The sequence below is a fragment of the Oncorhynchus nerka genome, linkage group LG9b (genome assembly GCF_034236695.1).
Source record: "Oncorhynchus nerka isolate Pitt River linkage group LG9b, Oner_Uvic_2.0, whole genome shotgun sequence".
NCBI classification, from domain to species: domain Eukaryota; kingdom Metazoa; phylum Chordata; class Actinopteri; order Salmoniformes; family Salmonidae; genus Oncorhynchus; species Oncorhynchus nerka.
In genome coordinates, this window is record NC_088424.1 from 1,793,342 (window position 1) to 1,937,520 (window position 144,179).

A 144,179-nucleotide genomic window follows, 5' to 3' on the forward strand; every position below is an offset into this window, starting at 1 on the left:
CCAGATCCGACAGTCAGCCAGACTCTTCCAGATCCGACAGTCAGCCAGACTCTTCCAGATCCGACAGTCAGCCAGACTCTTCCAGATCCGACAGTCAGCCAGACTCTTCCAGATCCGACAGTCAGCCAGACTCTTCCAGATCCGACAGTCAACCAGACTCTTCCAGATCCGACAGTCAACCAGACTCTTCCAGATCCGACAGTCAACCAGACTCTTCCAGATCTGCTGGAACCAACTACCTGCCCGAGCTGCCCCTCAGTCCCGAGCTGCCCCTCAGTCCAGTGGGATTCTGGGTGAGGACTATTAGGCCATGGTCGGCGGCGAGGGTGGATTATCCCAGGACGCGAGGGGGAGGAACTTATCACATTTATGGAGTCCACGTCCCGAGCCGGAGCCGCCACCATGGACAGACGCCCACCCGGACCCTCCCTATGGTTTTGAGGTGCGTCCGGGAGTCCGCACCTTAGGGGGGTTCTGTCACGCCTTGGTCTTAGTATTTTGTGTTTTCTTTAATTATTTGTTCAGGCCAGGGTGTGACATGGGTTTATTGTGTTGTTGTATTGGGGTTTTTGTAGGCATTGGGGATTGTGGCTGAGTAGGGTGTCTAGCATAGGCTTGGCTGCCTGAGGCGGTTCTCAATCAGTCAGGTGATTCTCGTTGTCTCTGATTGGGAACCATATTTAGGTAGCCTGGGTTTCACTGTGTGTTTGTGGGTGATTGTTCCTGTCTTTGTGTTAGTTAGCACCAGACAGACTGTATAGGTTTTCGTTCCGTTTGTTGTTTTGTATATATATTTAGTTATTTCATGTATCGTTCTATTTTATTAAAGAACATGAGTAACCACCACGCCGCATTTTGGTCCGCTCCTCTTTCAACAGACGAACGCCGTTACAAAGAGTGAGCTGGGTCTACATGATTATACTGGGAATGGTCACAATGTTCTGTTATTTGGTCTTTTATTGGACTCACAAACATAATTAATGGGACCATCAACATCCAGTTGGGAATGTCCTGGATAGAAGTTAAAGGTAAAGTCTTATGACCTTGTGACCCTAGTAGCGCCCTTGTAAAAGGACAGCTCTCTGAAGTCAATCTACGGTATTAATCTAAAAAACTTTTACGAAATACCATGGAAGTCCCACTGAGCTTATTAAATGGAACAGATATTCAGCAGAATACCTAAAATGTCTTAATCCAACCCAATTAGGGCTGCATGTCTGGAAGACCTTTTTCATATTAAATGTCGCAATGCTGTTTTTAAATTGGTAATTAAGCTTGAAAAAAAAGTTTGTCGGAAGTACTTTCCATCCGTCTCCTATAGTGCAAGAGCAAGCATTTATGGCCATGCATGTGAATAGAGTAGTCTTTCAATACAGCAATGAGTTTATAACTACCAAACCAAATGCGGCCTTCTTCCTCATAAAGGTAAAGGAGTTCATGCGTGGTTTACAATTACCTACACTGACAAATAAGGTTTGTAAAAAAAAAAAAAATTGGACTGGAATGGTCTGGCCGCCATCAATTTGTCTCACACAGGGAAGATATCTGGAAAACGTCCATGTCATGTGATTCGGAGTACATCAAATCAAATGTTATTGGTCACATGCACCGAATACAACTGGTGTAGACATTACAATGAAATGCTTACTTACGAGCCCATTACCAATAAAGCAGAGTTAAAAACAAGTGTTTGCTAAATAAGAAAAGGAAATAGTAACACAATAAAAACAATAACGAAGCTACAGTGTGTATACAGTACCAGTCAAAAGTTTGTACACGCCTACTCATTCAAGGGTTTTTCATTATTTTTACTATTTACACATTTTTACATATACACATATGAAAGTGTAGCAACAAATATTTTTTGGAACAAATCAAAAGATATTTTAGATTCTTCAAAGTAGACAACCTTTGTCTTGATGACAGCTTTGCACACTCTTGGCATTCTCTCAACCAGCTTCATGAGAAATGCTTTTAAAACAGTCTTGAAGGATTTCCCACATATGCTGAGCACTTGTTGGCTCATTTTCCTTCACTCTGTGGTCCAACTCATCCCAAACCATCTCCATTGGGTTGAGATCGTGTGAATGTGGAGGCCAGGTAAACTGATGCAGCACTCCATCCCTCTCCTTCGCCAAAAAGCCCTTACACAGCCTGGAGTTGTGATAGTCCCACTAAGCACAAACCAGATGGGATGGCGTATCGCTGCAGAATGCTGTGGTAGCCATGCTGGTTAAGTGTGACTTGAAATAAATCACAGACAGTGTCACCAGCAAAGCACCCCTTAACCATAACACTTCCTCCTCCGTGCTTCACAGTGGGAACCACACATGCGGAGATCATCCATTCACCTACTCTGCATCTCACAAAGACACGGCGGTTGGAACTAAAAATCTCAAATTTGGACTCATCAGACCAAAGGACAGATATCCACTGGTCTCATTTCCATTGCTCGTGTTTCTTGGCCCAAGCAAGTCTTCTTATTGGTGTCTGTAGTGGTTTGTTTGCAGGAATTCGACCATGAAGGCCTGATTCACGCAGTTTCCTCTGAACAGGTGATGTTGACATGTGTCTGTTACTTGAACTCTGTGAAGCATTAAGATCAGAGCTCTGTAGAGCAGCTAATCTTAACAAAAATTGTATTAAATGTCATATGTTCCTAGGCCGTCATTGAAAATAAGAATTTGTTCTTAACTGACTTGCCTAGTTAAATAAAGGTAAAAAAAAAAAAATATATATATATCTTCTCGGTCTGAAATCCATGACAACAATACACAGCTTGAAAATGAATAGGCTTTATTGGATTTGCAACTTCACCTTTGTTTAGACAGAAATTATAAATTACCTTAACGAAGAAGGATCGATAGCAAGCACAAAACAGGCACAGACTGTCATGTGTAGCCTATGACCGATTTACATGTGTTCTTGTCTTTTAAGGAGTGATTAAATGCTACGAATGAAAAGGCGAGTAAAACAAAAGGAACAAAAGTATTGCTCTGAAACAGAAGAGTAGCTCCTCTCTCATGGGATGCTGACATTCGTAAAGGGAACTATTTTGTACGAAACTTTTCGCACCGTTGATTGGTGGATATATTTGATGTAGTGATGTAATTCAATTGGCAAAGATTTCAGGACCATGGACCGCGCCTGCACGTTGTGGTTACTAAGGTACAGAATAACATTTTCAGTGATAGGCTACTATCACATCACTTAGCCTAAATTTGGTTAGATTTTGGTAAAAAGAAGTTGAGTCGGCTGCATATGGGTGGTGTAGCCAACTGTACCCTACTTTTTCTGTAGTGGAAGTGGCAGCAAAATAAAAGGTGGAAGTGGCAGAGGTCAGGCAGCCGCAGTATAACTTCTATTCGCTTGCTTTCATCTGCGTTGGCCTTTTAACCCGCACTGCATTTTCAGGTCATTTGGACCCCCTGCGAATACATTTTGTGCTCAGTTCCACGGCGCTCACGTCATCTGTGAAAGTAGTACAATAATATCAACACAGACGGAGAGAGTCCTGCGGTGTGTGTGGATTTTAACTACCACATGGTGGAGCACAGCCTTATCAAACTTTGTTCTGGTTTTAAACCATGAACTGGGAAACAAAGTTCTACATTTGGAAAACATATTATTCAAAACAAAATGTTTCTCTGCAATCAACCTTAATGGATTGTAACTCAGAATCCCACATTTTTCGTCTCTCCTAAAAATGCCAACCACACGCTTGTGCTGAGAAAACGGATTGCAATGATTGTGCCCAACGTGAGCGTCGGCGGCTGCACAAGGACCAGTAGCGCGCTGTGTGCGGGTGCTGGAGACAGGAATCTGGAAGCGTCATACCGCACCACCCTAAGCCCGACCGGGAACCTGATAGTCGCTGTGTGTTTGGGCTTTATTGGTACCTTCGGATTCCTCAACAACCTCCTGGTTCTCGTCCTCTTCTGCCGCTACAAGGTGCTGCGCTCGCCTATCAACCTGCTACTAATGAACATTTCCTTCAGCGATCTGCTTGTGTGTGTGGTGGGCACTCCGTTCAGTTTCGCGGCAAGTACGCAAGGAAGATGGCTCATAGGAAAAAGTGGATGTGTATGGTACGGCTTTGCCAATTCACTATTTGGTAAGTGTACTACAGAGTTGCTTCATTATTAGCGTTTGGTTATGTTTCAAATGTGGTTGTGAAAGAGATAGGCTATCCTCGATGTGGTGTGCGCTTTTGGAATCTGGCCAGCACAATGCGTAGAGGGGATATGCTTGGTAGATTTGTTTTATAGTTTAATTTGAATATCACAATTGCATATCGATAGTCATCAGTTCCAACCGTAGCATGCAGGCCTAGATGAATGATGGGTTCTTTCTATTGAAACTTCCATATATCATCAATTAATATCTTGTTTCGACATACCCTTCTGAAGTCTGACTCATTTGTGATATATATATATCTTGTCATACACGTTAAATCAGGCTAGTTAAACATTATCTCTGCTTGATTAAACTGCATTATGGTGTTCACTGTAGGTAGGCTACATGAAAATAGCTCTGGCATCAAAAATTAATATTATTTACAGTGTTTAGACATTTTGTTTAGTCTTCATTAGTGTTTAAAGTGCACGCCCGACTGTGTTGTGAGTCAAATTGGTTATTTAGTCTGTTAAAATATAATCGTTTTCACACGATTCATATGCGGTCTTCAAAGGATAATGAAATGCATGTGAGGGCACCAACAGGTCGGCTATCATGTCCTTTCAACGACCAGATTGTTTTAACAACAGTGTGCTGTCTGTCACATTTTTTGTTGGGAGACTGTAGCAAGAGTGCAAGATTGTAAAGTCGAAGATAGACTCACCATAGGCTTCCTCGCCAAGAATGAGAGTATAGAATCAGTTGTATTGCACGGGAGATGCTTCAAGAGCTTTAGTCAATCAACTGTGGCGGTGTGTGTGGATTTATAGCTGTCTATTTACTGATAAACCATGCAGTGATATGGTCCGATGCCTCTAGTGTAAAACCATGACATCTGACACGTTTATAACCAACACGTCAATGTTTAAAACTTAAACATTAGGCATTTAGGCACATTAGGTATTTTGATTTGCTATTATTCTCATCTTAAACACAGGCGTTCAGAATACAGAATTAATCATGATAGTCAGCCTTTTCCAGTCAGTTCCAACCAGGAGGACATCTATATCTCCTGAGTGTTTCGATTTTAAACACAAGTGTTTACTTTCCTAACATCCTGTTTTGAGTGCATCTAATCATTAGAAATGTATGTGACCTTCCATGTTTTTTATTCAGTTCAGTGTTAGGAATGTCTGTCACCTAACCTACATTTCAGCACAATTTAATTTAATAAATATTTTTAATTGAGTGGTGTTATTACTCCACCTTGTTAAATGTATTTCTGTTAACTCAGAGTGAAAAAGATGTAGGAGGGGCCTCATAATTTTTCCCAGTAAGCTTTGTTGCACGGAGATTTTTAGAATAGTTTGTTTTAATATCTATTTCATTTCCTCATGCACATTGATTAATGAATCTATACAAAGACAAATAACTGACATTTTTCTAAACTAATCAAATCTGTTAGCTAGTCTTGTTTATTAATTCCATCACCATAGTAGTCATTCAGGGTACAGGTTGAGTGTGATAACATATTCAAATTCTTGAATATCCTCCCTCACTTCACAAACCAGCGTATTGTGACATGCAGGTCTGATGTGGCCCGTGAGCCAGGATTTTCAGACCGCAATGTCGAGGATAACTAGGCCTAAACTAAAGGCATTATGTAATGTATAAGATGTTGCCATAAAGGGTTTACTTTTAATTGAAACAAATTCACTAAGGCAGTCACTTGGTGAAAGCTTCAGGACTATAATTTATGTAATGCAACAACCAGGTCTGTCACTAACAAACACAGTCATTGGTGGGTCTCTCATTCACTCAAAAGGCACACTGGGAAATATGAAAATACGTATTTTTACACCCCACAGTGTAAAAACACTCCCAGTGTTTAGTGTTTTAAACCGAAGCACATTGTGAGAATAAACATGTTAATGTGTTTAAGTGTTACAGCGAATAAACATGTCCTGGTGTTTACGATCTAAAAACACTGACATGGTTTCATTGAAATTCTAAATCCCTTGACGCATTTAAAAAGTGTTTCAGAAAAGTGTTTAGTGATGTGTTCAGATCATAAACACTAGGCTTTACACTGTACCTGTAAGGTTTTCCTGTGGTGAAGTAGAGGCGGACCAAAACGCAGCGTGGTTATATTGATTCATGTTTAATAAAAACAGATAAACATGAACACTACAAAACAATAAACGTGGAAAACCAAAAACAGCCCTATCTGGTGCAAAACACAGAGACAGGAACAATCACCCACAAACACACAGTGAAACCCAGGCTACCTAAGTATGATTCTCAATCAGAGACAACTAATGACACCTGCCTCTGATTGAGAACCATACTAGGCCGAAACATAGAAATACCCCAAAACATAGAAAAACAAACATAGACTGCCCACCCAACTCACGCCCTGACCATACTAAATAATGACAAAACAAAGGAAATAAAGGTCAGAACGTGACAGTACCAGAGATTCAGGGTACCAATGACTTAATTTCCTGTGATTTCAAGCTAACTGAAATAATCACTTCAACAGTGACTCCGAGTAATTTTATCAGTCCTACTCTGTGATGCTGCTTCAGTCCCTCACAGATGTCTGGAGTTTGGAATTGTGCCATATTGGCTTCTCATGAGTTAAGTTGTCTGAGTGTTAGATCATGAAGGTTATGTAAATACTCCACTGGGGCTTATTCAGAGATATCGGTCTGCCTCTTTGTGTGGTTTTTACTGTTGTTTTTGGAGTTGGGCACCCTCCTAATCTCTCCTAATTGCCCGAAGCCCAGCTCATTTGCTGCCTTGCACATTAAACTGTCCAAAGTGCATTAGTCCATCCAACCAGGCCTCAATAGGCTGTAAAGGAAGATTCACCAATGTTCCTGTGATCTTTTTCTCGATATAAACACAAGTTTATTGAAACTGGCCATATGTGGGCTGCTCGGGTTGTTCTAGGCCAGAACCAGTGCATATCCTCTTTTTATAACATCTCAGGCTCTCTGCTATCTTTATACAACAGCATTTAGCAGCTATAGCTCTTTTTAATAGTCTCCATAAGCCTGTTTAAAACAGCACTGGCAAATGTGTCCAGACCTGCATTAATACCCATTGGCACCATTTTAAAATAAAATGTCATGTTTCAACCCAGTATTGTACATCCAAACCAGTTTTAACTGCCCCAATCACACCCAATACTAGTCCCTCTCCTTTGACCACACATTATAAAAGCTAGAATGTCAGCCCATAAGACATGTTGTCACGAAGATATATACCTGTTTTCCATCTGCCCCTTAAGAGATGCAGGCAGTGCAGAGACATTCAGTGGGCTAAAATCTAAAAATGGCACATCCAACTTTGTATCATGAATTTAATTTAGCTAAACAATGCATGTTCCATTAAAAAGCTTTTCCACACTGGTTTGGCAGTGGCGGTGAGCCATGGCGAACAACAGAATACAACCATCATTTAGGCCTATTAAATACAGATGCATTTTTCATTAAAAAAATATATGTTTAGTGATACTCCTGCATGGTTTAATTCATTCATTTTTTGGGAAATTAAGTTGAAATGTACAGATTTTTTTTAGTTTCTTCTCTTCAACGGCTTACTTCTAAAACAAAAAAAAGGGTACTTTTCGGTAGAGCTATGGGCAGTATCATAAAATATTTACAACTTAATTTCATACAGAAACATTGTTAGTGCATCCCTTCAGGTTAGATAAGTGGTATCCTTGTGACATTGTTAAAACTTTTTATATTCACAGAACTATCTTGACTTTTTCTCTTCTTAAATAGTTTTTTGCCTCCAACTTGAAAGGAAGCTCACATAGCATCACACCAGCTCCCGGAGTTTAGGCTGGGATATTTCATTGTGATCATTTCAAGTCTCTTAGTCTTGATTTATTGCTTACTAAGTTACCCACTATATGAGACATTCAGTGGTTCCGCATTACTTAACCGAAGTGATAACAGTATGTTCCACAAGGAGCCAATTTACTAACCCTTTGACAAGTATTGGCATCTGAATCTGAGGCATGGTCTGTGGTCGCTAGGCACTGTTGCTCCCAGACATCAACAAGGCTCGATTTTCCATTGGCTGTGGCTGAGGAATTACTCAAGAGTCACTCTTGAAGTGATTATTTCTCCGTTTCAGTGTTATGCACTCATCAGGCTTGTAGGATTTGTCTTATGCAGGCTTGTCAGAAAAATACTCAGTGGAAGAACAATCATAAATGTATCATAAATCATGCTTCTAAGAAATAATCACTTAGAGGGGAACAAAACAGAAAGTATACACATTTATAGTATACACACAATTTAAATGTGTTTGGTATCAAATATTTACGATAGTGTAAAGCAAGAGGCTGCAGTAGTCAGCACCCACACATATACTGTTAAGCATCTTTCCATATACACAAGCGTTCGCTAAGCTGAGCTCTGCTGCAACATGAAATCAAAATAAAATAAAATGTTATTGGTCACATACACATGTTTAGCAGATGTTATTGCGGGTGTAGCAAAACTTTCGTGTTTTTAGCTCCAACAGTGCAGTAATATCTAACAATTTCACAACAATACACACAATACACACACATCTAAGTAAAGGAATGGAATTAAGAACATATAAATATTTGAACGAGCAATGTCAGAGCGGCATATAGTAAGATACAGTAGAATATAATCAAATCCAATTTTATTTGTCACATGTGCCGAATACAACAGGTTGTAAACGCTTACTTACAAGCCCTTAACTAACAATGCAGTTTTAAGAAAAAAAGTGTTAAGATAAAAATAGAAGTAACAAATAATTAAAGAGCAGCAGTAAAATAGCAATAGCGAGGCTATATACAGAGGGTACCGGTACAGATTTAATGTGCGGGGGCACAGGTTAGTCGAGGTAAAATCTACATGTAGTTGGAGTTAAAGTGACTATGCATAGATAATAAACAGAGAGTAGCAGCAGCACAAAAGAGGGGGGAGACAATGCAAATAGTCTGGGTAGCCATTTGTTTAGCTGTTCAGGAGTTTTATGGCTTGGGGGTAGAAGCTGTTAAGAAGTCTATTGGACCTAGACTTGGTGCTCCGGTACCGCTTGCCGTGCGGTAGCAGAGAGGGCAGTCTATGACTAGGGTGGCTGGAGTCTTTGACAATTTTTAGGGCCTTCCTCTGACACCACCTGGTGTAGAGGTCCTGGATGTCAGGTAGCTTAGCCCCAGTGATGTACTGGGCCGTACGCACTACCCTCTGTAGTGCCTTGCAGTCAGAGGCCGAGCAATTGCCGTACCAGGCAGTGATGTAACCAGTCAGGATGCTTTCGATGGTGCAGCTGTAGAACTTTTTGAGGATCTGAGGAACCATGCCAAATCTTTTCAGTCTCCTGAGGGGGAATAGGCTTTGTCGTGCCCTCTTCATGACTGTCTTGGTGTGTTTGGACCATGATAGTTTGTTGTTTATGTTGACACCAAGGAACTTGAAGCTCTCAACCTGTTTCACTACAGCCCAGTCGATGAGAATGGGGGCTGGCTCGGTCCTCCTTTTCCTTTAGTCCACAATCTTCTCCTTTGTCTTTATTGAATTGAGGGAGAGGTTGTTGTCCTGGCTCCAGGTCTCTGACCTCCTCCCTATAGGCTGTCTCATAGTTGTCGGTGAACAGTCCTACCCACTGTTGTGTCATCAGCAAACTTAATGATGGTGTTGGAGTCATGCCTGGCCATGCAATCATGAGTGAACAGGAAGTACAGGAGGGGACTGAGCATGCACCCCTGAGGGGCCCCCGTGTTGAGGGTCAGGGTGGCGGATGTGTTGTTACCTACCCTTACCACCTTGGGGCGGCCCGTCAGGAAGTTCAGGATCCAGTTGCAGAGGGAGGTGTTTAGTCCCAGGGTCCTTAGCTTGGTGATGAGTTTTGAGGGCACTATGGTGTTGAACCCGAAGCTGTAGTCAATGAATAGCATTCTCACATAAGTGTTCCTTTTGTCCAGGTGTGAAAGGGCAGTGTGGAGTGCAATAGAGATGGCATCATCTGTGGATGTGTTTGGGCGGTATACCATTTGGAGTTGTTCTAGAGTTTCTGGAATAATGGTGTTGATGTGATCCATGACCAGCCTTTCAAAGCACTTCATGGCTACAGACGTGAATACTACGGTCTGTAGTCATTTAGGCAGGTGACCTTAGTGTTCTTGGGTACATGCTTGAAAAATGTTGGTGGTATAGACTCAATCAGGGACAGGTTGAAAATGTCAGTGAAGACACTTGCCAGTTGGTCAGAGCATGCTGGGAGTACACATCCTGGTAATCCATCTGGCCCTACGACCTTGTGAATGTTGACCTGTTTAAAGGTCTTACTCACATCGGCAACAGAGAGCATGATCACAGAGTCGTCTGGAACAGCTGACGCTCTCATGCATGTTTCAGTGTTACTTGCCTCGAAGCGTGCATAGAAGTAATTTAGCTCACCTAGTTGTCTCGTGTCACTGGGCAGCTCATGGCTGTGCTTCCCTTTGTAGTCTGTAATAGTTTGCAAGCCTTGCCACATCTGACGAGCTTCGGAGCCAGTGTAGTACGATTCAATCTTAGTCCTGTATTGACACTTTGCCTGTTTGATGGTTCTTTTATAAACATCCGGGTTAGAGTACCGCTCCTTGAAGGCGTCAGCTCTAGCCTTTAGCTCAGTGCAGATGTTGCCTGTAATCCATGGCTTCTGGTTGGGATATGTACGTACAGTCACTGTGGGGACGACATAATCAATGCACTTATTGATGAAGCCAGTGACTGATGTGGTGTACTCCTCAATGCCGTCGGAAGAATCCCAGAACATTTTCCAGTCTGTTGTTAGCAAAACAGTCCTGTAGTTTAGCATCTTTTTTATTGACCGAGTCACTGGTGCTTCCTGCTTTAGTTTTTGCTTGTATGCAGGAATCATGAGGGCTAGCTTTGTACGCATCTCTGTGTGTGGAGTAAAGGGGGTCTAGAGTTGTTTTCCCTCTGGTTGCACATTTAACATGCTGGTAGAAATGAGTTTCCCTGCATTAAAGTCCCCGGCCACTAGGGGCTCTGCTTCTGGATGAGCGTTTTTCTTTTTACAGCTAATTGAGTGCGATCTTAGTGCCATCATTGGTTTGTGGTGGTAAATAGACAGCTACGAAGAATATAGATGAAAACTCTCCTGGTAAATAGTGTGGTCTACAGGTTAACATGAGATACTCTTCCACAGACGAGCAAAACCTTGAGACGTCTTTTGATTTCATGCACCAGCTGTTGTTTACAAATATACATAGAGGCTGCTGTTCTATCTTGCCGAAAACGCATAAAACCCGACAGACGACTCAGTGAAACACAAGATATTACAGTTTTTAAAGTACCGTTGGTAGGATATACGTGCTCGTAGTTCGTCTCTTTCATTATCCAATGATTGTACGTTGGCCAATAGGGACCGATAGTAAAGGCAGATTACCCACTCGCCGCCGGATCATTACAAGGCACCCAGACCTACGTCCCCGATATCTCCGTCTCTTTTTCCTGCGAATGACGGGGATGAGGGCCTTCTCTTGGTGTCTGGTGTAAATCCTTTGTGTCCGACTCGTTGAAGAAAAAATCTTCTTCCAGTACTGGGTGAATAATCGCTGTCCTGATATCTAGAAGCTCTTTTCGGTCATAAGAGACGGTGGCAGAAACATTATGAACAAAATAAGTTACAAATTGTTGAAGGAATTCTAAATTCCTCTGTGTTATTTCCCAATCAGAATTAAATACTCTGTCAATGCATTCAAAGTGTTTGTAAGACCCTATATTTTTATAAGAATGGACAGAGCCCCGGTCTCAAAAGTCAGGTAACAGCGTTAAATTCAAGAGAGTACATACACATTTTTCCACAGGTTATTAACTGAAAATGACGTCAGCGTTTTCTAAATGTTCTATCTCTTCATGACACTGGTAGAGAGGCCCTATAGTTCTCGAGCCTTCCCTCCTCGCCTGAAGCCAAGGTCAGTCAGTGTAGATAGCATTCTAGACAGTCTGGAGATAGTCCGTCCCTGCCATCTGGAGATAGTTCGTTCATTTGTACCAAGGCACATCTGTAAAAGTTTGTGAGTGATTTAGTTACCAAGCCAAATTTCTTCAGGCTCCTGAGGTTGAGGTGGCACTGTTGCGCCTTCTTCACCACACTGTCTGTGTGGGTGGACCATTTCAGTTTGTCAGTAATGTGTACACCGAGGAACCTGAAGCTTTCCACCTTCTCCACTGCGGTCCCATCGATGTGGATAGGGGGTTGCTCCCTCTGCTATTTCCTGATGACCACGATCAGCTCCTTTGCTTTGTTGACGTTGAGTGAAAGGTTCTTTTCCTGGCACCACACTCCCAGGGCCCTCAGGTCCTCCCTGTAGGCTGTCTCGTTGTTAGTAATCAGGCCTACTACTGTTGTGTCAAACTTGATGATTGAGTTGGAGGCATGCATGACCACCCAATCAAGGGTGAACTGGGAGTACAGGAGGGGGCTGAGCACACACCCTTGTGGGGCCCAAGTGTTGAAGATCAGCGAAGTGGAGGTGTTGTTTCCTACCTTCACCACCACTCAGGGGCGGCCCATCAGGAAGTCTAGTACCCAGTTGCACAGGTTGGGGTTCAGACCCAGGACCTCGAACTTAATGATGAGTTTGTAGGGTACTATGGTTTTGAATGCTGCGCTATAATCAATGAACAGCATTCTTACCTAGGTATTCCTCTTGTCCAGATGGGATAGATCAGTGTGCAGTGCGATGGCGATTGCATGGATCTGTGGATCTATCGTCTGTGGATCTATTGGGGCGGTAAGCAAATTGAAGTGGGTCTAGGGTGTCAGGTCAGGTAGTGAGTGCTACAGAAGTGAGTGCTCAGTGTGTGAGTGCTTAGTTCAGGTACCTTAGCTTTCTTGGGTACAGGAACAATGGTGGCCATCTTGAAGCATGTGGGGACAGCAGACTGGGATAGGGAGAGATTGAATATGTCCATGAACACTCCAGCCAGCTGGTCTACGCATGCTCTGAGGACGCTGCTAAGGATGCCATCTCGGCCGGCAGCCTTGCGAGGGTTAATACGCTTAAATGTCTTACTCACATCTGCCACGAAGAAGGAGAGCCCACAGTGGTCGGTAGCACCATGTTATACTCGAAGCAGGCGAAGAAGGTGTTTAGCTTGTCCGGAAGCAAGAAGCCAGTGTCCGCAACGTGGCTGGTTTTCCCTTTGTAGTCCGTGATTGTCTGTAGACCCTGTCACATACGTGTAGTGTCTGAGCCGTTGAATCACGACTCCACTTTGTCTTTGTACTGACTTTTTGCCTGTTTGATTGCCTTACGGAAGGAATAACTACACAGTTTGTATTCGGCCATATTCCCAGTCACCTTGCCATGGTTAAATGCAGTGGATCCTGCTTTCAGTTTTGGTGAATGCTGCCATCTATCCACGGTTTCTGGTTAGGGTAGGTTTTAATAGTCACAGTAGGTACAACATCTCCTATACACTTCCTGATAAACTCAGTCACCGTATCAGTGTGTTCGCCGACATTATTCATTATTCTCAGAGACTACCCAGAACATATCCCAGTCCGCGTGATCAAAACAATCTTGAAGTGTGGATTCCAATTTGTTAGACCAGCGTCGAATAGTCCATAGCACTGGTACTTCCTGTTTGAGTATCTGCCCATAGGAAGGGAGGAGCAAAATGGAGTTGTGATCGGATTTGCCAAAGGGAGGGCTTTGTAGATATCCCGGGAAGTTGGGGTAGCAGTGGTTGAGTGTTTTACTAGCGTGAGTACTACAGTCAATGTGTTGATAGAACTTCGGTTGCGTTTTCCTCAAATTTGCTTTGCTAAAATCCCCAGCTACAATAAATGCAGCCTCAGTATATGTGGTTTCCAGTTTGCCTAAAGTCCAGTGAAATTCTTTGCGGGCCGTCGTGGTATCGGCTTGAGGGGGAATATACACGGCTATGACTATAACCAAAGAGATGTCTCTTGGGGGGGAAATACGGTCTGCATTTGATTGTGAGGTATTCTAGGTCGGGTGAACAAAAGGACTTGAGTTCCTGTATGTTATCACAATCACACCATGAGTAGTTAATCATACACCCCCGCCCTTTTTCTTCCCAAATGTATTCCTGTCTGCGCAATGAACTGGGCTTTGGGTATATCCCTAGAGAGCCATGTTTCAGTGAAACAGGGTATGTTACTATCCCTGATGTCTCTCTGGAAGAAAAGCGTCTCCGTGAGCTCGTCAACTTTATTATCCAGAGACTGAACATTGGCGAGTAATATACTCGGACTTGATGTCCACTCCGAATCCCTCTTCTCTGCCGGCGGTGTTTTGGATCAGCCTCTGGAACAAAGGATGCGATTTGGGAAATTTGTATTCCTGATCGTAATGCTGGTAATGCTGGTGAGTTACCGCCGCTCTGATATCCAAAAGATCTTCCTGTCTGTAAGAAATAACACATAAAAAAAACAAAATACTGCTGCCCTATCTATCTGCACCGTTTTCTTGGTTGTTTTTCTTGACAGCTGTTTGACAACAAATACTGACAAGGATAACCTCTCACTTCATATTCTCTTTCAGGCCAATTCAGAGGTGAGGTAAGTGTACACAACTCAGACTTTCATGTAAAATCATTAATTGATGTCAATGGGTGACTTATGTGGAAATTTGTGTTAAGTGTGCAGATCTCAAGTTGTAACACCATCTTTATTCTATGTTGTTAGTTGCCCAGCATAGGAACATCATATCGCTGAATAAGCAATCTACCTAAAGAAAAGCACACTATCTTACCCTCCCTCAAGAAGCTGTGCTCATGACATTAGCATGACATTATGACATTAGCTTTGGTTTTGAGGCTGTAAAACAGTTGAATGTTGCATACATCAGTCTCGCCTTTGGACCTGAACGGCCATTATTGTAGTTAAGTGATGTCTGGAATGACTTTAGAACCTGCTGCCTCAACTTAATGGCCTGAGATGAGAACTCAGCAGGTTTAAGACCGGAAAACATTATTGCAGTCACACATCTTATTTCACATTAAAAGGGCTTGCTTAGTTAGCAGCCCTGGGCAACCATTTAGCCAGTCCAACTCCTCTTTGCATTTGTATCCTTATCTCGCAGTGTCATTGTCCTCTATTATATTGAAAATCACTTCCTTCCTCTTTTTGAACTTCCTTTCCCCCATCATTGCTTCGTGATCCTGCATACGGTAATGCACTACATGACCAAAAGTATGTGGACATCTGCTCGTCGAACATCTCATTCCAAAATCATAGGCATTAATATGGAGTTGGTTCCCCCTTTGCTGCTATAACAGCCTCCACTCATCTGGGAAGGCTTTCAGCTAGATATTAGAACATTGCTGCGGGGACTTGCTTCCATTCAGCCAAATTAACATTAGTGAGGTTGGGCACTGATGTTGGGCGATTAGGCCTGGCTCGCAGTCGGCATTCCAATTCATGCCAAAGGTGTTGGATGGGGTTGAGATCATGGCTTTGTGCAGGCCAGTCAAGTTCTTCCACACCAATCTCTACAAACCATTTCTGTATGGACCTCACATTGTGCACAGGGGCATTGTCATGCTGAAACAGGACAGCCTTCCCCAAACTGTTGCCACAAAGTTGGAAGCACAGAATCGTCTAGAATGTCATTGTATACTGTAGCGTTAAGATTTCCCTTCACTGGAACTAAGGCGGCTAGCCCGAACCATAAACAATAGCCCCAGACCATTATTCCTCCTACACCAAACTTTACAGTTGGCACTATGCATTCGGACAGGTAGAGTTCTCCTGGAATCCGCCAAACCCACATTCGTCCCTCATACTGTCAGATGGTGAAGCGTGATTCATCACTCCAGAGAACACGTTTCCACTGCTCCAGAGTCCAATGGCAGCGAGCTTCAAACCACTCCAGCTGACACTTGGTATTGCACATGGTGATCTTAGGCTTGTGTTCGGCTGCTCAGCCATGGAAACCCATTTCATGAAACTGCAGATGAACAGTTCGTGCTGACGTTGCTTCCAGAGGCAGTTTGGAACTCGGTAGTGACTGTTGCAACCGAGGACAAATTATTTTAAGCGCACTTGGCGGTCCCGTTCCGTGAGCTTGTGTGGCCTACCACTTTGTGGCTGAGCCATTGTTGCTCTTAGACATTCCCACTTCACAATAACAGCACTTACAGTTGACCGGAGAAGCTCTAGTAAGGGCATACATTTGACAAACTTACTTGTTGAAAGGTGGCATCTTATGACAGTGCCACATGAAAGTCACTGAGCACTTCATTAAGGCCATTCTACTGCCAATGTTTGTCTATGGAGATTGCATGGCTGTGTAATATATATACACTTGTCAGCAACGGATGTGGCTGAAATATCCAAACCCACTCATTTAAAGGGGTGTCCGCATACCTTTGTATATACAGTGGGGCAAAAAAGTATTTAGTCAGCCACCAATTGTGCAAGTTCTCCCACTTAAAAAGATAAGAGAGGCCTGTAATTTTCATCATAGGTACACTTCAACTATGACAGACAAAATGAGAAAAGAAATGCAGAAAATCACATTGTAGGATTTTTAATGAATTTATTTGCAAATTATGGTGGAAAATAAGTATTTGGTCACCTACAAACAAGCAGATTTCTGTCTCTCACAGACCTGTAACTTCTTGTTTAAGAGGCTCCTCTGTCCTCCACTCATTACCTGTATTAATGGCACCTGTTTGAACTTGTTATCTAAAGAGCTGTCAAAGAACACCAGAAACAAAATTGTAGACCTGCACCAGGCTGGGAAGACTGAATCTGCAAGAGGTAAGCAGCTTGGTTTGAAGAAATCAACTGTGGGAGCAATTATTAGGAAATGGAAGACATACATGACCACTGATAATCTCCCTCGATCTGGGGCTCCACGCAAGATCTCACCCCGTGGGGTCAAAATGATCACAAAAATGGCGAGCAAAAATCCCAGAACCACACAGGGGGACCTAGTGAATGACCTGCAGAGAGCTGGGACCAAAGTAACAAAGCCTACCATCAGTAACACACTACGCTGCCAGGAACTCAAATCCTGTAGTGCCAGACGTGTCCCCCTGCTTAAGCCAGTACATGTCCAGGCCCGTTTGAAGTTTGCTAGAGAGCATTTGGATGATCCAGAAGAAGATTGGGAGAATGTCATATGGTCAGATGAAACCAAAATATAACTTTTTGGTAAAAACTCAACTCGTCGTGTTTGGAGGACAAAGAATGCTGAGTTGCATCCAAAGAACACCATACCTACTGTGAAGCATGGGGGTGGAAACATCATGCTTTGGGGCTGTTTTTCTGCAAAGGGACCAGGACGACTGATCCGTGTAAAGGAAAGAATGAATGGGGCCATGTATCGTGAGATTTTGAGTGAAAACCTCCATCCATCAGCAAGGGCATTGAAGATGAAACGTGGCTGGGTCTTTCAGCATGACATTGATCCCAAACACACCGCCTGGGCAAAGAAGGAGTGGCTTCGTAAGAAGCATTTCAAGGTCCTGGAGTGGCCTAGCCAGTCTCCAGATCTCAACCCCATAGAAAATCTTTGGAGGGAGTTGAAAGTCCGTGTTGCCCAGCAACAGCCCCAAAACATCACTGCTCTAGAGGAGATGTGCATGGAGCAATGGGCCAAAATACCAGCAACAGTGTGTGAAGACCTTGTGAAGACTTACATAAAACGTTTGACCTCTGTCATTGCCAACAAATGGTATATAACAAAGTATTGAGATAAACGTTTATTATTGACCAAATACTCATTTTCTACCATAATTTGCAAATAACTACAAATAACTACAATGTGATTTTCTGGATTTTTTTTCTTTTAATTTTGTCTGTCATAGTTGAAGTGTACCTATGATGAAAATTACAGGCCTCTCTCATCTTTTTAAGTAGGAGAACTTGCACAATTGGTGGCTGACTAAATACCTTTTTGCCCCACTGTATATTGTATCTGCCTCAGGTGTACACAGGCTTTGAATTAACCTAACCTTGTCTGTTCTTGCTGAAGTTGGACTGTATTCTGTATATGGCCTGGATTCGTCTAGTGTTTTTTTTGTCAAGGTCGGTGAGAAGTCTCAACAGTAAAGGGAAGCAAAATCACTCTAACGTAAAAGTCATGATACGATGGTAATGAGCAAGTCCAATAAATAGTGAATAAACACATCTCACAATACTCATTATGTATGATGGGAGGTGGTATTTCAGAGCATTAGTATTCCTATACAGACTTGCCTTGGGTGCCGAAAGCAAAGGCAGCCATTTGTACTTTATCTGTAACCTTTTATTCATACAAAGAAAAAAAGTACACAGCTTATGTTAATTGTGTAAGCCACTTTCAGATCCTGTATCTTGTCAGTAGTGCATTCTTTGACCTTTTGTGCCTGTAATTCCTTTTAAATGTATGCACCTCCTCTAGCCTTATGAAAGATAAAGCAGAGGTTCCCAAACTTTTGCAAAGGCTTCCTTTCTCTAATCTGTATCATTCCCACATTGAAAGTCATTCAGAGTGGTTGTCCTCTTTCTAAATTGAATTAATTTAATCAAAGAGCCTCTTCTCCATAATAAAACAGTGTATCCATTTGAGTCCAAACTTTTAACAATGGGCCTTCATTCATTTTCTTGCTGATTGTATTTTCCTTATGGTACAAAGGATTCTATACTGATTTTGTGAAAACGTGTTTTTGGAAAACTTCACTTGTTCACATGTGAAATTGGTGTGGTTTTTCCACAAGGTTGACTATGGTTGAACTACAGATAGTGTGCATGAAAACCTTTTGCAAAACATTTGTGGTGACCTCTCAACTTTATATTTGATAGGGAAACTTTTGCTCTGATTAAACTTTTCCAGAAATGGAAATCAGAAATGACGGCAGTTCAGGATTTTTTCTGTCATGGTCGCACACTCATTGTGGCTGAAATATAGAGATCATTTTCTCAAAGTTCTCAATAGAGCTGCAGTTTCAAACCAAATTTCCTGTAATTCTACTCATTTTGCCATGGCTAATGCTCTGTTCTTTTGCTCAAACGTAAACACAAAATACATACCGCTAAATTCATTGTTATTACAATTTTTAAATCTTCCTGACTGTGTAGATTATATTATAAAAAAATATATAGGACCATTATCTTTTCTACATACTTTATCTCTGGTTTAAGTTAACACTGAAAGCGCTTTTCCACACTGAAAATGTAATTCTGACAGTTTGATTTTAGGCGCCCCAAAGAAACGCTTATACGGCCCATCCAAGGATTTCAATGGCAGAAAAATCGCTGCAGTCAATTATTGGGCAAATGTAGGTATCATTTCATCCTGTGATAACAACTGTACAATAACGAAACATTTACTTGATTCGGTTTTCTGTGAAAGACAAATACACGATGCACAAGGAACTAACCCAAAACGGGGGAAATGCTCAAGTGGATTTGATCTTATTTAGGTCATTTCAAAACATTTAGAAAATGTTGAGGATATTAGATTAAGCTGGCCTCTCTGATGTGAGGACCATCGAGTTGGTGTCTCACTCCATAAGGCTCTACTTTGAATAAGCAGTCCCATGTTGATTTCATGCTAGCGAGCTGGTCCAAACTTGGGCAGAGGCATCTGCTTGGCCAACTAACATAACCTCATTTCGGTGGTTGTTTCCTCCACATAATGGTAGGAATATTAGATTTCATATTTGAAGAAAGGCTTTAATTATTTTTTAGTAATTCTATTTGATTTGAGTAATTTGTTGGCTGTATACAGCTCTCCATCAGCAGAGCATCGCCTTTATTATACGTTTAGATGCTTGAATATGCTGGGGTCAGTGCAGATACTATGCACTTTATTAAATGGACTACCTGGATGTCTATGTATTGAAACCATGAGATGCTGTAGTATTTTGGTGTCATTTTTTGTAATATATTGCAATTTCATAACTTTCATAAAGCTACACATCTCACCAGCCCAGATAGGTCAAGAGTATTAATAAAAATGTCCATTAAGTCCATCAAGCAAGCACATGTGAATCCAGTAGCCGTGGTCGTATGAGGTAAACATGTGATTAATATCTCAGAGCTTTGCCTGCGGCTCAAACAGTCAACAGCTGTATATTACACATGTATGCAGACACTGCTGTGAACCGGTGTGCGCGCACAGATGAACGTACACTCACACCTAAACAACCTGCACTTTCAGAACCCATGCAATATCTCCCATTGCCTGTGAGAGCTAAGAACTATACAGCAGCTCATTGAAAGGTCTCTGGCCCACACTTTTAAATTAGAGGGCTGGTTGGGTCTGCTTCATTGCTGTTGGAAATCAATGGCCGTGAAGGACAGCCTCATGGATCAAATCAAATGTTATTTGTCACATGCTTCATAAACAACAGGTGTAGACTGACAGTGAAATTTTTATAAAGAAATAATAGAAAAGTAGTAACATGTAATAATTAAAGTAATAATAAATACACAATGAGTAACGATAACATGGCTATATACACGGGGTACCAGTACCGAGTCGATGTGCAGGTGTATGAGATAATCGAGGTAGAAACAGTGTATTCGGACTCCTTTCTTTTTCCATATTTTGTTACGTTACAGCCTTATTCTAAAATGGATTAAATAAAAACAAATCCTCATCAATCTACACACAATAATGACAAAGCAAAAACAGATTTTTGAAAATGTTTGCAAATGTATAGAAAATTAAAAACAAATATCTTATTTACATAAGTATTCAGACCCTTTGCTATGAGACTCGAAATTGACCTCCGGTGCATCCTATTTCCATTGATCATCCTTGAGATGTTTCTACAACTTGATTGGAGTCCTCCGGTGGTAAATTCAATTGATTGGACATGATTTGGAAAGGCACACACCTGCCTATATAAGGTCCCACAGTTGATAGTGCATGTCAGAGTAAAAACCAAGCCATGAGGTCGAAGGAATTGTTCGTAGACCTCCGTGACAGGATTGTGTTGAGGCACAGATCTGGGGAAAGGTACCAAATAATTTCTGCAGCATTGAAGGGTCCCCAAGAACATAGTGGCCTCCATCATTCTTAAATGGAAGAAGCTTGAAACCACCAAGACTCAATCGGGGGAGAAGGGCCATGGTCAAGGAGGTGACCAAGAACCTGATGTTCACTCTGACAGAGCTCCAGAGTTCCTCTGTGGAGATGGGAGAACCTTCCAGAAGGACAACCCTCTCTGCAGCACACCACCAATCAGGTTATGGTAGAGTGGCCAGACATAAGCCACTCCACAGTAAAAGAAAAAGGCATGTGACAGCCCGCTTTGAGTTTGCCAAAAGGCACCTAAAGGACTATTAGACCATGAGAAACAAGATTATCTGGTCTGATGAAACCAAGATTGAACTCTTTGGCCTGAATGCCAGGCATCACATCTGGAGGAAACCTGGCACCATCCCTACGGTGAAGCATGGTGGGTGGAAGCATCATGCTGTGGGGATGTTTTTCAGCGGCAAGGACTGGGTGACTAGTCAGGATAGAGAAAAGGATGAATGGAGCAAAGTACAGTGAGATCCTTGATCGAAACCTGCTCCAGAGCACTCAGGAACTCAAAGAGGTTCACCTTCCAACAGGACAATGACCCTAAGCACACAGCCAAGACAACGCAGGACTGGCTTCGGGACAAGTCTCTGAATGTCCTTAAGTGACCCAGCCAGAGCCCGGACTTGAACCCGATCTAACAGCTCTGGAAAGACCTGACAATAGCTGTGCAGCGATGCTCCCCATTAACCTGACAGAGCTTGAGAGGATCTGCAGGGAAGAATGGGAGAAAGTCCACAAATACATATATGCCGAACTTGTAGCGTCATACCCAAGACGACGCAAGGCTGTAATCGCTCCCAAAGGTGCTTCAACAAAGGTCTGAATACTTATGTAATTGTAATAAATCAGTTTTAAAAAATAAAAGAAAATGTTTTTGCTTTGTCATTATGGGGTATTGTGTGTAGATTGAGGGAAAATACTATTTCAAGGGGTCTGAATACATTCAGAATGTATGTACAGTACATATAACTAGGAATATAGTTCCTAGACAACAGGATAGATAATAAACCATAGCAGCAGTGTATATGCTGAGTCAAAAAAGTGAGTGCAAAAATGGTTAATGCAGGTGCTATTTGTTTAACTATTTAACCCAATATTTAGCAATCTTATGGCTTTTGGGGTAGAAGCCTTTCAGGGTCCTGTTGGTTCCAGACTTGGTGCATCGGTAACATTTGCTGTGCAGTAGCAGAGGGCCTTCCTCTGACACCGCCTGGTATAGAGGTCCTGGATGGCATGGTGCTCGGCCCCCTTGCGGTCAGATGCCAAGTATTTGCCAAGCATTTGCCATAGCAAGGTGCTTTCAATGGTGCAGCTGTAGAGCTTTTGGAGGATCTGAGGCCCATGCCAAATTCTTTCAGCCTCCTGAGGGTGAGGAGGTGTTGTCGTCCCCTCTGCATGATTTTGTTGGTGTGTGTGGACTATGATAGATCCTTAGTGATGTGGACACCGAGGAACTTGAAGCTCTCGACCGGCTCCACTACAGCCCCATTGATGTGAATGAATGGCGGTGTGCTTGGCCCTCCGTTTTCTGTAGTCCACAAACAGCTCCTGTATTTAGCTGACTTTGAGGGAGAGGTTGTTGTTCTGGTTACAACATGATTCCATATGTGTTATATCATAGTTTTGATGTCTTCACTATTATTCTACAATGTAGAAAATATTAAAATTAAAGAAAAACCCTCAAATGAGTAGGTTAGTCCAACCTATTGACTGGTACTGTATATTATAATCAAAACAGTAGGACTATAGTACTTTTAAAACTCACCTCACTGTGATTGATTTGAAGAAAGAGGTCCAACAGCAGGTTAAAACCGTCCCAAACATGGTTGTTGTGGATGTTGTTTCAAAGCCTAACATAAAAAAATGGACAGCACTTACTAAGATGATGATTAATTCAAAACACCCATAAGCATAGTAGAGCTTATGCATATGCATAGACTTATGAGTACAACACCCCCAAACAAAAAAATAACAAATTGGATTGTGCCGTTATTAAATGCATAGCGTACCGCATATTATGGATTAAATATGCCTTTGGTACATAATTGGTCTAGCATATACTCAGAAATTAAACAAATTCAAGTAATCACCTTTGAGTGTGAACTGTATTATGTATACTGGATGGACTGGTTATCTTATGCTAAGTTCCCAAAAATATCCATGAAGCTGGAAGAGAAAGTATAGCCCTAGGCGATGCTGTTGGTTCATTGATTGTGCAGGGCGGCTTACAGTTAGCCTACAATTACTGCATTTTGAACAGCTAAGTAATAGTACTTTTTTTTCATAAATTGGGTGACACTACCTGTAGCTATGCAGAAAATATCACCATCATGATTTCTCCTCCTCTCTCTCTCCTTTATTACTTTCTCTAGCGTGTAGATGGGCTGTCAACAGTTTAGTGAAATATGTTTAGTTGCGTACACATGTTACTATCAATGTTCCCGAACAGATTTCACTTGGTTTCCCAAATTAAGCACTGGGTAGCTGCAGGAACAAGGTTGGAGAGGCATACAGAGTTTCAGCGGAATATCATAGTTCGGGGCAGACAGAGCATGCTCCTCAAACAGTGGTTGATGCATGGAGTGAAATAAGTGTTCTTATATGTATTTCTCAGCTGCTCATCAGCTGCACATCTCCGCTATAAAACCGAAGTAGCCTACAAAACGGAGCGGTAGGAAACCTTGCGGGCTCCATTCGCCATTCGAGTGCATACAGATGCCATGTCTTTTTACCCCCTTCCCCGGATCCTGCACATTTCGTAATCGGCCATTCTAAATCAAGATTAAAGACTTTAAATGGAGCATGGGTGAAAATATGACCACTTGATGAGAGAACAGCTGTGCAGCCTGAGACAAGGAACAGAGCTTTTTTGTCTACTTTCTCAAATCATCAATAGCCTATAGTCGCGCCATGCAGCCCATATATGTTTTAATTTATATGACATTCTATGGTTTGTATCATTCACAACTAAAGTTGCCAGATAACTCTGAATCTAGAATATAGGACCAGTTTCAAATGATCACTTATACGTTCAACATAGCCACTACATATGCAGAGTCGCTCCTTAATGGGAAAAATATCCTTTCCATTTTCTTCAGCTAAATTCAATTATATTCTTCTTATTGAAAAAAATATATTTTAAATAATATAAACTACAGGACCTACAAGCATATCTTGTCAGCTAAATGAACAAGCCTATGGCATGGAGCATATCCAGATGTTTTAAGATGGCGCAGAAGAGGATGGCAGCCGTTTTACATGCCCCTAACCAACTGTGCTATTTCGTTATTGTTTTTGCTTTGTTTGTAACTTAACTTGTTTTTTAAACTTATTTTGTAAATAATATTGCTGCTACCATCTATTATGACCGAAAAATTACTTCTGGACTTCAGAACAGTGATTGCTCACCTCAAACTGGAAGAAGCTTTTTCCTTTAATGAGTCTGACAAGAGGAATATACTGCTTTCCCAGGAACAGGCCCAAATCCCCATCATTTTCATGAAGAAAAGACAAAGGAAAAGGGGGCGCATGTCAGGCTGCCTTCTGAGAATCTGTAGGCGAGCGAGTAAACTCCCATTGCCATCTGTTCTACTGGCTAACATGCAATCATTGGAAAATAAGATTGATGACCTACGATTATGATTATCCTACCAACGGGACATATAAAAACTGTAAAATCTAATGTTTCACCAAGTCGTGGCTGAATGACGAAACTAATAATATAGAGCTGGCAGGATTTTCCATGCACCGGCAGAAAAGAGAAGCTACGTCTGGTAAAACGAGGGGTGAGGGTGTGTGTCTATATGTCAATAATAGCGGATGCGCGATGTCTAATATTAATGAAGTCTCAAGGTATTGCTCACCTGAGGGAGATGACCTTATGATAAGCTATCTACCATGAGAGTTCTCATCTATATTTTTCGTAGCCGTCTATTTACCACCACAGCCCGCTGCTGGCACTAAGACCGCACTCAACCAACTCTATAAGGCCATAAGCAAACAAGAAAATGCTCATGCAGAAGCAATACTCCTAGTGGCCGGGGACTTTAATGCAGGCAAACTTTAAATCAATTGAACCAAATTTTGTCATCTGTGCAACCAGCGGAAAAAAAACTCTCGACCACCTTCACTCCACACACAGAGATGCATACAAAGCTCTCCCCTGCCCTCCTTTTGGCAAATTTGACCATAATTCTATCCTCCTGATTCCTGCTTACAAGCAAAAATTAAAGCAGGAAGTACCAGTGACTCGCTCAATACAGAAGGGATCAGAGGAAGTAGATGCTAAATTACAGGACTGTTTTGCTAACAACAGACTGGAATATATTTCCTGGGATTCATCCAATGGCATTGAGGAGTTTACCACATCAGTCACCGGCTTGATAATTGCATGACGACGTCGTCTCCAAAGTGAACATGCATACATATCCCAACCAGAAGCCATGGATTACAGGCAACATCCGCACTGAGCTAAAGGCTAGAGCTGCCACTCTCAAGGAGCAGGACACTTATCCGGACGCTTATAAGAAATCTTGTTACGACCACCGACAAGCCATCAAACAGGTAAAGCATCAATACAGGACTAAGATCAAATCCTACTACACAGGCTCTGACGCTCGTCGGATGTGGCAGGGCTTACAAACTATGCTTTATTCTATGCTCGCTTCAAGACAAGCACAACTGAACCATGCATTAGAGCATCAGCTGTTCCGGATGACTGTGTGATCACGCACTCCGTAGCCTATGTGAGTACAACTTTTAAACAGGTTAACATTCACAAAGTTGCAGGACCAGACGGATCACCAGACGCTAGCGAAACAGTCCTGTAGCTTATCATCCGCTTCATCAGACCACTTCCATATTGAGCTGGTACTTCCCGTTTGAGTTTTTGATTGTAAGCAGGATTCAGGAGGATAGAGTTATGGTCAGCTTTGCCAAATGCAGGGCGAGGGAGAGCTTTGTATGCATTTCAGTGTGTGGAGTAAAGGTGATCTAGAGTTGATCTACAGCGGCGGCTGGGTGCCATTTTTACTCCAGCACGAGCTCTACCTGGCTACCGTGCGTCCGGCTCCCTCGGGTGAGGAGAGTGTGAGCCTCCTCGTCTCCTGTTTAACGGGTAGGGCCCTGGACTGGGCCAACGCTGTCTGGAACAGTCCAGACTCGGCTCGGGACAACTACCTGGAGTTCACCCGCCGTTTTCGAGCTGTGTTCGACCACCCACCAGAGGGCAAAGCGGCGGGTGAGCGACTGTTCCACCTCAGACAGGAGACGAGGAGTGAGCAGGACTTCGCGCTGGAGTTCAGGACCCTAGCTGCTGGTGCTGGGTGGAATGACAGGGCCCTGATGGACCATTACCGGTGCAGTCTCCGGGAGGACGTCCGCTGGGAGCTAGCTTGTTGGGACACTACTCTCTCCCTGGATGAACTGATACACATGTCGATTCGATTGGACAACCTGCTAACTGCCCGCGGGCGTTCAGAAGGGGTCCTGTTTATTCCACCCTCCAGCCCTCCCGCTCCCACTCCGATGGAGTTGGGAGGAGCTGCATCTAGGGAGACCAGAGGAGGAGGCTCCTCCTGCACCTATTGTGGACGGAGAGGACACACTTCGGACCGGTGCTGGAGGAGTTCCTCTGGGATTTGAGCTGGTCGGCGGAACACTCCTCGGCCACCCCAGGTGAGCAGGCACCACACTCACCCAGAGCTCCCTGTTGGTCACATGTTTTTGTTAATTTTTTTCCCTGCGTTTTTCCCCTCTCTTCAGCATAAGGCGCTAGTCGATTCAGGCGCAGCTAGGAGTTTTATGGATCGCGGACTCGCCCGTAAGTTGGGTATTCCGTTAGTGCAGATAGACCCACCTGTCCCCGTGCACTCCTTAGATAGCCGACCGTTAGGGTCAGGGCTGGTCAGGGAGGCCACGATTCCGCTGGACATGGTGACGCAGGGGGATCATAGGGAGAGGATCAGTTTCTACCTTATTGATTCACCTGGGTTTCCAGTGGTGTTGGGGGTTCCCAGGCTGGCTATTCACAATCCCCTCATTTCCTGGAAACAGGGGGCTCTTCAGGGGTGGTCAGACGAGTGTTCGGGTAGGTGTATAGGAGTTTCCATCGGTGCCACGACGGTGGAGAGTCCAGACCAGGTTTCCACCATGCGCATTCCCCCAGAATATGCCGATTTGGCTATCGCTTTTAGTAAGAAAAAAGCGACCAAATTACCACCCCATCAACGGTGGGATTGTGTGATAAACCTCCAGGAGAATGCTGCACTTCCCCGGAGTCACGTGTACCCACTGTCACAGGAGGAGACGTTGGCTATGGAGACATATGTCACGGAAGCTCTGAGACAGGGGTACATTCGGCCCTCCATGTCACCCATCTCCTCAAGTTTCTTTTTTGTGAGGAAAAAGGAGGGAGGTCTGCGTCCGTGCATTGATTATCGAGGTCTCAATTCGATCACAGTGGGTTTCAGTTATCCGTTACCTCTCATCGCTACGGCGGTGGAATCATTCCACGGAGCGCGTTTCTTCACAAAACTGGACCTCAGGAGCGCGTATAATCTGGTGCGTATTCGGGGAGGAGACGAGTGGAAAACAGCGTTTAGTACCACATCAGGCCACTATGAGTACCTCGTCATGCCGTATGGGTTGAAAAATGCTCCAGCCGTCTTCCAATCCTTTGTAGATGAGAATCTCAGGGACTTGCACGGGCAGGGTGTGGTAGTCTATATTGATGACATCTTGATTTATTCTGCCACACGCGCCGCGCATGTCTCCCTGGTGCGCAAGGTTCTTGGGCGACTGCTGAACATGACCTATACGTCAAGGCTGAGAAATGTGTGTTCTCCAAACCAGCCGTTTCCTTCCTGGGTTATCGCATTTCCAGCTCGGGGGTGGTGATGGAGTGTGACCGCGTTAACGCCGTGCGTAATTGGCCGACTCCGACCACGGTAAAGGAGGTGCAGCGGTTTTTAGGGTTTGCCAATTACTACCGGAGGTTTATCCGGGGTTTTGGCCAAGTGGCGACGCCCATTACCTCACTGCTGAAGGGGGGGCCGGTGCGTCTGCGGTGGTCGGCAGAGGCTGACGGAGCCTTCAACCAGTTGAAGGCGCTGTTCACTGAAGCTCCCGTGTTGGCGCATCCGGACCCTTCGTTAGCATTCATAGTGGAGGTGGATGCATCCGAGGCTGGGGTTGGAGCCGTGCTGTCTCAGCGCTCGGGCACGCCACCGAAGCTCCGTCCCTGCGCTTTCTTTTCTAAGAAGCTGGGTCCGGCGGAGCGGAACTATGATGTGGGGGACCGGGAGTTACTAGCTATGGTAAAGGCCCTGAAGGTGTGGAGACACTGGCTAGAGGGGGCTAAAACACCCTTTCCTCATCTGGACTGACCACCGCAATCTGGAGTATATTCGAGCAGCGAGGAGACTGAATCCGCGTCAGGCTAGGTGGGCCATGTTCTTTACACGCTTTAGATTTACGATCTCTTATAGATCAGGTTCCCTTAACACTAAGGCCGACGCGCTGTCCCGTCTCTATGACACCGAGGACCGGTCCATCGAACCCACTCCCATCCTTCCAGCCTCTCGGCTGGTGGCCCCGGTGGTATGGGAGGTGGACGCGGACATCGAGCGGGCGTTGAGGGTTGAACCTGCCTCTACACAGTGTCCGACCGGACGTAGGTACGTGCCGCTTGGTGTCCGTGATAAATTGATTTGGTGGGCTCACACACTACCGTCTTCGGGTCATCCGGGGATTGATAGGTCAGTACGGGGTCTTAGGGGGAAATACTGGTGGCCCAGTATTAGCTAAGGATGTGAAGCTCTATGTCTCTTCCTGTTCGGTATGCGCTCAGAGTAAGGCTCCTAGGCATCTGCCTAGAGGGAAGTTACAACCCCTCCCGGTTCCACAACGGCCATGATCCCATCTCTCGTTAGATTTCCTTACTGATCTTCCCCCATCTCAGGTGAACACTACCGTTCTGGTTGTTGTGGATCGGTTCTCTAAGTCCTGCCGTCTCCTCCCATTGCCTGGTCTCCCTACGGCCCTACAGACTGCAGAGGCTCTATTTACCCACGTCTTCCGGCACTATGGGGTTCCAGAGGATATCGTATCTGATCGGGGTCCCCAGTTCACGTCCCGGGTTTGGAAGGCGTTTATGGAGCGTCTGGGGATCTCGGTCAGCCTTACCTCTGGTTATCACCCCGAAAGTAATGGGCAGGTGGAGAGAGTAAACCAGGAAGTGGGTAGGTTTCTGAGGTCGTATTGCCAGGACAGGCCAGGAGAATGGGCGAGGTACGTCCCGTGGGCAGAGTTGGCCCAGAACTCACTTCGCCATTCATCCACAAATATGTCGCCATTCGAATGCATACTGGGCTACCAGCCGGTCCTGGCTCCGTGGCATCAGAGTCAGACCGAAGCTCCTGCGGTGGAGGAGTGGGTACAGCGCTCTAGAGAGACCTGGCGGGCAGTCCAGGATTCTCTCAGGCAGGCCAGTGAACGGCAGAAGAGAGACGCTGACCGCCACCGCAGTGAGGCCCCAGGGGACAGGGTCTGGCTCTCGACCCGATACCTGCCCCTCCGCCTGCACTGCCGGAAGCTGAGGCCGCAGTGTGTGGGGCCATTTAAAGTCCTGAGGAGGATAAACGAGGTGTGTTAAAGATTGCAACTTCCCTCTTACTATCGCATTAACCCCTCGTTTCATGTGTCTCTCCTCAGGCCGGTGGTAGCTGGTCCCCTACAAGACGGTGAGGTACCGGAGGTCCCTCCACCCCCTCTGGATATCGAGGGGTCCCCGGCGTACACAGTACGAGCGATTTTGGACTCGAGACGCCGGGTGAGGGGTCTGCAGTACCTCGTGGACTGGGAGGGGTACGGTCCGGAGGAGAGGTGCTGGGTACCGGGGAGGGACATTTTAGATCCTTCCCTCTTGAGGGATTTCCACCGCCTCCACCCGGATCGCCCCGCGCGTCGTCCTCGAGGCCAGGGTCGGCGCGCTGCGGGAGCCGCGCGTCAGGTGGGGGGGGGGGGGTACTGTCACGAATCTCGCCGAAGATGGTGCCTCTTCCTGTTCGGGCGGCGCTCGGCGGTCGTCGTCGCCGGCCTATTAGCTGCCATCGATTCCCTTTCCGTTTGTTTCTGTTTATTGGGTTTAAAATTGGGTACACCTGTTTTGAGTTAGTTTTTGTTTGTAGGCTATTTATGGGCACTAGGCTCGCTGGGTATTTGTGCGGGCTTGTTTCCTGTTATTTATGTATGAGTGTGATCAGTATTTTTCCGGACAGGTTTTAGTCAGGTGTATTTTTGGGACGGGTTGTTTCATGCGCCCTGGTGTTTTGCATGTCGTGGAATCACAGTCTATGGAATAAAATATCCACGCACTGAATTACCTGCTCTCTGCGCTTGACTCCTCCACTCACCATCATTAGAAGTTGTAACACTCATATTGTTTTTATTTACTTTTTGCTCTTTTGCACACCAGTATCTCTACTTGCACATCATCATCTGCACATCTATCACTGCAGTGTTAATTTGCTAAATTGTAATTACTTCGCTACTATGGCCTATTTATTGCCTAACCTCCTTACTCCATTTGCACACACTGTATATAGATTTCTCTATAGTGTTATTGACTGTACTTTTGTTTATCCCATGTGTAACTCTGTGTTGTTGTTTTTTGCCGCACTGCTTTGCTATATCTTGGCCAGGTCGAGGTTGTAAATGAGAACTTGTTCTCAACTGGCCTACCTGGTTAAATAAAGGTGAAATACATAGTTTTTTAAATTAGGGCCTGGTCCGGGTGAGTGGTATGTCCTGCGCCCTCGACTCGTTGAAGTAGAAATCCTCATCCAAATCAAGGTTAGTGATCGCTGTTCTGATGTCCTTTTCAGTCATAGGAAACGATGGCGGAAATATTACATACAAATATTACGTTTCACTTCAATAAAAAAACAAACAAGATAAAGAAGATGAGGGGTCAGGTTTCTGGGAGCAGTGGCTGGATATGAAATGCTCCTTTGCAAATGCTGCAGAGCAGGAAGTATGTGCATTGAAAGGTGAGAAATCATAGAATGCTATATGGAAGCTTTTGTGGCATCTCTTCATCACTGGTATCATTGGCCCTCCTGCAGAATGTCTAAAAGCTTAATTCTGCATGCCCTATAATACTTTGTGTGAAGCAATCACACTTACATGTACATTGGAATATCTCTTTGCAAAGTAATAACAACCTATATGGATGCATTACTTACCCTTCCAGGGTAAAACAGTAGGAAGCCAGCATACACTCAAGTGTGATATAATTTACTTGTGTCTGTATGAGCACTCCCACTAATGTTTCAGCATGCATTTTTTTTAAACACCCCGTAGGTAAACGTTTGTTTTAAGGCTGGAGTGTTGTGTCTGTGTTGTCTTTGACCCCCCGATGAACTCCTGTATTGACCCTGTTCTACATAGTCTGAGCGAGTGTCTGTGTTCTCGTTTCCAGGCATCGTGTCCCTCATCTCCCTGGCCGTGCTCTCCTACGAGCGCTACAGCACCATGATGGGCCCAACCAAGGCCGACTCCACCAACTACCGGAAGGTAGCCTTGGGCATTGCTTTCTCCTGGTTCTACTCCTTGGTGTGGACCCTGCCGCCGCTCTTCGGCTGGAGCCGCTACGGCCCCGAGGGGCCCGGTACCACCTGTTCCGTGGACTGGAAGGCCAAGAGTGCCAACAATGTCTCGTACATCCTCTGCCTCTTTGTTTTCTGCCTCATCATCCCCTTCCTGGTCATAGTCTACTGCTATGGTAAGCTGTTGCATGCAATCAAACAGGTGAGTAGGACAACCACACTTGTTTTCCTGAATTCATACATTTTTTCATGTTGATTTTGATTACAGTAGCTATTGCACACAACTCTGTTACAGTGCACACTACTAAATGCATGGACTACTGTTCCTTGGTCTCGGCAGTGCTGAATTGCAGTTACAGAGACATCTCCGACCTCCCCATCCTTACTAATAACAACACACACTATGGGGTATTTTTGCAGCTACTTTATTGTGGCAGTAAATATACTAGCTGTTGTAAAAACACGTGGAAATGACTAGAGATTCACGCATTAAAATATTTTTCAGCCATTATCCAAGTTCAGAAGTTAAATACGATACAATATATGGATTAAACCACAATTGTATCTAGAGTGCAGCAATGATGTATGTTACGGTACTTCCAACTTGTCTCACATTTGTATGTTCTTAAGAGCATTATTACCCCAGTAAATCATCATGAACTATGGCAGCTTTTATTTTAGTTTCCACTCTCATCTCTGACTATCAGCAGACAAGCTGTAAAGGAAGCGTTGTCACACACTGAGAGAGAGACCTCCTGGGGATCTCGCCTTGCTCTGATTTCTGAAAGCCGGTCTCAGAGCAATTTTCCAGGATTACAGCTCACTTAACTCTTTGTGCATCATGCCTTAAATGATAAACGCTCAGCGGCTCATCAACAACCATGTGGAGTGACATGAATAATGACCAAAGTTTCCATTATTTTAATAAGCAGATCCCTCCTTTCTTAATTTTTTCCTTTTCATTTTTGTCTTCTGAAGACGCATAGTAATGAAATCAGAGAAGCTGACAGCATTGAATTCCCCAATCTAATAAAGTGCTCGTCTATGGTCTGGGCCACATGAGAATAACAAAATTGATTAATCTCTTTTAAGCTGCGACAGGCTCCACCATCTGTACCTTATCAATGATAAAATGATTACTTACCTAATTTGCAATCACTGTATATAGACTTTTTGTTTTGTTTTGTTCTACTGTATTATTGACTGTATGTTTAGTTTATTCCATGTGTAACTCTGTGTTGTTGTATGTGTCGAATTGTTACGCTTTATCTTGGCCAGGTCGCAGTTGCAAATGAAAACTTGTTCTCAACTAGCCTACCTGGTTAAATAAAGGTGAAATACAAAATAAATAGCCAATCAATGTAAGGGAGGTGAGGGAGGGAAGTTTTGGATGATGCAGCTTCCCAATTGTGGGTGTTATCGTCTTTTTATTGCTGCCACTCCTTCTCTCTGTCCTTAAATAGAGAAGACTTAGGGACAGTTTTGCAGGTTTAACGACAGTGCCTTGCTTAAGTATTTATCCCCCTTGCCATTTTTCAAAAAGAAAATGCATTTACAACCTGTAATTTAAATTGATTTTATTTGGATTTCATGTAATGGACATACACAAAATAGTCCAAATTGGTGAAGTGAAATGAAAAAAATGAACTTATTTCAAAAATGTCTGAAAAACAAAAAACAAAAAAGTAGTACAGATCAGGGTTGGGTAAAAATATCCGAAACTTTGAACATCCCACGGAGCACCATTAAATCCATTATTTAAAAAATGGATAGAATATGGCACCACAACAAACCTGCCAAGAGAGGGCCTCGCACCAAAACTCACAGACCAGGCAAGGAGGGAATTAATCAGAGAGGCAACAAAGAGACCAAAGATAACCCTGAAGGAGCTGCAAAGCTTCACAGCGGAGATTGGAGTATCTGTCCATAGGACCACTTTAAGCCATACACCCCACAGAGCTGGGCTTAATGGAAGAAAGGCCAGAAAAAAAGCCATTGCCTCTTGAAGCTAGGGGGCACTATTTTTATGTTTGGAAAAATAATGTTCCCAAAGTAAACGGCCTATTTCTCAGGACCAAATGCTAGAATATGCATAATTGACAGATTATGATAGAAAACACTCTGAAGTTTCCAAAACTGTCAAAATATTGTCTGTGAGTATAACAGAACTGATATTGAAGGCGAAACCCTGAGGAAAACCCAATCAGGAAGTGCCTCTTATTTTGAAACCCTTCTGTTCCTATGCATGCCTGTCCTCCATTTAAAGGGATATCAACCAGATTCCTTTTTCTATGGCTTCCCTAATGTGTCAACAGTCTTTAGACATAGTTTCAGGCTTTTTTTTTGAAAAATGAGTGTGAAAGATCACATTGCGAAGGTGGATAGGTGGGGGTTCTCAGAGTGAGTTTTTGCGCAACTGAGTAAAGCCACCATTGTTCCTCCCGCTGTTATTGAAAAACTTACACACTCGGTTGATACATTATCGAATATACATTTTAAAAACTACCTGAGGAATGATTATAAAAAACATTTGACATGTTTCTGTGGACATTATGGAGACTATTTGGAATTTCCATCTGCGTTGTCGTGACTGCTCTTTCCTGTGGATTTCTGAACATAACGCGACAAACAAACGGAGGTATTTTGGGGTATAAAAATAATCTTTATGGAACAAAAGGAACATTTGTTGTGTAACCGGGAGTCTCGTGAGTGAAAACATCCGAAGATCATCAAAGGTAAACGGTTAATTTGATTGCTTTTCTGATTTTCGTGACCAAGCTTCCTGATGCTAAGTGTCCATAATGCTATGCTAGGCTATCGATAAACTTACACAAATGCTTGGATTGCTTTCGCTATAAAGCATAATTTCAAAATCTGAGACGACAGGTGGATTAACAAAAGGCTAAGCTGTGTTTTGCAATATTGCACTTGTGATTTCATATTGCACTTGTGACTGTTGCGCTATGCTATTCAGCGGTTGCTGAAGAAAATGATCCTGCGACAGGGTTGGGTAGCGTCAAGAAGTTAAAGAAAGAAATAAGCAAACACGTTTGGTGTTCGCCAAAAGGCACGTGGGAGATTCCCCAAACATATGGAGGAAGGTACTCTGGTCAGATGAGACTAAAATTTAGCTTTTTGGCCATCAAGGAAAATGTTATGCCTGGCACAAACCCAACACCTCTCATCACCCAGAGAATACCATCCCCACAGTGAAGCATGGTGGTGGCAGCATCATGCTGTGGGGATGTTTTTCATCGGCAGGGACTGGGAAACTGGTCAGTATTGAAGGAATGATGGATGGTGCTAAATACAGGGAAATTATGGAAAACTGTTTGTCTTCCAGAGATTTGAGACTGGGACAGAGGTTCACCTTCCAGCAGGATAATGACCCTAAGTATACTGCTAAAGCAAACTTGAATGGTTTAAGGGGAAACATTTAAATGTCTTGGAATGGCCTAGTCAAAGCCCAGACCTCAATCCAATTGAGAATCTGTGGTATGACTTAAGGATTGCTGTACATCAGCGGAACCCATCCAACTTGAAGGAGCTGGAGTAGTTTTGCCTTGAGGAATGGGAAAAAATCCCAGTGGATAGATGTGCCAAGCTTATAGAGACTTAATTGCACAAGGTGGCTCTACAAAGTATTATCTTTGGGGGGTGAATAGTTATGCACGCTCAAGTTTTCAGTTTTTTGTCTTATTTAAAAAAAAAAAAATTGCATCTTCAAAGTGGTAGGCATGTTGTGTAAATCAAATGAAACAACCCCCCCCCCCAAACATTTTTTTTTTAAATTCCAGGTTGTAAGGCAAGGAAAACTAGGAAAAATGCTAAGGGGGTGAATACTTTCACAAGCCACTGTATATAATTTATTCCATCCTAGTCAAATGTTCTCATCTGATTGCATGCAGCTCCCCTATCAAGGTGTTTTGGTACCTCCCATATGCACTACGCTTTTCGGCACACTAACTATACCACAGGTACTGTAAATGTAGCAGCCTAACGGTGTGTCCAGTCCTCTATCTATCAGGTTTCAGGTAAGACCCAAATGCAGACTGTGTTGAAGTACAATGTTTATTACAGCAACAGGGGCAGGCAAACGACAGGTCAAGGCAGGCAGGCGTCGATTATCTAGAGTCGTGGGGCAACGGTACAAGACGGCAGGCATGCTCAGGGTCAGGTCAGGCAGAGGTCGGTAATCCAGAGAAGGGGCAAAGGTACAGGACGACAGGCAGGCTCAAGGTCAGGGGCAGGTGGAGTGGTCAGGCAGACAGGTTCAGAGTCGGACAGACAAGGGTTAAAACCAGGAGGGCGAGAAAAAGAGAGAATGGGGAAAAGCAGGAGCCGAGACAAACTGCTGGTTCACTTGACAAACACGACGAACTGGTAACAGACAAACAGAGAACACTTGTATAAATACACAGGGGAAAAGGGGGAAGATAGGCGACAATCACAAGGACAGTTAAAATAGATCAAGGTGTGACACTATCCACCATTAATAGTGACAGTAGTGGGAGGTGGATCATTTGTCCAGATCTGCAATAGGCTAACTAGCAATCTTACCACACATCATTGTTGTGTGGTGCATTGGCACAGAAAACTGTTGGTGGAAAATTTGTTGCATATATTTCATACCATGTAATATCCTGTGGTACCCTTGCGTTTTCTTTCCCATACACATGCTTGTCTGTAAATACACATCTAGGGAGTATACTTGCATTTCAGAAACACATGGTTATCTGACATAAACAGTTTGCATGTTTTTAAAATGCCAATTAGTGGGACCTTTGCAAGTGATCTTGAGGAAGCTCTTGTACAGTTTGTGTGTGGGCCACAAGTGGCAGGTCTCGCTCCTTCACTCTCCGTTTCTCTCTATTTTAGCTAATCTCTCTCAATCTCTTAACCACTCTCTCTGTCGCTCTGTGTGTCTCACTCTTTCTCTTTGTCTCTCTGTGCCTTTGCATAACAATACTATCCGCATCGTTAACCTGTAGTTACGAGGCCTTGAATCAGATTATTCCGCTACTTCTTTGACTCTTGACTTTTGATTAGCAGAGGGAAAACATAGGTGCTTGATGTGCTAGGGGTTCAAATGGAAGTTTTCTAGGAAAGCTTCTGCCATTCGGAAGGAAAAGGAAAAGAAAAGAGCTACGATTTGCTGTGAAAAGCACTTTGTTAGTCAACCAGGTAAGTTCATTTTAAACCTGTTCGTGTTGCCAATACCAAAGACCCGGTCAGAGGTAAGTCACACATCGAGAGGCATTGTATACATTTATCTATCTTCAGTCACTGAAGAAAGGAACTGCATTTGTCCAAGCCTAAAAAATATGACAATTTGAGATGAGCAGGTAATGGCTGTCTCATTCAAACATTGCACAGATAACAACAGCACTCTCTACAAACCAGTGCTTTCCAACTCCGAGAGCTACCCTGTGGAAATACAGGATCCTGTGTACAGAAGTTTTCATTTTCACGTTTGTTTCTTCTTACAAAAGTGACTAGGGTTGCAAAGGGAGGTGTATTACTGGAAAGGTTAAAAATGTACCAGTAAACTACCAGAATTTTGGTAAATAGACTTTTTGTTGTTGCATGTTTAGTCATCTTTTTGGGTTCTTCAGATTATCACAGGTATCTGTAATTTTATGTAAAATATATAAGATAATAAAAATAAGATGATTTAAAAAATAATATAAACCATAAAATGTAATATACTGTTTAATATGAGGGTTTCAGCATTAAATATGTTTTTTTCCCCACACTTTTACCAGATTAGCACACATTCTATAAATCTGATCTAACAAAGTGGCACAGCGGTCTAAGGCACTACATCTCAGTGCAAGAAGCGTCACTACAATCCCTGATTCGAATCCAGGCTGTATCACATCCGGCCGTGATTGGGAGTCCCATAGGGTGGCGCACAATTGGCCCAGTGTCGTAAGGGTTTAGCCGGGGCTGGCCGTCATTGTAAATAAGAATTTGTTCTTAACTGACTTGCGTAGTTAAATAAAGGTTAAATAAATTAAAAATATGGATATTTGTGAAATCCATAATGATTTATGCATTGTAACAGGCTCACATATGGTTACTTAAGTCCGATTTGGGCATATGTGGCTGTTTTGCTGGCAATATTTAGAAGTTGTCCTTTTTCAGGATTTAGAAGAAGTGACTGCTAAATGCTGCAGTTCGATTAAGCTGGTTAGCATAGCTAGCATACAGAAATGGGTAGTGATAGTCAAAGTAGTTTTTAACTGTAATGCAGTTGATTGGTGATTATGACATGAACATGTGTTGGGGTTGACATCCATACAAGCATTATATTCAGATTTTTACCTTAACATAGTGTGAAATACACATATAAACCATTGCCTTTGGCAAATTTTTCTGGGGGGCAGTGAGGAGATTTGGGATCATTCCCCCATGCATTTCTATGGCAATTCCATTGTTTTGGTTGAGTTTGATTGACCTCTTTACCACATCTATATTGGTCAGGAAGAAATCAAAACCAGTCAAATTGGAATGAATGGCAGTTGAGGCATAATTTTACTTATGCAGGAAAATAAAAGTAAGGCATGTGATATGTCAGTATTTATAAACTGGGTGGTTCGAGAGTCTGAATGCTGATTGGCTGACAGTCGTCGTACACGTCTGTAGAACATCGCAAAAAAAATAATAATTACATTATACAATCTACTGAATACTGTACATGTACAGTATCACTGTAATTGTATAGGATCGACTACTAATTTAATCTTTACATTACGAAACCACATGACAGCAGTGACCCATTCAATTGCTGTGGAACTGGAGACTGAGGATTTTCATTATTTTGCACCTTCAAATGAGAAAATAGCGAAATGTCAGTTATTTTTCGTTTTTTAACTTCGAAAAGGAAGGGGGGTTCTACTTTATAACATATGAAATATTGGATACAATATTGAATTTGGCCTTTACTACTATAGCCCTTAAAACGCATTGAATAAGAAATTCATAAATGGCAAAAAGACAATCAAAAATATAAGATATAAGACAGCTCAGAAAATGTTTTATTTAACCCCTTATTTTTGTTGGCACAAAACTACCTCCATACTTCCATTAATTTGTATGGGGTACCTTCAGACGAGTTCTGTGACAATTGTAGCTGAAACGGTTCTGACGCTACAGACAGCAGTTGGCACATCAGCATGACTGACTTCAGACGAGTCCCGTGGGACTTGTGAGGGTCGTAGAGGAAAATGGAGAACACCATCGTGAGAGTCTTATCTTTTCATAGAGTGGTCCAATTAGTTTGTGAGAAGACCGATTTTCGGGATGTCCCATGGTCTGACAAACACCGCTGTAGCTCGGCCACCTTCCACCGTAGATGAGGAAGGCCGACGGTGGATTGAGGCGGATGCGGTGGATTGAGAAGCTGCCCATGTAAAAAATCAGATACCCTATACATTCAAAAGTATGTGGACAACTCAAAATTAGTGGGTTCGGCCATTTCAGCCACACCCGTTGCTTACAGGTGAATAAAATCAACCACACAGCCATTCAATCTCCATAGACAAACATTCGCAGTAGAATGGTCTTACTGAAGAACTCAGTGACTTTCAACGTGGCACCATCATAGGATGCCACCTTTCCAACAAGTCAGTTCATCAAGTTTCTGCCCTGCTAGAGCTGCCCCGGTCAACTGTAGGTGCTGTTATTGTGAAGTAGATATGTCTAGGAGCAACAGCGGCTCAGCCGCAAAGTGGTAGGCCACACAAGCTCACAGAACCGGACGACAGAGTGCTGAAGTGCATAGCGAGCCTACGATCACCATGCACAATGCCAAGCATTGGCTGGAGGGGTGTAAAGCTCCCCTCCATTGAACCCTGGAGCAGTGGAAGCCCGTTCGCTGGAGTGATGAATCACGCTTCACCATCTGGCAGTCCGATGGACGAATGCCAGGAGAACGGTACAAGAACAGTGCCAACTGTTACTGCTAGGCCCGTTAGTTTCAGTGAAGGGAAATCTTAACGCTACAGCATACAATAACATTCGAGACGAGTATGTGCTTCCAACTTTGTGGCGACCGTTTGGGGAAGGATCTTTCTTGTTTCAGCATGACAATGTGTGAGCTCGATGCGCAGTTTCTCTAAAAATAAATCAGATCAAGCCTGAACTGTGCGATGTACTAGGGAGTTGTAGTTTCCACCAGACCAATAATCTACATAGTTTACCGCAGAAAAAATGGTAATTAACTTAATCCATTGCATGCACGCCTACTTGTCCCATCTATGTGGATCACATATGGAGATGGAGAGAAGAGAGAACGCGTGATCAAGAGGGATAGAAGGTATCAAGGTATCTCTACCTGAAAATACATGATCTAAGTGATTGATAGTTGGTATTCAGCAGTCATAAATTATGACTTATATACTTTGAAGAACTACTAAAATAATGATTTTGTCAGACAGCACAGCATAGGCAGCAGCTCTATAGAGTCATCAAATAAAACGAATACACAACAACTGAAATATTATATATTTATTAAAGTAAAGTAATGTGAATAAATGATGGTTAATAAGTAATAAGCAAAAATGGGCAGTCACTACCATCATTGGATTTTTATTAATTGTTGTATTCTGTGTTACAGTATTCAGCCCACATAATGCATAGTGCATTTCATGTAATAATAATCTAAACTGAAATCGAAAAACATGATTATGTTTTAATAATCTAACTGAAACCGAACCAACCTCAAAAAGCACTAATCGATTAGTAGTTCTTCGTTCGTTCTTGTAGGTTCATGCTCTACAACATCCGCAGAGTACGACCCTGCCTCACACAGGAAGCAGCGCAGGTCCTAATCCAGGCACTTGTCATCTCCCGTCTGGATTACTGCAACTCGCTGTTGGCTGGGCTCCCTGCCTGTGCCATTAAACCCCTACAACTCATCCAGAACGCCGCAGCCCGTCTGGTGTTCAACCTTCCCAAGTTCTCTCACGTCACCCCGCTCCTCCGCTCTCTCCACTGGCTTCCAGTTGAAGCTCGCATCCGCTACAAGACCATGGTGCTTGCCTACGGAGCTGTGAGGGGAACGGCACCTCAGTACCTCCAGGCTCTGATCAGGCCCTACACCCAAACAAGGGCACTGCGTTCATCCACCTCTGGCCTGCTCGCCTCCCTACCACTGAGGAAGTACAGTTCCCGCTCAGCCCAGTCAAAACTGTTCGCTGCTCTGGCCCCCCAATGGTGGAACAAACTCCCTCACGACGCCAGGACAGCGGAGTCAATCACCACCTTCCGGAGACACCTGAAACCCCACCTCTTTCAGGAATACCTAGGATAGGATAAAGTAATCCTTCTCACCCCCCTTAAAAGATTTAGATGCACTATTGTAAAGTGGCTGTTCCACTGGATGTCTTAAGGTGAACGCACCAATTTGTAAGTCGCTCTGGATAAGAGCGTCTGCTAAATGACTTAAATGTAAATGTAAATGTAGTACTACTTTCCATTTAACTTTTTAAAATTGTAGACTAAACTAATGGGAACGAAAAGCAAACAAACGACTACTTCCATGGCAACGTACCAGGCCATAATCATAGATGTCATTTCCTTCCATTCTGCCGTGGCAGCGTATGACTGACACCAACCACTGAAAAATGAATCGCTCACCTCTTAGGGATGTCTTTGTTCCTGAGTGTGGAACCACCTGACATTTAACTGCCTGTGCTGCCGACCTGACATCTTATATATTTCAATTTGGCAACCCTGCAACTTTGTGACAATTATCATGTTTCCAAAGAGCGTATCACAGTAATGAAATTGGGTGTTCCATACCTGTAATCTAATTTAATGATCTTTTATCTTGGCTCTATATTTGCTCAGAGGAAATTGCCCGCATTCAAATTGACACAGGCCATCGGTTCAGTAATTTTGTCAGTGGTATCGGATTATTTTTGTGAGCACATCTGAAACCTTATATGTGGAATTGTTTGGTATAATGAACAAATTAATTTGTTGATGTATTCATTAGAGATTAGAGATACCTTCTTGTTCACCATTAATTTCATTACTCTTATAACCACATAATATATAATCCATTTGATGTTTTGATCAATGGAACTTTGTACCTCCATGATCCCCAATTGAAGAAAGTCAGAACCACTCTAAAGCTTATTGTGCCACAAGTTTGACAACAAACAAGCTCGGTTCAATGGATATTCCACATTTTTGGACTGAGGTTTCCTATGTCCTGTGAGTTTACAAAATTTGATTTCTGTAAAGCTGCCCTAATAGATTGGGAGAAACTTCAGAGGCCAATTGGATTTAGAGAATGTGCTGATGATTTAAGTTTTTACATAGGATAAACCTTTAGCTGGTGAAACTAAGTGAAACTGCAGGTTAAGAAATTCAAACCTTTTGATTATCACAATCCATGGCTATGTTCCAAAGTTAGCATGCATACCCTATACATCTCTTCATTCTGACATTTTGGAAATGAGCCAATATTCCTGATCCATATGTTCATTCTCTGAAACTCCCTTTTGGTATTTTTCTCTTCTATTTTTGATCATCACTCTCTATCTGACTCTTTCACTGTCCTTCATTCGCAATTAAAACTGTTCTCCTCTCCGTAATTGCCATTCCAACACACACTTCAGACATGTCTCATCTCCTGTCCAATTTTTGATGGTTTGGGCAACCGTTTTCTGTCGATAGGAGGCATGAAACAGTTTCACTGCTGTCAAGATGATACCACACAGCAGTTGCATTGAAATAGAGGAACATTTGACATAGACACCATACAGTAGTAGTCTTTTTTATTTTAATGATACATTTGGTGTCCAATGTTCTGAGTTGAGACAACTATTGCTATTTATTGGGCATGGCTTTGTAGTGATTAGAAGTCATTTTAACAACGACACCACCCCCTTAATTATACTTTTAAGGTGTCAATGTGATGTGTGTGTTTGATACATGTCAGTTTAATTCTTTGTTTGTGTGTTATATGTTCCCTGTGTACTACATTTCATGATGGTAAAACATTTTTGTAATAATCACCTCTTTCCTCCCTCTACATTGGTGATGACACACTCGACAGGCAAAAAACGTTAATTATGTGTTCACTTTATTGAAATACAGTTAGAGTGAATAGTGTAGAGTAAATAAGAGCACCTTTGCAGCAATAGATTGACAGACAATTATCCCTTGGCGGTGAATACCTGTCGGATTTAGTCATTTTTCCTCAATCTCTTGGTTTTTAGGTGATTATCTCTGCTTTGACACATCCAAATTGTCTGTGGCCATGATTTCACTTAGCAAGGTCTGTCACATAGGGCAGACTCATAGGGAAGGCTGAAATACTTCACACGTATTACCAAGTGTTGCTTGCTGTTAGTTACCAAAGTGGTCTGCTTTCATGATCAGTGACAGTTTTTTTTCCAACACCATTGTCTCAAGTCCGATAGCGTGACGGCCATCTGCACTGATCTGTCTAATAACTCGCAAACACTCATGGGATAGCTAAAAATAAGTCTGGCTACAAAATGCTGTCCTAACTAGTGCTGTTGCGGTGACTATCACCGCCACACCGGCAGTCATGAGTCATGACAGCAAGTAAAATTCCATGTGACCGTTGACTCAAGGTAATCTCCTTTTATGCATTTTGGACATTCTTTGGTAGTACCCAACTTGCTAATAACCATCAGGTCCTAATGGCCTGGCACTCAGGGCTATATTGTCCCTCTAACTCTGATATCAATGCAAATGTATTTGAAAATCAGATGAAACAGTTATCATCAAAACAGTATACTGCTTTTAAACTCACCTCAATGTGATGCTGTGAGGGGAACGGCACCTCAGTACCTCCAGGCTCAGATCAGGCCCTACACCCAAACAAGGGCACTGCGTTCATCCACCTCTGGCCTGCTCGCCTCCCTACCACTGAGGAAGTACAGTTCCCGCGCAGCCCAGTCAAAACTGTTCGCTGCTCTGGCCCCCCAATGGTGGAACAAACTCCCTCACGACAGCGGAGTCAATCACCACCTTCCGGAGACACCTGAAACCCCACCTCTTTCAGGAATACCTAGGATAGGATAAAGTAATCCTTCTCACCCCCCCCCCCCCCCTTAAAAGATTTAGATGCACTATTGTAAAGTGGCTGTTCCACTGGATGTCTTAAGGTGAACGCACCAATTTGTAAGTCGCTCTGGATAAGAGCGTCTGCTAAATGACTTAAATGTAAATGTAAATGATCATTTTGAAGAAAGAAGCCTGGTCCTGGGCTGTGTCGCAGCTGGCCACGACCGGGAGGCCCATGAGGCGACACACAATTGGCCCAGTGTTGTCCGGGTTAGGGGAGGGTTTGGCCGGGGTAGGCCATCATTGTAAATAAGAATTTGCTTTGAACTGACTTTCCTAGTTAAATAAAGGTTAAATAAAATAAATAAATTAAATTGTACCAGTGGTGTAGTGGTGCTTGAAGAAGTAGGTATACTATAATTTTGCCCCAAAAAATGCAAGAGGCCCTTCCAGGCGAAGGAAAGGCTGTGTAAAAAATTATATTACAAACAGTGACATACACTTTGAATGACTTATATGATAAATCCCATATTGGTCTTTCAGTCAGGCCAAACCAAGTTGCACTGTGCAGTAGGCTAATGGTAGGCCTACTATTACTACTAACATTTAAGTCTGAAATTCACAGGTTTCAGGTTTTCATTCTCAGTTATACTTTTATTTTTTATTTTTTTACAGAATATGACAAAAATGTATGTTCTAATTCCATAACAATGCTTAACCCACATCAGGAGACCACTTTTGAGAGTATTTACCCTTTAATTCAAATGTGTAGGCACCTAGCACTGTTGTTTGATTGAAGGTGTTTCTGAATTGATGCAAATAATCATGATATCATTCTGACAGGTAGGCATAGTCGACTTTGTATGTACAGTAGTTAACATTTAATAGAGAAGAATTTTGGAAAATCCTTTCCATCTACCAGAAGACTGTTAGGCCAATCATTAGCATCGCTATATTTTTTCCTGTTCCTAAATTGTTTGAAACCTTGATGTTTCGCTTCATTTTATGAGCCATGTGTTAACTTTCTACAAAGTAGCCTTTAGAAAAAATCCCACCATAGAATCTCGGAGACAATTATTATAATAAAGACTTACTCATATGCGTTCTCTTGTTCTATTAGTTTTCTTTCAACTTTCTTTATTGTCTAGCAACCAAATGGCATTATCCTATTCATATTAGCAGCCCATGATAGTTGTTGCTTCTTTAAATCCCCCCTCTTCCTAACTGATATTTCCATCTCTTTCCATGAAACCGCTTGATTTTAGAAAGGTGTTTTCCCGCAAATTGCATTTTGGAACATTCACGTGTAGGCCTACCTCAGTGTGTACATTTCTGCCCCTAAAATGTGAAGAAATAATAGTTTGTCAACATTTTAAGCTAAACATTACTATCTGTTCCATCAGCCCTATTAATTGATACGGCATATACCTCCGCTACACTACTTTGATACTTATCAGTGAGTATAGGCAATACCCACTTAAAAATAAGTGCGTAGCCTACAGGGCTTACCTACAGTATGTATACCCTCCACTACTCCACTGATTGTGTCTTATACAATACATAGCCTACCGCATTTTGCACATTACGCATGGCAGAAAAACATACAATAAAACTGACTTAAGATGTCTTTGGTACATAGGCTAATTGGTCTATTATCACTTGCTTTCCCAAATTTAGTACGGGGTAGCTGCAGAAACAGGGTTCGAGAGCCCATGTCTTACAGAGTTTTAGCGAAATAAGTGTTCTTATATTTATTTTTTCAGCTGCTCATATTAAGCACAGCTCTGCTATAAAATCGAAGTAGCCTCCAGGCAAAATTTAAGAAGAAAAAACGGACTAGCGGGAAAGCATGCCTCCATTCGCTATTCGAGTGCATACAGGTGATGTCTTTTTTACCCTGCCCCTGTTCCTGCCCATTTGATAATAGAAACTCATTTCATATACGCTACATTAATAAAAGTATGTGGACACCTGCTCGTCATTCCCACCCTTTGCTGCTATAACAACCTCCACTCTTCTGGGAAGGCTTTCCATTTGATGTAGGAACATTAGTGAGGTTGGGTGTTTAGGCCTGGCTCGCTGTTGGAGTTCATCCCAAAGATGTTAGATGGGGTTGAGGTCAGGGCTCTGTGTAGGCCAGTCAAGTTCTTCCACACAGATCTCAACAAACCATATCTATATGGATCTTGCTTCATGCACATGGGCAATGTTATGATGAAACAAGAAAGGACCTTCCCCAAACTGTTACCACAAAGTTGGAAACATTGAATTGTCTAGAATGTTATTGTATGCTGTTATTGTATGCTGCAGCGTTAAGATTTCCCTTCACTGGAACTGAGGGTCCTAGCCCGGACCATTATTCCTCCTCCACCAAACTTTACAGTTTACAATATTTATTGGTGCAGGTAGCATTCTCCTGGCATGCGCCAAACTCAGATTCGTCCTTCGAACTGCCAGATGGTGAAGTGTGATTCATTACTACAGAGAACGCGTTTCCACTACTCTAGAGTCTAATGGAGGCGAGCTGTACACCACTCCAGCCGACACTCGGCATTGTGCATGGTGATCTTAGGCTTGTGTGTAACTGCTCGGCCATGGAAACCCATTTCATGAAGCCCCCGATGAAGAGTTATTGTGCTGACATTGCTTCCAGAGGCAATTTTGGAACTCGGTAGTGAGTGTTGCAACCGAGGACATACGATCTTTCCGCTCTACGCGTCTCAGCACTGCGTGGCCTACCACTTTGCAGCTGAGCCGTTATTGCTCCTAGATTTTCCACTTCACAATAACAGGACTTACAGTTGATCAGGGCAGCTCTAGCAGGGCTGAAATTTGATGAACTGACTGGTTGGAAAGGTGGCATCCTATGACAGTGCCACGTCGAAAGTCACTGAGCTCTTCAGTGAGGCCATTCTACTGCCAATGTTTGTTTATGGAGATTGCATGGCTGTGTGGTCAATTTTGTATACCTATCAGCAATGGGTGTGGCAGAAATAACCCATTCCACTCATTTGAAGGAGTGTCATACTTTGGATATATAGTGTATAAGTAAAGACAAGATTTAATTGAGAATAGTCTGATGGGTGAAAATAGGATCACTTGATGAGAGAACAGCTGTGCAGCCTGAGGCAAGGAACAGAGCGCAAGCTTTTTTGTGACTTTCTCAAAATTATCAATAGCCTGTAGTCGCATCATGCAACCCATATATGTTTGATTTCTAAGACATTATAAGGTTTGTATAATTCACAACTAAAGTTGCCAAATAACTCTTATCTAGGGTACAGGGCCTGTTTCAAATAATCACTTTCAGCTCAACATAGCCACTTCATATGCGTACTCGCTCCGGAATGTGAAAAACTTATCAAGCTAAGTTCAATTATATTCTTCTTACCATAAAATCATATAATTTTAAATAATGGCACCGTACTTATCTTGTCAGCTAAATGAACAAGCAGCCTAGAGCATAGCCAGATAACATACAGTAGGCCAACTCATATTCTGTTCTTCAGAAATACATTTTCTTCATATCATAATGTTTCTTTAGACATGACTAAAATGAACAATGGATTTATTGTGATGGTGTATGTTAAATTGATTTATTAGACTCTTTTGAATGTAGCTGTTCCAAAGGTGCGCCTCAGTGGCTTGTATGCAGCTTGTATGCGTGGAGGCCTGGAGATGCTAAACGTATTTATGTTAATTAACCCTCAACTGCCGAGAGACCAGCAGACTTTTGCATGACAATAGCCGTCTGACAAAATGTAGTGGCTGCCACAGCCCTAGTCCTAACATTCAAACATGTTACCAAGGTGACATCATCCATTGAACCCCCTTTCATCCTCAAAAGAGTCAGAGTTAATCTTATCAAAAACTATAAACCTGTAGCTAATATTGATGTATTTTCTTCATGAGCAAGCCTTCACTACTTAATTCTACATCTAGCGAATGTGTTTTGTGGTGGTAGAATCAGTATTTATGACATTTGAAAAATGTGCACGGACATTTGCTAGTTAAGGAGTAAGTGTCTGCTTGCTGGCTGAACCAGTCTCAAATCAATCCATATTAAATGAAAGGCAGAGATGCTAACAACACCAGTACACACACTCAATGCTGAATACTCTCTCTAGTTAGCTAACTAGCTAGTGTAGTCAAGTTCTAGCTAATGTACAAATTTGTTGTCTTGACATCTGTTCTTCCGTGATTAGTGCTGCGAGTTCTACAGCACAGCTGACAGCTCTCTGCATAGTTATCACTTTGACCAATTGTTACAAAGTAGCCAGCTGGCACCGTGTTAACTTTTCAGAATCAGATACATGCTGATTTCTGAGAACAGTCCCATAACTTTGATGCTTTACCACGTTGGTGACTTTGGGAGTATCTCCCAAAGTTAAAGAGGTGAATGAGCTTTGGGGTAAGTAAGGTGACAGTTCTGAGGCAGGATAAGGAGGAGCTGAGAGAGAAACTGGCAACGGTCGAGAGCATCATAAGGAGAGAGGTAGCTGACATCAGGGAAGATCTACAAAGGGAGTTGTCATAGAATTGCTACAACACAGACATCACCATCCACACTCTAAGAAAACAACTGGAGCAACCCTCACTACCACACCCTCACATCCCCTCATGAACAGTACCACTGCTTCTCATAGTGAACCTCCGGAACTCACACACTCAGCCCAAGAGGTAAGTAGCTAGACCCAGTACAACTCCTCCTCCCACACCAGCACATTCCCCTCGTCAGATAGGTCTGGCCAGACCTGCCCAAGATCATCCCAGCCCCAGAGCACCAGTGCTAGCGGAGCCATGCTGGGACCCTCAGGAGAGAGGAAGACAACGAAAGGCCACCTGTGTTTCCCATCCCAGTCCATCCAAAGAACGTCACACCAGACACCACATCCCAGAACAGCAGCACACAGGCAGAAGACCTTATGGCCTTCATTTTATATGTCCAATGGGACATTTCTCATAGAGAAACTGCTAGACCTTGGCATGTCAGTCAGAAAGCTATGGTGCCCAACAACAACAAGTGTCTGTCAAGCAACAAATGAAATTGGGCCAAACATATTATAATTCACACAGGTACTAATGATTTGATGGTAATGATAAGACATGGAGCTCCTGCAATGCAGCAAGTGGCAGCTAGAGTTGTAGAGAGATTTCCTAACACCAAAATCACTATGTCTACCCTGTTACCACATTGCGATGTGCCCTTCCACATTATTCAAGGCAAATAATGCTGAGATGTCTAGAGTTCTGTGCACTCTTGGACAATGTTTACCTAGCGTACCACCATGACATTTACCACCCGCTGATGTGCAACCTAGTACACTTGAACAAACAGGGTTTCTAGGTGTTTGCTAGGAAACTGAATGAAACCCCCCCCCCCCCCAAAAAAAAAAACAGGAACTCTGCCATACATCCTCCAAGATCACAACCACCAGCTCCCACCTAGAGAGATCAGCTCCACCCTGCACCATCAGGCCCCTTCCAGGCCCCTTCCACCCTGTACCATCAGGCCCCTTCCACCCTGCACCATCAGGCCCCTTCCCCTTCCCACCCCACTACCCCCCATGCTTACAGGACGACACCCCAATCAGAATAGACCAACAATCCAGCAACACAGCTATGGAGAAGTGGCACAAAGAATAGAGCACCCTGCTGCAGCCGAGCTAACAAGGCCTGAAATGTACTTTTTGGTCCACCAGCCACTTAGACCAACTTTTCTGCCTGTGCGCAGCGCTTCTAAAAAGTAATTTTTCACCCAGCTCTTCACATGCCAGGCAGTGCTACAGCACAAGGTGGGATAGGATTCATAGTTATTTTACTTTGTGTGATTAATTTACCAGCTATGAAAGAAAACGGCAGAAATACTTTGAAAACAGCTACTGCAGCATACTATAAATGTGATCATACTTGACCATTTTTATTCACAACTGCGAGTGAAATGCTCACACTGTGCAGCCCAGCTGTCCACCCGCCAACATGTATGGTGAAATAGGCATCTTACCCGCCAATGCCAAAATCTACCTGCATTTGGCAGGCGGCGATTGTTAATTTTAGGCCATGCGAGCTAAAATCCACGAATTCCTTATTTTGTATTATAAGAAATAGAATTATTAGAAATACAACCTATTATCATTATGAGTTCAGTTTTATATAAGCTACCCAAGAAAGAGTTAACGTTAGCTCATATAAATATATGTAGCCTCAGAAACAAGTTAATGAGATTAGTAATTTGCTAATCTTAGATAATATTTTAATATATTATCCCTTTCGGAGACTCTTGATGATACAGCAGTAGGAATAAAACGATATAACATCTATAGAAAAGAAGGGAATGCTTACGGGGAGGTGTTTCTGTATTATTCGGAGCCTTATTCCTGTAAAGCTCAGAGAGCATCTCATGACAAATGAAGTAGAAGTGCTGTAGTTGCAGGTTTACCTGCCTCATCTGAAGCCTCTTCTTTTACAGTGCTGCTATAGACCACCAAGTGCACACTGTCAGTATCTGGAGAATACGTGTGTGATGTTAGATAAGGTCTCTGATGCTAACAGAGAAATGTATTTTCTTGGTGACCTGAACATTGACTGGTTATCATCTAGTTGTCCTCTCAAGAGGAAGCTTCTTACTGTGACTAATTCCTGTAACATGACCCAGGTTATCACTCAACCAACTAGAGTGTATACCAATAGTGTTGGATCTGTGACATCCACTTGTATTGATCATGCCTTCACCAATGCTGCAGAGCTTTGCTCCAAAACAATACCCGTTCTCTTTCCCTGTAGTGACCATAACATTGTGGCAATAACAAGGAAAGCCAAAGTACCAATGGCAGGAGCAAAAATTATTTAGTTATTTAAGAGATCATACAAAAATAATTCTCAAGATTCTTTTGTTGAAGATGTAAAAAATGTATGTTGGCCTGATGTGTATGAGGAGAATCCAGATACAGCACTTGGGAGTATTAGTACAATTATTCTTGCAAATTGTTGACAAACATGCACCTGTTAAGAAACTGTGGGAACTGTTATTGTATGAAGCAAAAAAGGTGGCAAACAAGTCAGGCTGCTCAGCTGATTGGTTGACATACTGTCAATTGAGACATTTAAAAAAAAAGAAATTGTATTGCCAAAACAATATATTACATAACAAACTAGGGGGAAAAGACTTAAATGCACCTTAAATTATATTATGGGCAGAAAAGCCAATTCATCGTTCATTGAAGTTGATGGGTCATTTATAACAAAATATGATATAGCCAATCATTTCAATTACTTTTTCTCAGGTAAAGTAGACAAACTGAGATGTTGAACAGTGAACCATCATATTTGTGTATTGAACATCTAATAATGTAAGAGAAGGACTCCACAGGCCTGAAAGGAAGTTGAGGTAATTCCACTACCTAAAAATAGTAAAGCACCCTTTGCTGCCTCTAACAGACGCCCAATCAGTTTACTGCCTGTTCTTAGTAAACTGATGGAGAGAATTGAGTTTGAACAAATACAATGCTATTTTTTAAAGAACACGTTAAATACTGACTTTCAGCATGTGTATGGGGAAGGGTATTCAACTTGACTCGGATGACTGATGATAGGCTAAAGTAAATAGATAATACAATGATAGTTGGGGCTTTATTGTTAGATTTCAGTACAGCCTTCGATGTTATTGATCATAATTTCTTATTGAAAAAACAAACTTGTTATGGCTTTACATCACATGCCATCACATTGTTGGAGAGTTACTTATCCAATAGAACTCAGAGAGTATGCTTCAATATAAGCTTCTCTAACATCAGATATGTACAGTGCGGTATCCCTCAGGGCATTTGCCTTGGGCCGTTACTCTTCTCTATTTTTACAAATTATATGCCACTTGTTTTACAAGAAGCTAAAATGACTATGCATGCTGATGTTTGCAGACTCTACACATCAGCACATACAGCCAGTGAGTTCACTGAGACTCTTAGCAAGGAGTTGCAGTCAGTGCGAACAAAGTGTGGGCAAAACTGTCGTCAAGGCAAAGGGCGGCTACTTTGAAGAATCTAAAATGTAAAATATATTTTGATTTGTTTAACTCTTTTTTGTTACTACATGATTCCACGTGTTTTATTTCATAGTTATGATGTCTTCACTATAAGAAAATAGTACAAATAAAGAAAAGCCCTTGAATGAGTAGGTGTGCCCAAACCTTTGACTAGTAGTGTACATAAAAAACAGATAAAAAATATATTGCATCTCAGCGCCTCTCCTCTTTCTGATCTAATTTATCTGTACTGTATATAAGAATATGAATATGTATATATGAATAGTGTAAATCGTATTTTTGTTGTCTGTTGGTGTCTTTCATATATGTATAACTCTTATTTATTTAAAACACATGGAATTGAATGTAATATCTTATGTGGTTCTTGTCTAAAACTGTTCTGTACTATGTCATGTATTTGTATGTTTTATGTGGACCCCAGGAAGAATTGCTGCTGCATGTGCAGTAGCTAATGGGGATCCTAATAAACTAAACAACTTAATCAACAAGCTGGCAATCTAGCTACCTTATGGGCATTCAAACAAGCTTGCACTAGGCTGCTAGCTGGAACATGGTTTGGTTTGCCGCAGTACAGTGCATTCGTATAGTATTCATACCCCTTGACTTTTTCACATATTGTTACGTTACATTTCTTTCCTCATCCATTTTTACACAATACCCCATAATGACAAAGTGAAAACAGGTTTTTAGAAATTTTAGCAAATGTATTACAAATAAAACACAGAAATACATTATTTACATAAGTATTCAGACCCATTGCTATGAGACTTGAAATTGAGCTCAGATGCATCCTGTTTCCATTGCTCATCCACAGGTGGACTCCAATACAACTTGATTGGAGTCCACCTGTGGTAAATTCAATTGATTGGACATGATTTGGAAAGGCACACACCTGTCTATATAAAATCCCACAATTGACAGTGCATGTCAGAGCAAAAAAACAATCCATTACGTCCAAAAATGTATTTGAACCAATTGGTGGCTGTACTACAGATACACCGCTAACAAAACAACAGTGATAGGAGGCTGTACTACAGAAACACAGCTAACCAAACAACAGTCCCAGGTGGCTGTACTACAGAAACACTGGTCGTCGTCGTGGAAAAGACACATTGTTAAAAACTTTTGTAAATAACTGGTTGTAGTAAAGAGCCAACCTGGATACTAATAGATCCTGAGGGAAATTGACGAGTACCTGTCACGTTCTGACCTTTATTTCCTGTGTTTTGTATTTAGTTAGTATGGTCAGGGCGTGAGTTGGGTGGGCAGTCTATGTTTGTTTTTCTATGATTTGGGTATTTCTATGTTTCGGCCTAGTATGGTTCTCAATCAGAGGCAGGTGTCATTAGTTGTCTCTGATTGAGAATCATACTTAGGTAGCCTGGGTTTCACTGTGTGTTTGTGGGTGATTGTTCCTGTCTCTGTGTTTGCACCAGATAGGACTGTTTGGGTTTTTTCCACATTTCTTGTTTTTGTAGTCAGTTGTTCATGTGTACCTTAACGTATTAAAAAGAACCATGGACACTTACCACGCCGCATATTGGTCCTCTGATCCGTTTCGCCTCTCCTCTTCGGAAGAAGAGTACCAACGGTTTTATTCGATGGAGGAACAACATACTCCACCATGAAAAGACTTGGCTACCTCACAAAAGTATCTCTAACCCTACAAAAAAAAGAAAGACAGATTAATCTACAGACACGGACGATTTCCTTAACGTTGAAGTAGAGGCTAGTGCTCTGCCTGGAATCGATGCAACACTGGAAAAGTTGTGTGAGGAGGTAGTAGGGCTGAGGGGGAGTTTGGAGTTTAGCCAGGGTGAAATTCTCACGCTCCAAGGAGAGAACAAGGCACTCATAGCCAAGGTAAAATTCACAATTCCAACATGGATTGTCTACTCAGGGAAACCAGGGTGGTGAGGGAGTCGCTACTAGACATAGAAAGCCGTAGCATGCGTGAAAATCTAATATTTTCTGGGATTCCTGAGAATGCATCCAATAATCCAGAGGGTGTGATCAGAGAATTTATGCAATCTGCCTTGAAACTTCCTCTAGAGACTGTAAACAAGGTGGCTTTCCAAGTATACCGACTTGGAGCTCGGAGCGACAAGACCAAGGGTCCCCGACCTATAAATACAACATTTGAACACTACCAACAAAAGGGGTTGATCAAAAGCAGGGGAAAGGAGCTTAAAGGCACCAAATTCGGTCTCAATTACCAATTTCCACGGGAGATAAACAAATATCGCAAGAGATTGTATCCTGTACAGAGGCAACAGAGGGAGAGGGGTAAGCGTGTTTTTCTCATTGTGGACAAAGTCTTTATAGATGGACAGCTATTCCGAGACAGCTCCATAACACCATGGCTGTGCTAAATTCTACAGGGTCTTCAGGTTACGAAAAAAAGAAACTTAGGAAATGTAAAAATATCTGAACACTATGAAGTGGATATGAACACATTACATGCTCGCTTACACATAAAGACTTATACATACACACTTGTTCTCGCTCTCTTCTCTCCCTCCACTCTCTATTGTCGAGAACTGTTCTATAGTTCCGTCTATCTTTTCTATGTCTACATGTTCATACAGTTGAAGTCAGAAGTTTACATACACCTTAGCCAAATACATTTCAACTCAGTTTTTCACAATTCTTGACATTTAATTCAAGTAAAAATTCTCTCTTAGGTCAGTTAGGATCACCATTTTATTTTAAGAATGTGAAATGTCAGAATAATAGTAGAGAGAATGATTTATTTCAGCTTTTATTTCTTTCATCACATTCCCAGTGGGTCAGAAGTTTACATACACTCAATTAGTATTTGGTAGCATTGCCTTTAAATTGTTTAACTTGGGTCAAATGTTTCGGGTAGCCTTCCACAAGCTTCCCACAATAAGTTGCGTGAATTTTGGCCAATTCTTCCTGACAGAGCTGGTGTAACCGAGTCAGGTTTTTAGGCCTCCTTGCTCGCACACGCTTTTTCAGTTCCGACCCACACATTTTCTCCTAGGATTGAGGTCAGGGCTTTGTGATGGCCACTCCAATACCTTGACTTTGTTGTCCTTAAGCCGTTTTGCCACAACTTTGGAAGTATGCTTGGGGTCATTGTCCATTTGGAATTTTTCTTCCTCAGGATGCCATCTATTTTGTGAAGTGCACCAGTCCCTCCTGCAGCAAAGCATCCCTGCAACATGATGCTGCCACCCCTGTGCTTTACGGTTGGGATGGTGTTCTTCGGCTTGCAAGCCTCCCCCTTTTTCCTCCAAACGTAACGATGGTCATTATTGACAAATATTTATATTTTTGTTTCATCAGACCAGAGGCCATTTTTCCAGAAAATGGCTTTTTTATGATGATTTTGGAGCAGTAGCTTCTTCCTTGCTGAGCGGCCTTTCAGGTTATGTCGATGTAGGACTCATTTTACTGTGGATATAGATACTTTTGTACCCGTTTCCTCCAGCATCTTCACAAGGTCCTTTGCTGTTGTTCTGGAATTGATTTGCACTTTTCACACCAAAGTATGTTCATCTATAGGAGACAGAACGCATCTCCTTCCTGAGCTTTATGACAGCTGCGTCGTCCCATGGTGTTTATACTTGCGTACTATTGTTTGTACAGATGAACGCGGTACCTTCATGCATTTGCGGTACCTCGCGGTACCTTCAATTGCTCCCAAGGATGAACCAGACTTGTGGAGGTCTGCAATTTATTTTCTGAGGTGGTCTTGGCTGATTTCTTTTGATTTTCTAATGATGTCAAGCAAAGAGGCACTAGTTTTGAAGGTAGGCCTTGAAATACATCCACAGGTACACCTCCAATTGACTCAAATTATGTCAATTAGCCTATCAGAAGCTTCTAAAGCTTCTTTTCCAATCTATTTAAAGGCACAGTCAACTTAGTGTATGTAAACTTCTGACCCACTGGAATTGCGATAAAGTGAATTATAAGTGAAATAATATGTCTGTAAACAATTGTTGGAAAAATTACTTGTTTCATGCACAAAGTAGATGTCCTAACCGACTTGCCAAAACTATAGTTAGTTAGACTCCCAGTTAGATAGCCAATGTTCCTTTTTTCCCAAAATATTATTTTTGTAGGCGAAATAGCTCCGTTTGTTCTTCACGTTTGGCTGAGAAATCGCCCAGAAATTGCAGTCACGCAAACGGCCTCGATGTCGCCCCGGAGGACGAGGTGCAGGGCGATCCAGATGGAGGCGATGGAAATCCCTCAACATGGATGGATCCAAGATGTCCCCCAACGGTACCCAGCACCTCTCCTCCGGACCGTACCCCTCCCAGTCCACGAGGTACTGCAGGCCCCTCACCCGGCGTCTTGAGTCCAGAATGGCCCGGATCGTGTACGCCGGGGACCCCTCGATGTCCAGAGGGGGGGGAGGGACCTCCGGTACCTCACTGTCCTGCAGGGGACCAGCTACCACCGGCCTGAGGAGAGACACATGAAATGAGGGGTTAATACGATAATAGGAATGGAGTTGTAATCGATAACACACCTCGTTTATTCTCCTCAGGACTTTAAAGGGCCCTACACACTGCGGACCCAGCTTCCGGCAGGGCAAGCGGAGAGGTAGGTTTCGAGTCGAGAGCCAGACCCTGTCCCCCGGTACAAACACGGGAGCCTCACTGCGGTGGCGGTCAGCACTCCTCTTCTGCCGTCCACTCACTTGTCGTAGAGATTCCTGGACGGCCCTCCAGGTCTCCTTGGAGCGCTGTACCCATTCCTCCACCGCAGGTGTACCCATTCCTCCACCGCAGGAGCCTCGGTCTGGCTCGGATGCCATGGTGACAGGACCGGCTGGTACCCCAACACACACTGAAAAGGGGACACGTTAGTAGAGGAGTGGCGTAGTGAGTTCTGAGCCATTTCAGCCCAGGGAATGTATCTTGCCCACTCCCCTGGCCGATCCTGGCAATACGACCGCAGAAACCTACCCACCTCCTGGTTCATTCTCTCCACCTGCCCATTACTCTCGGGGTGATAACCGGAGGTCAGGCTGACAGAGACCCCCAAGCGTTCCATGAACGCTCTCCATACCCGAGACGTGAATTGGGGGCCCCGATCAGAAACGATGTCCTCCGGCACCCCGTAGTGCCGAAAGACATGGGTGAATAATGCCTCCGCAGTCTGTAGGGCTGTAGGGATACCGGGCAACGGGAGGAGACGGCAGGACTTAGAGAACCAATCCACAATCACTAGAACCGTGGTGTTCCCCTGAGACGGCGGAAGATCGGTCAGGAAATCTATGGACAGATGTGACCATGGCCGCTGTGGAACGGGGAGGGGTTGTAGCTTCCCTCTAGGAAGGTGCCTAGGAGCCTTACTCTGAGCGCACACTGAACAGGAGGAGACATAACCCTTAACGTCCTTAGCCAACGTAGGCCACCAATACCTCCCCTGAAGGCTCCCCACTGTCCTCGTCACCCCAGGGTGACCCGAGGAGGGTAGGACGTGAGCCCACCGAATCAGTTTGTCCCGAACACCAAGCGGCACGTACCTTTGCCCCGCTGGACACTGAGGAGGCCCGGGTTCAGCCCGTAACGCCCGCTCGATGTCCGAGTCCACCTCCCATACCACTGGGGCTACCAGCTTTGAGGCGGGAAGGATGGGAGTAGGTTCGGTGGACCCATCCTCCGTGTCGTAAAGGCGGGACAGTGCGTCAGCCTTCACGTTCTGGGAGCCCGGTCTATAAGACAAAGTAAACCGGAACCGGGTGAAGAATATGTTCCACCTTGCCTGACGTGGGTTAAGTCTCCTAGCTCCCCGAATATACTCCAGATTCTGGTGGTCGGTCCAGATGAGAAAGGGGTGCTTAGCCCCCTCAAGCCAGTGTCTCCACACCTTCAGAGCTCTAACCACCGCTAGCAACTCCCGGTCCCCCACATCATAGTTACGCTCCGCTGGGCTGAGCTTCCTTGAGAAGAAAGCGCAGGGGCGGAGTTTTGGTGGCGTACCCGAGCGCTGTGATAGCACGGCACCCACCCCAGCCTCGGACGCGTCCACCTCCACTATGAATGCTAGAGAGGGGTCCGGCTGCGCCAACACGGGCGCATCAGTGAACAGTGCCTTCAACCCAAAAACCGCTGCACCTCCTTTACCGCGGTCGGAGTCGGCCAATTACGCACGGCCCTAATGCGGTCACCCTCCATCACTACCCCCGAGGTGGAAATGCGATATCCCAGAAAAGAGACGGCTCGTTTAGAGAACACGCATTTCTCAGCCTTGACGTATAGGTCATGCTCCAGCAGTCTACCAAGCACCTTGCGCACCAGAGACACATGCGCGGTGTGAGTGGCCGAGTAGATCAGAATGTCATCGATATAAACAACCACTCCCTGCCCGCACAGGTCCCTGAGAATCTCGTCTACAAAGGATTGAAAAACGGCTGGAGCATTTTTTAACCCATATGGCATGACGAGGTACTCATAGTGGCCGGATGTAGTACTAAATGCGGTTTTCCACTCGTCTCCCTTCCGAATACGCACCAGACTATACGCGCTCCTGAGATCCAGTTTTGTGAGGAACTACGCTCCGTGGAGCGATTCCACCGCCGTAGCGATGAGAGGTAGAGGGTAACTATACCCCACTGTGATGGCGTTTAGACCTCTATAATCGATACACGGACGCAAACCTCCCTCCTTTTTCCTCACAAAAAAGAAACTCGAGGAGACGGGTGAAATGGAGGGCCGAATGTACCCCTGTCCCAGCGACTCCGTGACATATGTCTCCATTGCCAACGTCTCCTCCTGGGACAGCGGGTACACGTGACTCTTGGGAAGCGGTCTACCTGGAGATCTATCGTACAATCCCTTCCCGGTCGATAAGGTGGTAATTTAGTCGCTTTCACTTTAATGAAAGCGATTGCCAAATCGGCATACTCGGGGGGAATGCACACCGTGGAACCCTGGTCTGGACTCTCCACCGACGTGGCACCGATGGAAACTCCCAAACACCTTCCAGAACACTCATCTGACCACCCCTGGAGAACCCCCTGTCTCCACGAAATTTTAGGATTGTGCCGGGCCAGCCAGGGAGTCCCCAGCACCACTGGAAACGCAGGCGAATCAATAATAAAGAAACTGATACGCTCCCTATGATTCCCCTGCGTCACCATGTCCAGTGGGACCGTGGTCTCCCTGACCATCCCTGACCCTAATGGCCGGCTATCTAGGGAGTGCACGGGGAAAGGAGAATCTATCGGCACCAGCGGAACCCCTAACTTAAGGGCGAGTCCGCGATCCATAAAGTTCCCAGCTGCGCCTGAATCGACTAGCACCCTATGCTGGGAAGAGGGAAAAAAGTGAAGGAAAAAGGTTAAGACAAACATGTGGCCAACAAGGGGTTCTGGGTGAGTTTGATGCTGACTCACCTGGGGTGACCGAGAAGCGTTCCGCCTGCCATCTCTACTCCCAGACGGACCCCCCCAGCACCGATCAGACGTATGTCCTCTCCGACCACAGTTGGTGCAGGGAAGGCCTCCTCCTCCGGTACCCCTCGGCGCAGCCCCTCCCAACTCCATTGGAATGGGAGCGGAGGGGCTGGGTGGTGGAACGCATAGGACCCTCTCTGAACGCCCGCGGGCAGCCAGCAGATTATCCAGTCGAATGGACATGTCAATCAGCTGATCCAGTGACAGAGTGGTGTCCCTACACGCTAACTCCCGGCGGACGTCCTCTCGGAGACTACACCTGTAGTGGTCCATAAGGGCCCTGTCGTTCCACCCAGATCTGGCTGCCAAGGTCCGGAACTCCAGTGCGTAATCCTGGGCGCTCCTCCTCTCCTGCCTGAGATGAAATAGTCGTTCTCCCACCGCTCGGCCGTCTAGAGGGTGATCAAACACGGCACGGAAGCGGCGGGAAAACTCTGTGTAGTGCTCCCGCGCTGAGTCTGCGCCATTCCAGACTGCGTTCGCCCACTCCAGAGCACGACCCGTGAGGCAGGAGATGAGGACACTCACCCTCTCTGCTCCTGAGGGAGTGGGTATAGCTCCAGCTGAAGCAGAAACCCCTGGCAACCCGCCGCCGCTCCATCATAAGTCCTCGGTAGCGTCAGACGGAGGGTGCTGGAGTCGGGAGATGGGGAGTCCGGAACCGTGGGTGCCGAAGGTGGAGAGAGGAGACCACTCCTCTCTCATCTGTCCATTCTCTCCATCACTTGATCCATCGCGGATCCGATCCGATGGAGGACGGTGGTGTGGTGGAGAACCCGTTCCTCCATCGATGGGAGAGGGTTGGCTGTTGCTCCTGCTGACTCCATTCAATTTGACCGGTGCGGGATTCTGTAATGCTCCGGGTGTCGTGGGTGTGGAGTCAAATGCAGGAGACAGAGTTCAATGCTGTGCGTCTTTTAATAGCACCAACGCACCACAGGGTGCTCACAAAAGTTACGTTCCCAACCACAGGGAATCAAAAATGTACAATGGAAAAAAATCACGACCAGGCACTAACACGTACCTCTACAACAGAACCGAAGGTTACATTGAAATAATCCCGCACAACAACCAGGCGGGCCGGCTGTCTAATAAAGACAAACTAATTAAACATGAACAGGTGCTACCACTAAACATACAAGGAGGGGGAGGAAAAACAATCCGTGGCAGCTAATAGGTCGGTGACGACGACCGCCGAGCGCCACCCGCCCGGGAAGGGGAAACACCCTCGGTCGGACTCGTGACACTAACAAGGGAAATACATGAATTAATAGTACAGGTAGATAGCAATAAAAACAATACTACAGAGATACAAAATAAGTTAGAGGAAAAACAAAAACAACTCGAGGAACTTATTCAAGAAATATCTAATGTAATCTATTACAAAAAACACAGGAAGGCTAATAAACATAATTTGCAGAAACTCGTTATTGAAGACTGAGTCATCTATGATTCTCTGAATTATATTTTAAAATAGGAAGCTAAATATTTTAAGCAGATGTTCTCTTTTCCATTTTATCCTCTCCCACTGAATGAAGATTACGGTAAGGAATTCTTTCCAAATAATAAAAAAATGGAAAATTAACATTTGTACAGAAAGATCAGTGCAAAGGCCAAATTACAGAGGAAGAACTTTGAGGCTATTAAAGTCTTTCTGTCTGGAAAAAGCTCCATTAGATTGTTTTAACTACTCCTATAGATATGGTAGTCTGTCAGGTACTCAGCAGGAAGGTTTGATTTCACTAGTATTAAAACAAGACCTAGATGGCAAATATAATGTTCCAGTCTATCAAAAAAACTGGAGGCCCCTTACACTTCAATGTTTTAATGCTAAAATACTAGCGAAGTGCATAGCACTCAGAATTGAAATGGTTTTACCAGGTATTGTTCATCCTGATCAGACAGGTTGGAGATAATAGATGACAACTATTAGAAATAATAGAACATCATGAAACATCTAAGAAGCCAGGCCTGGTATTTATAGCTGATTTTGAAAAGGCCTTTGATAAAGTAAGACTGGATTTTATTTATAAATTCCTGGATTTTTTCAATTTCGGTGATTCTCTTATGAAATGGGTAAAGTAAGGTAACCAATAATGCAGTTTTAAGAAAATACAAAAAAATACAAAAGAGATAAGAATAACAAATAATTCAAGCAGGAGTAAATAACAATAGCAGGGGGTACCGGTACAGAGTCAATGTGCGGGGGCACCGGTGTCAAGGTCGAATAAGACAGGTGTAGACCTTACAGTGAAATGCTTACTTACAGGCTCTAACCAATAGTGCAAAAAAGGTATTAGGTGAACAATAGGTAAGTAAAGAAATAAAACAACAGTAAAAAGACAGGCTATATACAGTAGCTAGGCTATAAAAGTAGCAAGGTTAAATACAGAGACGGGTTAGTCAGGCTGATTGAGGTAGTATGTACATGTAGATATGGTTAAAAAGACTATGCATATGTGATGAACAGAGAGTAGCAGTAGCGTAAAAGATGGGTTGGCGGGTGGTGGGTGGCGGGACACAATGCAGATAGCCCGGTTAGTCAATGTGCGGGGAGCACTGGTTGGTTGGCCCAATTGAGGTAGTATGTACATGAATGTATAGTAAAGTGACTATGCATATATGATAAACAGAGAGTAGCAGCAGCGTGAAAAAGAGGGGTTGAGGGGGGGGGGTCACACAATGCATATAGTCCTGGTAGCCATTTGATTGACCTGTTCAGGAGTCTTATGGCTTGGGGGTAAAAACCTTTTGGTCCTAGACTTGGCACTCCGGTACAGCTTGCCATGCGGTAGTAGAGAGAACAGTCTATGACAGGGGTGGCTGGGGTCTTTGACAATTTTTAGGGCCTTCCTCTGACACCACCTGGTGTGAGGTCTTGGATGGCAGGCAGCTTTGCCCCAGTGATGTACTGGGCCGTAAGCATTACCCTCTGTAGAGCCTTGCGGTCAGAGGCCGAGCAATTGCCGTACCAGGCAGTGATGTAACCAGTCAGGACGCTCTTGATGTTGCAGCTGTAGAACCTTTTGAGGATCTCAGGACTCACGCCAAATCTTCTTAGATTCCTGAAGGGGAATATGATTCGTCGTGCCCTCTTCACGACTGGGCCGTACGCACTACCCTCTGTTCGGACCATTCTAGTTTGTTGTTGATGTAGACACCAAGGAACCTGAAGCTCTCAACCTGCTCCACTACAGCCCCGTCGATGAGAATGGAGGCATGCTCGGTCCTCCTTTTGCTGTAGTCCACAATCATCTCCTTAGTCTTGGTTACGTTGAGGGATAGGTTGTTATTCTGGCACCACCCGGCCCAGTCTCTGACCTCCTCCCTATAGGCTGTCTCGTCGTTGTCAGTGATCACTGTTGTGACACTGTTGTGTCGTCTGCAAGCGTAATGATGGTGTTGGAGTTGTGCCTGGCCATGCAGTCGTGGGTGAACAGGGAGTACAGGAGAGGACTGAGCATGCACCCCTCCAGTTTTGAGGATCAGCGTGGCAGATGTGTTGCTACCTACCCTCACCACCTGGGGGCGGCCCATCAGGAAGTCTAGGATCCAAATGCAGAGGGAGGTGTTTAGTCCCAGGATCCTTAGCTTAGTGATGACCTTTGAGGGTACTATGGTGTTGAATGCTGAGCTGTAGTCAATGAATATCATTCTCACATGCGTGTTCCTTTTGTCCCAGTGGGAAAGGGCAGTGTGGAGTGCAATAGAGATTGCATCATCTGTGGATCTGTTTGGGCAGTATGCAAATTGGAGTGGGTCTAGGCTTTCTGGGATAATGGTGTTGATGTGAGCCATTACCAACCTTTCAAAGCACTTCATGGCTATGGATGTGAGTGCTACGGGTCTGTAGTCATTTAGGCAGTTTGCCTTTGTGTTCTTGGGCACAGGGACTATGGTGGTCTGTTTAAAACATGCTGGTATTACAGACTTAATCAAGGACATGTTGAAAATGTCAGTGAAGACACCTGCCAGTTGGTCAGCACATGCCCGGAGCACACGTCCTGGTAATCCGTCTGGCCCCGCAGCCTTGTGTATGTTGACCTGTTTAAAGGTCTTACTTACGTCGGCTACGGAGAGTGTGATCACACAGTCGCCCGGAACAGCTGATGCTCTCATGCATGCCTCAGTGTTTCTTGCCTCGAAGCGAGCATAGAAGTGATTTAGCTCGTCTGGTAGGCTCGTGTCACTGGGCAGCTCTTGGCTGTGCTTCCCTTTGTAGTCTGCCACATACGACGAGCGTCGGAGCCGGTGTAGTGTGATTCAATCTTAGCCCTGTATTGACGCTTTGCCTGTATGATGGTCCATTGCAGGGCATAGCAGGATTTCTTGTAAGCTTCCGGGTTAGAGTCCCGCACCTTGAAAGCGGAAGTTCTACCCTTTAGCTCAGTGCGAATGTTGCCTTTAATCCATGGCTTCTGGTTGGGTATGTATGTACAGTCACTGTGGGGACGACGTCCTCGATGCACTTATTGATAAAGCCAGTGACTGATGTGGTGTACTCCTCAATGCCATCGGAAGAATCCCGGATCATGTTCCAGTCTGTGATAGCAAAACAGTCCTGTAGTTTAGCATCTGTTTCATCTGACCACTTTTTTATAGACCGAGTCACTGGTACCTCCTGCTTTAATTTTGGCTTGTAAGCAGGAATCAGGAGGATAGAGTTGTGGTCGGATTTACCAAATGGAGGGCGAGGGAGAGCTTTCTACGCCTCTCTGTGTGTGGAGTACAGGTGATCTAGAATTGTTTTCCCTCTGGTTGTACATTTAACATGTTGATGGAAATTTGGTAAATCTGATTTAAGTTTCCCTGCATTAAAGTCTCCGGCCACTAGGAGCACTCTGGGTGAGTGGTTTCCTTTTTGCACTAAGTGCGGTCTTAGTGCCAGCATCTGTCTGTGGTGGTAAATAAACAGCCACGAAAAGTATAGCTGAAAACTCTCTAGGCAAGTAGTGTGGCCTGTAATTTATCACAATATACTCTACTTCAGGTGAGCAAAATCTAGAGACTTCCTTAGATTTCATGCACCAGCTGTTGTTTACAAATATGCACAGACCACCCCCCCCCCTTATCTTGTGCTGTTCTATCTTGCCAGTGCAGCGTGTATCCCGCTAGCTGAATATCCATGTCGCCATTCCGCCATGATTCCGTGAAACACAGGATATTACCGTTTTTGAATAATGCACCATAATTCCAGGTAATTTAATGCTTAAAAAATGTTATAATATCAATAAGATAATTGGCTACAAATACATTTTCTTACCGATTTCTACAGCTTCTGATCAAAAACCAATCCTGTGAAATGAGTTCAACACATACTGGAGGAGTTACTGGCTAGCTACAGTGGCTAGCTTAGCTAAGGAACTAGCTACGTCGGTTGTGGCAAAAAGGACCAGAAATGACACATCAATGAACTACCAAACGCACACCCAATTTCTGTTTTAAAATTGAGAAAGAGGTGCAGTTGGACAATTTTTTTGTGCCCAGAGTCCACCTTTAAGAATGATCAGAAAGCATAGCCATGGAAATTAGACGTGCTGAGAGACCCCCTGAAAAATCTGAATTATTATAGTTTTTTACCAAAGTAGTACACTGGGCCTTTACTAGACCTGTATTAGTGGACCGATATAGCTGTCTCACTCATGTTTACTGCAGCTCAAAAACACATGAGTCATTTGGGTGACAAACCTTTTGGTCTGAGCTAAATCCTGTAGACACTGAGGCTCATCAGCACCATTGTACCCCTGCATTATCACACTACATATATCTCCTTAACAAGACAAGTATTACTTAATTAATTGGCCTTTACCATGAGTTCTTGTTGTTCCTGTTTGGCCGTCATTATAAATAAGAATTTGTTCTTTAACTGACTTGCCTAGGTAAATAAAAGTTCAAGGTTTAAGGCAGTACATGAAAACGTTGGCGAAATCTGTGGAATGTCAGCGTCCCAGATTTGACTCTCCCTTCTTGTTTTTATACTGGTGTTTGCTGGAGCCGGAGCCATTTGTTGTCGATCTCAGATGCTCCGTGTGTCAAATATAACTTCTGCTTTTTCATTATATTTATTTTTATTTGCGAGAACTCATGGTGCCCAAATATATCTAAGCACTCCTCCAAGCAGGAGCAGGATATCATCCAGTTTGTCATTCCTGTTTTGGACTCAACATCGAAATCAATCCCTTCTAAGGGCTCGATTTGATCCATATCGTTCAAGTTCAGCACAATATCGCACATTTAAATTTAAAGTTAATTTCAGATTTAGCTGACAGACATTGCATTCGGAAAGTATTCCGACCTTTACTTTTTCCACATTTTGTTACGTTACAGACTTATTCTAAAATGGATTAAATAAATATTTTTCCTCTTCAATCTACACACAATACTTCACAATGACAAAGTGAAAACAGGTTTTTAGAAATGTTTGCAAATGTATTAAAAATAAAAAGCAGAAGTACCTTATTTACATAAGTATTCATACCCTTTGCTATGAGACTCGAAATTGAACTCAAGTACATCCTGTTTCTATTGATCATCCTTGAGATACTTCTACAACTTGATTGGAGTCCACCTGTGGTAAAGTCAATTGGTTGGTCATGAAAGGCACACACCTGTCTATATAAAGTCCCACAGTTGACAGTGAATGTCAGAGCAAACACCAAGCCATGAGGTCGAAGGAATTGACCGTAGAGCTCCGAGACAGGATTGTGTCGAGGCACAGATCTGGGGAAGGGTACCAAAGAATTTCTGCAGCATTGAAGGTCCCTAAGAACACAGTGGCCTCCATCATTCTTAAATGGAAGAAGTTTGGAACCACCAAGACTCTTTTTAAAGCTGGCCGCTCTTCCAAACTGAGCAATCGGGGGAGAAGGGCCTTGGTCAAGGAGGTGACCAAGAAACCAATGGTCACTCTGACTACCATTTCTGCAGCAATCCACCAATCAGGACTTTGTGGTAGAGTGGCCAGACAGAAGCCCCTCCTCAGTAAAAGGCACATGACAGCCAGCTTGGAGTTTGCCAAAAGGCACCTAAAGACTCAGATCATGAGAAACAAGATTATCTGGTCTGAAGATTTTGTGACCCGAGCCTTTTAAACAAAATATCACAGTTGAGACACAAATGTTCAGCTGCCCCTTGAAGGGTGGTAGGTTAATGTGGTAACAGCCCTGGAGTTTGTTGCTTTCATTGTGCAGGTGATAACTGATGCATAGTCACCCTTACCTACATGTTCAAATTACCTCGACTAAACCTGTGTAACGGTTTTCTTCTGGGGAAAGAGAGGCGGACCAAAATGCAGCGTGGTTAGTTTTGTACATCTTTAATAAAGATGAAAGTACAACAATCTACAAAACAAGAACCGTGAAAAACCAAAACAGTCCTATCTGGTGCCACAAACACAAAGACAGGAACAATCACCCACAAAACCCAACACAAAACAGGCTACCTAATATGGTTCCCAATCAGAGACAATGACTAACACCTGCCTCTGATTGAGAACCATATCAGGCCAAACATAGAAATAGACAAACCAGACACACAACATAGAATGCCCACCCAGCTCACGTCCTGACCAACACTAAAACAAGGAAAACACACACGAACGATGGTCAGAACGTGACAACCTGTACCCCCGCTCATTGACTCGGTACCGGTACCCCCTGTATATCGCCCGATTATTGTTATTTTATTGTGTTACATTTTATTATTTTTTACTTTAGTTTATTTGGTAACTTCTTTCTTGAACTGCACTGTTGGTTAAGGGCTTGGAAGTAAGCATTTCACAGTAAGGGGGGCGGAAACTACATGTTGTAATTGTTGTGACAAATAAAGTTTGATTTGATTTGTCCTGGCCAAACTAACAAAATTTCGGAGAAACTGGACATTATTGTGAATGCATTATTTGATCTGCAAGACCTCATAGCCAAAGCATTGCACACAATTTTGTCGCAAGATGTGCACCCCTCAGGCTCATGAGCCTGATGGGATCTGAGTAAACATTTCACTTTGAATGTAGGAATGTATAGATTTTTGTTTATTATACATTTTTGTTGATTATGGGATTTATTTTTCACCCTTTCTCCAATTCCCCTTTTCTATGTTAAAATTGGAACTATTCACCCCACCCAATAGGTGGCGGCAATACACAATTTGGGATATAGTCCGCCCTAAAATCCTGAAGAAGAAGAAGGAGTAGCGGTAAGTGCCAACACCCTCAAGTCAAGTGCCTGTGAGATTGAGAGAATTCTGACTAGTAGCCGACGACCGTTGAAGCAAACTCAAACATTGAAAAACAACCTAGTTTGTGAGCAAAATAATGTAATTAACCAAGAACATGAGGACAAAGTCTCACTTTAGTAGACTTTTGAGTAAATTTCACCAAATGTTACGCATGTGCACAGCGCTTCACTCACAGTGTGAGTGAAATGCTCACACTGTGGAGCCCTGACCACCCACCAACGTGGCTGGTGAAATATACAGAAGACTGAAATATAACAAAATCATTTGACATAGAAAAACTGGATTCTTTGGCAGTTTATCCACCCATGAGGCCACTAGAGGGTGATTTGGTCATTTGACTTCAGGAAAGGGCTTCTGTTACTGGACGGTGTCTGTTTATTTATTACATCACTTCCTCATAGCTTTGATAAAGAGAGGGGTTGGGTGGTTGTTATATCTGTTACATCTGCTATCCAACGCATCAACATATTACACCTCAATTTTAATCTAAAACATTGAACATTAAGGAAGCTTAAACTAAAAACTGATAATACTTTTATTTCCCTTTTGACACACATTTTAATCGCATAGACCAGTGGTTCCCAAACTTTTTACAGTCCTGTAGCCCTTCAAACATTCCATCTCCAGCTGCGTAACCCCTCTAGCACCAGGGGCAGCGCACTCTCAAATTTTGTTTTTTTGCCATCATTGGAAGCCTGCCACACACACACTATACGATACATTTATTAAACATAAGAATGAGTGTGAGTTTTTGTCACGACCCTGCTTGTATAAGAAGTGACAAAGAGCTCTTATAGGACCAGGGCACAAATAATAATAATCAATAATTTTGTTCTTTATTTAACCATCTAACATATAAAACCTTATTTGTTCATCAAAAATTGTGAATAACTCACCACAGGTTAATGAGAAAGATGTGCTTGAAAGGATGCACATAACATACATGTTTGGTTGTATTGGAGAGAGTCTCAGTCCTAAATTATTTTCTAGTGAGGGCCGAGAATCCACTCTTACATAGTTACGTGGTTGCAAAGGGCATCAGTGTCTTAACAGTGCGATTTGCCAAGGCAGGATACTCCAGAAATCTGGCAGTGGCTTCTGATTAAATTCAATTTTCACATAACCGCTTGTTGCAATTTCAATGACGCTCTCTTGATCAGATATCGGTAAGTGTGGGGCGGCAGGGTAGCCTAGTGGTTAGAGTGTTGGGCTAGTAACCAGAAGGTTGCAAGTTCAAACCCCCGAGCTAACAAGGTACACATCTGTTGTTCTGCCCCTGAACAGGCAGTTAACCCACTAGGCCGTCAATAAGAATTTGTTCTTAACTGACTTGCCTAGTTAAATAACGGTAGAAAAAAAATGTGGAGGGCATGAACGGGTTAGCGAATGCAGTTGTTTGTGTCATCTGTTTCTGGAAATTAATTGCGCACCCAACTCACTCAGGTGATTTGCTATATCACACTTGACATTGTCCGTAAGCTTGAGTTAATTTGCACACAAAAATTCATGCAATGATGGGGCAAAAAAGTATTTAGTCAGCCACCAGTTGTGCAAGTTCTCCCACTTAAAAAGATGAGAGAGGCCTGTAATTTTCAGCAACTATGACAGACAAAATCCAGAAAATCACATTGTAGGATTTTTTATGAATTTATTTGCAAATTATGGTGGAAAATAAGTATTTGGTCACCTACAAACAAGCAAGATGTCTGGCTCTCACAGACCTGTAACTTCTTCTTTAAGAGGCTCCTCTGTCCTCCACTCATTACCTGTATTAATGGCACCTGTTTGAACTTGTTATCAGTGTAAAAGACACCTGTCCACAACCTCAAACTGTCACACTCCAAACGCCACTATGGCCAAGACTAAAGAGCTGTCAAAGAACACCAGAAACAAAATTGTAGACCTGCACCAGGCTGGGAAGACTGAATCTGCAAGAGGTAAGCAGCTTGGTTTGAAGAAATCAACTGTGGGAGCAATTATTAGGAAATGGAAGACATACAAGACCACTGATAATCACCCTCGATCTGGGGCTCCACGCAAGATCTCACCCCGTGGGGTCAAAATGATCACAAGAACGGTGAGCAAAAATCCCAGAACCACACGAGGGGACCTAGTGAATGTCCTGCAGAGAGCTGGGACCAAAAGTAATAAAGCCTACCATCAGTAACACACTATGCCGCCAGGGACTCAAATCCTGCAGTGCCAGACGTGTCCCCTTGCTTAAGCCAGTACATGTCCAGGCCTGTCTGAAGTTTGCTAGAGAGCATTTGGATGATCCAGAAGAAGATTGGGAGAATGTCATATGGTCAGATGAAACCAAAATAAAAAAAATTGGTAAAAACTCAACTCGTCGTGTTTGGAGGACAAAGAATGCTGAGTTGCATCCAAAGAACACCATACCTACTGTGAAGCATGGGGGTGGACACATCATGCTTTGGGGCTGTTTTTCTCCAAAGGGACCAGGACGACTGATCCATGTAAAGGAAAGTATGAATGGGTCCATGTATCGTGAGATTTTGAGTGAAAACCTCCTTCCATCAGCAAGGGCATTGAAGATGAAACGTGGCTGGGTCTTTCAGCATGACAATGATCCCAAACACACCGCCCGGGCAACGAAGGAGTGGCTTCGTAAGAAGCCTTTCAAGGTCCTGGAGTGACCTAGCCAGACTCCAGATCTCAACCCCATAGAAAATCTTTGGAGGGAGTTGAAAGTCTGTGTTGCCCAGCAACACCCCCAAAACACCACTGCTCTAGAGGATATCTGCATGGAGGAATGGGCCAAAATTCCAGCAACAGTGTGTGAAAACCTTGTGAAGACTTACAGAAAACGTTTTACCTGTGTCATTGCCAACAAAGGGTATATAACAAAGTATTGAGATAAACTTTTGTTATTGACCAAATACTTATTTTCCACCATAATTTGCAAATAAATTCATTAAAATCCTACAATGTGTTTTTCTGGATTTTTTCTCTCTCATTTTGTCTGTCATAGTTGAAGTGTACCTATGATGAAAATTACAGGCCTCTCTCATCTTTTTAAGTGGGACAACTTGCACAATTGGTGGCTGACTAAATACTTTTTTTGCCCCACTGTATATACATACACATACCTATATAGACATACATACTTTTTTAAAAGAATATACCATTATTATTATTCCCCGCAAACCCTACCGCCGATCCCCCAATTGGAGTATACTAATACACACTTCTGCTTTTACCTTCATTTTATACATATTTTTCACATTTTACAGACACAGTACTTTACAATAGTTCTCTCTTGTTTGTTCTTAGTCCTTCCTCTATTTCTGATGTCCATCCAGTTTGATTTCTATTTGTAACTATGCTATTTCACAAAAGTTCCGAACCTATATACAATTTACAGATCCCGTATGCTTGTTTATCTTGTTATTAGTCCCACCCTTCAGCTCCATTCAACCCCTCCCATCTATCTCTCAACATCAGCCATTTCGGATTTCTATTTGCCATATATTTTTCATTAAATTAAAAATAAACACGTTTGCTAAAATAATTATGATATTATTGATTGATTGACTGTGGCTTTTCAAATCACCCAGTATTGCTATCTGTAGCGTTAGTTCTAGGCAAATGTTGCAATTCTTCAGCCATTCCTGGACCTGTGACCAAAAACGAGCTACATATGGACAATACCAAAATAAATGATCTAATGACTCTGCCTCCTCACAGTAGAATCTGCAGAGCTGGGAAGATTGTATCCCCCATATATATAACATTCTATTAGTTGCAATAATTTTATATAGTAATTTATATTGAAAAAGTTTTGAATCCGGCGTTGTTTTGCGTATCAATTCATAAATCATGTGCCATGGAATGGGTACATCGAAAATCTCTTCCCAACTATTTTGCAATTTATAATGCACAGCTGTCAGTTTTTTGGTCCTTAAATGAAATTTGTATATGTTTTTATTCATCACACTTTCCTTTAACCATTTATGTTCTTTAATACAGGGCCGACCTACAAGTTCCTTACTTTTTTCCCCTTCTACTTGCCTCTTCCATTTGTGTGGTAATGCTGCAATTAATTGGTTGTAATTTTGGGTAGAGCAGACATTTCCATATGTCTGTGTTAGCTGTATGTGTGACATAACTCCACCAGTCCTATTTCTGATATCATTCACTAAAATTATACCTTTTTAAAAATATTTCTTCGATAATAACAGTTTTTTTTTTATCAATTACTATATTTGAATTTAACCACAATATTTGTTGTACTATTTTTTCCGTCCTTTCAGGTGGATTAAACTGAAATTGCAACCAACTTTCTAAGGCTTGTTTAAAAAATAAAGATATTTTGGAGATTATTTCCTTTTCAAACAACCGAAAATGAGCAGGTGTAATCTGAACAAAGGGGAAAAGGCCCTTCCTGAATATAGGATAAGACATTCGTACCAATTGACTAGAGAACCAGTTTGGATTGAAATATAACTTTTGTATGACTGATGCCTTTAGTGAGAGGTCTAATGCTTTAATATTTAATCATTTCTGCCCAACGAATTCATATTCGTTATATAAATAGGCCCTTTTAATTCAAATAAAATAGAATATTTTTTGTTCGTATAATTTAAAAAGCAGGTCACTAGGTGTAGGCAAAACCATAAGCAAATAGGTAAACTGTGATATAACTAAAGAGTATTTTCCTTTCCATGGTAGCAAGATCGTATCTATTTTTGCTAACTTTCTATAAAAAAGTATTGGAGTGAGATCATTTCTTTCTTTTGGGATTTGTATACCGAGTATGTCCACATCTCCATCAGACCATTTAATTGGTAAACTACATGGTAATGTAAAATGTGAATTTTTTAGTAATCCAATACGTAATATGGTACATTTATCATAATTTGGTTTTAATCCAGAGAGGATAGCAAAAGTATCTAGATCCTCTATTAGGCCATGGAGAGACTCTAATTGTGGTTTTAAAAGAAAACATGAATCATCAGCGTACAATGACACCTTCGTTTTTAAGCCACGGATTTCCAATCCCTTAATATTATTGTTTGATCTAATCTTAGCAGCTAACATTTCGATGGCAATAATAAATAGATATGCCGATAGTGGACAACCTTGTTTTACTCCTCTAGATAGTTTAAAACTTTCTGAGATGTAGCCATTATTTACTATTTTACATCTAGGTTTACTATACATAACCTTAACCCATTTTATAAGAGATTCCCCAAAATTGAAATGTTCTAGGCATTTATATTATTTATATTTATTATAAACTCCAGTTGTACTTTATCAAAAGCCTTTTCAAAATCAGCTATGAAAACCAGGCCTGGTGTCCCCGATATTTCATAGTGTTCTATTGTTTCCAGTACTTGTCTTACATTATCTCAAATATACCGTCCATGTAAAAAACTTGTCTGATTAGGTTGAATAATATCTGACAATACTTTTTTAATTCTATGTGCCAAGCATTTTGCTAAGATTTTTGCATCACAACACTGAAGTGTAAGAGGTCTCCAATTTTTTAAATGGACTGGATCTTTATATATACCACTTGGTCCTGTTTCAGTAATAATGATATCAGACCTTCTTGTTGCGTGTCTGATAATCTACCATTTATATAGGAGTGGTTAAAACAAGCCAATAATGGTCCTTTGAGTATACCCAAAAAAGTTTTGTATACTTCCACTGGTATGCCATCCAGGCCTGGAGTTTTCCCATCCTTAAAACCTCTTGGTGTTAGGGGGCGCTATTTACATTTTTGGATGAAAAACGTTCCCGTTTTAAACAAGATATTTTGTCACAAAAAGATCGTCGACTATGCATATAATTGACACCTTTGGAAAGAAAACACTCTGACGTTTCCAAAACTGCAAAGATATTGTCTGTGAGTGCCACAGAACTGATGTTACAGGCGAAACCCATCTAAAAATCCAATCAGGAAGTGCCGCATTTTTTGAAACCGCCTCATGCTAATGACTCCTTATATGGCTGTGAATGAGCTACGAATGAGCTTACGTTTTCCACGTATTCCCCAAGGTGTCTACAGCAATGTGACGTCTTTTACGCATTTCCATTGAAGAATAGCCGTAAGGGAGCATATTTAGCAAGTGGTCACATGGTGTCTCCCGCAGAAAATCTTGCGTAAAATACTGAGGTAGCCATTTTTACAATCGCTTCTTATGAGAAACCAATTGCCTCGACGGATATATTATCGAATATATATGTTAAAAACACCTTGAGGATGGATCCTAAACAACGTTTGCCGTGTTTCTGTTGATATTATGTAGCTAATTTAGAAAAAAGTTCGGCGTTGTAGTGGTAGCATTTTCCGGTCGATTTCTCAGCCAAGCATGATGAACAAACGGGAGCTATTTCGCCTACAAAAATAATATTTTTGGAAAAAAGGAACATTTGCTATCTAACTGGGAGTCTCCTGAGTGAAAACATCCGAAGTTCTTCAAAGGTAAATTATTTAATTTGGTTGCTTTTCTTATTTTCGTGAACATGTTGCCTGCTGCCAGCAGAGCCTAGCATAGCATTATGCCATGATAAACTTACACAAATGCTTGTCTAGCGTTGGCTGTAACGCATATTTTGAAAATCTGAGATGACAGTGTGATTAACAAAAGGCTAAGCTTGTGTTTGAATATATTTAATTGGCGATTTTCATGAATAGGAAAAGTTTCTAGGGGTATTTATGTCCGCTGCGTTATGCTAATTCGTTTGAGGCTATGATTACGCTCCCGGATCCGGGATTGCTAGTCGCAAGAATTAAAGGCCCCAATTGCCTCAAGCAGTTCCTCCTCTGTAATTTGGCCTTCACATGAGTCTTTCTGTACAGATATTAATTTTACATTATTATTAGGAAAAAAATCCATACAATTAGTTTCAGTTAGTGGAGATGGAGGAGCCTGAAATGAAAACATATTCTTAACCTGTACTTTACTTCCTCTTTCAAAACATCATTTGTTGAATCATGCGTGACTCCATCATTTGTAACAAGTTTTAATAAAAAGAATTTGGTAGCATTTATATATTTAAGATTGAAAAAGAATTTGGTGCATTTTTCCCCATATTCCATCCAGTTCGCTTTATTATTATAATATATTGCACTAGATCTTTCTTGAATAAGTTCCTCCATTTCTTTTTGTTTTTCCTCTTACTTATTCTGTGCCTCTATAGTACCGTTTTTATTGCTACATAACTGTACTGTTAGTCCTTCAATTTAATTTGTTAATATGGACTCTTTTGATCTAAATTGCTTTTGTTTTATAGATAAGTACTGAATTGCATTGCCTCTAAAGGCACATTTAAAAGTGTCCCATACAGTAAGGGGGTCTGCTGTACCTATGTTATGTCTGAAAAAAGTCAGTTATAAATTCTTCTGTCCTAGTTCTAAACAATTTATCATCTAGTTGGCTTTGATTAAATTTCCAATATCCTCGCCCACGTGGAAATTCTGTAAGAGTAATATATATGCCAATTATGTGATAATCCGTCCCCTATCAACACTTTTTAAACTTTTGGCGCCAGAGAGAATGGTATAAGAAAGTAGTCAAGGCAACTAGCTTGATTAAGTCTCCATATATCCACTAATTCCAATATATCCATGACATTCATGATTTCCTTATTAAGTGCCTGAGGGTGATAGTTTGTAGTGTGATTTCCTTTCCGGTCCATAGAGGTATTTAAGACCGTATTAAAATCTCCCACCATAATAATAGAGTCTAGTGTGCTTGTAGAGTTGATAAATTGTTATATATATTTTCAAAGAATCTTGGATCATCATTATTTGGACCGTATATTAATAAGCCATGTCTGTTTACTGTCCAATAACATATTTAAAATAATCCATCTACCTTGAGGATCTGTTTGGAAAATTTGCACATTTGGATCAAAATGATTGTTAATTAAAACCATCACCCCTTTTGAATTTCTTTGCCCATGGGAGAAGTATATTTCGCCCCCCAGTTCCTTTCCCACAAAACTTCATCGAAAACTGTTGAATGGGTTTCCTGTAAACAATAGATATGATATTCCTTCTCTTTTAGCCAGGTAAATACTGATTGTCTTTTCTTATTATCTGCTAGGCCATTAGAATTGTAACTGGCTATACTTATCTCACCACCTTTCATAATGAGACACAGCTTAAAATATTTTTTTATCAAAATATATGTTTGTAAACGTACCATTAAAAAGTAACATGACGATTGAGTGTCTATATAGCTGTACCATGATCTTTGCATTTCTATTAAGTAAACCTCCAATTGGTCCCTACTATTCCACCCGCTAAAAGCCCTCCTCATCCCGAGTTGGGTTGTCATCCCAATGCCCGGCAGACCACCCTCGACGCCCTGTATCCCAAAACCCATACCCGACTGAGATCCATCCTTTGAAAAGAGCACATAGTACCATTTACCGAATTGAAGTAGATTAACTGCCAAATGCATTTCCATCGCCCTCACTTCGATTTGTATTATATATAGCTGTGTTTCATAGTTTTTTATTAGTTATTTTTCTTGTGAAGCACATTGCGTTGCATCCATGTCTGAAATGTGCTATATAAATAAAGCTTGCTTTAATTTGATTTGGAAAGGATTGTGAGCTTTCGTGGCAAGGCGCAGTCAAGCGTTCAGGCTTCTTGCTGAGAAAGCCCTTTACCGGCGACAAGTGAATCTTGGCAGGCCACAGGAGCCTCATGTAGGGTAATGCAAGAGACACAAAGAGTGTGATCAATCACATTTAACGGCTCGAGCAGGACTGGCAGGAAGTCCTTGTGGATTCAGGAATTGGAATGCTGAAGCGAAACAGGCAGTCAAAAGTGCTGTGTGTGTGTGTGTCTTTGTGGGGTATGTGTGTGTCTCTGGTGTGTATGGGCATACAAATGTACTATCTTAATTTGATCACTCTGTTTCCTGCTCAGCAGGAAATGCAGATTGTAGTGTATTCAAGGTTTAAAAAGGCTTCTAAAGTTGATCTTTTCCACGTGAAAATGTCAGACTTGATTTATCCTACCAAAGAAACCTCTACAAAAATGTTCATTCATTATAATCCACACAATAATTCACAGTTCCTGTTGTTGCAGGATTAATATAGCACAAATTAAGATAGCACATTTGTATAAGTGAGTGTGGCTGTCTGATTTGGAATACCATAGTGTGTGAATAATCGTGTGTGTTTATGTGTTTTTTGGGAGGTGTGGGTAAAGTCTTATATGTGTGATAAGCTTAAAGAGTGTGTTCCCCCTCCCTCCCCGTCGCCTCTAATGCTTCACAACATACTGTAGAAAGACACTTTGGGTAAATACATTTTGAGGTGTGAAGATGTATTTCGTATGACACTCGGCATTAATGGAATTAATTATTTCTCAGACTTTTAGCTTTTCCCTGGGGTATGGAGAGAAGATGAGGAGAATAATGTTAGATCTGATTGGTGAGGATGTAGCTTTCTGAGGCATTTATGTCCTAGTGGGAGATGTCGACTTTACTTTGTTATCATACACAGCTGCAGCTGTCAAACCCTGCTAAGAAGAAATCACCAAAATACTATATTAATAATATTATATACTATAATATTATCCAAGTGAAAGCTACAAGGAACTACTTCCTTTATTCTCTGAAATGTATTTTCCTTAATGATAGCTACACACAATCATTCGTCAGAGTTAATGTCAGAATAGTAAATCGATACATTTATCTCTGTGTTTTGCTCAATAAATAACACCAGTCTATCTTTCAGGTTTTGATTTTACTCTGGAATTTTCCAGAAGTGTGACCATTGACTCTGGAATCGAGCTGACATAGTCATATCATATCAATCATTTGAACTTCAAGGTGGCCCGATTGATTCCCTTACGATTCCACATATTCTTCCTCATTATATAGATTTATTTGGTCCTTGCCTTGATTCTAAAGCCCCTGAGATGAACCAGTGCAGTTTTGTTCTGAGGATTAAGTTGGATGCAACTGGAAATTTAAAAAAGCAATAGAAGATAGGAAATTCAGTCGTCACTCAGAAAGATGATTTAATCTTTCGCAAACCATTCCATTCTTGCTCATCTCTCCCAAGAGTTTGAGGCATAGATGATACTCTCTGTAAATTGTCCCATCCAGAACTAATTTGTTTGGCAGATGCTTTCTAAGAGTCTCTGAGGGAAGCCATGTGGTGGTGTGGGTGGCAGGTGTGTGTTGTTTGGCGGGGCATGCAACCAGGTCCCTAAAGGTGGAAGAGGCCTGTTTGTCTTCCCTCTGCAAACAGTGCAGGGTCATTTTGCTTTCGCTTCACTGCCCAGGCGACACAGAGGCTCACCTATTCCAAGGCTGGCAAGCCACCGATGCTAATCGCCTCATTCTGCAAGATGGAGAAGATGGGAGTCGTAAGAACGTGCCATTTATCACCCCAATTCTCCGCTGATGGGACACGCACTGGACATAGATTGGACATCAAATGGCCATGAAAGGACACACATTTCGTGCTCTCCCAGCCGCTCCCGCACTTCCACCAATAGGTGATGTTCCCTGACCGGGCCAGAGTCGGTTGCAGTCGGTTAATCCAGGTTTAGGTTGTCTACTACTTTAAATTGACTGATTATGTGGATTAATTAAGCACATTAAGGTGCTCTAATATATGGCCTAGTGCCGGTGCTCTTTCTGAGAAGAAAGTGTCTTCTCGCAGAGTTGTTGGCTCGCTTTAAGGAGACACTCCAAGGGGAGGGAGGAGGGGGGGGATTGATTATTGGCCATGTTGTAAGGCCGTCGCCTGGATGTAGTGTAAACATGCCACCTTGAGTTATCCTGTGCCCTGTAGAGCCAATAGCGCCTCAAAGGAGATGGGTACATTTCACTTTCCTAATGTGCAATATATTTCAGGCAAAACATTTTATACAGGTGATTCTCCCTTGCCTTTCACTGATGTCACGTTATTTGATGTATGAATGCCATTTCAATTTAACATCCTTAACAACCCGCCATGTTTTGTTTACAGCACTATAGTGTAAATGGTTAGCCAGACACATTACATTACATGCTTCACAGGGTGGCAAAGCCGGGCATGGACCCCCCAGACCTCCCCCCTACAGTTTTGTTTCCCCATAAACATAACAAATGGTATATGAATTACCTGCCAGGCCAGGCCTTCCAGTAGCGCAGACTGGGAAAGAGCCTATATGCAGGCTGTTAACTCTTGATCTGAAGAGGGGTGAGGGAGAGGGAATGTATTGATGTAATATTTAGTTAAAATCCCCAAAATTAATTCTGATTAGGTACCGGTTCATTACATTGTTTAGGAAGCTCATTGGCTCCCAGGGCATTTTTTTTCTCAAAGTTGTTCACATTTACAGATAGCTACAGTTAGTTATAGCTAGTAGCTACTAGCTTCATTAAGTTTTGGTAGCAGTGCGCTGAATAATTATAGCTAGTTGACTAAGCTTTGATCAGCATGAATATCTGAAAATGGCTATGCACCATGTCGATAGTGATGCCAAGCTCCCCGACCAGCATGCAGGCCCGACCACCGAGGCTGAGGAGCCTAGCAGCAAATGTAATAGCCGCCCATCCCCCATACCAACAAGATCGAGAAAAGCAATGGCCTAGCACCAGCAGCAACAGGGTAACGTCACAACAAGCACCCGCACCTCCGTTAAACACAGCCACATGCACGTGACAACCTATTAAATCGAACCAAAACTGAACCAGTAGAAGCAGAGTTTATTGTGGCTGGCACATTCTTGCAAAGTGAAATCGCAACCACAGCCAGCAAACAAGAAATGGACCCCACTCAGTGTTTGTTCTACAAAGATACGGCATGTCTTTGTCAGCAATGGCGACTGTGCTGTTCGCACTGAAACCTGGTAAAAACATTTTGGGAATCTACAGCAATGTGCAAAAATGTGTTCTCCACCTTGAAGAATGTATTCAGTGAACGCAGACTCAACACAGAGCATGTTACATCAATGAAAGCCCAGCTTGTCCAGCTGGCATTTGAGAGGGACCTGACAGGTACATTTTCACCAGGAAGGAGAATGGAATCAGAAACTTCTCATGAGGTTGAACACAGCATCGAGGAGGCTGCAACTCTTCTAAATGGTAAGCTACAAATCAAATCAAATCAAATTGTATTAGTCACATGCGCTGAATACAGTGAAATGCTTACTTATGAGTCCCTAACCAACAATGCAGTTTATAAAAATAAGAATAAGAAATAAAAGTAACAAGTCATTAAAGTGCAAGAAGTTATTTTTGGTCATAAGACATGGTAGCGGCAACATTATGTACAAAATATGTAACAAAAATAAGTTGCAAAGACATCTGCCTTCTTCTCCAGTGTCATTTTTACAACCTTTTCACTCAGTAATTTTAGACCTTTGCTTTTTACTTAAATGCAGCTTTTAGAATTATCTGTGATTCTTAATGTTATTGCTTGTGGGTCAAATTGCTATTGATAGATATAAAGCTTTGCGTTATTTGATGGGTATAGGGACAATGACCCATGTAGCCTCATGTGCTCTGAGGTGAGCCCTGGTGCAATGCTCCTGTTCTCCTGGCTGTCCACTCCAGTGGTGCTGAAATTGGCTGACTGGCAGTAGCTTTCTGTCCATGGTTCTGAATCGATGTTACGGTGTGTGATGTTGTAATGAGCACATCTTGGGCTACCAGTCTTCGTGGGGCTTTACTTCAACATCGTGTGCTTTCTTGTGTGCAAAGTTATAGTTGTTGTGTATATGGCTGCATTTCAGATAGGCCTACATTTCTTTTTACATTTTGTATGTTGCAGTAGTAGGACCAATACCGTGTGTAGCCTACTGAAAGAAGTAGGCAAACGTTCACTCTGTTATCATTAATTCTCATTACACACGGTCATTGTGTGATATGCTACAGTAAAGGTGATGTCAGTACTATGAAAATTACACAGCCTGCTTTTTCGCCCCCTACCTGCTCTCTCACTATAGCTTGTGTGTGTGTGAAACTCTCCCACACGTAAAATATTGCGCACCTGGAGAAGTTGCGACTTGGTTACGCTCATTGCGTAGTGTCACAAATTTGACAGCAATGGAGCCTATAGCTCTAATTATTGACTTAAGTTATGATGCCTGTAAGAAACTTTGATAGCTTAGTTTTGCACATTCTGTCAAGTTGATCTGTGTGTTGGTAGGCTCTTACAGTACTGGGCATTGGAAGCCCACAGTTACATACAATTCAACACTTAAAAGAAGTGCATTTGTGAGGTGGTGTCCCATTTCCCCTTGCCTATTTTTTTTTACACCAAGTCCTCATAAACACTGTTTTGTGTTTAGCTTGTGAGGGCAATGGAGGTAAAACATAAGCATGTATGTAGACCGCAATCACATTCAGACCTGAGGGTCTGAGGGTCCATCACAGACATGGAAATTCTGTGTCAATATGACACAGAAGACATCTTTCAGAGGTTTTTGTTCCCAGGAAGGGACACTCGTTTAGCACATACTATTTATTCTACTTTATTGGCATTTCAGTCTCAGCCAGAGTGAAAAGGACCCCCTATACTTGGCACGCACATACACAGCACCCACAGACACAGCATCTGGATTAAAGTTAACACCACAATCTGTTGGCATAGTTTTGTATTCATTTTATAATTGAACTGCACAACATAAAAGGATTTCAGTGCCTGCCGAGGGAATTCAAAAGATAATGCATTTATTAATGTCTACATTTATGTTTTTGCCACGTTTTAATTCTATTACCGACAGAGTAATGTATATTTTAAAATTATATTATGTGAGCTAAACTATATACGTATTATTTAAAAACATTTTCCTTCAAGTATAATTTTTTGAGATTACTAATATTACTACAACCACAAAAAAATACTTAAATACATGTAATTTTGTTCTTGAAACTTTTAATTGAAATACTGTAGAATTCCATTCATTCCTATGGAGGACTGATCCTACTGGGGAGTGCCAATAAACCGCCCGGTGGCTTCAAAGCCTGTTCGATGCAACATCATCTCGCTGAGTCTACCTTTAAAGGTACAAACTTTAGGAAGAGAACTAGTTCCCACATTTTCACTAACATTTCACCCTTTAGTTTTGTGGGATAATGGAATTGCTGAACATTGGTAACTATACCTAACGAATACTGCTCTCTGACACTGGTTTCAGGCAGTTAGCTCTTAGCCTTTTGGCGAAATCGGTCTCTGCCCCTAGGCAAAGCTGAAAAATATTGCTTATAATGCAAAAGGGTCGACAACAGAATGAATAGTCCCAAGCAGTCATTACTTTAACCGATGGGCCAAATTACTGGAAATTCCCACTGCAAACAGAATAATTATGGTCATGTTCAGGAACAATTTGTATAAAAATACTTTGAAATGTGATAGTACTACCCTGCTCGCTAGTGCCTAGTTCTCCCACACGCATAACCCATAATACAAAGGGGAGCTGGAAGAGGCCTCCAACATTTACCAAATCATCACAGTGTTGTCTTTAGAGAGACTGATCGACTGATCGACTGAGAAACCTGGTCTCAGAGTATTACGTATTATTCTGTATGTAAATCCGAGACACTCCCTTTGGTAAGATATGTTACTTTTCGTATGGTATTTATTAATTTGTGGATGACCATAACCCATTTTGTATTTATGTTGAATTTTTAAATGTAACCTTTATTTAACAAGGCAAGTCAGTCAAATTCTTATTTACAATGACGGCCTACACCAGCCAAAGCCAGACGACACTGGGCCAAATCGACGCCGACCTATGGGACTCTCAATCACGGCCGGTTGTGATACAGTCTGGATTCGAACCAGTGTGATGCCTCTAGCACTGAGATACAGTGCCTTAGACCACTGTATATACAAAAGTATGTGGACACCCCTACAAATTAGTGGATTCTGCTATTTCAGCCATACCCGTTGCTGACAGGTTTATAATATCAAGCATACAGCTATGCAATCTCCATAGAACATTGGCAGTAGAATGGCCTTAATGAAGAGCTCAGTGACTTTCAACGTGGCACCATCATAGGATGCCAACTTTCCAACAAGTCAGTTCGTCAAGTTTCTGCCCTGTTAGAGCTCCCGCTGTCAACTGTAAGTGCTTTTATTGTGAAGTGGAAACGTCTAGGAGCATCACCGACCCAGCCGCAAAGCGCTAGGCCACACAAGCGCACAGAATGGGACCGCCAATAGTGCATAAAAATCGTCTGTCCTCAGTTGCAACACTCACTACCGAGTTCCAAACTGCCTCTGGAAGCAACGTCAGCACAATAAATATTCATTGGGAGCTTCATGAAATGGGTTTCCATGGCCAAGCAACCACACACAAGCCTAAGATCATCACCATGCGCAATGCCATGTGTCGGCTGGGGTGGTGTAAAGCTCGCCGCCATTGGACTCTGAAGCAGTGGAAATGTGTCCTCTGGAGTGATCACGCTTCACCTTCTGGCAGTAAGACGAACAAATCTGGGTTTGAAGGGTGCCAGGAGAACGCTACCTGCCCCCAATGCATAGTGCCAACTGTAAAGTTTTGTGGAGAAGGAATAATGGTCTGGGGCTGTTTTTCATGGTTTGGGCTAGGCCCCTGTTCCAGTGAAGGGAAATCTTAAACGCTACAGCATACAATGACAATCTAGACAATTTTGGAATGAGATGTTCGACGAGCAGGTGGCCACATACTTTAGGTTATGTATGTTATGAATTACAATTCATATGATATATTATGAATTTGCAAAACATGCAATATGTTATGAAATTTCAAAACGTATGATATGTTATGAATTCTAACGTTAGCTTGGCTGGGGCTTAGGGGTTAGGGTTAAGTTTAGGAGTTAGGTTAAAGAGTTAGGTAAAGGGTTAGCTAATAAGGTGAAGATCACGGTCAGGGGAAGGGTTAGCTAACATGCTAAAAATGCTAAAAAGTAGTAAGTAGTGGAAAGTTGCTATTTAGCTAAAATTCTAAAGTTGTTCCTGATGGAATTCGAACACGCAACCCTCCGTTCATTTTTGCCATAAGTAACAATCTGTCTTTTGTAACCATACCAAATGTAACATATACTATATGTAGCTTCACGGATTTCAGTACAGAATAATACGAAATGCTCTGAGACCAGGTTGTACTGAGAGTGAATCTCGCTACCATGATTAGCTGCCATGAGAATAGGCATTAAGTTGTTTTATGTTTTAGTAATGTTTTTTGTTGTTGTTTGAGTGGGTGAAAACACTCCTATTCCTTAAATCATGTCAGCACTGCAGCCTTTTGAAACCGGGTTCCTGCCGAAGTGTCTGTCTCCGTGGCAACTTGAGTGACAGGGGATGATGGACGGTCATCGGGGAAACAGTGCAGATAGTCAAATATAAACAGCTCATGTTTGTGCAGAGCAAGAGGCCCGGCGGGCTTTGTGTGTGTGTATTTCTATAGCCACGACAAGATGGGTGACATTTAGCCCTGATGTCTCAGTGTGCCTCCCAATGGAGATGCCATGATTTGGACCCTGTTTACATTTGGGGAAAAATGTTAAGAAATTAGGATTCCTGTCGCACACCAGTACCTAAATAGACAATGCACTCTGTCAGAACATGCATGTCTGGGAAAAGTGGCCGATGGTGGGCCAATCGATCTCATTCCTTTCACTTTGTTTCTCTGATTCCACGGTCAGTGCATTCCCTGTGTCTGATGAGCAAGAGTGACATTCCAGACGTTGCTCTCTCTCTCACTCATTGTCTTTCTCTCCCTCTGTTACCACTTTTCCTCTGGTCTCTTTCATCGACTGCACATTCCTTCCTCTAACCTCCTTCCTTGCATCTTCTCTACTTCCCTGCTTATTGCCTCCCCAGGTTAGCGGCATCAACACAGCTATGAGCAGGAAGAGGGAGCACCGTGTTCTTGTCATGGTAGTTGCCATGGTGCTAGTGTACCTGATGTGCTGGATGCCCTACGGGGTCATGGCCTTGCTGGCCACCTTCGGACGCCCCAGCCTGGTCACCCCTGAGGCCAGCATCGTGCCCTCGGTCTTGGCCAAAACCAGCACGTTCATCAACCCCGTTATCTATATCTTCATGAACAAGCAGGTAAGATATATAATCATGGTCATAATGTAATAGTCATACTTTAAAAAATCCCAGGTTTTCCAGAAAAGGGTGGCTAATTTGAACACTTTTTTGGTTACTACATGATTCCATAGTTTGATGTTTTCACTATTATTATGCAATGTAGAAAATAGTAAAAATAAAGAAAAACTTTTGAATGAGTAGGTGTGTCCAAACTTTTGACTGGCACTGTACATTACCTGACTCTCATAATGCAACATTTGCCCGAGGTCAACTACATCTTCACAAACAGGTGAGAGAAACTTTGTAATCATCCACACGAATTATGCAGATAAGTTACAAAATAACTATCTAAAGTGGGTGAATCCTCACTACAGAAACAATGAGAAAGAAAAGAAAAGTGAGAGAAATAGGGTTCACTGGTAAACAGCTGTGAGCTGTGGGCATAACATTGTGTTGGATACAGGGTCAAAATTCACAAAGGAATGGTTAATTGACCACATAATTAATATTTTGCAATAGCCATCCGTCTCCGGACTGGAACCCCATTGAAAATGTGTGGTTTGAATTAAAGAGGGCAGTCCATAAGCGCAGACGAAGGATATCAAGGATTTGGAAAGATTATGTTTGGAGGAAGGGTCAAGATCCCCAGCAATGCTTTCTCCCATTTCATAAAACATTTTATAAATGGCACAGTTTTATTATCCTCGCAAGTGGAGGGTGCTGGAGTTTTGAAAACAGGGGAGGCAATAATTTTGAGATGTTAATGACTTGTTCAACAAAATATTTTTCTCTGGGCAATTGTATTAGTATAAAATACACTGAACAAAAATATAAACGCAACATGCAACAATTTCAAAGATTTTACTGAATCAGTATATTGAAATAAATTCATTAGGCTCTAATCTATGGATTTCACATGACTGGGAATACAGATATGCCTCTGTTGGTCACAGATACCTCAAAAAGAAAGGTATGGGCGTGGATCAGAAAAACAGTCAGTATCTGGTGTGACCCGATTTTCCTCATGCAGCGCGACACATCTTCTTCACGTAGAGTTTATCAGGCTTTTTCTTTATAAACTCTCTCACATAGTCAGCGTATAGGTCGACGATGTTCTCTGAGGCTGACCGGAACATATTCCAGTCCGCGTGATCAAAACAATCTTGAAGTGTGGATTTTGATTGGTCAGACCAGCGTTGAATGGTTCTAGTCACTGGTACATCCTGTTTGAGTTTCTGCCTATAAGATTGGAGGAGCAAGATGGCGTCGGGGTCAAATTTGCCGAAAGGAGGGCGGGGGAGGGCTTTGTATGCATCGCCGAAGTTAGAGTAGCAGTGATCGAGTGTATTACCCCTGCACGTAATGCAATCAATATGCTGATAGAATTTAGGTAGCCTTGTTCTCAAATGTGCTTTGTATACATGCACACACAAAGTACGATGTGACAGTACTTGTGATTGAGTTACAGAAGTTTCCCTCCTCTAAGTTGGCACTGCCTTGGTGTTTCTGGGTATAATAAAGTCCCTAACAACAGCTGCATTCAGAAATACCCTATTTTTTTTACCTTCTTCATCCACTATGCCCACAGTAAGACCAGCTGATAATTTGAGTTAGTTTGACAAGCTGATAATGGAACACTACCAATCGGATAAGATCACATGAAAGTGTAGCCAATATATTTGATTAGAGCGATCTTATCAGAAATAGTGGACAAGCACAAGGTGGGTTGTTAATTATTCTGTCCCACACCAGATGCTGAAGGTGCAGGAAGTTTCACAAGTTGGTAAAGATACAAGATCAACCATTTATCTTTGACCATTGGTCTTGTTGAGAGAGAAATTATGTCTCATTGACAAAGAGAAAACAAAGTCAATTGGTGCTTCTTATCAGCACTCAGACTAAGACCCAGATGCAAACACAGGAGGTGGATAGTACGAATCTCAGAGTTTATTACAGTACAAGGGGCAGGCAAAAGGGTAGTCAAGGCAGGCAAAGGGTCATAATCCAAATCAGATTCAGGCAGGTACAGGATTGCAGGCAATCGGAATGTCAAGGCAGGCAAAGAGTCATAATCTAGATCAGATTCAGGCAGGTACAGGAATGTCAAGGCAGGCAAAGAGTCGTAATCTAAATCAGATTCAGGCAGGTACAGGATTGCAGGCAATGGGAATGTCAAGGCAGGCAAAGAGTCGTAATCTAAATCAGAGCCAGGCAGGTACAGGACAGGCAGAAAGGGCAGAACTGGGAGAAACTAGAGCACAGGAAACATGGGAACATGCTGGTAGGACTTGACGGGCCAAGACGAACTGGCAACAGGCAAACAGAAAACAGAAAACGCAGATGTAAATACACAGGAGATAATGGGGACAAATGACACCTGGTGGAGACAAGCCAGACAAGCACAAGACAGGTGAAACAGATCAGTCATTAATTTACCTATATGCAATCATCATAACTTCATCATAGCAAACATAAGGGTAAGCTGGTCAAAATAAATGTTTGAACCGGGTTTATGACCGATTTCCAGAGAGAAGGACTGTGAAGGTGAAATCCCCTGTCAAGGCAGAGAGTTGGTCATTACTGCATTTCTAGGTTGAGACGGCATACCTAGCTGCGCAGACCAGCTGGCTGGTGTGTTTACGGACATATTCAATCGCTCCCTATCCCAGGCTGTTGTCCCCACATGCTTCATGATGACCACCATTGTTCCTGTACCCAAGAAGACAAAGATAACTGAACTAAAGGGTGCATGCTCAGCTCCCTCCTGTACTCCCTGTTCACCCACGACTGCGTGGCCATGCACACCTCCAACTCAATCATCAAGTTTGCAGACGACAGAACAGTAGTGGGCTTGATTACCAACAACGACGAAACAACCTAAATGGAGGAGGTGAGGGCACTCGGAGTGTGGTGTCAAGAAAACAACCTCTCACTCAACATCAACAAAACAAAGGAGATGATTGTGGACTTCAAGAAACAGCAGTGGGAGCACCCCCCTATCCACATCGAAGGGACAGGAGTGGAGAAGGTGAAAAGTTAAGTTCCTCGGCATACACATCACAGACAAACTGAAATGGTCCACCCACATAGACAGTGTGGTGAAGAAGGTGCAACAGCACATCTTCAACCTCAGGAGGCTGAAGAAATTTGGCTTGTCATCCAAACCCTGACATACTTTTACAGATGCACAATCGAGAGCCTCCTGAGGTACGGCAACTGCACCGCCCTCAACCGCAAGGCTCTCCAGAGGGTGGTGCGGTCTGCACAACGCATCACCGGGGGCAAGCTACCTGCCCTCCATGACACCTAGAACAACCGATGTCACAGGAAGGCCAAAAGGATCATCAAGGACAACAACCACCCGAGCCACTGCCTGTTCACACCGCTACCATCCAGAAGGCGAGGTCAGTAAAGACATTACCCAAATAATTGATCAGGTATAGACACTGGTATATATTGTGATATACAGTATCTTTCTCTGCTCCCTTGTTTGTGTTATTGTTACCTCACGGACAGATAAAACAGAGTGTATTTTTGTTGAATTATTCAGAAGGTTTTATTTGTGGTAGTGGGAGATTGGCCGTGAGCTCCATAAAAAAAGTGTGATGAAATGTTAGACTTTTCGGAAATAAAAGTTCAAACATGAATGCCTTTTGTTTTTGTTGTACAACAAAGAACAAAGTTTCCGAAGTTAAGGTTATTCAAAAGAGTATTGTTTTGCAGGCGACAAATTATTGAATCCCCTCAGGGATGTAAAACTTTGTCATTATGTCTTATTAATGGCCTTGGCACATCTTGGTGTCCCTTTCAAAGTTATTAATTGCGGTAAAGCCTTGTTTACATGCATTTGCATTCCTTCTGTCTTAATGATGAAGGGCTGGATCGTGGCTGAATTAATTCTAAGTATGATTAATCACATCGCTTTTTACTGATGTGTTCTGATTCGCACTGTTTCACGCAGTCATCTCTTTTCATCAAAGGGGTCAGAATAAGTGGTAAGTAAAGCACTTGTCAGCTTGTTTCTTGTGTGTGTAAAGACAGTGGCTGTTTATCGTGTAGCGCTGGAGACGGGAGAATCCCAGGGCGGGATGACGTTGTCTAGTGGACACAGGCATGTCATGAGTTTTGACTGGAAACACAATATATTGTTTAAACTTTGTTTAGTGAACTGGAGCATATCATCTTGTATGAGACTCATAAATGAAAGAAAACCTTAATATAACTTGAAGTATTCAGTAAAATAATATGTAGGCGGTAGCCCAGAGGTTAGAGAGCCGAGCCAGCAACAAGATAATTGCCCATTCGAATCCCAGGTCAGATGAGAAAAATCTGGTGGGAAATGAGCCGACCACCAGAGGGTTGGCATCAGTATGTATCCTAGCTGCCATCTTCAGCCTTTGTGCCCTGGAGTAAGGCACTTAACTGCTCACTGGGCGCAGTGTGTGTGTGTTTGTTATAGACATTGTTATAGTTCATTTGGCTCCGTTCATGTAAAAGAGCCGGCTCATTTGGCTCCCAAAGTCATGCCCCCCTTTCATCATGGGGGAACATGGCTCCCAAACGGTTCTTAGTTCAAAATGCTTAAAAATTCACCTAGAACCATGAAAAAAATGCACATCTCCAATGTAAAGCCCCAAAGGTAAGCTACCATTATGTCAGATTGTGAAATGTGTGTTCAAATATATTTTTAACTGGCCAAATTATTAGATGGCCTGCAAAGATTGTTTTTACGCTGACGAGCGCTCCCCACTATTTACTGTTTCTGTAGTGAGGATGCACCCACTTCAGATAATTATTTTGTAACTTATCTGCAGAAAAACGTTGTTTTGAGCTCAATAAGCAGTAGTAGCAGTGTGCAAATCAGGGAGCCGATTCGGTTCCTGACATTCGCCAAAATGATCCAGTCAAAAAGAGCCGTTTGTTTGCGAAAGACAATCACTTGTGTGTGTGTGTGTGTGTGTGTGTGTGTGTGTGTGTGTGTGTGTGTGTGTGTGTGTGTGTGTGTGTGTGTGTGTGTGTGTGTGTGTGTGTGTGTGTGTGTGTGTGTGTGTGTGTGTGTGTGTGTGTGTGTGTGTATTGGGTGGTTGGGTGGAAAACAATGAAAAACAAATGTCTTCTTCTTGTAATACCAATAGTGGTTATACTTGTATGGTATCCCCAGGACTAAGTTTGGGAAACGCTGCCATAAGATATGAGAGAGAGAGAAACCTTGACTTCTTGTAAACTATTTCCTTTACCAGTCCAACATTATGTGTATCAAGTGCAACATTTACTCAACAGTAAAACACTGGTGTTCCGAGTTGAATAGCCTCTATGTTTTCACTGAAGGTGTATTGCTCACAAGTTTAATATTAATGCAAGATATATTGAGATATAATGGTATGTAATGACAGTATGAATGCTCCACTGTCCCTTCCTGGCACTTTCAATTATACATTCTCCTCCCCGTGTATCCCACCAATGGCTGACCTTTCAGGAAGATTTGAGCCCACTCATCTACTCAACGGAGACACGAATGTCCTGTATGTCATTTTCAGTCTTCAATTCCTCCCAGCCCGTTACTATGGAGACTGTGAGTTGAGGCGAGTTGAAGACTAAAAATGCTGTACAGATACAAGTAGCGGCATGTGTTTGTCCCATGAAGACCTGTGGTAACAATTATCAGAGAAGACAGATCATTGCCCTCTAGACGGGGGTACTGGCACTTTGCTTATGGTGAGTACAATTTTCTACTTCTCTTCCTCTCAGTACAGTGGAAGTGGCCATGGATGTTGCAGATGGGTATGGTTAAAATTGCAAAAGAAAATAAGCATAGACTGAGAGGAAAAGATTGGAACAAATAAACCATCAACTACACCATAATGTTGATTTTGGTTTCGCCCCCCAGAACTTTACAGTTTCTACGTTTCTAGCTACCACTGGAGGTATAAAGTGTATTGGAGTTTGGCCCTTAACCTATAAAGTCTATGGTTCAGACATATCCCCAATTTAACTTGCCTTAACTTGTTTAATTACATTTGAAAAATGAGTGTGCCTTATAGAACTACTCATTCCCCAATTGAGTCCAGGTGACTCAAGTTAACCAGAGAATGAAGGATGTGTACTGTGTCCTAATCAAAGTTCACTAATGAGACCCTGGAGGGCTACAAACTGTCAAATGTCCCTTGAGAGCAACAAGTGTTCATTCTTGAATGTAGAGAGCAATGTGCAATGTTGCGTCTACTAAGCACCCCCGTCCTGCTTGTCTCGCCTTGTGTAATTCAGACCTTTTATCCAAATGATGACTTTAATTAAACACGCATTGAAAAGAAAAGCAGCCGACTCTGCATCTCTGCCTCCCCTGAGGAGCATTGAAAGGCATTACATTATAAAGGCCTAATGAATGTGTAGATGGGTACATGTAATGTAAAATATGTGCTCACTGGCTTAGAGCTTGGGTTTATTATCGACTGCAAATGTATGACCCCATCCAGAAACAACCGTTTGCTTGTACCACAAGCCCGCATAGGCACATGTGTAGACCTGAGACAACTGCTGTTAGAGTTATGGCAAACAGTCCAGCAAGTTTATCAGAGAAAAAGATGGCGGTACTTACAGTGCCTTCAGAAAGTATTCACACCCCTTGTCTTTTTCCAAATGTTGCTGTATTACAGCTTAAATTTTAAACGGATTAAATATAGATTTGATTTTACTGGCCTACACACAATACCCCACATCATGTTAAAGTGTAATAATGTAAACATTTTATTTATCAAAATACTAAAAATGAAAAGCTGAAATGTTTTGAGTCAATAAGTATTCAACCACTTTGTTATGGCAAGTCTAAATAAGTTCAGATGTAAAAATCTGTTTAACAAGTCACATTATAAGTTGCATGGACTAACATGATTTTTAATGACTACCTCATCTTTGTACCCCACACATACAATTATCTGTAAGGTCCCTCAGTCAAGCAGTGCATTTCAAACACAGATTCAACCACAAAGACCAGGGAGGTTTTCCAATGCCTCGCACATAAGGGCACCTGTAGGTAGTTTTTGTTTTTCAAAGTAGACGTTGAATATACCTTTTAGCATGGTGAAGTTATTAATTACACTTTGGATGGTGTATCAATACACCCAGTCACTACAAAGATACACACTACAACCACTCAGGGATTTCACCATGAGCCTAATGGTTACTTTAAAACCATTACAGAGTTTAATGGCTGTGATAAGAGAAAATTGAGGATGGATCAACAACACTGTAGTTACTCCACAATACTAACATAAATGACAGAGTGAGAAGAAGGAAGCTTCTACAGAATACAAATATTCCAAAACATGCATCTTGTTTGCAATAAGGCACTAAAGTAAAATTGTGAAAAATGTGGCAAAGAAATTAACTTTATGTCCTAAATACAAAGCGTTATGTTAGGTGGAAATCCTACATCACTGAGTACCACACTTCATATTTTCAAGTATGGTGGTAGCTGCATCATGTTATGGGTATGCTTGTCAAGGAGTAAGAGGCTTTTTAGGATAAAAAGAAACAGAATAGAGCTAAGCACAGGCAAAATCCTAGAGGAAAATCTGGTTCAGTCTGCTTTCCAACAGACACTGGGAGACAAATTCACCTTTCAGTAGGACAATAAACACAATACCAAATATACACTGGAGTTGCACACCAAGATGACATTGAATGTTCCTGATTGGCCTAGTTACAGTTTTGACTTAAATTGGCACGAAAATATATGGCAAGACATGAAAATGTCTGTCTTGCAATGATCAACAACTATCTTGACAGAGCTTGAAATAAAAACAAGTTACTACTTTTCATTTGGTCTGGCTGGTTTCACCTTGCCAAATTTCAAACAAACTAAAATGCCTAAGCAAAACAATGTGTTAATGCAAGTCATTTGTTTAAATCCATCTTTGATTATCAAGAAGCATAACCTGTCCCAAACGTCATTTTACTTGCTTTGGTCTTCCAACAACATGCGGGAGAAATCTGCTCAATAGCCGCTCTAATTGCGACGTGAATAGCCTTTATTCAATAGCCTGTTGCAAGTACAGGGAGTGTGTGTTTTAATTAATAAATAAACAAAACAATAAACACAAAACACAAACAACGCACCGACATCAGAGTCAATAACACCTGAGGAAAGAACCAGGGGGAGTGACAGATATAGGGAAGATAATCAAGGAGGTGATTATCCAGGTGAGTGTCATGAGACGCTGGTGCGCTTGACGATGATGACAGGTGTGCGGGATAATCAGCAGCCTGATGACCTAGAGACCGGAGAGGGAGTATGCGTGACACCTATATCCCCGTATAGCCCCCATCTCCCTTAATCTGCATCCGATGCGCTCATGAATGCGTTGCTACTCATATAATGTTTCAGATATATCAAGTTATGGTACTGAGTGCATTTTATAAAATGCTTGCAGTCAAACAACCAATAATACTGGGCCTCCGCTTATTTTCCTGTGTTTCGTCCAAACTGCTTTCTCACTGCCTTCTCACCTGCAGTGAACAGCACTATGATAGAAATGGAATCGCACTGAGACCATCCTTTTTGAGCGAAACATGGTGCGTTGTTTAGTGCGCTTCAGAGTGCGTATAGAGTATTCTCACCAGTCCAAACTAACCGAACTAAGGGGAAAACACACGCCAGAGTTCGGGAAAAATGCTATAGCGCGCTTGACATTTAAAGGTAATTTTCAATTGAGCCAACATCCTTTTCCTTAAATTCCATCTCTGCGAATGCGGTAGCACTGCCTTTAAAAGCTGCACTTTCGACTAGCGCACAGATTTAATTCTGGTCTTATATAAACCCTTGTGTTTGCTGAGCTAGCTTCAGAGTTTACTAACTCCTCTACCCCTCTTTGTGATATCTAGGTTGTATGTTTTCATCCAGACGTCTAGATTCAGCTTCACTGTCACGAACATGACCAGAATAGTCAAAATCCATGAAAAACTCAAACTTCCTGGTCATAGACCCGCTTTTGAAGTTTACATATTTCACCCATATATGACCTTATGCTGTGTCTGCTGCTCTGCTTTCCATAACTCACTCATCTATCCAATCCTCTCAGTGCCTCAGTAGGGTTTGTCTTGACAGCTGACAAAATCAGGGTATGCTCAACAAGATCATAGAGTTTCTATACTTTATACACCAGTCTTTAGTCTCTCCAATTTGACATTATGAAATGGGGATTGTGTTTATTTTGCCAATGCATATGCACTGTGGTTCAACACAAGGTGGATCTGTGTTACTGTATCTTTGTTTTGTCTGGATGATCTTTTCTGTGTGTGTGTCTATTGTCTTTGTGTATTCCCTCTGAAGAGGCAGCGGTGCCGTAAGACACTCTTCCTTTTTTACGTCTCTTGAGAAAATGTAGTAGACTATAAGTATACATGAAACTCGCAGAGTATACTAAGTACACTACATTTTCTCAAGGGAGGTGACGTCAGAGCCCTTAAGATGACGGTATGGGACGGGAGTGTTGTTAAAGTTCAGCCTGGGAAGTAGACCTTTTCAACCAAGGTCTCTGTCTCCATCTGTATGTGTGTATGCCTGGAATAAAAATGAACCAAATACCCTCATTGCATTGTTATGCTTTTTTTAAAAATAATTAACTCTGTCTGTCTGCCTCCAGCAAGAGCTAAATTCAATATCTGCACTATGAGCTCTTGTCATTGAGCTTTGTTGAATTTGTAGCGAAAAGTGATATCAGTGTGAAACACAGCACCTGTGGTTTCCTGATCAGTTTGTAGATTTTAAATATGGATGGCATGTTCATGCAGATTTCCTTCTATAACTTTCCCCCTCAAAAAATTATTTCCATGCTCATCTGCTGCAGGCAGCTCCTGACTCTTCTTCCCCCCCCCCAAAATCCAATATGTTTATATAATGTTGTGGTATGACTTTTACAAACACTTTATAAAATCATATAAGTATATACAAGTTACTTTGTTGGTGGATTAAGGGGATAGTGGAGTCACTGCGAATGTGAGTTGCTTTTCAAGTTATGAGTTATAAACAGCTATTAGGACCTCACTCCTTCCTACCATGCAGTGTGTCTTGAGACCAGCTATCTAGTCCATTTTGTAATCATTACTCATCTGTATGGGAGTATGATGTAGTGGTTAGTATGATGTAGTGGATAGGTATGAGAAAAATCAGTCTCTGTTGTCCTCTTATTTTATCAAGGTTTCCTGCGCCTCACATTATCAAATACTCATTCTTGAATGAGAGCCTAATTAGTTCAGCATTTAATACCATTTGCGAAATGTACAAATAATGAGTGTCTTTCAGCATTGTTCTATGTGAAAAGGCAAGGTGAGACAACAAGCTCGACGAACGATAGGGAGAGAGAGAAGAGGAAAAGGAGGTATCCAACCAGACGGTTCTGGATTACTCATAATTATTCACCATTACACTTCTCAGAGATAGAGGGAACAAGAGAAAGGGAGAATTAATTTCCCTGGTGAGAAAGGTACAACTTGTATGGACCCTTTGTTTGTCAGCAGGAAGTAGGAGAGTTTAGGAGGTTGTGCCTGCGGAGGTGGGATGGGGAAACAACCTCAAGTAGGTACATACGCATCGATAAGTGATCTTTGTGGAGTTGGGGTAGGAAACAACTTGAAGTCGGTACATTGGTATAATGGTCCTTAAACCTTAATCCTGCTGTTTGTGACGGATAAAGAGTAACAGCAGCAAATACATTATTTGTTTCCCCCTTTTTAAGGAAGGCAATGTGTAACGGATCTCTTCGTGTATGACATATCGGACCAATGCGCAGCGTGGTAAGTGTCCATGTTAATTTATTAACTGAACACACAAAACAAAATAACGAAGTGAATGGAAGAAAACGAAACAGTTCTGCAAGGTGACATACACTAAACAGAAAAGAACCACCCACAAACAAGAGTGGGAAAACAGGCTACCTAAGTTTTGTAGCCTCACCATTCATTATAGTTCATTTTTCTGATATTTCAGCATTCGAGCAAACAGATGTTGTACAGTTTGTCCAACTTGACTCACCTCTTTCTGTCTCCCCATCTTTTTTTCTGTTTGTCCGTCTGTATGTTGGGGATGTGTTTGTTCACTGGTATGCCAGTTCTACAGGTGCTTCCGAGCCCTGCTGAGGTGCCAAGAGCCCCAGAGGGGTTCCAGCATCAGGAGCTCCTCCAAGGCGCCGACCAAAGCTGTCCGTGGTGGCACCCACAAAACCAACGACAACAACTTCACCTTCGAGGTGGCCTCCCTTGGGCAGCCCACCAGCATGGTCCCCCAGCTGGGGAACGCAACTGTGCACACAGCCATCCCCGCTTCCTTTGACATGGTCAAGCCCAACATGGTGTCGCTAGTGGCCCACTACAACGGCGAAGGTCTGGGGCCGTCAGGGGTTACGACCTCTAGGAACCAATTACAGGGAGGGGAGGTGGATCCAGAGGGGCCGTCAAAGTGGATTTAGTGCTGTTACGAAGCTTGCCTCTTGTCAGTATGATGGACAGGAGGCATAGAGGGAAATCTTTGAAAGCCTCCTGACTCTTCGGAAGTGGAGCCATAGGAGCTACTAGTCCATCTTGAGGAAGGACATCAATCTGTCTGGCCCTGCACAATGTTATACATATTTTCGCCATTTACTATCTCAAATACGCCTATGGACTGAGAGTGGGGAGAAAAGGGTGTGAAGAAACCCTGTATTTTTTACAATTTCTAAATTTTTGACGAATATATTAGTTCTATGAAATGTCATGATGCGATTTCACCGTCTGTACCTTTACAGTACCACGATAAAGAGCGATGAAGAGTGCATTTTTGTATTGATCTGAGATTGGAATCACAGATTGAGGAAACTCTATTATTGTATTCAAGTCTTTTCAGGAGAGTTTTCAAAAGTGTCAAGATGACAAAGCGCTAATGACAAAAAAACACTAAAGGTAATGATGGGATTGTACTGTTAATGATTTTTTTGATTGCTGAACCCAGTTCCATCACTCAAACGTATTCAATTGTAGCTAGTCACGTATATACTTTGTGTCATAAACATAGGTAGCATGTGTCTGGCATGTATATTTCTTTCGAAAAACATTTGATGTAAATATTTTTTTAAAGTCCAAAAAGCTGCAGATGTGGGGTATGAATCTGGAGGTCCAGGGAACTGGTGGTTTTCTTTTCTCCCTGGTGGTTAATTGATTGATTTATGTAACTTATTGGCCAGAGATTCCACTCACTGTGTTAAGTCGCATCAGTCCTTGACTATTTCTGGCCTTGCGGTCTGGATCTGAGAAAAGAAGGTCTAATCTGTTCTGACAAAAATGTTGTAATTTTTTTTACAATATGTTATGTTGGGTCTGTAGGCACTGCAATCCTCAAGTGACTTGAATAGAGCCCTGTAATATAAACTAGTTTGAACAACTTTACAGCATAATGTACAATAGTTTGTTCCTTTTCTTGTGAAATATGATGGCCCGTGTTGTGATTAAGGGCCTACAAATAGCTAGGTGTCCAGCCAAAATGCGTGGCTTACAGTAGGTATGGTTAGATATCACCTATCATACTAAATTAGGCTTGCTAGAATCAGCATGTGCGACACTCACCGCCCATCATCTTGATTGGTATTCAGCATTTACCCATTTTATTAATAACACTACATCCCTGGCTCTATGTCTAGCCAGTTTGTGTGACCCCCCATTTAGTCAACATAAGGGACATCCCGATTAAGCCTAAAATTATGTGAAATTATTGTAAATGGCTTCAAACGGCAGAGGCCTCATCTATATAGAAAGCATGTTGAAGGTATCAAGAAGGAGCTGTGACTGTATTGACAGAGAAATTACCTGGGAATTACACAGTAATTACAGAATTCATTACTGCTACCTAGTTACTTCTACTACTAGATAGGTTGTTTACTTTAGCTAATCGGTCCAATTTGAATATCAATGAAGTACTTTGGGACATAAAACCATGAAAATAATCACATTTGCATCATACCCAATTGGGTCTGACTGCATGACTTGTTATGACATGATACTAAAGTGAAAGTAGAGGACTGGTAGAGCATGTGCTCTTGAGATATTGTATTATAGCCTTAAGTCTTACAAAATGTACTGTATACATTGGTCCTCAACCTTTGAGGCTATGCTCAGTGCTTCAGGTGGAATACAACATGTGTATTGGTGCACCAGTGAGTAGGCCTAATGGCCCACTTCATGTACAGTGTGTGCAGTATGAACAAAGGGCACTTTCTGTTTGTTTTTGTTTTTAAGTGGAGGACATTTTTGTTCAAATCTGAAAAATTATAGGAGGCATGAGTTTGCATAAATATTGTTTCGATTTTTGTTAACACTACAATGGTTATGTAGGCATTATAAAAGTCTTGAATTGACCATGCTGAATAAGAGTAACCATTGGTAGTGTAATGTTATCTCGCTGGGAAAATGTTTAAGAGTGTATATTGATGTGTGTTTAATTGACCACGACGACTGTTAAAGCGGCAATCAGCAGCTGAAACAATAACAAAGCATCACTGTTTCGCTAAAAAGCTGAGGTATGGGGCTGGAGAAAATGTAGCACTCACAAATTCATAGACAGAGCTTTGGATGCAAGGACAAAATGATAGTTCTTACCATTTACTTTGTTTACAAACACTGGAGTAAAACAAGCTTATATTTTGGTTCTGACGGGGTACGACAGTTGAACTAAGGTCATGGCATTTATAAGTTGTTCTTCAAGAATCAATGGGTACATATACATTTATATGTCCAAAAATGTGTGTAGCTGCTGCAGATTGCCCCTTCAACTATGGACAGACCAGACAGACATGCCACAAGTAAATAATATTATACCAAAGAAATAGGAATTTCATACTGTATTGAGTGTTGCAGTTTAATAAAGACTTTCTGAAAACAATGTATAAAGTCTTCTGTTGTTGATGTATTCTGTAAAGAGCTGCTGTGCACACTAGGCCCATTGAAAGCGGAAACAAGAATCTGGTAACTGTGAAGTGATGTTGTAGTGTTACACAATATGCAGATGTATCCGAGCCAGAAAATACCTGTTTCTGTTACGTGAGGCAGCTTGATATAAAGTACACCACCTTGACAGGTCTAGTGTATCGCAGGGCCTCACCCCCAATCCATCTCCTCAATGCTGAGTAGTGTCAACCTACTTTTGAATGAGACAGATATGTTACAGTAGGAGAGAACACAACATTCAGACACCTGGTTTCACTTCACCTCCCTTTCATGTATGATTGCCTGACAACCAAGGAGGCCATTTTATTAGCTTTATAGGTAAGGGTTGAGGTATGGTCAAGTAACAGGCAATATAACTTACCCTATATTTGGCTGTAAAAGCTTAACCACAAGCCTAAACCACAAGCTTTTCTGGCAAAATGCCACATATTGATGTGACCCTCAAGCTATCAACATAAATCACATAAGCAAAGGGTGGCAGAAGAGTATGCCACAATTGGCAAAGCACCATAACATAACATAACATGTATATCCTCCTGTTGCCTTGTAAAGTGCTTTTCTCCTTAGAGCTGGAACACTCCAATGGAGTGTTTATAAAGGCTTCATTAATTAAGAAATCATAAAATGTATTTGGTAAAGTGTATCTCAATTGACCCTTCGCTAACCCCCGCTCCCCTTGGTTACTTTTGCAGCCTCGGACAACATTTTCCCAGGAAACCCAATTCCCCCCTTCTGACCCCTGGCAAAATCCCCTCACAATGATCTAAAATTGTGTTTTAATACACAATGAAATTGAATACAGATAACCCCTTGCTAATCACAACAATATGTTGTGGTGGACTTGTATTACAATTACTTCACAGGAGCCTGGTAAAATGGTTGTAGTGAGGCTATCCACTGGATGGCTCTGAATGCACTGTCAGCATGCAGCCAAAGTTACTAAACACTTTTGGGGCTATCTAGTGCTCTCTCAAATTGTATCCTGATGCCTATGAGAGTTGTATTCATAACATGGTTAACTAAGCTAAATAACATTAATTTGAAAAGAAAATAGTTATATTAACTAGCTAGCTAGCGTTAACAACGTTGGATGGTCAATAAGACAGAACTAGTTAGCTAGCTAACTGCTTGTAATATTCATATGTGTAAACATACTGAATTGTAATTGGATGCATTTTACCACCATATCATACTGTGCTATGATTGGTTAAGACCACCCAAATGGTTAGGCCATGGTCAGTTTTGATCCTGGTTGGCCATACGTGAACATGCCAGTTATAGCTATGTTAAGAAATATCCTGTAGTACTGCATTTTATTATTGTGTACAAAGCGTGCAAAACAAGACACTGCTGAGCTAGCAAACGATGTAAGAAATGTAATTTCGGGTTTAAAAAGTACTCCCAACAGGCGCTGCATTTCAGGGATCACAGTAGCAAGTACCCTTGGTTGACTATTCAATTATTTAGCCATTTTAACAGTTTGTCTTTGTAGGAAAACAGTTTTTGTAAAACCCTCAATGGCTTTCATGTAGTGGTGGGGAGTCATCTCCAAAATAATCAATACCTCGACACCTTGCCCCTCCACTCACGGTGTCAGCTCTCATTTCTGGGTGTCGAGCGTCGATTCCGCTGGAAATAGACTCCTAATATTCAGGATTTTTGCAACGGAGGAAACTGTTTTACGTAGTGTACTTCGAGAAGACAAACTCTTGCATCTTTCGCAGCAAATAAAGAGTGAGCTAGCGAGGGAGAGAGAGATGGGAGAGGGAACAGCCAGGCATAGGTAAGGCCATCAGGCAGAGAGTTGGAAACTTGCATCGGTAATCAAAGGATGTAAAATATGTCTCGCACAAGTAAGGGCTATCATTGAGTAGGCTGAGCTATTCTACATGCAACAGACCGAAGACCAAATACACACTAGCATTTTTCATGGCGAAGAGGCGAATTGCAGCAGGCGATACAGCGAGGGAAAGAGAGGATTGGGGGAGGCAGACAGACAGAACTGTGAGCATAGGCTATATCTTGGTACTCTGTATGCAGCAATGTCTTGTCTAGCAATGCCTCGTAATTTCACCAAAAGTATATTAAACTGTATATTAGGCTATCAATAAGTATGGCTAAGCTATTCTTCATGGTGCCAGTGAATTGAAGTTGAACATCGCCAAATGAATCAGTTTATTGGTGCCAGAGCGGATGGTTGCCGTCTTATCGGCTCTTAACCTGTTGCGACGAGCCATCCCGGATCCGGGATCGTGAATACAGCCTCAAGCTCATTACCATAACGCAACGTTAACTATTCATGAAAATCGCAAATGAAATGAAATCAATATGCTAGCTCTCAAGCTTAGATTTTTGTTAACAACACTGTCATCTCAGATTTTCAAAATATGCTTCTCAACCATTGCAAAACAAGCATTTGTGTGACACTACTCCTTCTCCCCCTCCCCCCCCCCCTTAAAAGACCTAGATGCACTATTGTAAAGTGGCTGTTCCACTGGATGTCATAAGGTGAAAGCACCAATTTGTAAGTCGCTCTGGATAAGAGCGTCTGCTAAATGACTTAAATGTAAATGTAAATGTACTATTGATAGCTAGCGTAGCATTTAGCGTAGCATTTAGCATTAGCATTCAGCAGGCAACATTTTCACAAAAACCAGAAAAACATTCAAATAAAATCATTTACCTTTGAAGAACTTCAGATGTTTTCAATGAGGAGACTCTCAGTTAGATAGCAAATGTTCAGTTTTTACAAAAATATTATTTGTTTAGGACAAATCGCTCCGTTTTCTGCGTCACGTTTAGCTACGAAAGAAACCTGTATCCAGGATTGTGTAAATCTATCCGCAAGCTCATTAGCATAACGCAATGTTAACTATTCATGAAAATCGCAAATGAAATGAAATAAATCTATTTGCTCTCAAGCTTAGCCTTTTGTTAACAACACTGTCATCTCAGATTTTCAAAAATATGCTTCTCAACCATTGCAAAACAAGCATTTGTGTAACACTATTGATAGCCTAGCATAGTATTATGCCTGACATTCAGCAAGCAACATTTTCACAAAAACCAGAAAAACTTTAAAATAAAATAATTTACCTTTGAAGAACTTCAGATGTTTTCAATGAGGAGACTCTCAGTTAGATTGCAAATGTTCAGTTTTTACAAAAAGATTATTTGTGTTGACAAATCGCTCCGTTTTCTCCATCACGTTTGGGTAAGAAAAAAAACGGTAAAAAACGATTAAAACGCGAACTTTTTTCCAAATTAACTCCATAATATCGACAGAAACATGGCAAACCGATGTTTAGAATCAATCCTCAAGGTGTTTTTCACATATCTATCGACGATAAATCCATCGTGGCAGTTGACTTTCTCTTCTGAAGAAATGGAACGCACATGGACCTAGAGATTACGCAATAATTTCGACACAGGACACCGGGCGGACCCCTGGTAAATGTAGTCTCTTATGGTCAATCTTCCAATGATATGCCTACAAATACGTCACAATGCTGCAGACATCTTGGACGAACGGCAGAGAGCTCAGGTTCATTCATGGCACATTCACAGCCATATAAGGAGACGATGGGAAACAGAGCCTCAAAAATTCTGCTCATTTCCTGTTTGAGGTTTCATCTTGGTTTCGCCTGTAGCATGAGTTCTGTGGCACTCACAGATAATATCTTTGCAGTTTTGAAAACGTCAGAGTGTTTTCTTTCCAAAGCTGCCAATTATATGCATAGTCGAGCATCTTTTCGTGACAAAATATTGCGCTTAAAACGGGCACGTTTTTTTTTATCCAATAATGACATAGCGCCCCCATAGGTTGAAGAGGTTAACCATCCATGCTATTTTTATTTTTTTTTCGAGTTGTTTTTTTACATAATGTTGCTGCTACTGTCTCTTATGACCGAAAAGAGCTTCTGGACATCAGAACTGTGATAACTCACCTCAGAGGCTTCTAAACAGCTTCTACCCCCAAGCCGTAAGACTCATGAACAGCTAATCAAATGGCAACCCGGACAATTTGCATTGCCCCCCCCCCCCCCCCCCCCTCCTCTACGCTGCTGCTACTCTCTGTTATTATCTATGCATAGTCATTTTATTAACTCTACCTACATGTACGTAGTACCTCAAATGCCTCGACATTGACTCTCGACATGTACCGGTAACCCCTGCTAATGTTATTTACTGCTGCTTGAATTATTTGTTATTCTTATCTCTTACTTTTTTTGTGTTTTCTTAAAACTGCATTATTGGTTAAGGGCTTGTAAGTAAGCATTTCACTGTATTCGGCGCATCTGACAAATACAATTTGATTAGCCCTAAATGTGCAGTAAAAAGTACCTTATTTAATGAAACCCTAGCTGACTGTTGATGTCCTAGGTCAGGGTACTCCAACCCTGTTCCTGGAGAGCTAAATTCCTGTAGGTTTTTGCTCCAACCCCAGTTGTAACTAACCAGATTCAGTTTATCAACCGGCTAATTATTGAATCAGTTGCGCTAGATTAGAGTTGGAGTGAAAACCTACAGGATGGTAGCGCTACACGAACAGAGTTGGAGAGCCCTGTCCTAGGCAATAGATCGCAAAGCAGCATCCCTGATAAACTTTTTGGAAATCGGAAGTTCACTTTCTCATCCATAAACACAGTCAAGTAAAAAAAGTATGATCACACTTCATCAATGGAAATATTATGGGGAGACATATAGATTTGGCAGCCAAGCATGAGTTATCAGTGTAACATATTATCATCTACACACGACGCCTACAATAAAACTCTACTATAGGCTTCCGTCATAAGAGTCAATTCAATTATTAAGAATTACAGGGGGCAGTTTAAAAATGAAGCCTGTGTAAAATCGTCCTCTGGAATAACGCACATGCTTTGATAATAATGACAAAACCAACATCTCTAGTTATAACCACCCGAATATGGCATGGTAAAGAATAGGTTTATCAGCATCATCCCATGGGATCCGTCAAGGTGGCAAGGTTGCGCAATGCAGAAATACTGTATTACTGAAATATTCTAGTTCCTACGCATCACCTTCTATATTCAAACAACAGGCCTTTTATAGGCTAAGTTGATGAGCAAATGGGCACCATCATGCTCATGTCAGTCCTCTATAACGCAAATGTAGTCTTAGAAGTAGGACTTTGCAATAATCAGGTGGTGTGTATATGTGTGCGCATCTTTTTCAGCGTGTTTTGGGAGTCGACTCCAAAAATCCTGGAGTCGTGTATCACTACTTCATGTGTTTCAAATGTGAGCATGTCCGAGGTGTTGGACTAGATGACAGTTGTTATCCGTTGGAGCGCTCTGATTGGTTGCCCACAATTCTGGGGCGGGGCTTAGTGAAGGGTCAATTGGGTCCCAGGAACAAATTATTATTGTCTAGGAGCATTATCCCTTAAAGCTTTTACAGGGAAAAGCTTGCACAAGTTAGCAAGAACAGGAAACAACAAGAGATTACCCGGTATAGATTGTACTCCTTTGAATTGATGGAATCAGGACCCAAACTGATGCTATCAGCCTGGAGTGAAGCAGACATTTGGAGATTGTGGTGTAGGGCTGGGATTTGGACACTAGTATTCATAGAGGCCTCAAGGGAGTGGAGATCTGAGCCGCTTCAATAATCAATATGGCTGGCCCACATTATCGTGGATCATTCTGATTTCCCCCAGAAGGCTGCAGCCAGGTAATGGCTGATTAACCTTGTGGATAGCCTGATGACATTCCCACCTCTTAGGATAGGAGCCTGAATGAAATCAAAATTACCCTTTTTGTCATGGATCAGTTCAACTTTGGGAGAAAATAGTTCTGATAAATAGCCGCCATGTAATGACAAAGGTCCTGCGTCACAATTGAATATTTTTCTTCCCACCGCCGTAGAACAGCAAGGACTCCTCAATGTGGACTTAGGAGAGGAAAACAAACAGAAGGATGAAATTAAAAGCTGCTCTTCAGTTTTAACATGACAGAAAGTTTACTTATTTTGAGTCATGGAGCCTATTTTTCTCTCGTTTTTTTCCTCCCCCAAAGTTTGTGTACATTCGCCTCCATTCCATCATGTTGGCGTGCTATTTTATTTAACAGATAACACAAGGTGGCACTACGTATAATTAAAAAAATATATTAAAAAAATACAATTATATTACTCTAGTGTTAGAAGAAATGATTGATAACATTTAGAATTATTCATATTTGTTTTCTTGATTGTATTTTTTAAAATTTGGGGGCAATTATATGTCCAAAATGTATGTTCTAATCATACACGTATTAATTATACAGCTATTTATCCCTCAACTCCTATTTTGTTCTTATCCCTAACCACAGGTTAGACGTTGATAAATATCCTGTGAGATTTGAACTTGCATTAAAATTACAGACGTCGGCTGTGTCTTCTGTATTCTGCTCCTGTAAATGAATAGTGTCTGTGGCACCAAAGTGCTACAAATCTGTTTTATATTCTATTGACATGCCCCGGAACAGGTGGAATTTGTCTTCAGCTCATGCCAAATAACACTCACTGCCATGGCGCTTGGCTGTGTGCCCAGCTATCAGTGGATGGCCAGCATTAAAATGATAAACCACAGGGTAAATTCAGAGAGATGGGGAAGGAAGTTGAATAGCTAATTGGTTAATTGTATGTATGCCTACAAGACCTTTCCTCGTATGGATTTTTTAATGACGATTATTCCATTTGACCTCTCAGGATTTGTGTGTGCAGGAACCTTCATGTTCCCACTTCTCCACTTGATTGCTCTTCAACCCAGTTCTAGAACCTTATTTGTTGGATAAATACTCCACCCATAATGTGGTATTGTATTATGTTTCACATGGCATAGTAGCAGACTTGATGTAATATTAAACTGAATGGCCATAGGGCAGTTTGGGCAAATGGCAAATGGGCTGGTCCAATCTTTAGTTCAGTGGGCTGGTCTAAATTGGGTTTTTTTTCTCAGAATTATCATTATTTCACCAATAATGTGCCCTCAAGTAAAAATATTTCCTGGTGTGTTTGAAATGCCAGGGACCATTTCTGGTCCCAGTCCATCCATGTTGAGACCCATATTTGCGGAAAAATGAGTGGGTAACCCACCTCTAACCAATTAACATTCCAGATCTGTACCTAGGGGAAAAACATTATCACTGGGGCATAGTTCCCAATATCCTTTCTATCGATGAATTTTGAATGTTTTTTTTTTTACATTGTTTGAAGAACCAACGCACTGGGATGTACACTACACAAACACCCAGACAGACAAAAGCACACAGGACTTCACATGCTTCTATTACTTCTCATTTCGTTATCAGTCCATTAATTATTTAGCCTTTATAAATCCAGGTTAGTAGAGATAAAACCTTTTGTGCAAGTAAGCAAAGGAATACCTGGTCAAAGTAAATTCTTAATTGTGCAGAATACCACAACAAACTTAAAGGGCCACAAATGTTTTTGAGAGGGAAACTTTTCAAACTTTTCATTGTTGATCCCACTCAGATAAATACTGGTGTTGTAGTGATAGCACTGCAAATTGCAGTCACAGCTCCACACACCTTTAGTCTCTACTTTATATATAAATGCAATGGTAATGTTAGCTAGATAGCATGAAGAGCACCGGAGTTTAGCATAGCTAGGTTTAATGACGATAGTCGATAGATAATGGCAACAGAATGTAGCCACCTAAATGAAACCTAACGACATCATAATGATGACAAAGGGATTATTTGCCTACTTTAGAAATGTCATTGTAGTTCCAACCCACACACGTTCTGGCTTCAGTCGGTTATCATAACAAACATAAAAATGGAGTGACACGCTGTGAAACCAATGAATAGAAAGCTCTCCCGGGGGAGTGACAGGACAAACAGAGTCAGCAATATAATTCCAGGTGACTGGATAAGTTTGGCCTTTTAGATCGTAGCGAATGAGGTTAAATGGACACGGGAGACCTGATCCAACATCAGAACTCCTACAATACTCTGAGGCAGTTTGTGAAAACGGGCACAGGTGTCCTCACATTGAAGTGACCTGGACCCACAAGGCCTGACTAATGGAGCTCTGCATAAAAGAGCAAGGTTTCTCAGATCTCTAACTCCCTCTGTCCTGTTCTTATTCTGTCTTTTGTGATTGCCCATTGTTTATTTGCAGCTGTATCTACCTCTCTCTTTCTCTCTGGCACACAGGCACACATTCACACACCACATCCGTATAGCTATCCTGATCTTCTTCCAAGTGAAAAAGGAAATGGTATTTTTTTATGCATACGGATGTGGATGTACAGCTCACAAATTAAAAAGAAAGAAGATGGTCACGTTAGTGACAGTTAGTTGGCAAAAGTTGACATACTTTTACTGCATGCTGAATTCTACAGTGATATTAATGGCAAGCATTTCAGTAAGGATGCCAACTGGACACCATTGGGTCAGTCTCTGTCTTGTGGTCAAGCCAGACCATCTGCAATTAGATACAATACCAGTACAGTCCTCAAGTGAGGGCCCTTCGAGAGTAAGGCTGAGAAACTCTCTAGTTAGTTATTGACTTAAAGAGACTTCTTTAAGGCCAAAGTTTTATAAAGATCTCAGAATAGTGGAGAATAAAGCATGTATTAGCTTATAATTGTCCATTAACGCATGTATCATCCAATTCAACAACACATACATTAATAAGCACTTTATGACTGACATGATCACATGTGGTGAGAGCGTTGGGCCAGTAACCGAAAGGTTGTTAGATCGAATCCCCGAGCTGACAAGGTAAAAATCTGTTGTTCTTCCCCTAAACAAGGCCCCTAAACTGTTCCTAGGCCCTCATTGTAAATAAGAATTGGTTCTTAACTGACTTGCCTAGTTATGTAAAGGTTAAATAAAAAATAAATAAAAATGGCCTCCAATTCGGAAGTACTTTTTAAAATTTCTACCCACACTACCTGCATGTCTTTTCACCACAGAAGAATGAGGATATATCCCAAATGGCACCCTATTCACTTTATAGTGCACTTTTCTTTTTACCTGAGCCCTATTAAAAGTAGTGCACTATAAAGTGAATAGTGTGCCATTTGTGACACATCCCAAGTCGCGATTAGAAGACAGAAGCCATGGTGAAACAAAAGCTTGTAAAAGAAAACTAAGTGGCCATCATTGTGCCTATGCCAAAGTGATTTATGTTAAGGTCAAGCTTTGTCTTGGTAACATTCCACAGTGCAGAGTGGGTTGATTGACCAATTTGGTTCTGCTTTAAATGAAGTGCAGCTTGTAAAGGCTACATAAAGCCTTCATAAGCACCACATACATGTGCTACAAAGCATCTATAACCACATGTCATGGTTTATAAAGGTTTCATAAATTTGGCATAACTGTGTGACATAATAACCACCAATGTCAAATGTGACATAACCTACTATGTAGAATATGACATGAACCTGAGCTTCTAAAAGGGTGACATAATGTCACGTTCTGACCTTTATTTCCTTTGTTTTGTCATTACTTAGTATGGTCAGGACGTGAGTTGGGTGGGCAGTCTATGTTTGTTTTTCTAGGTTTTGGGAATTTCTATGTTTCGGCCTAGTATGGTTCTCAATCAGTGGCAGGTGTCATTAGTTGTCTCTGATTGAGAATCATACTTAGGTAGCCTGGGTTTCACTGTGTGTTTGTGGGTGATTGTTCCTGTCTCTGTGTTTGCAGCAGATAGGACTGTTTTGAGTTTTCACATTTCTTGTTTTTGTTAGTTTGTTCATGTGAAGTGATTTATTAAAGCATGAATCAAAACAACCACGCTGCGCTTTGGTCCGCCTCGCGTTCAGATGAAGAAAACCATTACACATAAGCATGACTTTATACAAGCTTCATAAATCATATGAATTTGAGGCTTCACAAAGCATCTATAACCTTATCATGTCATACTCAAAAAAATGTATAGAATGGCCCAACCTTTTTCCCTCTTTGGTGCATAGCCAATTAGACCTGACCCCAACCTTCATGTCATTCAGGTCATAGTAGTCACATAACACCAGGAATCAGTTACCTTGATAAAAGCCCCCAAGATAAGGAACTTGGCAGTGGCTTTCTTCTGGAACAAATTTACGTCTTCCTTCGAAAACAAACACGCACACAACAACATAGCGAGCCATATCGTGCGGTGCTGGACACAGTTAGGTCCTTGACACATTCGCCCTCTACCAGCTGAGAGGTCAGCCACAGAATGTTGACTAGAATAAATCTCTAACACATGCACTTGCTGGTCTATCAACCCATTTAAATACCCCTCACACCCTACTGTAACCTGAGGATTTGAGAATCTTCATAAATGGGCAGAACCTTTATTTAATGTCTTGTAATACTTTGTATTAAGTGAGTCCTTCGGTCATTCATAGCCCATACAGTTGAAGTCGGAAGTTTATAAACACCTTAGCCAACTACATTTAAACTCAGTTTTTCACAATTCCTGAGATTTAGTCCCTGTCTTAGGTCAGTTAGGATCACCACTTTATTTTAAGAATGTGAAATGTCAGAATAATAGTAGAGAGAAGGATTTATTTCAGCTTTTATTTCTTTCATCACATTCCAAGTAGGTCAGAAGTTTACATACACTCAATTAGTATTTGGTAGCATTGCCTTTAAATTGTTGAACTTGGGTCAAATGTTTCCGGTTGCCTTCCACAAGCTTCCCATAATAAATTGGGTGAATTTTGACCCATTCCTCCTGACAGAGCTTGTGCAACTGAGTCAGGTTTGTATGCCTCCTGGCTCTCACACACTTTTTCAGTTCTGCCCTCAAATTTGCTATAGGATTGAGGTCAGCACTCACTCCAATACCTTGACTTTGTTGTCCTTAAGCAATTTTGCCACAACTTTGGAAGAACAATTTGCGACCAAGCTTTAACTTCCTGACTGATGTCTTGAGATGTTGCTTCAATATATACACATCATTTTCCTCCCTCGTGATGCCATCTATTTTGTTAACTGCACCAGTCCCTCCTGCAGCAATGCACCCCCACGACATGATGCTGCCACCCCCGTGCTTCACGGTTGTGATGGTATTCTTCGGCTTGCAGGCCTCCACCTTTTCCCTCCAAACATAACGATTGTCATTATGGCCAAACAGTTCTATTTTTGTTTCATCAGACCAGAGGACATTTCTCCAAAAAGTACAATCTTTGTCCCCATGTGCAGTTGCAAACTATAGTCTGTCTTTTTTAGGCGGTTTTGGAGCAGTGGCTTCTTCCTTGCTGAGCGGCCTCTCAGGTTATGTCGATATAGGACTCGTTTTACTGTGGATATAGATACTTTTGGACCTGTTCCCTCCAGCATCTTCACAAGGTCCTTTGCTGTTGTTCTGGGATTGATTTGCACTTTTCACACCAAAGTACGTTCATCTCTAGGAGACAGAACGTGTCTCCGTCCTGAGAGGTATGACGGCTGCGTGGTCCCATGGTGTTTATACTTGCGTACTATTGTTTGTACAGATGAACATGGTACCTTCAGTCGTTTGGAAATTGCTCCCAAGGATGAATTTATTTTCTGAAGTCTTGACTGATTTATTTTGATTTTACCATGATGTCAAGCAAAAGAGACACTGAGTTTGAAGGTAGGCCTTGAAATACATCCACAGGTACACCTCCAGTTGACTCAAATTATGTCAATTAGCCTATCAGAAGCTTCTAAAGGCATGACATCATTTTCTGGAATTTTCCAAAATGTTTAAAAAGGCACAGTCAACTTAGTGTATGTAAACTTCTGACCCACTGGAATTGTGATACAGTGAATTATAAGTGAAATAATCTGCCTGTAAACAATTGTTGGAAAAATTTATTGTGTCATGCACAAAGTAGATGTCCTAACCGACTTGCCAAAACTGCAGTTTGTTAACAAGAAATTAGTGGATTGGTTGAAAAACAAGTTAAGGATTCCAAACTAAGTGTATGTTAACTTCTGACTTCAACTGTACATTATGTATGTAAATTGTATGAAAAAAAATAGAGAGAGTAGAATGTAAATGTTGGATATGAGTGTTTAGCCAAAATCTGCATAGCTCATGTTTTAACGGCGTCGGAGGTGGGACTGCGTTAGATCTGTCAAATCCACAAGCTGCTCCCAGCAATATACCTAAAGCGGATATTGCCATTGGCTGCACGGAGTGACATTAAGAAAAATTCCATGCAGCCTTGTTTACAAGTTCAAACACTAGAATGTAAGATGTAAGCTACACCTCGATTAGGCTGATAGAAATCCTTAAGAACACGAGTGGGATGTGTGTGGCTTTGTGACAATGATCACAAGAACAGCTGCTCACTGATTTGACAGCTCCATAGCAGTTCCTCCCCCAACACCAAACATTAGCTATGCAGGCCAAAACAGCAGCTATGCGGGTGTCGGCTATCACCAGTTTTCGCTTGATCTGATTGAATCCAGGCCCAAATTGTTTTAGAAGGTTAGAAATTGCTCCATAATTGATTTGTAAGCGTGCTCACATTTGATTAATTCTTGATCACAACAATTTGAATTGTATGCACAGGCAGGTAGCTGGGCAATGGACATCTGCATTGCAAACCCACTTTAGCTAAAATAAGGTTTTCCACTTTAGCTGACCATTTTTAGCAGTATTTGATCTTAAACTTTTATTCTCTCAAGGTTAAAAGTACACAATTGCATGTTAAATATTGATAAGAGTGTGTACTTTCCTCAAACTATTACTGGTAGGTAAGGCAGTGCAGAAGTTTATAATGAAATGCACTTTCCTATTCAACTCATAGACAAAGACCTTGACTCAAAGCATTCCAGTTATCATACTATTAAATTCACTTCCCAAAACATTATAGCGAATCATCACACACACGAAAATGATTTAAAAACAACAACAATTTCATGGTTCATGAAATTCAATTTTCAAGTTCATGGCAGTTCAACAAAATAATTTCTGTTTTCCCTAGTTTCCTTGGGGTTCTTACAAATATGGGAGTGGTAGGACACTTTAACAGGGGACAATGTTGAAGTTTCCACTGTAATAAATAAAAATGCATTAGTTCACAGTTCAATGCCAATGTGTTAGGACTGTATTTACATAAAAGAGTAAATCAGACAGAGAGTACCACAAAAATAATGTTGAAATGTCAAAGGGTTGGTAAACTTTGGCACCATCATGTCATTAACTCAGCAAAAAAAGAAACGTCCTCTCACTGTCAACTGCGTTTATTTTCAGAAAACGTAACATGTGTAAATAATTGTATGAACATAACAAGATTCAACAACTAAGACAAAAACTGAAGACTAACAGAAATGGAATAATGTGGCCCTGAGCAAAGGGGGGGGGGGGGTCAAAATCAAAAGTAAGTGTGGCCACCAGCTGCATTAAATACTGCAGTGCAGCTCCTCCTCATGGATTGCACCAGATTTGCCAGTTCTTGCTGTGAGATGTTACCCCACTATTCCACCAAGGCACCTGCAAGATCCCGGACATTTCTGGGGGGAATAGCCCTAGCCCTCACCCTCCGATCCAACAGGTCCCAGACATGCTCAATGGGATTGAGATCCAGGCTCTTTGCTGGCCATGGCAGAACACTGACATTCCTGTCTTGCAGGAAATCACGCACAGAACGAGCAGTATGGCTGATGGCATTGTCATGCTGGAGGGTCATGTCAGGATGAGCCTGCAGGAAGGGTACCACATGAGGGAGAAGGATGTCTTCCCTGAAATGCACAACATTGAGATTGCTTGCAATGACAACAAGCTCAGTCCGATGAGGCTGTGACACACCGCCCCCGACCATGATGGACCCTCCACCTCCAAATCGATCCCGCTCCAGAGTACAGGCCTCTGTACGCTCATTCCTTCGACGATAAACGCGAATCCCTGGTGAGACAAAACCACGACTCGTCAGTGAAGAGCACTTTTTGCCAGTCCTGTCTGGTCCAGAGACGGTGGGTTTGTGCCCATAGGTGACGTTGTTGCCGGTGATGTCTGGTGAGGACCTGCCTTACAACAGGCCTACAAGCCCTCAGTCCAGCCTCTGTCAGCCTATTGCAGACAGTCTGAGCACTGATGGAGGGATTGTGCGTTCCTGGTGTAACTCGGGCAGTTGTTGTTGTCATCCTGTACCTGTCCCGCAGGTGTGATGCTCAGATGTACTGATCCTGTGCAGTGTACTCATCCTTTGCAGTGTACTGATCCTTACACGTGGTCTGCCACTGCGGTGATGATCAGCTGTCCATTCTTTCTCCCTGTAGCTCTGTCTTAGGCGTCTCACAGTACGGACATTGCAATTTATTGCCCTGGCCAGATCTGCAGTCCTCATGCCTCCTTGCAGCATGCCTAAGGCACGTTCACGCAGATGAGGACGGACCCTGGGCATCTTTATTTTGGTGTTTTTCAGAGTCAGTAGAAAGGCCTCTTTTAGTGTCCTAGGTTTTCATAACTGTGACCATAATAGCATTAACAACCTTTCCACAGGTGCTTGTTCATTAATTGTTTATGGTTCATTGAACAAGCATGGGAAGCAGTGTTTAAACACTTTACAATTAAGATCTGTGAAGGTATTTGGATTTTTACGAATTATCTTTGAAAGACAGGGTCGTTTCTTTTTTTGCTGAGTTTAGATGTAGAGCTGTAAATAGATTCATGCAATGTGCTTTGACATAGGACAGGGTAAGCATATCTCTGAATTCTGTGATTCCACGTAACATCATTACAGAGACATTCTTCCATCCCCTTTCTCTTCCACCCCCCCATCTGTCAATTTCTCCTACTTATTCTTCCCCTCCTGCCTTTCTGTCCCTCACTCTTTACGAGTCTCTCTACAGTAAGTGGATTTCATGAAAGCATTGTTATGGTGGTTTTGTCCATGACATTCATTTTGTGTCCTTTTACTTTGCCTTTGAAGGCAGCAAATCACATTTAACTGATAGTTGTCTTTATTGTGTCAATTTAACATTTTTGTGGAATTTAAGGTTTCAGAAGATTAACTCAGTATATTTTAATTTTGTGTTTTCGTGAGCTGTTGGATTCAGTGTTTAAAATGGGTATTTTTGTACAAATGGTTTTCATTTCTTCCTACATGGGTTAAGGCTCATTGCATAGTCTAAATTATCGAAAACAATCTCATCTCCCTAACCCAGAGATACCTCTAAACCCTATTTTTACTGATGGTATATTAGCTTTTATCTTTCAGAGGGATTTGATTGTGTTACCATTTGACTTCTACTGTGACATGCACATAAAAGTTTATCATGTACAGGGTTTGGTCTGGCTAAAAACTGTGTTTGCTGTATCAGATGACTGTAGTTTGGATTATTTTAAATAATCTAAGTGCAGAGAGAATTTATCAAGGTATTTTATTATTCTTCCGCTTTGGTGTCAGGAAACATTCACCCAAACTCAGGCCCATTGGCTATGGATGAACTCCCCACTCCAAATGATTTTAAAACTAAATCAGGGTTGGGACTGATGCATATTAATGTGAGGAGTTTGATGCCGAAATTGGACATGATTAAAGTCTGAGTTCACACTGCTGACCCAGATGTCTTAGTACTGTCCGAGACCTGGCATAAGAAATCTCTTCTGAATCAGTCTATAGGCTTGGATGGTTATAATGTTTATCGATGTGACCGACAAAGTAAGGGGGGAGATATAGCCATCCATATTAAAGACAGTTATGTGGTTACTGAACTAAGGTCTTTATCGAAACCAAAGCAGTTAGAGTTTTTAGCATTGAAGCTGCAGTTATCGAAAGCAGTGAACTTAGATTTAATAGGATGTTACGGACCTCCATCTGCAAAAGTAGAATCCCTGGATTCTCTGGCTGAACTGATACGTGGTTGGGGGGGAAATGAAATGGTCCTTATGGGCGATTTAAACTGGGATTGGTTATCTCCAAACTCTGAGGCCAAACTCTAAGAGGACTGTGCAATACATGACATTTTACTCAAATTATAAATGCGGTTAAAAGTCTCCATTCCAAAGACATCTCTAAGTCAAATTTATTGATGTTATTCTAACAAAATCTGCATAAATACTCGGCCGTTGGGATTTTCGCTAATGATTTAAGTGATCATTGTGCAGTTGCTTGCATTAGAAACACCAAAATCCTCAAAGTTCCCTCTCGGTTCATAGTCAAATTAAATGTTACGCAGTTTTGTGAGCAGGCATTCCTGCATGAACTTTATGCATGCACCTGGGATAGGATTGCGCTTATTCCAGATATCAAAGAGGAATTCTCCTATTTTCATTCTGTTTTCTACTATCTGTGATAAACACCTCCCTCTCAAAAAGTATCGGGTAAGAGGTAGAGACAATCCCTGGTTTACAGGGGAATTATTTGATTTGATCCATTAATTAAATACACAATGGGCCAAAGCCAGGAAGGGTAATTCCCAGGCTGAATGGCAGTTATCCAGGGCACTGAGAAATAAGTGCACCTTGTTAATATGGAAATGCAAATCTAGCTTTGATTACGAATCTATCAAATCAAATTGTATTGATCACATACACATGGTTAGCAGATGTTATTGCGAGCGTAGCGAAATGCTTGTGCTTGTAGTTCCGACAGTGCAGTAATATCTAATAAGTCATCCAACAATTTCACAACAACTACCTTATACACACAAGTGTAAAGGGATGAATACAAATATGTACATATAAATATATGGATGAGCGATGGCCATGCGGCATAGGCAAGATGCAGTAGATGGTAGAGAGTACAGTATATACGTATGAGATGAGTAATGTAGGGCATGTAAACATTATATAAAGTGGCATTGTTTTAAGCCCACCCGACACGCAGGCGTCCCATCTAGCCATCTGGAAATGCAAATGCGCTACGCTAAATGCTAATAGCACTCGTTAAAACTCAAACGTTCATTAAAACACACATGCAGGGTACTGAATTAAAGCTACACTCGTTGTGAATCTAGCCCACAAGTCAGATTTTTAAAATGCTTTTCGGCGAAAGCATGAGAAGCTATTATCTGATAGCATGCAACACCCCGAAATACCTGAAGGGGACGTAAACAAAATAATTAGCATAGCCGGCGCTACACAAAACGCAGAAATAAAATATAAAACATTCATTACCTTTGACGAGCTTCTTTGTTGGCACTCCTAGATGTCCCATAAACATCACTATTGGGTCTTTTTTTCCGATTAAATCGGTCCATATATACCCCAAATATCGATCTATGAAAAGTGTGTGATCCAGAAAAAAACAGCGTTTTAAAACGCGACGTCATTTTTTGAAATTAAAAAAGTCGACGATAAACTTTCACAAAACACTTCGAAATACTTTTGTAATCCAACTTTAGTTATTAGTAAACGTTAATAATCTATCAAATTGATCACGGGGCGATGTGTATTCAATAGCTCCACGTCTTCAAATCATGGTCGGAAATCTCTCTTCCAAAACATCCTGTCGGAGACCGGAAGGAATGGGGTCTCTCTTACTCGTTTGACCAAGAAACAACACCCAGGCAATTGACAAGACTGGCGACATCGTGTGGAAGCTGTAGGACTTGCAATCTCGGTGATCAGTTTTCCTTGCGCTTTTTGATGAAACACACGTTCTGTTATAGTCACAGCCGTGATTTAACCAGTTTTAGAAACGTCAGAGTGTTTTCTATCCACACATACTAATCATATGCATATACTATATTCCTGGCATGAGTAGCAGGACGCTGAAATGTTGCGCGATTTTTAACAGAATGTTTGAAAAAGTAAGGGGTAGGCTTAAGTGGTTTTAAGTGACTAGTGATACATTTATAACATCCCATTTTTAATTATTAAAGTGGCTAGAGATTTGATGACAACAGGATGATAACAGGGTGAACAGGCAGTGGCTCGGGTGGGTGTTGTCCTTGATTATCTTTTTGGCCTTCCTGTGACATCGGGTGATGTAGGTGTCCTGGAGTTGTTTGCCCCCGGTGATGTGTTGTGCAGACCTCACTACCCTCTGGAGAGCCTTACGGTTATGGGCGGAGCATTTGCCGTACCAGGCGGTGATACAGCCCGATATGATGCTCTTGATTGTGCATCTCTAAAAGTTTGTGAGTGTTTTTGGTGACAAGCCAAATTTCTTCAGCCTCTTGAGGTTGAAGAGGCGCTGCTGCGCCTTCTTCACGATGCTGTCTGTGTGGGTGGACCTATTCAGTTTGTCTGTGATGTGTACGCCGAGGAACTTAAAACTTTCCACCCTCTCCACTACTGTCCCGTCAATGTGGATGGAGGGGGGCTCCCTCTGCTGTTTCCTGAAGTCCACGATCATCTCCTTTGTTTTGTTGAGTGTGAGGTTATTTTCCTGACACCACACTCTGAGGGCCCTCACCCCCTCCCTGTAGGCAGTCTCGTCATTGTTGGTAATCAAGCCTACCACTGTAGTGTCGTCTGCAAACTTGATGATTGAGTTGGAGGCGTGTATGGCCACGCAGTCATGGGTGAACAGGGAGTACAGGAGAGGGCTGAGAATGCCTTGTGGGGCCCCAGTGTTGAGGATCAGCGGGGTGGAGATGTTGTTTCCTACCCTCACCACCTAGGGGCGGCCTGTCAGAAAGTCCAGGACCCAGTTGCACAGGGCAGGGTCGAGACTCGGAGTCTCGAGCTTAAGGACGAGTTTGGAGGGTACTATGGTGTAAAATGCTGAGCTGTAGTCGATGAACAGCATTCTTACATAGGTATTCCTCTTGTCCAGATGGGTTAGGTCAGTGTGCAGTGTGATTGCCATTGCGTCGTCTGTGGACCTATTGGGGTGGTAAGCAAATTGGAGTGGGTCTAGGGTATCAGGTAGGATGGAGGTGATATCCTTGACTAGTCTCTCAAAGCACTTCATGATGACAGAAGTTGTTCAGTTCAGTTACCTTAGCTTTCTTGGGAACAATGGTGGCCGTATTGAGGCATGTGGCACAGCAGACTGGGATAGGGATTTATTGAATATGTCCGTAAACACACCAGCCAGCTGGTCTGCGCATGTTTGAGGACGCGGCTAGGGATATCGTCTGGGCCGGCAGCCTTGCGAGGGTTAACACGTTTAAATGTTTTACTCACGTTGGCTACGGTGAAGGAGAGCCCACAGGTTTTGTTAGCGGGCCGTGTCAGTGTCACTGTATTGTCCTCAAAGCGAGCAAACATGTTATTAATTTGTCTGGGAGCAAGACATCAGTGTCCGCAATGGGGCTGGTTTTCTTTTTGTAATCCGTGATTGACTGTAGTCCTTGCCACATACGTCTTGTGTTTGAGATGTTGAATTGCGACTCTACTTTGTCTCTATACTGACGCTTAGCTTGTTTGATTGCCTTGCAGAAGGAATAGCTACACAGTTTCCAATAGCCTTGCCATGATTAAAAGCAATGGTTGCGCTTTCAGTTTTGTGCGAATGCTGCCATCAATCCACGGTTTCTGGTCATGGAATGATTTAATAGTCACTGCAGGTACTACATCACCAATGCACTTGTTAATAAACTCGCTTAACATGTCAGCGTATACATCAACGTTGTTGTCTGAGGCTATCCGGAACATATATCTCAGTCCACGTGATCGAAGCAATCTTGAAGCCTGGGATCAGATTGTTCGGACCAGCGTTGAACAGACCACAGCACGAGCGTTTCCTGTTTTAGTTTCTGTCTATAGGCTGGGAGCAACAAAATGGAGTCATGGTCAGATTTGCCGAAACGAGGGCAGGGGAGGGCTTTGTATGCATCGTGGAAGTTAGAGTAGCAAGGATCCAGAATGCTGCCCGCTTGAGTTGCGCATTCGATATACTGATCAAATTTAGGGAGCCTTGTTTTCAGATGAGCTTTGTTAAAATCCCGAGCTACAATAAATGCAGCCTCCGGATATATGGTTTCCAGTTTACATAGAGTCCAGTGAAGTTCTTTCAGGGCCGTTGAGGTGTCTGCTTGAGGGGGGATATACATGGCTGTGATTATAATCGAAGCGAATTCTCTTGGTAGATAATGCGGTCAGCATTTGTTTGTAAGGAATTCTAGGTCAGGTGAATAAAAGGACTTGAGTTCCGATATGTTGTTTTGATTACACCATGAGTCGTTAATCATAAGGCATACGTCCCCGCCCTCCTTCTTAACAGAGAGATGTTTGTTTCTGTCGGCGCAATGCTTGAAGAAACTGGGTGGCTGTACCGACTCTGATAACATATCGAAAGTGAGCCATGTTTTCGTGAAACAGAGAATGTCAGAGAGAATTTCTCTCTGGAAGGCAACCCTTGCTCGAATTTCGTATACCTTGTTGTCAAGAGCCTGGACATTTGCGAGAAGTATACTGGGGAGTGGTGAGAGATGTGACCGTCTACGGAGCCTGACCAGAAGACCGTTTTATCTGTCCTTCTGCGGAGCCGTTGTTTTGGGTCGCCTACTGGGATCAGATCCATTGTCCTGGGTGGTGGTCCGAACAGAGGATCCACTTTGGGAACATCATATTCCTGGTCATAATGTTAGTAAATTGACATTGCTCTTATATCCAATAGTTCTTCCCAGCTGTAATAAGACTTGAGATTTCCTGGGGTAACAATGTAAGAAATAATTATTTAAAAAAAATAATACTGCATAGTTACCCAAGAATGCGAAGCGAGGCGACCATCTCTGTCGGCGCCATCTTGATGATCTACCAAGGCAAACCTCATTAATCCGACAAAATTATGGAAAGCCATTAAATCCATTAATGCTAACACAAACTCCTTTGGTGTTGACTTCAAATTCAATGGATGTGACTGACGAAGTTGTGGGATGTGGGATGTACAAAGGTGTGGATATTTTTTTATAACCCAACCCTGATCTATACTTCTCCACAACTTTGTCCCTGATCTGTTTGGAGAGCTTGGTCTTCATGGTGCCACTTGCTTGGTGGTGACCCTTGCTTATTTGTGTTGCAGACTCTGGGGCCTTTCAGAACAGGTGTATATATACTGAGATCATGTGACACTTAGATTGCACACAGGTGGACTTATTTAACTAATTATGTTTCTTTTGAAGGTAATTGGTTGCACCATATCTTATTTGGGGCTTCATAGCAAAGGGCGTGAATGCATATTCACGCACCACTTTTCCGTTTTTTTATTTTGTATAATTCTTTTAAGATCTGTTATTTGTCATGTCGACTAGGGGGGTGGATCTTTGCTATAAAGGATCTCAGTTGCCATTATGTTGACACTGTCAGAGAATTCATTTATAGACACTGAATTGATCTGAGAGTCACAGGGTTGTGAAGGAGCTCATATAATTAAAGATGGACTTTATGATAACTCTGACTTGCGTGGGATTTGCTCTCATGATTTGGTAATACAGGAAATTTCCACTACAGACGGCACTCCGGTGTCTGGTTGCCAGTAACCCCACCACCTGGAGTCAGCAACTGTTCTGGGTAGTATATGCCAGAACACTCTCCCTTGCTCAGCTACTGGACTATCCTCTTTCGAATGCTCCATGGGGTATCAGACCCCGCTCTTCCCAGAGCAATAAGTTGAGGTCAACGTACCTTTAGCCCATCTGTTCTTCCGCCGCTGTCGGCGTACCTGGAAAAGAGCTAGGGTGGCTGTTCTCAAGACCACCTCCAGGTATCGTCGACAAGCGGACCGCCCGTCATGTCGGGCAGAGGGTATGGCTGTGCACTCGGGACCTACCCCTCTGTGTAGAATCCCATAAACTTTCCCCCAGTTTCATTGGTTGTTTCCCCATTTCTAGTGGAGCTTCCGGGTTGGAGCGAGCGGTCGCATCTGCACTCGGTCCGCAGGTAGTAGGTAGTATCATTACATTTCATTATAGTACAACGGTTTGATTTGTCTAATCTTAGCAATTTTTCTTCTTAGCTAGCTACATTGCCGTCTTTGTATCATAGATAATTGCGTAATTATCGTATTTCGTCGTCCTAACGCAGTCTACACCGCCCTGCAGCTAGCAAGCTAGCTAACGTCTACCGTTAGCTAGTCCACCGTCTACCGATTAGCAGCACAACTTTCACTCAACTGAACGACTTGATTAGTGTAGTGTTAGCTAGCTACATAGTTTTCTTTGCTGTCTTCGTATCCAAGATAATTGTGTAGTTTAGAGTGTGTAGTTTTAGAGTGATTATCTTAATTTACCGAGGTTAGCTAGCCAGATATTCGTCGTCCTTAACGTAACAGAACTTCCGCACTCAACAATCCGGTCGCATTTCGCTTCGCTCCACAGGTAGTATCACATTTTTCATTTCATTACAGTACAACGGCTTGATTTGTTTGATCGTAACTAGCTACATAGCTAGTAGAAACCATTACACTCAACGGAATGACTTGATTAGTGTAGTGTCAACAACGCAGACACTGCCAGCTAGCCTACATAGTCAACAACGCAGCCTCTGCCAGCTAGCCTACTTCAGCAGTACTGTATCATTTTAATCATTTTAGTCAATAAGATTCTTGCTACGTAAGCTTAACTTTCTGAACACTCGAGACGTGTAGTCCACTTGTCATTCCAATCTCCTTTGCATTAGCGTAGCCTCTTGTGTAGCCTGTCAACTATGTGTCTGTCTATCCCTGTTCTCTCCTCTCTGCACAGACCATACAAACGCTCCACACCGCGTGGCCGCGGCCACCCTAATCTGGTGGTCCCAGCGCGCACGACCCACGTGGAGTTCCAGGTCTCCGGTAGCCTCTGGAACTGCCGATCTGCGGCCAACAAGGCAGAGTTCATCTCAACCTATGCCTCCCTCCAGTCCCTCGACTTCTTGGCACTGACGGAAACATGGATCACCACAGACAACACTGCTACTCCTACTGCTCTCTCTTCGTCTGCCCACGTGTTCTCGCACACCCCGAGAGCTTCTGGTCAGCGGGGTGGTGGCACCGGGATCCTCATCTCTCCCAAGTGGTCATTCTCTCTTTCTCCCCTTACCCATCTGTCTATCGCCTCCTTTGAATTCCATGCTGTCACAGTTACCAGCCCTTTCAAGCTTAACATCCTTATCATTTATCGCCCTCCAGGTTCCCTCGGAGAGTTCATCAATGAGCTTGATGCCTTGATAAGCTCCTTTCCTGAGGACGGCTCACCTCTCACAGTTCTGGGCGACTTTAACCTCCCCACGTCTACCTTTGACTCATTCCTCTCTGCCTCCTTCTTTCCACTCCTCTCCTCTTTTGACCTCACCCTCTCACCTTCCCCCCCTACTCACAAGGCTGGAAATACGCTCGACCTCATCTTTACTAGATGCTGTTCTTCCACTAACCTCATTGCAACTCCCCTCCAAGTCTCCGACCACTACCTTGTATCCTTCTCCCTCTCGCTCTCATCCAACACTTCCCACACTGCCCCTACTCGGATGGTATCGCGCCGTCCCAACCTTCGCTCTCTCTCCCCCGCTACTCTCTCCTCTTCCATCCTATCATCTCTTCCCTCTGCTCAAACCTTCTCCAACCTATCTCCTGATTCTGCCTCCTCAACCCTCCTCTCCTCCCTTTCTGCATCCTTTGACTCTCTATGTCCCCTATCCTCCAGGCCGGCTCGGTCCTCCCCTCCCGCTCCGTGGCTCAACGACTCATTGCGAGCTCACAGAACAGGGCTCCGGGCAGCCGAGCGGAAATGGAGGAAAACTCGCCTCCCTGCGGACCTGACATCCTTTCACTCCCTCCTCTCTACATTTTCCTCTTCTCTCTCTGCTGCTAAAGCCACTTTCTACCACTCTAAATTCCAAGCATCTGCCTCTAACCCTAGGAAGCTCTTTGCAACCTTCTCCTCCCTCCTGAATCCTCCTCCCCCTCCCCCTCCTCCCTCTCTGCAGATGACTTCGTCAACCATTTTGAAAAGAAGGTCGACGACATCCGATCCTCGTTTGCTAAGTCAAACGACACCGCTGGTTCTGCTCACACTGCCCTACCCTGTGCTCTGACCTCTTTCTCCCCCTCTCTCCAGATGAAATCTCGCGTCTTGTGACGGCCGGCCGCCCAACAACCTGCCCGCTTGACCCTATCCCCTCCTCTCTTCTCCAGACCATTTCCGGAGACCTTCTCCCTTACCTCACCTCGCTCATCAACTCATCCCTGACCGCTGGCTACGTCCCTTCCGTCTTCAAGAGAGCGAGAGTTGCACCCCTTCTGAAAAAACCTACACTCGATCCCTCCGATGTCAACAACTACAGACCAGTATTCCTTCTTTCTTTTCTCTCCAAAACTCTTGAACGTGCCGTCCTTGGCCAGCTCTCCGCTATCTCTCTCAGAATGACCTTCTTGATCCAAATCAGTCAGGTTTCAAGACTAGTCATTCAACTGAGACTGCTCTTCTCTGTATCACGGAGGTGCTCCGCACTGCTAAAGCTAACTCTCTCTCTTCTGCTCTCATCCTTCTAGACCTATCGGCTGCCTTCGATACTGTGAACCATCAGATCCTCCTCTCCACCCTCTCCGAGTTGGGCATCTCCGGCGCGGCCCACGCTTAGATTGCGTCCTACCTGACAGGTCGCTCCTACCAGGTGGCGTGGCGAGAATCCGTCTCCACACCACGTGCTCTCACCACTGGTGTCCCCCAGGGCTCTGTTCTAGGCCCTCTCCTATTCTCGCTATACACCAAGTCACTTGGCTCTGTCATAACCTCACATGGTCTCTCCTATCATTGCTATGCAGACGACACACAATTAATCTTCTCCTTTCCCCCTTCTGATGATCAGGTGGCGAATCGCATCTCTGCATGTCTGGCAGACATATCAGTGTGGATGACGGATCACCACCTCAAGCTGAACCTCGGCAAGACGGAGCTGCTCTTCCTCCCGGGGAAGGACTGCCCGTTCCATGATCTCGCCATCACGGTTGACAACTCCATTGTGTCCTCCTCCCAGAGCGCTAAGAACCTTGGCGTGATCCTGGACAACACCCTGTCGTTCTCAACTAACATCAAGGCGGTGGCCCGTTCCTGTAGGTTCATGCTCTACAACATCCGCAGAGTACGACCCTGCCTCACACATGAAGCGGCGCAGGTCCTAATCCAGGCACTCGTCATCTCCCGGCTGGATTACTGCAACTCGCTGTTGGCTGGGCTCCCTGCCTGTGCCATTAAACCCCTACAACTCATCCAGAACGCCGCAGCCCGTCTGGTGTTCAACCTTCCCAAGTTCTCTCACGTCACCCCGCTCCTCCGCTCTCTCCACTGGCTTCCAGTTGAAGCTCGCATCCGCTACAAGACCATGGTGCTTGCCTACGGAGCTGTGAGGGGAACGGCACCTCAGTACCTCCAGGCTCTGATCAGGCCCTACACCCAAACAAGGGCACTGCGTTCATCCACCTCTGGCCTGCTCGCCTCCCTACCACTGAGGAAGTACAGTTCCCGCTCAGCCCAGTCAAAACTGTTCGCTGCTCTGGCCCCCCAATGGTGGAACAAACTCCCTCACGACGCCAGGACAGCGGAGTCAATCACCACCTTCCGGAGACACCTGAAACCCCACCTCTTTAAGGAATACCTAGGATAGGATAAAGTAATCCCTCTCACCCCCCTTAAAAGATTTAGATGCACTACTGTTCCACTGGATGTCATAAGGTGAATGCACCAATTTGTAAGTCGCTCTGGATAAGAGCGTCTGCTAAATGACTTAAATGTAAATGTAAATGTAGTCATTAGTCCCACTGCTGTCCGTCTGTTGTTGCCCCATATCCTCCGTGTTCACCCTACTTGTCATGTTTCCAGGATTAAACCCTTGTCTCACTATGTTCTGCTTCTAGGCCCATCCCTCCCCCCATGTCATCAATGGCCAGCCATTGTATATGGTGAGATGCCTCCTGTGGGTTCGACCACGGGGTTCCAGTATCTGGTTGACGGGGAGGGTTATGGCCCGGAGGAGATGTGCTGGTTCCGGACGCGGCCCTCATCGCCGATTTGTGTTTGTTTTTTTCACCACCGTGAAAAATACCACCATACCTGGTCAGCCAGGTATGCACCCAGGTAGGATTTCATTTGTCCTTGTGATTGTCTCCAGGTGTCGCTTATTTTCCCTGGTGTATTTATCTCTATGCCAGTTCATCTTGTATGATCAAGTGTGTTTTTCCCGGTGCTCATGCTTTAATATTCTCACTTACTAGTCCTCCCGGTTTTGACCTTTGCCAGCTAACTGTGGATCTTAATTTACCCTTGTGTAATTCCTTAGATGCAGTCACACGTCCAACAAGAAAAACATTTGTCACAAGAAATTTGCTCCCTGGTATACAAAAAATATCCGAGCCCTGAAGCAAGCTTCCAGAAAATTGGAACGGAAATGGCACTGCATCAAACTAGAAGTCTTCCGACTAGCTTGGAAAGAGTACCGTGCAGTATCAAAGAGCCCTCACTGCTTCTCTATCATCCTCTTTTTTTCAACCTAATTGAGGAGAATAAAAACAATCCAACATTTATTTTTGATGCTGTCGCAAATCCAACTAAAAAGCAGCATTCACCAAGAGAGGATAGCTTTCACTTCAGCAGTGATAAATTCATGAACTTCTTCGATGAAAAGATCATGATCATTAGAAAACAAATTACGGACTCCACTTTGAATCTGCCTATACGGAATCTCCCATTCCTCTCAAAAAAATGAAAAAGCTGTTTTGCAGCAACTCACTGCCTTCCTGAAGACAAATAATGGTGTCAGACTACAGCTCTGCATCTGTCCTTGTGCTCCTAGACCTTAGTACTGCTTTTGAAACCATCGATCACCACATTATTTTGGAGAGATTAGAAACCCTAATTGGTCTACATGACAAGTTATTGCCTGGTTTAGAGCTTATCTGTCGGAAAGCTATCAGTTCGTCTCTGTGGATGGTTTGTCCTGTGACAAATCAATTGTAAGTTTCAGCATTCCTCAAGGTTCCGTTTTAGTACCACTATTGTTTTCACTATATATTCTACCTCTTGGTGATGTCATTCGGAAACACAATGTCAACTTTCACTGCTGTGCGGACTACACAGAGCTGTACATTTCAATGAAACATGGTGAAGCCCCAAAATTGTGTGTTTCAGACATAAGGAAGTTTTTTTACTAAAAACTAGGATTTAAAAAACAGATGCTAATTCTAGGTCCCAAGAAACAAATATATCTGCTGTTGGATCTGACAATTAATCTTGATTGTTGTACAGTCCTCTCAAATAAAACTGTGAAGGACCTCAGCATTACTCTGGACTGTGATCTCTCTTTTGACGAACATATCAAGAATATTTCAAGGACAGCTTTTTTCCACCTTCGTAACATCTGAAACCTTTTGTCCAAAAATGATGTAGAAAAGCTAATCCATGCTTTTGTCTAGATTACACTACTGCAATGCTCTACTCTCCGATTACCCGGATAAAGCACAAAATTAACTTCAGATAGTGCTAAACACGTCTGGGAAAATCCTGACTAGAACCAAAAGACGCAGGCATCCTTATTGTCCCTAGAATTTCTAATTAGACAGCTGGAGGCAGGGCTCCTATAGAGCTCAATTTCTATGGAATGATTTGCATATTCACGTGAGAGACGCATACCTGGTTTCGACCATTAAGTCTTTACTGAAGACTCATCTCTTCAGTAGATCCTATGACTGAGTGTAGTCTGGCCCAGGTGTCGAAGGTGGACGGCAAGGCACTGGAGGGACGAACTGCCCTTGCTGTCTCTACCTGGCCGGCTCCCCTCTCTCCACTGCCTCTGACCCTGTTACGGGGAATGAGTAACTGGCTTACTAGTGCTCTTCCATGCCATCCCGGTGGAGGAGATATTTGAGGGCTATATACTCAGCCTTGTCTCAGGGTGGTAAATTGGTGGTCTGTTGATATCCCTCTAGTGGTGTGGGAGCTGTGCTTTGGCAAAGTGGATGGGGTTATATCCTGCCTGGAGGTATCGTCAGATGCGGCCACAGTGTCCCCCAACCCACCCGTCTCCAGTATCTATGCTGCAATAGTCTATGTGCCCGGGAGGCTGGGGTCAGTCTGTTATATCTGGTGTAATGTGTGAATTTTATGAATGCTCCCTCTAATTCTCTCTCTCTCTCCTTCTCTCCCTCCCCTCCCGGAGGACCTGAGCCCTAGGATCATGCCTCACGATTACCTAGCCTGATGACTCTTGGCTGTCCCCAGTCCACCTGGTCATGCTGCTGCTCCAGTTTCAACTGTTATGCCTGCGGCTAGGGAACCTAGAGCCTGGTTCCTCTCTAGGGTTCTTCCTAGGTTCCTGCCTTCCTAGGGAGTCTTTCCTAGCCACCGTGCTTCTACATCTGCATTGCTTGCTCTTTGGGATTTTAGGCTGGGTTTCTGTATAGCACTTTGTGACATCCCTTATCTCCCCATTCCCTTCTTCTCCCCCATATTCTCATTATGCACCACCGTGGGGCTCCCAGGCCCAGCAAGGGTGAATGGAATGATGGAACGATCCCAAATCATTCCTGGTCCAGGTAGGAGTGGGAAAAACTATCAGGAGTTGGATCACTCAAGCCGGAGAAGAAAATTCACAGGGAAAACAGATGGTGTTCTCATTCTCCATTAATCTCTCACTGACTGACGGCTGGTCTAAATTGAGTCGCTCTCCTCCTGCTTCTTCCGTTGATCTGTATCAGTCTCACACTACCCCCACCCCCCTGCACAGATGCACCCATCCACAAAGGTGCAATCTCATGTGATAACACCACTCACGTGATGGATTAAGTAAGAGTTGCCATGAGCTTTGGGGGACCCCCTGAACCTAAGCCCTTTAAGGTTCCTGGTTCTGACTGAAATATTGTGTACAAAGCACTCTGAATGCTATAGGGTCCTGTGCCTTATAGTGTGTGACAAACCTCTTCAAGGTTAGGCAAGTTTGTCACAAATAAAGCGGGAGACCGTCACCAAAATCACCCCAGAATGAGAGTTCTGTCGAACAGGACAGTACCTGTATGTTGGTTTCTCCGTCCTGGTCTGCCCAGGCCGCAGGTGTGGTCAAGGATAGCAGGGTTCGGTACACAAATTGGGTTCTCGGTAGGTCCAGGTCCAAACGTCAACAGTTAAGACCAAACAGTCCAGGTCATACACGACAAATCCAACTGATATATATTGTCACTTCCTCTTTGTCTATGGTTCACAGATCCCCCAGCCCCTTCCTCTCTCTCTTCCTGGTTTGTCTTGACCCCTTATCTGTGGGTCGGTCCCACCTTCCGAGCTTTCCCCTTGCTTCTGGGGATTGTCGTTTTTGGCGATCGGCCTATTTTGTGATCTGTAGTTCTGGTCAGTGAGAGGGCAGAGCCCGTTTATTAGTTCTGCCCTCACATATCTGCCATTTATCACTCGACCCCCTTCTTTGCCACAAGTGCCAGAAAGTCCCATCTGCTCTCCACTACCACTCTCCCAGCGAAGCTGACTTGAAGTGTCAGGTTTCATACACCCCATTTGTGTAGAGAGTAAAGTGTCACATTACCTGGCCTATCCAGAGAAATAATTGATTTTCTCTTCCTCTGAGTGAACGAGCCCAGCCTGGGAGACTGCATATAAACAGTGACAGCTAATCCAGCCGTTGTTGTTTCACCTCGCTGTGATATTCTGAGCCGGATTTACCTTTATCAACATGAAAAAATACTATATAATTTGATATAATTAAAAAAAGATGACTTTGTCTTGATCACAGACTGACAAAATCACTTGGTGCTTAAAGCTGAAGTTGTAATGAGTCTGCACACATTTGAATGTTGTCTCTGCACCCTTCAGTGGACATTTGGAAGAAAATTCGCTATTGTTGGTTAAATGAAGTAATGACAATATTGTACTGTCTCTAGTAATAATCATTTATGAAACTTTTATAAAGCTATTAATTACATAAAGAAATCTCAATGGCACTGTAAACCAACAATAAAAAACAAAGCAATTTTAAAACATAATTAATCATCATGAATTGATTGACGTTCAAGAGACTGGAGGTTGAGAAAGTTCATGGATTGAGGAGGTGGTCAAAGGGGAGCCGGGAGCAGGCAGGCACCACATTATCATCATGGTGTCTCACCATCCACGCCCTCTGTGACTTCATAGTAGGACTCAGTCAGATGAAGATAGAGTTGTGTACTAGGCACTGGACTAGTAGCTAGCTAGATACTCTTCACTACTAGCAAAATGCAGCACCCACTTGGGCGCCAGAAAGCACACCACACTTCAATAGTAATTCAGGATTAGCCTTATAACTTAGTCCACCATACAGTCTCATCTCTGTACATCTCTGCTTCTCTCCATCCTCAACCTCTAGACAGTTGGCATAATCGAATAAAACATTGCATGCTAGCCAGCCAACATAAAAAATGTTATAAAAACTATTAATTATTACAAATACTTATTGTTACTATATTTAAAAGCATTTCAGTCATTTCAAGCCCTATTGCCCTAGTTTTGTTGAATATGAAAAAATGTACTGTCTGTGTTTTCGTTAATAAAATAATGATACAAAAATGACTGTTTCAAAATGCATATGTTTATTTCAACTACATTTTACTTGCACTTCCCCATATCACAGCCATGGGTAAAACGTTGCTGAGATAATCAATGTATTTGTTTCACTGTTGTATCTCGAGCCAAAACGTCTTGATGGCCTTCACAAGTTCACCTTTGCTTGTAGGACTGGCAGAGCTATGGATGAAAGTTTTCAGTTGATGTCAAACAATTTTGATCATGTTCAAATCAGGACACCTACATGTAGAGTTGAAAAACATGTGTTACATATACTGTAGGCCTACAGTAAGCGTGGTGAGTCTCACTATTGTAAAAAAAGTTCAGTCGTGCTGTGGTAAAGTGGTCTACTTACTCTGCTGGCGTCTTGACCCAGTTTATGTCCTCATTTGCAATGTTAACCCAGGGAGCAGGGTGTTTTGGGTCATTGTCTGCATTTGAACAAAAAAAAGGACACTAGCCTAACAGCCAGCATTAGGCAGAATAATATAAATTGATTTCTCTCTCTATGAGTGATTTAAAAAAAATATTTTATTTTTACAGGTAAGTCAATTAACAACACATTTTAATTTACAATGACGACTGTGAAACACATAAATAAACACAACAATTAAACACCTTAAATTGCTGGCATCTTAATTGGGGAGAACAGGCTTGTGGTAACGACTGGAGCAGAACTTGTGGAATGGTATCAAATACATCAAACACATGCATTCACAATTGCTCGGATTCAAAAGCCCTAATTAATAAATGGAGCACATGTGCTCAAAGATGTCTTCTGGTGCTTTGAACAAGCCTTGATGGCAAACCGAACACTATACAGCAGTATGATGCAACCTTTAAAGGTGCACTATGCAGAACTCTTGCCATTTTCTGGTTTCTAAAATTCCGATAGTGTGCCTAATTTCAGATTATGTGACAAAACAAGCATAGAGGATGTAGAGAATCATTGTAATATCTAAACCACTATGAAATATATTTTAAATAACAAACAATATTATATTTTCAGCTGTTTGAAGCTGGTGTACAAAACTGAAAGTAAAAGCACTCCTAACGGGCTGTCATATGGCTTTAACTGAGGAGTGGCTTCCGTCTGGTCACTCTACCATAAAGGCCTGATTGGTGGAGTGCTGCAGAGATGGTTGTCCTTCTGGAAGTTTCTCCCATCTCCACAGAGGAACAACGTTTGGCCACTGTGTTCATGGGGACCTTCAATTCTGCAGACAATTTTTTGGGTACCCTTCCCCAGATCTGTGCCTCGACACAATCCTGTCTCGGAGCTCTACGGACAACCCCTTTGATCTCATGGTTTGGTTTTTGCTCGGACATGCACTGTCAACTGTGGGACCTTACATAGACAGGTGTGTGCCTCACCAAATCATGTTCAATCAATTGAATTTACCACAGATGGACACCAATCAAGTTGTAAAAACCGCTCAAGGATGACCAATGGAAACAGGATGCACCTGTGCTCAATTTCAAGTCTCATAACAAAGGGTCTAAATACTTATGTAAATAAGGTATTTCAGTTTTATTTATTTTTGAACGTGCACTTTTTTTTTTTTTACATGTTTTCACTTTGTTGTGGAACTCTATTGGAGGAATGTGGCACCATTCTTTTGTGGGAAATTCCATCATTTAGTGTTTTGTTGATAGTGGTGGGAAACACTGTCTCAGACACAGCTCCAAAATCTCCCATACGTGTTCAATTGGGTTGAGATCTGTTGACTGACATGGACATGGCTTACATCAGTTTCATGCTCATCAAATCATTCAGTGACCACTTGTGCCCTGTGGATGGACCATTGCCATGGTGGCCAAAATAATGTCCCGCCCAGCATGTTTATACATGACCCTAAGCATGATGGGATGTTAATTGCTTAATTAACTCAGGAACTACACCTGTGTGGAAGCACCTGCTTTCAATGTACTTTGCTTTCAGTATACTTTCGTATACCCATATGTACATAGTTACCTCAATTACCTCGTACCCCGTATATAGCCATATTGTAACGGTCTTCTTCCTCCTCTGACGAGGAGTAGTAGGAAGGATCGGAGGACCAATGTGCAGCGTTGTAAGTGTTCATGATACTTTTAGTAGAACACAGAAAAAATAAATAAATAATAATAAACAAAATAAAAACGTGAAATAACTAAAACCGAAACAGTTCTGTGTGGAACACAGAAAATAATTACCCACAAATCAAGGGTGAAACAGGCTGCCTAAGTATGGTTCTCAATCAGGGACAATCATTGACAGCTGCCTCTGATTGAGAACCATACCAGGGCAAACACAGAAATACCAACTCATAGAAAAACAAACATAGACAACCCACCCAACTCACGCCCTGACCATACTAAAACAAAGACATAAAAAAAGAACTAAGGTCAGAACGTGACACATATTACTTTTACTTGTTATTGTTATTCACTGTATATTTATTCCTTGTGTCACTTTTTCTAGTTTTTATTTAAAATATTGTCTTTATCTTAACGCTGCATTGTTGGAAAATGACCCGTAAGTACGTTTTTAGTCTATACCTGTTGTTTACAGAGCAAGAGTGTGTTAAATGCAATTGATAGATTAGATTTTTTGTATCTCTCATTTACTCAAGTGTTTCCAATATTTTAACAGTAACCTGAAGGTAAAGTTCAATGCATCCCACTGAGTACATTCAATGCTCTAGTCAATACTCATTCAGAATACAAAACTTGACTTTAAAAGCTGAATGTGAAGTTTCAAACTACAGAAAAAGATTATGGTAATTCTAGGAACAACTTCAAACAATGTTGTGGTTGATTATTTTATCTCTTCCTCTAATGCCATCCAATGTCAATTCAACTGAATAAATCAAGCTAACGCTTGTTCGTTAAAGATGCTCAGTTAAGAGTAAATTAAGCATATCATTAATTGTTTACTTCCTATTTAACTACGGATGATCTTCAAGACCTTTGAGCGATATGACATCCCAGGCTTCATTCATGCATGGCTCCTGATGGTGAGAACATGTTCCTAGTTTAATAAATGCATTAGACGACCATAGACTCCATGTCTGCATTCACTGGCATTTTACGCTTTGGTGTTCTATTCAACGGCTGACAATTGAGAGACTGTAAAGATTACGTTCTAATTAGTCAAGTCAAGAGGGGGCAGAGGGAATTAGAATTTCTCCACCTTAGGATGTGAGTCAGCACAAAGATGGACTGTCTATAGGACAGTTCGGGGAAATGCCAGATGGGCTGGTTCATCTTTAGCCCATTGGGCAGTCTGAATTGGGGTGGATTTACGCAGAATAGTCATTTTTTAGCTAATAATGGGGGCCTCAAGGGAAAAATGGGCTGATGTGTTAGAAATGTGTGGGCCAATTTCTGTCTCCTAGTCCATCCCTGACACGAGTCAAAATACAGTGGGAATCGAAGACGGTCTCATGGAAAAGCCACCGATTTTGGACAGTTCTACTACCTAACCAACAACATCTCTATTTTTCTATTTTGTATAGTAAACCCTGATGAAGGACACACTGTATGAAACCCCTCCCCTGTATAACAAGTACTGCACTGTATCACCTGTCATAGTACAGTAACTATGATTTATCCATTTGTTTTGGCTACCACCTGTGTCCAAGAGAAGAGGACTACTGCCCTCCCAGTGTTTGTTTCAAGAAAATGTTGTTATCTAAAGCAATAGAGATATGACAGGATTAATATTGGATGAAGATATCTTGTTCTCCATGATAGATGAAAACACGTCACTATGGTCCGGACTTGATTCCTGCCCAGGTCACGAGTAATGCCCATATGATTAACTTCAATGATATAGGGCAACATTTTGATTTCTGCCTAAATATACCCAAACATAATGATTTTGCATGTGATGGTAAGCAATAAATAAACAAACAAGTTGCATAGTTTTAGAAAGTTCTGGAACTCTCATGTTTTTAATAAATTGCAAAGGTGTACTCACTTTTGAGGGCACAAGCTCAAGCACATATGAAAGATCATATATACAGTGGGGCAAAAAAAGGATTTAGTCAGCCACCAATTGTGCAAGTTCTCCCACTTAAAAAGATGAGAGAGGCCTGTAATTTTCATCATAGGCACACTTCAACTATGACAGTCAAAATGATCACAAGAACGGTGAGCAAAAATCCCAGAACCACACAGGGGGACCTAGTGAATGACCTGCAGAGAGCTGGGACCAAAGTAACAAAGCCTACCATCACTAACACACTACACCGCCAGGGACTCAAATCCTGCAGTGCCAGACGTGTCCACCTGCTTAAGCCAGTACATGTCCAGGCCCCTCTGAAGTTTGTAGAGAGCATTTGGATGATCCAGAAGAAGATTGGGAGAATGTCATATGATCAGATGAAACCAAAATATAACTTTTTGGTAAAAACTCAACTCGTCGTGTTTGGAGGACAAAGAATGCTGAGTTGCATCCAAAAAACACCATACCCACTGTGGAGCATGGGGGTGGAACATCATGCTTTGGGGCTGTTTTTTTCCAAAGGGACCAGGACGACTGATCCATGTAAAGGAAAGAATGAATGGGGCCATGTATCGTGAGATTTTGAGTGAAAACCTCCATCCATCAGCAAGGGCATTGAAGATGAAACGTGGCTGGGTCATGACAATGATCCCAAACACACCGCCCGGGCAACGAAGGAGTGGCTTCGTAAGAAGCATTTCAAGGTCCTGGAGTGACCTAGCCAGTCTCCAGATCTCAACCCCATAGAAAATCTTTGAAGGGAGTTGAAAGTCCGTGTTGCCCAGCAACAGCCCCAAAACATCACTGCTCTAGAGGAGACCTGCATGGAGGAATGGGCCAAAATACCAGCAACAGTGTGTGAAAACCTTGTGAAGACTTACAGAAAATGTTTGACCTCTGTCATTGCCATCAAAGGGTATATAACAAAGTATTGAGATAAACTTTTGTTATGGACCAAATACTCATTATCCACCATAATTTTCAAATAAATTCATTAAAAATCCTACAATGTGATTTTTTTTTTTTAAATCTCATTTTGTCTGTCATAGTTGAAGTGTACCTATGATGAAAATTACAGGCCTCTCTCATCTTTTTAAGTGGGAGAACTTGCACAATTGGTGGCTGATTAAATAATTTTTTGCCCCACTGTATGTTGATGAACAAATACTGTATATTCTTTCTATTGGATATACATCATCACCTATTATAATGTTGATTTGTTTAATTTTATAAATAGAAAACTATAGGCCCTTAACCAATGTTCTCTGTAGACACACAGAGGCACAACGTGCTGCAATTGGAGGGGATTTTCACACATAGGCCAGGCTAATGTGGCTAATTGATTCCTGTGAAATGTATTGTGTGAAAAATGATAATACTGTTTGTTTGCCTGGCTGAGTCAATGAGCTTAACTCTTCGGAAACCAAAGTTACTAATGAAGGCATTTCATTTATTCGCTATGGAAGGCTTGGCCTATTCAGAATGCTATTTTGCAAATTCAAGCTATATTTGTGATTTGAAAACCAAGAGAACAGAAGAGAAATGCTGGTTTCAATGGCATATGAGGAAGTATAAATTCATTCCCTCAATGTTTGTATGGTTGGATTTTGGCTTGGCTACTGAAGCAAGGTTATAAATGCCTCATTAGGGAAGTAAAATGTACAAATTATGTTCTCTCTAGGGATGTGACAAATCGGAAAAAATCTTAACATTTAAACTGCCATTTACAAAAAATCAGTTTCCATTAAAACAATAAGATCATAAAAATCATAATTCCATGTGAATTCACAAGGGGAGTCTATAACAAGCGGAAACGGTGAGAGACTTGTTTCTGGAAAGGTGGATATCTAAAAGTAAAAATTTTTAAAAAAGATTTCCGGGCGTGGAAAAATAGATTCAAGACATAATGTACAGACAAGGGTATGGTAGGATGTGAGTACAGTGGAAGTAAAGCTAGGCATTGAGTGATGATGAGAGAGGATTTGTCTCTAGAGGCACCAGTTAAGCCAGGTGAGGTCACCACATGTGTGGAGGGTGGAACAAAAGGGCTATCTAAGGCACATTGAGCAGGGCTGGGAACTCTACAGTGAAATAAGACAATAATCACTAACCAAAACAGCATAGACAAGGCATATTGACATTAGGGAGAGGCATGTGTAGCTGAGTGATCATAGGGTCCAATGAGTAGCAATAGATGAGTCAGGGAGCCGATTCAGTAGTCGCTACTATGCATGGCGAGATGGAGACACATCGAATCAGACAGCTAGGGGGCCGGGGCTAGCAGATGGGCCTTCCGGCGACATCGCAACGGAAGAGCCTGTTGAAACCACCTTGTACAGTTACGTCGGCAGACCAGTCATGATGGATCGGCGCGGCTCCGTGTCGGCAGTAAAGGGTCCAAGCCAATTGGCAAAAGAGGTAGTGTAGCCCAAGAATTGGCTGGTGAAACCTCTTCGGCTAGCCAGGAGATCTAGCTCGAGGCTAGCTCCAGGCTAACTGGTGCTTGCTTCGGGACAGAGACGTTAGCCAGGAGTAGCCACTTGGATTGCAGCTAACTAGCTGTGATGATCCGGTGTAAAGGTTCAGAGCTTATGGTAGGAATCCGGAGATGTGGTAGAGAAAAAGCAGTCCGATATGCTCTGGGTTGATATTGCACTGTGTAGACTGGCAGGTATTGACCGAGCTGAGGCTGGCTGATGTCCGAGTTAACAGTAAAGACCGCTAGCAGTGGCTAACTGACTACTAGCTTCTAGCTAGTTAGCTGGCTAGCTTCTGATGGGGGTTCCGGTTCTAAAGTATAAAATATCAGATCCGTACCACATTGGGTGAGGCGGGTTGCAGGAGAGTATATTCAGTCCGTAGATGGAAAGTGAGATTAAAATATATACGAAATATATATATTTTTAAACGAGGGAAAACTATATTTACACGTGACAAGACAAAATACATGTCCGACTGCTACGCCATCTTGGATCATTCCGACAGTAGGAGTGAAGTTTATGGAAAAAATGGACTCTTGCCTTTTGGTTTGTCTATTTGTGATTTCACGGTGGATGAAAAAAAAGAGTTGGGTAATGTGGAATCGTTGAGGGTAACCAGAAGTGGTCTATTGAAAATGGTTTGTGTTTCTGTTGGTCAGAGCTCGGAGTAAAACAAATGAAAAGTGAATTGTTTCGTTCTCAAGAAAAGGGCACCAATGAAAGGAATGATAACTGGGGTAGCAGTAAATATAAAAGTTGACCAGCTGAGGGGAAAGATTTGCAGTGTATGTGATGCTTGTCGCTTGATACGAATCAGACAGGGTGGCGAGAGTGGGGAAACAGAAGAGTCATTGTCTGTTCTTTTGAGTTTTGAAGTTGAGTCTTTGCCCGACAAAATGAAGTTAAATAAGGATATATAAGTTATCCTGTACGAGCCCATGTGCCGAATACATTACGATGTTACATGTGTCAAGCTTATGGGCATGTGGCAGCAGTGTGTAGGAGGGAGGATCCAAGATGTGAGAAATATGCACAAGGGCATGAGACAAAGGAATGTGTAGTATTGGGGAAAGTAGTGGAATGTGTTAATTGTAGGGATGCCCATGGACCTGGGGATCAGAAATGTCCCGTGTGAGAGAGGCAGGTTGAGGTTTCCAGAAGTTGTCATGCTGAGGCAGTGAAGAAAGTAGAGGAAGATGAGTTAAGGCTAGGGGGCATTATTTTCATTTTTGGAAAAATAACGTTCGGGCTATTTCTCATGACCAGATGCTAGAATATGCATATAATTGACAGCTTAGGATAGAAAACACTCTAAAGTTTCCAAAACTGTAAAAATATTGTCTGTGAGTATAACAGAACTGATATTGCAGGCGAAAGCCTGAGAAAAATCAATCAGGAAGTGACTCTTATTTTGAATCCTCTGCGTTCCTATGCATCCCTATTGACCATTGAAAGGGATATCAACCAGATTCCTTTTTCAATGGCTTCCCTAATGTGTCTACAGTCACTAGACATAGTTTCAGGCTTTTATTTAGAAAAATTAGCGTGAACGACAGTGGTCAGGTGGTGGCTCTCAGAGTGATTTGTGCGTTCCTCTCACTCCTAGTGAAAAGCCAATTGTCCCGGTTGATATATTATCGAATAGATATTTGAAAAACACCTTGAGGAATGATTATAAAAAACGTTTGCCATGTTTCTGTCGATATTATGGATCTAATTTGTCGTGACCGCAATTTCCTGTGGATTTCTCAACAAAATGTGAACAAGAAAAGGAGGTATTTCGGCAATAAAGATAATCTTTATGGAACAAAATGAACATTTGCTGTCTAACTGGGAGTCTTGTGAGTGAAAACATCCAAAGATCATCAAAGGTAAACAATTTCATTTGATTGCTTTTCTGATTTTCGTGACCAAGCTTCCTGCTGCTAGCTGGACATAATGCTATGCTAGGCTATCGATAAACTTACACAAATCCTTGTCTTGCTTTGGCTGTAAAGCATAATTTCAAAATCTGAGAAGACAGGGTGATTAACAAAAGGCTAAGCTGTGTTTCACTATATTTCACTTGTGATTTCATGAATATGAATATTTTCGAGTAAGATTTTTTGTCCGATGCGTTATGCTAATTAGTGTAGTTGATGACAATTCTCCCGGATCCGGGAGGGGTAGTTCTACACAGCAAATGAAAGATAAACTTCTTGTTAATCTACCCATCGTGTCCGATTTCAAAAAGGTTTTTACAGCGAAAGCACAACATATGATTATGTTAGGTCAGAGCCAAATAAAAAAAACACAGCCATTTTTCCAGCCAAAGATAGGAGTCACAAAAAGCAGAAATGTAGATAAAATTCATCACTAACCTTTGATGATCTTCATCAGATGACACTCATAGGACCTCATGCTACACAATACATTTATGTTTTGTTCGATAATGTGCATATTTATATCCCAAAAACTCAGAAATACTCATAAGAAACATTGATAAAAGATACAAGTGTTATTCACAGAATTAAAGATAGACTTAATGCAACCTCTGTGTCAGATAATCTGAGTACGGCCCTCAGAGCCTAATCCAGCCAAAGAAATATCCGCCATGTTTGAGTCAACAGAAGTTAGAAATAACATTATAAATATTCACTTACCTTTGATGATCTTCATCAGAAGGCACTCCCAGGAATCCCAGTTCGACAATAAATTACTGATTTGTTCCATAAAGTCCATCATTTATGTCCAAATAGCCACTTGTTGTTAGCGTGTTCAGCCCAGTAATCCATCTTCATGAGGCACGAGCACTACGTCCAGACAAATACTCGAAAAGTTCCGTTACAGGTTGTAGAAACAAGTCAAATGATGTATGGAATAAATCTTTAGGATGTTTTTAACATAAATCATCAATAAGTTTCCAACCGGGGGAATTCCATTGTCTGAAGAAAAGCGCTGGAACGAGAGCTAACTCTGTCGGGACCGCGCGTCACGAGCCTGAGACACTCTGCCAGACCCATGACTCTTTCAGCTCCCATTCCCCCCTCCTTTATAGCAGAAGCCTGAAACAAGTTTCTAAAGACGGTTGACATCTAGTGGAAGCCTTAGGAAGTGCCTTGGGAAGTAGGCTTTGAAAAACTACAAACCTCAGATTTCCCACTTCCTGGTTGGATTTTTCTCGGGTTTCCGCCTGCCATACCATGTTATACTCACAGACATCATTCAAACAGTTTTAGAGTGTTTTCTATCCAATACTACTAATAATATGCATATATTAGCATCTGGGACAGAGTAGGAGGCAGTTCACTCTGGGCACACTATTCATCCAAAAGTGAAAATGCTGCCCCCTATCCCAAAAAGGTCAGAAGCCACTGCCAGATTTCTGGATTGGGCTGCGCTCATAGTATCCTGCCTTGGCAAATCGTGTTGTTAAGAAACTGATGCCCTTTGCAACCACGTACCTATGTGACAGTGGATTCTCGGCCCTCACTTGCATGAAATGTAAATATAGGCACAGACTGTGTGTGGAAAATGATTTAAGACTGATACTCTCTCCAATACAACCCAACATTGCAGAGTTATGTGCATCCTTTCAAGCACATCCTTCTCATTAACCTATGATGAGTTATTCACGATTTTTGAGGAACAATTTAGGTTTAGGTTAGGTTTTATATTTAGGTTTAGGTTTTATATGTAAGATGGTTAAATAAAGAGCAAAATTATTAATTATAACTATATTATTATTTGTTCCCTGGTCCTACAAGAGCTCTTTGTCACTTCCCATGAGCTGGGTTGTGACAAAAATTCACTGTAACATTCTGTCACTCATTTTGTGGCACAGCCTCCGCGGATTTCTCTCCCGACAGACAGAGACAGTAGCCACAGCATTGCAATTAGCATAGGCTTTGCTCAAATTTGCTCATTTACTTAGGAAGCATTTGGAGTTGAACAACAAAAAAAGCAATGTATGTTTTGAATGTATCTTTCGATGTAGCAATGCATCTTTTCGATGTAGGCTAAACTCTTAGAAAAAAGGGGTTACAAAGGGTTTCTTCGGCTGTCCCCATAGCTTCCATGTAGAACCATCTGTGGAAGGGTTCAATGTGGAACCCAAAAGGAGTTCTACCTGGAACCATAAAGGGATCTCCTAAGGGGACAGCCAAAGAACCATTTTAGATTTTTGGTCAAAAATGGGTGGCACTTTACTTGACACCCAGCAACATAACACGTTATGACAAGGCCATAACCATGTCATAATGTGTCATAACAGCTGCCAAACTTGTCAAAACCTGTCATAATATGGTCTTAACACTGTCATGACCCATATATTTACACCTGTTGTGACATATTGCATTATTTTATGGCTGGTTATGACACCTACATAAGAATGTCAAAACCCACATTTATTCAAATGTGTTTTTTCCCTGCCAAGAAGTTCCCTTTTATTTGAAAGTTTGTTTCTTAAGTCCTTTGTTGTTGTTGTGTTTTTTTCCTTCATATTTTAAATCACTTTCAAGACACTATCATTAAGCATTATGACCATCCTGTGTCACTTTACTTGGACTTACAAAATAAACTTTATGACACTGTCAAGGAGCATTATGACCATCACGTACAAGCCCTTATGTCAGTCACAAAGAGGGTGTCTTGTCATGCTCCTGAAATCTACTCCTGCATTCATCCCAGTCATCAGAAATAGAGCATTAGGTAAATGCATTTCTGACATCAACGTTAGTCAATTACAATGATAATTTAATGGTCAATTTCTGAAAAGGTTAACATAAGCATACTGTTGACAAGTAGAACATAGTGTAATGGGATGTTTTGCCTTGTGTAGTAGGTTTAATTGGTTTTGACACTTTTATGTAGGTTTCATAACCAGCCATAAAATAACTATTATGGTAGGTTTTGTGGATTTTGACACTCTTTTGTAGGTGTCATCACCAGCAATAAAATAACAGAATATATTTCCCAACAGGTCTAAATATATGTTGTCAAGACAGTGTTATTATGAACGATTATGGGAAGTTATGTCAGCTGTTATAACTTTATGACATGGTTATGCCCGTGTCATGAAGCTGGATGAAGCTGGATTGCCACCATTATATCCTCATTTTAATCAAAGGAAAGAGGCTGTATTCAAAGGCAGTCTTATCTTTTTACAGAGAGATACTTTTATCGTTGCTAATCAAAATAAAGAGAGAGGACAAAAGACAAATGCTAACCTGTCCTTAAGTTTCTCTGTGCTGCAATCTAATGATATCACATAGCACATTCTCATTTCTGACACCATCTAGTACTGGGTCGGACCCACCTTTGCCTCCAGAACAGCCCAAATTCTGCCGGGATTGGATTCTACAAGCTGGAAATGTTCCATAGGAATGTTGTTCCATGCTAACGCGATGGCATCATGCAGTTGTTGCAGATTGGACGCTGCCACGAGCCTGCACCATTGACACTAGTCTTAATGGGTCCATGGGCTCATGCTTCTTACATCAAATCCTGACTCTGCCATTGTTACGCCCCTGAAAAAAGGGGGGAAATAATCACGAGAGTGATACGGTGTTGTTTTCTCAATTCAACTTTTAGTGCAATCATTTTACAAAAGTAACACATTACAAAACAACAGAAAAAACATTATACAAATAACACGGCAAAATATCTTATTAACAACGCACATGTTCATTCACAATCGACATAAAATGGCAGCTACTCTCAGTACGATGCTATTCTTCTCTACAACCGAGCAGGGCTCATATTACTCTCTGCAAGATTAACTCTAACTTCCTCAAGATGTTACTAAGACACACCTTAAACACTCTTGACATGTTAGCGAGTTATTACATTTAAATTACTCTTTTTTTATCATCAATAACGTACCTGAAAAAGGGGAGAAAGAATCATGAGAGTGATACGGTGTTGTTTTCTCAATTAAACTTTTAGTGCAATGAGAAAAGACAGCGATTTCCCCAGGAATATGGGTGGAGACCAGAGCAATCGATCTCAGGCTCATAGATTAAGAGCATTTAGTAGATCACAGATTAACACTTTTAGGCACCACAAAATAAAGTAATCAATGTAACGTTTACACATTACTCTCACAATTCGTACCCTTTGTACGCTTGACGGATTTTAACTTGAATATTATTACTATTATTATTATACGCTATTATTTGTCACAATTATATGAATGTTATCAATCTTTTTAACCTTAGATGTTTTAAGATCCTCACATACTATGAACTTACTAATACTTTTTAATGTATAACAGGCTATGAATATTTCCTTTAACCTGTCACACCATCAGCACGACACAACAGCTGTTGGATCGTGTAGGTGATCACATACCCACAAGAGCCGCATCTTCTTGTTTTGAGCTGATATGAATAGAACCCGGTGTAGTCGTCTGCTGCAATATCCCATTCCTTTTTTCTTTTAAATTTTTTTTATTGAAATTTTACCCCTTTTTCTCCCCAATTTCGTGGTATCCAATTGTTGTAGTAGCTACTATCTTGTCTCATCGCTACAACTCCCGTACGGGCTCGGGAGAGACGAAGGTTGAAAGTCATGCGTCCTCCGATACACAACCCAACCAGCCATACTGCTTCTTAACACAGCGCGCATCCAACCCGGAAGCCAGCCGCACCAATGGGTCGGAGGGTACACCGTGCACCTGGCAACCTTGGTTAGCGCGCACTGCGCCCGGCCCGCCATATGAGTCGCTGGTGCGCGATGAGACAAGGACATCCCTACCGACCAAGCCCTCCCTAACCCGGACGACGCTAGGCCAATTGTGCGTCGCCCCACGGACCTCCCGGTCGCGGCCGGTTACGACAGAGCCTGGGCGCGAACCCAGGGACTCTGATGGCACAGCTGGCGCTACAGTACAGCACCCTTAACCACTGCGCCACCCGGGAGGCCCCAATATCCCATTTCTGACAAGGATTGACGAGTTGTGGATTCCGAGATGCTGTTCTGTACATCACTTTTGTACTGCACTATTATTTGTCTGTTTGTCGCCCGCCTGTTAGCTTGCACGATTCTTGCCATGCTCCTTCAATCTCTCTCATCAATGAACTGTTTAAGCCCACAGGACTGCCGCTGACTGGATGTTGTTGTTTGTCTCACCTTTCTTGGTAAACCCTAGACACTGTCGTGCGTGAAAAGCCCAGGCGGGCGGCCGTTTCTGAGATACGTCGGCGCCTGGCACTGATGTTCAAACCATGCTCAAAGTTGCTCAGATCACCCGTTTTTCCCATCCTAATGTTTAATCAAACAGTAACTGAATGCCTGGCAGCCTGTCTGCCTGCTTTATATAGCAAGCTATGGCTATATATAGCAAGCCATGTGACTCACTGTCTATAGGTGCGATCCATTTTCGTGAACAAGCAAATAAATTGGCCAGTGAGTGTATTTCTATTTGTCGTTGTGGTTTGCACATCAGATGAACCCATAAGAAGTATGCAGCGTATTACACGTAAGCTGGGCAACAAGATAGCATCCTAATTGTGGCGACAGGGGTGTTGGGTGACCTTCCTCGATGAACCAGGAAAAACATCAGAAAAGGGAGGGGATACCTAGGAAATGGCGCTGTGGGTTATTAACTGGGTTGTACCATAGGATTTGTCTATTTATTCTGCATCCGTTGGTACCAACCATTAGTCTGTGTGATTAATGGGGGCTGAGCTAGAGCGGATCCCGAAGGGACCCGGGTCTGGGTCTTTTTGACAAAAACGTCTGTAGAGTCAGAATGGTTTCGGGTACAAACTATAAGCTCACATAGTTGCTGTCACAAACTCCAAACTCCACACAGTTGTCACTGACTAGTTGGATATTAATTTCCCACTTACAGCATTCATATAGATTCATTTTCTATCAGCTTTTTGCTTTGGCTGAAAAAAAGAATGGATCTTTTTTATTTGTGAAAATAAATATAAGGGCTGGCCATGCAGATAAACAAAGTCCGATAAATGGAAAGTCGACTGTCACTGGGGTCTCAGGAGTGATAGGGTTAAAGGTTCTTCACTGACAGTGACTGTTTGTGCCCCTTATCCGCCATTCCCTTCCCCCCGCTCATTCATTCCTCTCTCTTGCGCCCCCTCAAGCTAAAAAACTTCTCCTGGAAGACATGGCTCGAGGAAATTAGACAGCTGGGAAATCAATGTGTCGTCCCTGGGGTGTGGGGGGAATGGTCCAACGCTGGGGCAACTTGGGAGAAAGAGAGCCTGTCATTTTCAGTCATTTAATTTCCCAGGTCCCTGAGGCTGAAGGGAGGGAGGGGTAGGGCCGAAAACAGAATGAGTTACCCATTTGACTCGTGGGAATTTACCTATATGGATAGGGCTAAATTGAAATATTTCTTAAAGAAGAAAGTACTGTATAACCATGGCAGCAATTGAAAGGGAACAATTTGGAGTTCATGAGAAAATGATTAGACCAAAGTGATTACACAATAGTTCACCTGAGACTGAATCCATTTTATTTGCATTTTACATTTACTGTACTTTTCACCATTTTATTTTTTCACAAAATCTGAAAATACTCTGGATACATTCAGTAAAATTATAAGAATATTCCTTAATAATGTGTTGTAGGTGCAACATAAATCCAAAAAATGAAAAAGGTTTGAGTGAGAGGACTAACTGAGTGGACACACACCTCTCCAGAGTGTGCACATTTCCTAAGTAATTCCAAAACTCTTGTATGACTCAAAAGCCCTATTCACATGGGATTAGTATTACTAGAGAATGTTGGTGCTGGTTTCATACGCAGGGCGCAGCAGGTGTTTATTAGTAAAGTACCACAGGAGGAGGCAGGTAGCTGGTTCCAGGGG

General features: G+C 42.4%; 1 protein-coding gene across 1 annotated transcript; it reads left to right on the top strand.

Annotated features, from left to right (window-relative positions):
- Positions 1–3,744: 3,744 nt before the first annotated feature.
- On the top strand, positions 3,745–98,430 carry LOC115114797 (vertebrate ancient opsin-like). The gene is made up of 4 exons (XM_029643301.2): positions 3,745–4,114; positions 31,665–31,993; positions 84,360–84,593; positions 95,681–98,430. The coding sequence occupies exons 1-4, from the start codon at positions 3,745–3,747 to the stop codon at positions 96,035–96,037; spliced, it is 1,290 nt and encodes a 429-aa protein (XP_029499161.1). The 3' UTR covers positions 96,038–98,430.
- Positions 98,431–144,179: the final 45,749 nt, after the last annotated feature.

What these genes read in the sequence shown, in the direction of transcription:
- LOC115114797 (XM_029643301.2), top strand. Translation starts at nt 3,745, where the DNA reads ATGATTGTGCCCAACGTGAGCGTCGGCGGCTGCACAAGGACCAGTAGC. An exon ending in TGTTGCATGCAATCAAACAG is followed by an intron (nt 31,994 to 84,359) that starts GTGAGTAGGACA and finishes TTGCCTCCCCAG; the next exon opens with GTTAGCGGCATCAACACAGC. An exon ending in ATATCTTCATGAACAAGCAG is followed by an intron (nt 84,594 to 95,680) that starts GTAAGATATATA and finishes CTGGTATGCCAG; the next exon opens with TTCTACAGGTGCTTCCGAGC.